Genomic DNA, 144,179 nt, shown 5'->3' on the forward strand with positions numbered 1-144,179 from the left:
TTACGCTCCTCCCGAGTCCCTCCCTCAGGCTCCCTGCTGCCAGCGTGAGGTGAGCGTCTCTGCATTGTCTGTGTGCTGTGTGACGCTGCGCTGTGTACAACAGAGGACTTTTAACCCTCCCGACGGCCTTTTGGCTGGCAGATGGGCCTATTTTAGGCCTCTTTCACACTTGCGTTGTTGGGATCCGGCATGCACTTCCGTTGCCGGAGGTGCCTGCCGGATCCGTAACAACGCAAGTGTACTGAAAGCATTTGAAGACGGAACCGTCTTCCAAATGCTTTCAGTGTTACTATGGCACCCAGGACGCTATTAAAGTCCTGGTTGCCATAGTAGGAGCGGGGAGCGGGGGAGCGGTATACTTACAGTCCATGTGATCACGTGATCCATGCGCTTGGGGCGCCCTGACGTCACTCTGGAGCGCCCGGGGAGCCGCACGGACGGTAAGTATGCTGCTCCCCCGCTCCCCGCTACACTTTACCATGGCTGTCAGGACTTTAGCGTCCCGGTAGCCATGGTAACTATTCAGAAAAAGCTAAACGTCGGGTCCGGCAATGCGCCGAAACGACGTTTAGCTTAAGGCCGGATCCGGATCAATGCCTTTCAATGGGCATTGATCCCGGATCCGGCCTTGCGGCAAGTCTTCAGGATTTTTGGCCGGAGCAAAAAGCGCAGCATGCTGCGGTATTTTCTCCGGCCAAAAAACGTTCCGTACCGGAACTGAAGACATCCTGATGCATCCTGAACGGATTACTCTCCATTCAGAATGCATTAGGATAATCCTGATCAGTATTCTTCCGGCATAGAGTCCCGACGACGGAACTCTATGCCGGAAGACAATAACGCAAGTGTGAAAGAGCCCTTATGGTAGGGGCCTGGAGCTGCAGCTCCATCAGCCCCTACGTTAATCCGGCCCTGCTGAAGCCCCATTCACTTCTATGGGGCCAGGGCTGCGTGAAAAACGCAGAATATAGAACATGCTGCGTTTTTTACGCAACGCAGAACTGATGCGTGAAAAAAAACGCTTATATACACAGACCCATTGAAATGAATGGGTCAGGATTCAATGCAGGTGTTATGCGTTCATGTCACGCTTTGCACCCGTGCGGAAAACTCGCTCGTGTAAAAAGGGGCCTTAAACAGGATGCCTATCCTGTCACCATGGACTTCTGTTTCACAAAGATTTGCATTTTATTACAGGACAGAAAAAAACTGAAGCTGCATCATTTTGTTGCATTCTGTTTTAATGATAAATTTGACCAACAGAAAAAAAAATACTACCTTTCAACAGGATGCAAAAAATCTGGTATGAACCTAGACTTAATTATTTGCATCGAAGCTTTCAGTCGGGGCTCATTCTTGAGAATCAGTCTGCAATTACCATCCTGATGAAATGTGCTGGAAATTAGAACGTAGGTGTTGGCATCTGTGGCGAGTAATCAGTCAGCAAAGAGACCATCACCCCCTGAGGAACAAAGAACAGACATTACTCTAAAATACCAGGATACGGTATAAATGATATTAAAACATCCATTTCACACAGAATACACTATACATTAGTTCTCTGGGAGATGTACAGGATAATCAGCAGAAAGAATGGATATCCCAGGTTCTTATAATCACTGACTTCCACCATTCTGGCCCCACTGCACCGGAAAAATTCAAAAGGACTAGCTCCATGCTTTTAATTTAATATCAGCCACATGACGACCTGTGCTGTAGTTCAGTCTTTATGACCTGGCTTTATATATCCCAGTGTAGATACGCAAGGCATGCACAGAGGGGAGAAAAGCAATAAACCAATGGCTACAAATAGAGATGAGCGAATTTCAAAAAAATTTGATTAAGGCCTCATGCACACAACCATTGTGTGCATCCGTGGCCGTTGTGCCGTTTTCCGTTTTTTTTCGCGGACCCTTTGACTTTCAATAGATCCGTGAAAAATCGGAAAATGCACCGTTTTGCAGCCGCATCCATGATCCGTGTTTCCTGTCCGTCAAAAAAATAGGACCTGTCCTATTTTTTTGACAGACAACGGTTCACGGACCCATTCAAGTCAATGGGTCCGTAAAAAAACACGGATGCACACAAGATTGGCATCAGCGTCCGTGGGCCGCACTGGCCACCAATGTGTTAAATACAAGCAGTGGCGTACCGCCAATATAGGCAGCGCACGCAGCTGCTATGGGGCCCGTGGCAAGGGGGGGCCCGAAGTGCATGGAAGGCCCCGCCCCTATGTTTGTAGTTATGTATTTATCAATGCTACAGTCTTCTGTCCCGACTCCCGAGTCCCCATCTGGAGCTTGGGCGGGCCCCGCTTCCCCTCTGCTCAGGCTCCCCACCCGACCCAGCCAGTGACATACTGCAAGTCTGCAACGCCGCTCATTCTCCTCTGTTTGCTGGGCGCTCGCACTGAACTGGCCAATCAGCATTTAGTGGTACAAAGCTCCTGCTGCTGATTGGCCAGTGTGCGAGTCACAGGCTCAGCAGACAGGTCACAGATCAGAGAAGAACTGTGCAGGCGGGTGGTTGGGCAGGGTGGCAGTCTTGTGCTTACCGCGCTCACCACCTGCCTCATACTGCCACCAGTTCCACTGAGACCCAACTCCAACCAGCCCCCAGCATCGTCGGCTTGCCCCTGACCTGTTGTGTGCCGCTGCCAGTCTGCCACCAAAGACAAAGTAAGTTGTACACTCACAGCAGTGAGTGACAGACTCTACGTTTAAAAAAGTTCATGGGGGGTGGTGAGGGATGGCTATTGGTGGGAAAAGGGCAGGAGCAGCAAGCAGAGTTCCTGCAGGGTTGGGGGGGGGACGGGGACTGTTCTATAAGGGTTATTATTATATAGAGGACTCAGGAGGAGTACCCCCCCTCCCCCCCAATGAACTCTGCTGTTAAATTGCTAATTTAGAGTACTGTGTCATGGGGGGATGGTTAGTGGGGGGAAGAGGGCAGCAGAAAGTATGGTTGGGGAACACTATTCTATAAGGCTTATTATTATATAGATGACTCAGGACAGTGCACCGCCCCCCGTAATTTAACCCCTCAGGTCCCACACTTAATAGCAATTTTTTTTTATAGATTAATAGTAAAAAAAGAGTGAAAAAAATATAAAATAAAAAACACTGATATATTAAACGTTTAAATCACCCCAATTTTACATATAATAATATATAAACAATAAAAAAAATCATATTAGGTATTGCCGCACCCGAAAATGTCTGCACTGTTAAAATATTTTAATAAATAACCTGTACAATAAACGCCTTAACGAAAGAAAAAAAAAAAAAATTAACAACGGAAAAAAAAAATGGAAAACATGCAAGAGCAGGTGGTGGGATGGGTAGCGGGTGGAATTAGGGGGCCCAATTCAGATTCTTGCTATGGGGCCCAATGATATCTATGTACGCCCCTGAATACAAGGGAGGGAGGGGGGCCGCACTGGCCACCAATAAGTTAAATACGGGGGGGGGGGGGTCTGCCCCCTGCTGCCTGGAAGCACCTGCCAGGCAGCAGGGAGCAGTCATGTACACAGTTCTTTTAGTATATTCTAACCTGAAGCATCCCCATCACCATGGGAACACCTCTGTGTTAGAATATACTGTCGGATCTGTGTTTCACGATCTAACTCAAATCCGATGGTATATTCTAACATAGAGGCGTTCCCATGGTGATGGGGACGCTTCAAGTTAAAATATACCATGGGATTGGAGAAAACTCAGATCCGATGGTATAAGGGACTCCTGACTTTACATTGAAAGTCAATGGGGGACGGATCGTTTGCAATTGCACCATATTGTGTCAACGTCAAACGGATCCGTCCCCATTGACTTGCATTGTAATTCAGGACGGATCCGTTTGGCTCCGCACGGCCAGGCGGACACCAGAGACCCACGGATGAAAAAACGGTCACGGATCACGGACCTACGGACCCTGTTTTTGCGGACCTTAAAAAAAAACGGTCGTGTGCATGAGGCCTAAGCCAGTTAGCCTAATTTTTGGTAAAAATTTAGTTTGATCCGAATTTATTTGTGGTGAATCGTGTTAAAAAAATCTCTATTTCCTGGCTGCTGAGATCCTCTATAGTGGTGTAGAACACTGTGCCTTGCAGTAACACGCATAGGGAGCCTGCTGTGGTAGTGAAACAATACTGTGAGTCAGTATGACATGCAGATGACAGGCGTAGCTCTTAGAATCACTGCACACTTCACTTATTTGGGCAGTTAAGGGGCCAAAACTGACCAAACAACTAAAGTGTGAATTTAGCCTTACAGGTCATTATGTTAGCGTCAAGGAGAAGCGCACTCCTTTTACACCGTCGGCAGCTGATTTTCACATAGATGTCTACAGAACCTGTTCTATTAAACGCTTATACAAGTAGAGCCCCCCGACAGAGTGGAGATGGTGTCAGTAGTAAGTTTGTGTTGACGTCACTGATTATTTTGCCCTTCCTCTGATCCGTCAGAACAATTACCCACAAAAAATGGATCCTGTCTGTGGAACACCTGTCTTCACTCGGTCAGCATTTGGTCAGTATTGCTAAAGCCCAAAAAAACAGGAGTGGATCCAAAACAGAGATGACACGTGAATGGAATATTTGCATGTCTTCTGTGTTTTGTACCCACTCCTGCTTTTGGCTACCAAATCATAAGCCAATTCTGATGCAAAATAGGGACCATGTCATGCAGGCCTTACAGCTGTTACATAAATAGGATCCGTTTTACGTCTCATTTTTCCTTCCTTCTGACAGATCAGAAGAAGGGTCAAATAAATGATGATGTCAGCCAGCCCAAAAGGCAAAATAGCGGCCCAGTCATGAAGTGGGGAGGGTGGGAACAGCATCAGAAGTCCACAGAGTGGCCCTATGACATAGTGGTGAGGTGGAAGCAGCATGAGAAGACCACAGAGTGGCCCAATGACAGAGTCTGGAGGTGGCAGCAGCATCATCAAGAGGCCACAGAGTGGCACAATAACAGACTGTGGAGGTAGAGGCAGCAGCATTAGAAGGAGGCCAAAGGGTGGCACAATAACAGTGTGGAGGTGGCAGCAGCAGCATGAGGAGACCACAGAGTGGCATAATGACAGAGTGTGGAGGTGGCAACAGCAGCATCAGGAGGAGGCCACTGGGTGGCACAATGACAGCGCGTGGAGGTGCCGGCAGAAGCATCAGGAGGAGGCCACAGGGTGGCACAATGACAGTGTGGAGGTGGCAGCAGCAGCATTAGGAGGCCACAGAGTGGCAAGGTGACATAGTGTTGAGGAAGCAGTAGCATCAGGAGACCACAGAGTGGCAAGGTGACATAGTGTGGAGGTGTCAGCAGCATCAGGAGACACAGAGTGGCAAGGTGACATAGTGTGGAAGTGGCAGCAGCATGAGGAGACCACAGAGTGGCAAGGTGACATAGTGTGGAGGAAGCAGCAGCATTAGGAGACCACAGAGTGGCAGGGTGACATAGTGTGGAGGTGGCAGCAGCATCAGGAGACCACAGAGTGGCAAGGTGACATGGTGTGGAGGTTGCAGAAGCATCAGGAGACCACAGAGTGGCAAGGTGACATAGTGTGGAGGTGGCAGCAGCATCAGGAGACCACAGAGTGGCAAGGTGACATAGTGTGGAGGTGGAAGCAGCAACAACAGGAGACCACAGAGTGGCAAGGTGACATAGTGTGGAGGTGACAGCAGCATCAGGAGACCACAGAGTGACCCGGCGACAAAGTGGCGAGGTGGGTGGCAATACCAGTACCAGCTGAAGTTGGTGGGTGAAAGAAGGAGCACTTAGCATCAGATGTGTGGCATCAGGCAGGTGGAAGCATCAGAATAGTAGCAGGTCCTGCTCCAGGTCTAGCTGCTGCGGGTGAGTAGTTTCTTCACATCAGCGACTCCAGACTCAAGTTGCTGCTGATGGAGCTGGAACTGCTCCTACCCCCCCCCCCCCCGCCATGCCACAGCAGCCATGGCAGAGGAATGTGAGCGCAGAGGCCCCCCCCCGGTCAGACCTGCGAGAGGATGGATGATGGCGCAGATAGGCAGCGGATGTCTCTAAAGTTGTTCAGATTGTCCTCCCTCTCAGTGGGTGAAAAAAAAGGCCCCCATTTTGGACTGGTAGCAAGGGTCCAACAAGGTGGAGAGCCAGAAGTCATCCCTCTGCCAAATGGTTACAATTCGGCTGTCACTACACAAGCAAGTGAGCATGCATCGGGACGTGATTCGGAGGGACTCACTGCCTCCATCTCCACTGCATACTGCCACGGTGTGTCTGGATCTGGATCCTCTGCCTCGTCTTCCTCATCGCCCTGTAGCTTCACTTGCTGCTCCTGCTCCTCCTCTCCTGTCACCTGTGTAGAAAAACCACCCATTTCGCTACACATTGCTTGTGCTCCAATGTCCTCCTCCTCCAGTTCAGCCCCCAGAGGGCTCATGTGGCAGTGAGAGCTAGGCGCCACGTCTTCAGACCCCGATCAGCCAGATTTACCAGCATCTATTCCAGGACATGAAGCAGTGGAATGACGTTGTTCATCCCGTAGTCCTGGCAACTGACAAATAACCCCTCAAAGGGCCTGAGCAAACCGTAAGTGTCACGCATGAGCTGCCACTGGCTGACATCAAAGATATACAGGGGACTACCCCTGTTCGCTTTGATCATCAAGAAATAGTTTATGGCATTTCTCTGTTCATATAGTCAGTCCAACATATGGAGGGTGGAATTCCAATGGGTAGAAACGTTGAATATCATCCTATGTTGGGGGATGCTGTTCTGCCGCTGCAGCTCAAGGAGGGTGTGCTTTGCGGTGTACGAGTGGCTGAAGTGCATACAAAGTTTCCTGGCCATTTTTAAGATGTCTTGCAAATGAGTGGAAGACTTCAGGAACCGCTTGACAACCAGATTGAACACGTGTGCCATACAGGGCGCATGGCTCAGCCCTCCTTGACGCAGCGCCGACACCATGTTTTTCCCGTTGTCGGTCACCATGGTTCCGATTTTGAGTTGTCACAGAGAAAGCCAGGATTCAATTTCTTGATGAAGGACAAGCAGTTCATCCCCTGTGTGACCCCATTCGCCCAGGCAAACGAGGTGCAGAACAGCATGACACCGCCATGCCCTGCACATGTGGTATACTGGAGGGGCACTATGAATTGTCCCTGCAGTGGAGGCTGGACATGGTGGAGGATGAGGAGGCAGAGGCGGACATTGTCGAAGGAACGATGGCGTGAGAACGTGGAGGCAGAAGCGGCGTCACCTGGCCAAGTTGCTGGAGTGGCTGTGCAGGAACCACATTCACCCAGTAAGACGTAAAGGACATGTATTGTCCCTGACCGTAGTTACAGCTCTACACGTCGGCGCTGCCGTGCACTTTGGCAGAAACCGACAGGCTCATAGACTAGCCCACCATCTGCTCTACATACGGTGCAAGGCTGGTACTGCCATTTTGGTGAAGAAATTACGGCTTGGGACTCTCCACCTCGGCTTGGCACAAGCCATTAGTTCTCTGAAAGGTGCAGAATCCACCACTTAGAAAGGGAGGGACTGCAGCACCACCAACTTGGCCAGGAGCACATTCAGCTTCTGCTCCGTTGGATAAGTGCACGCATACTGTTGTCTCTTGGCAATCGCTTCGGTGGTCGATTGCTGAAGGACCTACTGACGAGGAGTAAGGGGTGGAGCAGGAGCATCAGGACCAGCAGATGATGGGAAGGACAGACAGCTCCCTTTGGCTGAGGTGGTGGAGCTTTGACTGCCTGAAATTAGGTGCGTGCCACTGGAGCCACGATTCTCCCAGGCCACTTTATGTTGACGCTGCATAAGTTGACGCAGGGCCTTGGTGCCAACATGGCAACACTTCACCTCCTGCCCACAGATTCTACAAATGGCCATGTTCACCTCCTCCGGCGGCTTAACAAAAAACTGCCACACCTCCGAGTAGGTGATTTTACCCCCAACACTCCGCACTGACTGACTGCTACCGCCGCTGTTTCCGTGAACCCCTGCACCACTAATTTTCGGGCAGGTAGGCTCCTGCAAATAGGGTGGTCTACCCCGGGCTTGTTTGGCTCCCGAACTTCCACTGCTGCCACCCTGCTGACACATGGCCACGCTAGCGACTTGCTGCTCCCCCGCTGCCTCACGGGCAAGCTGCCACCCTCTTCTCCCAATGATAATAAAGCCCCTAATTCATCCGGCTTCCAAGTCTGATCAGCTACATCATCATTATCGAGTACTGTCTGCACGTCACTGATGTCCTCCTAAATGGTCTCTGGGTCAGGAGCCTGACCAATCGCAACACCAGCTCCCATGCCACTCGCTTCATCACTACTTGCCCGCCTACTGGAGGAAACGGAGGATGTCTCCTCCACATCTTGGCTGGCCAGTAACTGCTGGCTGTCCTCTAGTAGCTCGTCTTCGCTGTATAGTGGAGCTGAGCCCACAGCATATAATACTTTTCTGTCTGAGGGAACAGAAAAGGACAGAGGCAGGTTGAGGACAGGTGAGGGCACAGGGCCTGCTCCCGAGCCATGCAAACTAAGGGTTATGTCTGACAAACCCACCGATTCTTGGCTGGGGGTGTTTAATGTCACTTGGGACAAAGTGGATGACCGAGTCAACCATTCAAGAACTGCTGGATTGCTGGTCAAGACACGACCACTAGATGACACCGGGAGCTCATGCCTCTCGCTGCGACTCCTGCTGCCACGCCCCCTTACTCTGCTATGACCTGTGCCTGCGCCAGAAACATTTAGGCCTCTGCCACTCCCCTGTGCAGGGCCTGGCACTTCTCTGTCTGACATACTGTTAGATCAAATAAATAAAAAGGAAATTAAAAAAGTCTGTAATTTTCTCACTTCACCACACAATGGCTTATAAGCCCTTTTTTTTCCACTAATACATGCCAAAAAGGGCCTTAGAACATATAACTGCACTGCTGAACGGCAAATAATATATATTATTTTGCCAATAATACATGCCAAAAAGGGCTTTAGAACATATAACTGCACCGCTGAACGGAAAATAGGCCTTTACTTTTTTCCACTTATACACTCCACAAAAGGCTTTAAAACATATAACTGCACGGCTGAACGACAAATAATATATATTTTTTGCCACTAATACACGCCAAAAAGAGCTTTAGAACGTATAACTGCACCGCTGAACGGGAAATATATATTTTTTTGCCACTAACACACACCAAAAAGGGCTGTAATTTTCTCACTTAACCACACAACCGCAAATACTTTTTTTTGTGCCACTAATACACACAAAAAATGGCTTTAGAACTTTTAACTGCACTGCTGAACGGCAAATAATATATATTTTTTTGCCACTAATACACGCCAAAAAGGGCTTTAGAACATATAACTGCACTGCTGAACGGCAAATAGGCACTAACTTTTCTCCACTTATACACGCCACAAAAGGCTTTAGAACATATAACTGCACCGCTGAACGGCAAATAGGCACTTACTTTTCTCCACTTATACACGCCACAAAAGGCTTTAGAACATATAACTGCACCACTGAACGGCAAATAATATATATTTTTGGTGCCACTAATACACGCCAAAAATGGCTTTAGAACATATAACTGCACCGCTGAAAGCCAAATAGGCCCTTATTTTTTTCCACTTATAGACGCCAAAAAATGCTTTAAAACATATAACTGCACCGCACAAGGGCAAAAAAGACGTAGAATTATTTGCTTGTAATAAACTCTGTTAATGGCTGTATCACACAGCATTTGCACCCCAATAACAAGAACGGTTTGCTGGAATTACAGAGCTGTATAATGGCAATTTGTATCCGCAGTCAGTGCAGCAATTGTTCCTATTATCCAGGCTGTAAACGCCAGTACTGAACCCTGTTCTGCTTCAATACTATGGAATGATTCCTCCCTATCCTTTCCTCGAACTTCTATACAGCAAAATAAAAAGTTTAAAGTCTTTCCTAGCACTGTCCCTAGCGCCTGTTGATGTCTCTCCCTGCACTAAGTACACTGGGAAATGGCTGAATCCAAGATGACTGAGGCTATTTATAGGGCTGTGACATCACAGGGCTGACTGGCTGCTGATTGGCTGCATGCATGGCATTGTGGATGATCCCTCGTTCCCAGAGTTCCTTGCTCCATGTCCACATGCAGCAGCCATTTTAGTAGTTACCACTAAGTTTTTTCCTGAAATTTTGATAGAATTCCACTTCGTTAACTTCGATTCGCTCATCTCTAGCTACAAACAATGATGAAAAAATTGACCTTTTTCAAGTTGCTATGTAAAACAATCATCAGGTTTATAGTGAATTATGAAATCCTCTACAGATAAAGTATTTTTTGCAAGGTGTTTTTCGCACTGGCAAAAAACTATAGCCATCTTTATATGACTTTAAACCTCCAGAAAAACCTCCTGTGTAAAATTGTACAATTAAAAAAAGTAACCCCCTAACTCCTCCTCCCAAAAAAAAAAAAATTTAAAATGCATGCCATTTTTCACCAGTGGAAAAAATGCCCCCAAAAAGGTGTGTGGAAGAAGCATAATGGATATTCGGGTTTTAGTAAATAAATGTTATATTGTGAAAGAAAACATTAAATCATTTCCCTATATACTGTATGTTCTGTATTCATTTCCTCATCAATTTCAAGATCTTTGCTTGCCGTTTTTAATAGGAACTTTCCATGTGACTGCAAGCAAAGACCTTTAACCACTGCTGCCACCATCTGTGCCTCAAAAATTTCCTGGAGAACACATTTAAAGGAGTTATCCAGGAAATTATATTGATGATCTATCCTTAGAAGAGGCCATGTCCTCTGTGAGTGCCGCAGCCTCTTCCTAGGCCAGCGACATCACTGTATATCGGTCGCATGGACTAGTTGCAGCTGCCCCATTCAAGTCAATGCAATAACAAGCACAGTCGCTAAACGATTTATGGAAAGCTGCCGGGAACCCGCTCCGGTGAGCACAGTGGCTCCCTGAAACTGCTGATCCTGAGGATAGATTATCGTTACATTTTCCAGGATAACCCCTTTAAGGAGGCTGCCTATTTTGGATTTAAAGCACATTGATTTTTTTCTACATTTTTCAACAGTAACAGTAAAATAGCGATACCCAAAATATCTAGTTTTTATATTTAACTACTGTTTCACAATAAAACACTCAAAATAATTAGTTTTTGTATCGTCATATTCTGAGAGGCATATGTTTTTCATCTCTCCCCCAGAAGAGATGTGCAAGGGCTTTCCTGCTGGACGAGCTAATGTTTTCAATGGTATCACGTTAGGACTACATAATACGGTACTTTTTAGTTGCCTTTTGTTAATTTTTTCAAGAGACTCGACTATTTAAAACTGCAGTTCTGGCACGGTTTATTTTTTTATGAGTTCACTGTGTGGGTTAAATAATGTTGATGTTATTGAGATCAGATAATTTTGGCTGCAGTGATATCTAATACTGTATGTGTAATTTTTTTTATGTTTTATTTTTTAATAAAAAAAAAACCAAAACATTTTATCAAACTATTCTACTAGGGGACAAGGGGAGAACTTGTGATCCATTAATCATCATATAGTACACTTAAATACTTCTGTACTGCAGGGGACTGTAGGGCTGACAGAGGGAATCAGTTTCCTCTGTCTAATTGCTTAGGTGCTGTGGTTGATATTTCTGACTGCATCTAAGAGACTGATGGAATTGTATATGTTTGAGCTGTGCTTTTGCTCTTGATCTTTTTGTGACAGTATCATTAGAATGGCATTGAAGTGGTCGCATCTATTCAGGTTAGAGCCATATACAATATACTGTGCAGTCACACTGATGATTTGATGAGAGATTAACAACATTATTAGGTGTGAAAGAGTACTCCACTTTGAATTTATACATTCAGGATTTGTACATTTGTGGTGGAAATGCAGGTGAAAAATTTATTGCGTATAGCAAAAAAGTGAATGAGAAGCAAACAATTTTTTTTCCACACATTGCGTTTATTCTGTGGGTTTGCACTGCAGTGAAATCCGCAGCAAATTGCCCGACATTTCTTTGAATCCATGGCATAATTTGCTGAAGATTTCTTTGCTGCTTTTTATGTCCCCTGAGGCGCTGGCCTCTACATAACCTTTGTCCATCAAGCGCCGATTCTAAATATAATGTAGCAAGTAGGAAGGATCTGCACTCGACTTATCGCCCGCACGAGAAAAGAGCGAACTCCAAACCAATAGCAGAAGAATCTCAGCGGACCATGGCTTCTTCAATTCATATGCTTAGTATTTATTCCATAAATCTTTACAGTAAATGGATGCGTTTCGGCCCGTCCAGCCTTCATCAGCAAAGGCTGGACGGGCCGAAACGCGTCCATTTACTGTAAAGATTTATGGAATAAATACTAAGCATATGAATTGAAGAAGCTGTGGTCCGCTGAGATTCTTCTGCCCTTGATTATAAATATAAGACATCTTCCTTACATTTATACAATTTTTTATGCCTAAACCAGGCGTAGAAAATGATGAATGAGACGGGTCTGCCGGCCCAATCCCTTTTTCCACCCATGCCACGCCCACTTTTTTAGACCTGGTGTGAGCGAGGAAAAAGTTGCAGATTCTGCCGCACCATGGCGCGCGACAGAATCTGCGACAGATAAGAGTGGCATATATCTGGTAATAAATGACCCCCATATTTTTTTGGGTCTAATAATTTTTTCTAGAATGTTTTTAGCATACCATAATTGTCCACTTTCTATTTTCTGCTTCTTGGAAAACAAGTGATTTAGGGGAATAAAAAACCTCATCATCAACCTCTTCAGGCTTTCTTGGTAAACAGTGAAGGAATGTCCAGTTGGGCGCTGCCAATTTTGCCGTCTATTTAATAAAATGAAAAATACATGTAATTTCATTATCTAACTTCAACATGCATAAAACATTTAACAAAGACAGCACCAGTCATCAACTATATTTTCTGAATCATGATTGTCCTTTTTGGAAAAGTCCTGAAACAAGAAAAAAGGCAACCACCAACTAGAAACACAGACTATTGTGTTGGTGGTAGCCATCAATACTTGCTGTCAGCACTAGAAGTTAGTGGGTGACAACTTTCATTTACTAAGCAGGTCTCTAGCACTGGGTTTTCTTGAGCCCCAAAGCTACCTGGAACTGGGTCTGTGTTAAAGACAGCAGGAGCTGTCTGCTCTAGACAATGATATTTCATCCTCCAGCCAACATCATACACTAGTGAAATAAAGGTGGAAAATAGTACTATATATAAATTATCTATATTAACTCTTTTGAAAATTGCTCTACCATTGTTCTTTTAAAAATGCTAGTGAAAATGTTCGCAACACCGACCACCACTAAACCTAGTTCAACCAAATGTATTGTTCGTTTTAGCCAACAAATGACAGGCCACCATTATTTGAAAAGAAGTCAGCCATGTTTGAACTTTTTCGTCGATTGTCAGACAAAAGTTCTCTTTGTAAAATTAGATCTCCAAGTATTGTTCTTTGAAATAATGTTCTCATAACCTTTAACCAGTTTCATTGAACAAGTATGACCAGTTTAAATGACTGTAATGGGCAATGTGGACTAAAATGTGCAAGGCAGTGTCTGCGAAACAGTCCTTCATCAGAGGATCGTTCAGTTGTTTAACCATCAGCCTACTTCTAATTAATGTGTAGGCCACCATTAGATTGAGACATAGGGTGAGAATGTATCATGATGGAATTTTTTGAAGTCAGTTTTGCTCTGAGTTTGAAATGTTGCACATTGCTTGATGAATTTGGCTCCTCTTTAAACCTACCACCTTTGCTTAGAAAAGCTACTCCAGTTTTCCTATGCTACTACCCTACTGGAGTGGATTTGCAGCTTTTTTGCAACTTTCTAAAAAAGTCAGTGATGAATCTGGAATTAAACTACTTAATATACCTAACCAGGCCCAACTTCTCACCCACCTTTCAAAAGTAGCAAGGGTGGTGTAAAACGGCAGAAGGAGCAGTTTTTGACTCAAAATAGAACTTGCACCAACATTTGTGCTTTTGTATGCATACAGGCCTGACACATTCCCTTTTGTGTCAATGACTGGAATATTACCAGCCTTTGTCATTCTTAGGCTACTTTCACACTAGCGTTCAGAGCGGATCCGTCTGGGGTCTGCCCAGACGGATCCGCTCATATAATGCAGACTTGGGATCCGTTCAGAACGGATCCATCTGCATTATATTGTAGAAAAATTTCTAAGTGTGAAAGTAGCTTCAGACGGATCCGTCCAGACTTTACATTGAAAGTCAATGGGGGACGGATCCGTTTGAAAATTGAGCCATATTGTGTCAACTTCTAACGGATCCTTCCCCATTGACTTACATTGTAAGTCTGGACGGATCCGCTTGCCTCCGCACGGCCAGGCGAACACCCGAACGCTGCAAGCAGCGTTCAGGTGTCCGCTTGCTGAGCGGAGCGGAGGCTGAACGCTGCCAGACTGATGCATTCTGAGCGGATCCGCATCCACTCAGAATGCATTAGGGCAGTACGGATGCGTTCGGGGCCGCTTGTTAGCCCCTTCAAACAGAGCTCACAAGCGGAGCCCCGAACGCTAGTGTGAAAGTAGCCTTAGAAAGGTTTTACTCAGGATGGGCAATTAATATATGATCAGCAGTGGTCTGATATCTGACACCCCATCGATCAGCTGTTTAAGAGTTGCTCCAGCTAGAACTACACAGCTCTGTTCATTGTGTAGTGAACAGAGTTGGTAACTGCAGTGCTGCTCCCATTCACTTAAGTGGGAGCAGCGCTGCAGTTACCGGCTTTATCCAATATAAAATGGGCTGATCTACGAAGATGTGGGGTGTCAGTCCCCACAAATCAGATATTGATGAATGTCCTGAGGATAAGCCATTAATATTAAAATCCTGGAAAACCCCTTTAAATTTTCCATTCAGTATTAAGATATAAGCCCATCATACTGTGAGCTTGTGCAGAGAAGGGTTTACTCATAGGTGTATCCTATTTTATTCTGCATTCCTTCTTTATTGTGTGTCTGTGTAAGTTTGGTTATACAGTGGATATAAAAAGTCTACACGCCTCTGTTAAAATGTCAGGTTTCTGTGATGTAAAAAAATGAAACAAAGATAAATCAATCATTTCAGAACTTTTTCCACCTTTAATGTGACCTATAAACTGTACAACTCAATTGAAAAACAAACTGAAATATTTTAGGTGGAGGGAAGAAAACAAAGTGGCACTGCCCTAGTAGGCGGCGGGACCCAGGAGTCAAACAGCACCTCTGCTGTCTGACAATGCCACCCATGGCACTGGGTCCCACCAACCCACAAGCACAGCGCCACAAAAACAAAGGCCACCACGCAGTACTGCACCATGTGAACCGTTGTCTAACACAACATGTCCATTGCTATCAGAAGCTACAGGTCAATGACCAATGCATGGTGGCGCTGAGAAGCGAGTTTGATTAGATCAAAGCATAGCATTGTGGATGTGCGATCCAGTTCTGTTTTTCTCCCCCTGGCATGTTATTGGACTATCTTTTTCTTTATTACTGGTATCAGCACTCCTCCCATTCGGCACAGGTGGTTTTAATCACAGAAGTCTGCATATAGTGGTCATTGACCTGTAGCTCCTGATAGCTATGGACATGTTTTGTTAGACAACTGTTCACATGGTGCAGTACTGCGTGGTGGCTTTTGTTTATGTGGTGCTGCACTGGTGGGTTGGTGGGACCCAGTGCCATGGGTGGTATTGTCAGACAGCAGGGTTGCTGTTTGACTCCTGGGTCCCGCCGCCTACTAGGGCAGTGCCGCTTTGTCACCGCATTGCGCTGCGCCTTTTTGTCAGAGTAGGTCCCACTCAAAGAGGCGACCTTGGCGTGGTGAGTGGGCTTATGTCTTTTGATCAAAATGTACACTAAAGCCTCTTGTACAGCATGCAGTATGGGGGGCTGTACACTTTAATATTGCGCTGAGAAGCGAGTTTGATTAGATCAAAGCATAGCATTGTGGATGTGCGATCCAGTTCTGTTTTTCTCCCCCTGGCATTCCAAAAGATATGTTTGGTGCAAAAACAACACTGCACATCACCAAAAGAACACCATACCCACAGTGAAGCATGGTGGTGGCAGCATCATGCTTTGGGGCTGTTTTTCTTCAGCTGGAACTGGGGCCTTAGTTAAGCTAGAGGGAATTATGAACAGTTCCAAATACCAGTCAATATTGGCACAAAACCTTCAGGCTTCTACTAGAAAGCTGAACATGAAGAGGAACTTCATCTTTCTGCATGACAACGACCCAAAGCATACATCCAAATCAACAAAGGAATGGCTTCACCAGAAGAAGATAAAAGTTTTGGAATGGCCCAGCCAGAGCCCAGACCTGAATCCGATTCCGATAAAATCAAAAGGTGCTTCAACAAAGTATTAGTTTAAGGGTGTGCACGCTTATGCAACCATATTATTTTATTTTTATATTTTTTTCTTCCCTCTACCTAAAAGATTTCAGTTTGTTTTTCAATTGAGTTGTACAGTTTATAGGTCACATTAAAGGTGGAAAAAGTTCTGAAATGATTTATCTTTGTCTCATTTTTTTACTTCACATAAACCTGACATTTTAACAGGGGTGTGTAAACTTTTTATATCCACTGTATATCCTGATCTGTTTTCAGCAGTCAACAATTGATACAACACTAAATCTAAACTCTGTCATTTCAAGCTGAAAAAAATCAGACAGTAATGTTCCTCAATGAAATTATTGACAGGTCAGAAAATATCTTTCCCCATCACCACTGTACTTTTCAAATCTCTTCTAGACCTAGAGATATTAGAAAATCTTCTTAGGCTTTCAAATTCAGATTTGGTGCTCCTATCTATAAGAAGTTAAAATTTAACGCAAAGGGTGGCAAGATTCACTTACTAATTTGGCATGGAGGTGTGCTGCCAATATCTGATCCTACAGAATTAAATGTATACATTTTATTGAACAAATACCCGCAACATCCATCATGTACCTGCATTGTGATCTGGTAACCTTTGAAATCCTGCAGACGCTTTTTCTTCTCCTCTTCTTGCCCCATGCTCACCCACGTGTCAGTAACCAAAACATTGGCACCACGGGCAGCTTCCAGGGGATCATTTGTCATAAGTAGCTTAGTTCCAGACTAGGAGACAGAAATATGTGCTGATCAGGCAGCTTCCTATACATTACTGCGCAATGCTGATATCAGATTAGCATAGCAGCAAGTCCTGGAAGACAACTAACAATATGATTGAGTACCCTGTGATATAATAATGAAGTTAACCGCATGTAGAAATCTTGAGCTCATGTACCAGTTTCATTGAAGTCAGTGCAACCACTTTTTTCTATGGTGTCAGATGTGGTAAAATAATATTATATAGATATATAGATATATATATATACATACCATATATTTTTATATATAAATTATCTATCTTTACCTCTTTTGAAAATTGCTTAGCAGCTGCAGTAACAGTGGAATTTGGTTCATACCCCTGAAATAAAAAATAACAGCAAGTATATACATGCAATATAGTAGTATTAAGATGTACAGAAATACAGTAGCTGGATAAAAGTACCGTATATGCCGGCGTATAAGACGACTGGGCGTATAAGACGACCCCCAACTTTTCCAGTTAAAATATAGGGTTTGGGGTATACTCGCAGTATAAGACTACCCCTCCAACGCTATTTACTTTGGCATTAAGGTCTGCAGGTAATTGTTGTGCAATTTTCGTCTTTTGCCTCAGTACCATATTATGCCTTTCCAAGAATCTAGTACACCAGGATACAGTGGCCTTAAATCTGTTGCTGTAATCTGGGTTATTTTTTGGCCCACTGAAGTGCAAACAAACTTATTTTATTTTGTGTCACTACATAACCGTTTTGGCGATGCTCATTCAACAAGTCTGCTACATGTTTTTCGAGTTCTGGCCAATGTGGGGTGCCTCTTCTTAATGCACACTTACCCCTTGGCATACTCTTTAATGCTTTTTTATTTGCTTTACAGTCCCGACAATACCCGGCGTATAAGACGACCCCCGACTTTTAAAGAGATTTTCATGTGTTAAAAAGTAGTCTTATACACAGGAATATACAGTAGGATGAATTACAGCTCTGACCAGTCAACCGTCAGATAATTAGATAACAGACATAGTGGAGTCAAGAAAAATAGGTATCACAGGAAGAGCACCACTAAAACTTAACTTTTAATGTCAGAATGATATAAAATCACTTAGTACCACCTCCTACCAATAAATCCTATATAGGAGATTATGAAAAAGAAAGGAAACAAATATCCCTACCCCTTTCCCTATTTCTATTTAAACCATACCTAAAAACGGAATGGCCGCCCCGATAGGGGAGATCCCGTGTCAGGAACCTCCTGGTCTCCCTAGTTAGTCCCTGACACAGAGAAAGATCCCATCACCAAGATAACAAAATATACTAGTCAAAAGGTCAGGTCTAGTTAAAAGGTCACATCTATTTGCACAACACCTTACTATTTGCAACAGTCAAAACAAAAAAACAAAAAATGAAAAAGAAAACAATATTGTATGTTGAGAATTGGAATAGTCAACATATCTTATTAGTTGGTCCCACTAAGTCCCAACCTGTTTCACTGTGTCAGAGGTACTAGTTCATCAAGGACAAGAAAGATGGAATAATATCCATATCAATAATCTAAATAAGGTGCATTAATATTGTCACGGTAAGATAGTGATAGTGATAATAATAAACTCATATGGTCCAGTTTAAATCAAGCAAATTAAGTCTATATTTTCATTTAGACCCATGGGTGAGACCGTATTAAGTCTATATATCCATCGGGATTCTTTTTGTTTTAATATCCGATCCATATCTCCACCCCTGGTGGACAGTTTGATTAGTTCAATCATCGAGAATGAAATACCAGTAAAAACTCCCTGATGTTGTAATTGAATATGTCAAACAATTCGTTTGTCACGTTTATTCCTAATATCACCTAGGTGTTCCAAAATGCGTGTTTTAAATTCCCTACAAGTTTTACCCACATATAGGATTCCACAGTGACATTGCATTAAATAAACGACACCTATGGTGTTACAATTAGCAAAACTTCGGGCTTTGTAAACTTTTGTACCCATACCTTCTCTAAAAGTATCACCATTCTTAATAAAAGGGCAAGCTTTACATCGTCCACATTTAAAGGGAGTTTGTCACCACATTTGAGCATATTAGACTGATCAAATAGCTTTATATGTGCCACCCAGAACTTAAAAACTGTACCTTTGTTGTATCTAATGGAGTTTTCTTTCAGCCAAAAATGAACTTTTAAGATTCTGTAAATGCGCCCTCTCAAGTGCCCAGGGCGGCGTCTCAATCATCCGAGCCCCAGGCAGCACCTCCTCAACGGCTCAAAACACCACCCTCCGTGTGCCTCTGCCCGCCCGTTTACTCTCCTCCTCTCTCCTTTTCCACTGCGGCTGCGCGGTCAAATTCGTAGCGCAGTGGAAAAGGAAAGAGGAGGAGAGTAAACGGGCGGGCAGAGGCACACGGAGGGCGGGGTTATGAGCCATTGAGGAGGTGCTGCCTGGGGCTCGGACGATTGAGACGCCGCCCTGGGCACTTGAGAGGGCGCATTTACAGAATCTTAAAAGTCCATTTTTGGCTGAAAGAAAACTCCATTAGATACAACAAAGGTACCGTTTTTAAGTTCTGGGTGGCACATATAACGCTATTTGATCAGTCTAATATGCTCAAATGTGGTGACAGACTCCCTTTAAAGGTACCATTTTTATGGTTTTGAAGCCAGGTTTCTTTTTTTGGGGGGGTCATAGTGGCTATGTACAAGGGTGTCCCCAATATTTGTACCCCTACGAAAAGTAAATAGTCTTTTAGGTCAGGATCTGTTTTGAGGAGGGACCAGTTCCGATTCAAGATATCCCTAACCTGATTGTGTTGGGAATCAAAGGTCCCAATTATACATTCCAAACTATCCTCTTTTTTATCTCGTTGTTGAAAAAGGACCACCTGATTACTCTCATGTGCATAATTCCAGGCTTCATTTAGACAATAATCCAGGTAAACCCTCTAAATCTGTAAAACAATTTTTGTGCTTTATGTTCAAATTCCATCTCTGTAGAGCAATTACACCTAACTCTCAAAAACTGGCCCTTTGGAATACCTCTCCTCAATGATTTCGGATGGAAACTTTCCCACCTAAAAGACTATTAGTTGCAGTTTGTTTGCGGTAAAGCGTTGTTTTTAATTGCTGATGTTCTCCCTTACTAATTTTTATATCAAGAAATGATATTGACAAACTATATATTTCAGATGTAAAATGTAAACCAATATGGTTTACATTAAGCTTGACCAAACATTGTTCAAATCCAGTTACGGTTCCTGTCCAAAATAGTAAAATATCATCTATAAAACGCACCCACAAGGGGATAAATTGAGTCCATGATGACATATCGTCCGTGAAAACAACTGTATCCTCCCACCAGCCCAGGAGCAAATTTGCATAGGTTGGCGCACATGGGCTCCCCATTGCGGTGCCCCTGAGCTGGTGGTAGAATTTACAGTCAAAAATAAAATAATTATGTGTGAGCAAGTAGTTGTGTTCTGCCCAACAGGGTTTGAATTTAATTCTATTTCATGTCAGCTAGGGCTTACTATTGCTGTAGTTATTAGTTTGGTAATAGCACCATCTAGCGGTCTTAAAAATTTACTATACTTTGTTAAGAAATATTATTGTATTGTGGGAGGTGCCAAGCATTGTGGGACTGTAATGCATCCTGGGAAAGAGAAGCACAGTCTACAGTCATCAAGGACACACCAGCAGAGCTGTCCTTCTGCATATCTTCTTCTTAAACTCCACCATCCTTTTGCAAGCATATCTAGTGAGACATCTACCTTTGTTTCAGGGACACTGTTATGCAGAGCTGTCCAGCTAGTTCTAATCAGTACTCAGGAAGTTGTTATAACTGTTTGTTAGCTATGCAATCCATGTATAGGCAGCCATTTTGGACACATGTCCAGTGTTAATGTAATGGTATAATACATGCTGTTCTATGCTTTCTGCTGATACATGTTATGCCTTATACTTATACAAGTTCTTGTATTCTTATAGTTTTAGCAATCTCAAATACTCCTGTTTTGCCAATAAACAAGTTAGACTACAGAGAACAGTCCTCCTATTTGGAAGACAGGAATGGTTTATACTGAATGTCAGACTGCACACTGTGTGAACGTGTATGAAGACAGAACAGTAAAACAGATGCTAGTCACCAGCGATAGTGGATCTGACTATACGGAGCCACCATCACACACGTGGTCCTGCGTACAAGATTGCAGCCGCTGCCATACAGTCACAAGAAGTGAGAGTGCAGCCCCCAGCAAGTGCAGCACAATCCAGACCACGCTGAAGTCCATTTCTACCTAGACTGAGTCCGCACAGAGACATTAAGCAGCCAGCAATCAAGCACACAATGTCCACTATCAAGGCATCATCATACAGGACCAAGTCACGAGCAAGCTGCTCTAGCAAGTGCTCAATAATAGAAATGGCTGCTCTCGCCCCTTCCAGAAGCTGAGCTGCAAAAGTAAGGTCTTCCTTTGTTACACAAGAGATGCAACTAAAGAAAGAGACAGCATGCCTGCAAGCATCACTGCAAGAGTCACTGGAATAGGAGAGAGCATGCCTGCAAGCAACACTGCAGGCATCACTGGAAAAGTGCAGAGCATGCCTGCAAGCGTCACTGGAAAAACATGCAGCAGAGAAAGAAGCGGCAGCCGCAATAGCCAAAGCAGAGTTCCTAGAAGCCATGGAGTTCCCCGGATCCGAGAAACACAGCAAAGCACTTGGGACAGACCTAGATCAACAAGATCCAGCACAGCGCATCTCAGAATATGTCCACCAGTATCCCAAGACAGATGACAACTATGATCCAGTATATCAGCCAGCTTATACAGAGTGCCAAAGATCCTACCTTGAACCACAGTACCTCAAGCAGGACGATATGCGACGACACAGTGCTGACCACAACTACCTCCCCGCAGAACAAAAGCTACAACCTTCGCTTCGACTTAAAGGGACACCCTTCGCGTCAGAACGGTATTATACAGACTGTCCTAAGCCAGAAACCCTAAAAGGTATTCCTGATACACCGCACATGCAGCATAACAACAACACACCGGGTAGTATTGGTGCTAACCAGGCCACCATGGACTTCGCTAAGTTCTTTGCTAAATGTGAGCTGGTTACCAAAGGACTGGTTACCGAGAACTACAGGGCATGGCGAACCTCCTTCCAGAACGCCATGAGAGACTTAGATCTTTCCTATAGTGAGGAGTTGTTAGTATGTTGCCTCACGTGTGGTTGCCGTTGGCAACATGAGGTTGTGTGCAGTGGACCAGCCTGAGCTGGTTGCTAGGCGGTCCGCTGTCTATGCATGCGGTTGCATCAGGCAACGTGTGTTTGTATGTGTGCACTTTCTTTGTTTGGTATGCACGGGATTAAGTTGTATGTGCACTTCCCCTTTAAGTGGCTACCTTACCTTGTCTGGTGTTGGAAGGGTTAACTCCCATCCTAGTGTGTGTCTGTGTGGGTGTGGCTACTTGGGCTATTTAGCTTCTGCTGGATGCCTGAAGCAGAGGGGTACTCCAGCCATGCTATATGCTGGAGTCGTCCTCCTGGTCTTCTTATGCCATCTATCCAGTGAGGGCCACCCTTGTGGTCATAGACGTTAAGATGTTAAGATTGTGTTAAGATGTTAACTTTATGTTCTTGTGGTGTCTCACCTTTTGCAGCTATGGTTTCCTGGGTTCCTGTGTGATGTGTGGTGTGTGCTGTGTCCTTTTATGTTGGTGTGGACATCAGCACTTGTGCACGGGTTCCAGGCTGTGTGTCTGTGGCCGCTAGGTGTGGTACTAGTTTCACTTACCTGCCATTGCCATATGCTGTATATGTTCCCCTTTCCTTGCAGCTGGCCAGTGAGACTCCTGTTCGTCCGTGTCTAGGAGGAACAGGTTGTCTTACCCTGCTCCTAGTCCAGGGATTTTCTGAGGGCTAGTAGGGACCCGAGGCTCCGGAGTATGAGCCCTCCTACCATCTGGGTTGGCTCATACGGTTAGGAGTCAGGGTCAGAGTTAGGGACGCATTAGGAGGTGACCTGCTCCCTGATTCCTGTCCTGGCCTAGCAGCTTCCCATTATCGCTTTAACATCGCACGGCGGGGGGTTTCCCCCACTCTCCGCCGTGACACAAACTCAAAGATCTTAGTAAACAATGCCCCCTGCACAAGAAACCATATTCTCTACTAAAATGCAGAGCCTTCAGGGAGAAGTCTTTAGAAGACCGCAAAGAATTCCTCAAATAAAACAACATCTGCTTCAGGTGCTGCACTACAACAACGCACTTCGCCAGGAACTGTAAGGTCAGTATGACATGCACTGAATGCAGTAGCACAGAACACAACACGGCTTTACACCCTGGACCACCCTCTCAGGTATCACCTCAGGCAGAGGAGCATGACGGAAAGCAGATAGACACCGATATACTATAGATACCTAAGTAGTCACTCCTCACTGTACTGAGATTTGTATAGGACTCGCAGGAGGGAAGTCCTGCTCAAAATCTGCCTTGTCAGAGTTTATCTGGGCGGCCACCGAGATAAGGCGATCAAAGTACAGGTAATCTTAGATGATCAAAGCAATCAGTCTTTAGCTAAATCCACCTTCTTCGACACCTTTAACATTGTAGGGCCCAGTTCTCCCTACTCCTTAAGGACATGTGCAGGTACCATTGAGATGGCGGTGAGGAAAGCAACTGGGTACAAGGTGGAGTCCATAGATGGTCAGACCTGCTTGTCCCTGCCAACCATACTGGAGTGCAACTACATTCCAGATAACCGGTCTGAGATACCTAGACCAGAGGTAGTGGCATACCACCCCCACCTGAGGCGTATAGCTCACTTGATACCAGAACTGGACCCAGAAGCCCTGATAGTCTTACTCCTTGGAAGAGACATACTGCGAGTTCACAAGGCTAGACGAAAGATTAACGGTCCCCAAAACGCTCCATAGCCCAGAGACTTGACTTAGGATGGGTCATTATAGGAGACGTCTGTCTAAGAGGAGCACACAAGCCGACCTCAGTCAACAGCACACTTGAAAATGGACGTGCTTCCTTATTCCAGCCATGTCAGAGCAGTTTCCTAATAAAAGAATTGCCACACAGCACATCTGTGCCTTGTCCTTTCACAGATACCTCCTGTGAAGACCACACCTGCGATGGTGAGCAAGATCACTTAGGGTGCACAGTCTTCCACAGGACAAGAGAAGACAATGTCCATGGAAGACAGGCTGTTCTTGGAGATCATGGATTGAGGAATAGTAAAAGACAAGTCAACAAGCTGGGTCGCACCTTTACAGTTTAAACCCCGGAGACAACGCTTACCTAATAACAGAGAACTTGTCTACAGTCCATTTATCTCCCTCAAACACAAACTTCAGAGGACACCAGATGAGAGAACATTTCTTTACCTTCATGGAAAGAATATTCCAGAACAAGCATGCAGAAATGGCACCTACGCGCCAAGACTCAGAGGAGTATTGGTGCTTACCCATACTCGGCATTTATCATCCTAAAAAACCAGGACAGATACGAGTAGCATTCGACTCGAGCGCCAGGTGCGAAGGCGTCTCGCTAAACGATGTCCTACTGTCTGGTCCAGACCTCAACAACAGACTTCTGGAGGTACTTCTATGCTTCCGCAGAGATTCCGTAGCATTTATGGCCAACATACAACAGATATTCCACAGTTTCTTTGTCAAGGAAGAACACAGGAACTATATGAGGTTCTTCTGGTACCGTAACAACGACCCCAGTGAAAACATTGTAGAGTACCGAATGAGAGTGCACATCTTCGGAAACAGTCCTTCCCCTGCAGTCGCTATCTACAGTCTCAGACATTCAGCCCGAGAGAGTGAAGCAAAGTATGGGTCAGATGTCAGATCCGTTATGGAAAAAGATTTTTACGTGGACGGCTGCTTGAAATCCACACCCACGAACGAGACCGCAATCAGTCTACTGAAAAGGGCTCAAGAGATGCTCGCTCTATCTAATTAGAGGTTGCACAAAATCGCCTCCAACAGCCGTGAGTTAATGGAGGCTTTCTCACCTCAAGACTAGTGTTGATCGAGCAACAAAGGGCTCGGGTGCTCTATTGCTCGAGTAGAACACTTTGGGATGCTCGGGTGCTCTACAGAGCACCAGAGCACAATGGAAGTCAATGGGAGAAACAGAGCATTAAACCAGGCACCCCCTGCTCTGAAGAGGGGAGGGTGTCTGGTTCACAGGAATAGGTCAGAAATTGATGGAAACACCACTGAAATGGTTCGGGAACAGCATGGGGAGGATGTCTGGATGCATCTTGGACTCCCAGTTCGCTGCTGGGAATGATGTTGTCTGAGTAGTACGCGACTTTTACAGACTGACAATGATACGCACAAAATCGAAGATAAAATCGATTTTAGAGGAAAAATTGTTAGGAAACATTCTTTCCTGTATATTTACTTGTATATAATGTGAAAGTGCTGCCAAAAATTACAAGGAAGAGGCACTCCGATACACCCTGTATATCACATAAAGGAGGGCCTCATTCATTGTGGTACAATTGTTCAGGTAGTGGGACTCCTACACTCATAAAGCCTATGCACTAAGTGAAAGGGCTGCCAAGAATTACAAGGAACTCCAATACACCCCTTATTACACATAAAGGAGGGCATTATACACACCCTTGAAAAATTATGATTGATGGCCTGCTGGTGACCCTCAAAAACATTAGGAGCAAGCGCCTGCTGGTGATCTGACGATCTAAAACATTAGGGGCGAGGGTCTGCTGCTGAGCTGACCATCTAAAACATTATGGGTGAAGGCCTGCTGGTGACCCTCTAAAACATTATGGGTGAGGGTCTGCTGCTGAGCTGACCCTCTAAAACATTAGGTGCGAGGTCAGCCTAATAAGCATGTTGATATGATGGAGGAGGAGGATGAGAAAAGGAAGATTGAACCATATACTGTGTTTTGTGGTGAAAGGGGTGCATGGGAATACAGTATATTCAATACACCATAAAAGCCACATTTAAAGTGCCTTTATGTTCAGCCGCTTTCCTCTGGTGGAGTAGAGAAGACAGGGGCAATCCAGGCATTGCTCATTTTGATGAGTCAACCTGTCAGCATTTTCAATTAACAGTCGGATGCGCTTATCAGTTATTATGCCCCCAGCAGCACTAAATACCCGCTCTGACAAAACGCTGGTGGCAGGGCAGGCCAGCACCTCCAAGGCGTAGAGTGCCAGTTCGTGCCATGTGTCCAGCTTGGACACCTAATAGTTGTAAGGCACAGAGGGATTACTGAGGATGCTGACACGGTCTGCTACGTATTCCTTCACCATCTTCCAAAACTTTTCCCTCCTTGGGACACTAGGATGCGCATCAGGGTGAGGGTGCTGGCGGGGTGTCATGAAACTGTCCCAGGCCTTGGAGAGTGTTGCCCTGCCTCTGTTGGAACTGCTGTGTGTTCCCCTCGTCTCTCCTTCTCGGTTGCCCAAGAAACTACGTACTCTGCCGACGGCGTTGTCAGCTGGAAATTTTTGGAGCAATGTTTCCACAAAGACCTTCTGGTATTGCACCATTTTGCTAGTCCTCTCCACCACAGGAATGAGAGATGAGATGTTATCTTTGTAGCGAGGGTCGACAAGGGTGAACAACCAGTAATCGGTGTTGGTCAAAATGCGTATAACGCGAGGGTCGCTGGAAAGGCAGCATAACATAAAGTCAGCCATGTGTGCCAGAGTCCCAACAGACAAGACTTCGCTGTTCTCATCAGAAGGATGACTCTCAATCTCCTCATTCTATTTTTCTTTTTCGGCCCATCCATGCTGAACAGATGGAATAAACCTGCTATGGGCACTACCCTCTGTAGCGGAGGCAACTGTGTCCTGCTCCTCCTCCTTCCCCTCATCATCATCCAATTCGCGCTGAGAAGACGAACTGAGGGTGATCTGGCTATCACCCTGTGTACTGTCTTCCCCCATTTCCACCTCTTCCACATGCAAAGCGTCCGCTTTCATTGTGAGCAGTGAGCGTTTCAGTAGACACAGAAGTGGGATGGTTACGTTGATAATAGCGGCATCACCGCTCACCATCTGTGTTTATTCCTCAAAGTTGCATGAAACCTCACAAAGGTCAGACATCCATGCCCACTTGTTGCTTGTGAAGAGCGGAAGCTGACTGGAAAGGTGACGACCATGTTGCAGCTGGTATTCCACTACTGTCCTCTGCTGCTCACAAAGCCTGGCCAACATGGGGAACGTGAAGTTCCAGCGCATGCTCATGTCGCACAACAGTCGGTGAGATGACAATTGCAAGCGCTGCCGCAGCGCTGGCAGACCGGTGGCAGCTGTAGATGACTTTCGGAAATGGGCACACACGCGGCCACCAGTAGCTCAGGCAAATTGGGGTAGGTTTTGAGAAACCGCTGAACCATTAAGTTGAACACGTGGGCTTGGCATGGTATTTGAGTGAACTTGCCGAGCTCCAAAGCCACCACCAAGTTACGGCCATTATCAGACACAACCATGCCGGGTGGCGGCTGGGGACTGAGTAACGAGGGAAGGCCGCCACCATCAGGCTGCGGAAAACCTCAGTGTCCGCAAGCCTAAATGGCAACATTTCCAGGGGGCAGCAATTTGGAAAGGTGCCCATTTAGTGCTATGGCCTGTGGGTGGGTGGCTGGATATTTGCGCTTTCGTTCAAAGGCCTGGGGTATGGACATTTGTACACTGTGATGGGACACAGAAGTGGATGATAGTGCTTGCGAAGGTCCAGGTGCAAAGCGGGAGGCATCCGGGCCTGCGTCTTGGACAGGGAATTGGCCAGCATGTAACACAGGGGAAGAAGAGGCAGTGGTGTGACCCGCAGACACTGATCGTGGACCCAGGCGTTCGGCCCACCTATTAGGATGCTTTGATGCCATGTGGCGGATCATGCTGGTGGTGGTGAGGTTGCTAGTGTTCACGCCCCTGCTCATTTTGGTACAGCACAGGTTGCAAATGTCAATTCTTTTATCGTCCGCACTTTCCTCAAAAAAGCGCCAGACTGTGGAACACCTACCCCTTGGCAAGGATGATTGCCGCAAGGGAGTGCTCCGAGGAACAGTTGCGGGCCTGTTTGGTGTGGCCCGCCTTCTCCCTTTTGCCACCCCACTGCCTCTTCCAGCCTGTTGCAGTGCTGCGGATACCTCCCCCTCTGTACTGCTGTCTTCGCTCGGCTTGCCACCTTCCCAGGTTGGGTCAGTGATTTCATCATCCACCACCTCCTCTTCCACTTCCTCACTCTGGTCATCCTCCTGACTTGTTGACATAACAAGAACCTCATTTATTGACAACTGTGTCTCATCCTTATCATCCGCCTCTTGAGACACTAATTGCCGTTAACTTATTGGCAACTGTATCTCATCATCATCATCATCATCCACCTTGTGAAACACTAATTACTGTTCCCCACCGTCATCTTCTTGTGACTGTGGATGTTTAAGAGTTTGGGCATCAGTGAACACGATCTCCTCATGTCCCTCTTCAAGCGGGCTTGGCGAGAGACCCAAATTAAGGAATGGAGATGAAAAGAGCTCCTCTGAATATCCGAGTGTGGGATCACTTGTTTGCCAAGACTCTCCATGGTGGGAGGAAGGAGGATCATGGTGAGGATTCTGTTGGCCAGACTCCTGGATACTGAGACTGGACTTTGTGGAAGACAGGGTGGTGCTTAACCGACTGGAAGCATTATCTGCTGCAATCCAACCGACCACCTGGTCGTACTGGTGTGACTTCAAGAGTGGTGTCCTGCGCCGCCCTGCAAACTGGGACATGAAGCTATGTATCATGGATGAGTGTGTTTCTTGTGCTCTGGCAGCAGGCACAGTATCACCTCGGCCAGGGCCACTGCCTTTGCGTGCACCATCAGCAGCACAGCCACTTGCCCGTCCCTTACTGCTCGCCTTGAGCATAATAAATGGTATATATGCTTGCAAGTATGTCATACGTACAGTAGCGCAGGTTTTGTAAATATATGCGCAAATAAATTACACTGAATGTCACAGATATTTAGGATGCACAAACATTATACAGGAGATGTAGCGCAAGTAATATTGCTATCACCTGCGGCGAAAAAATTATACTGAATGTCACAGATATTTAGGATGCACAAACATTATACAGGAGATGTAGCGCAAGTAATATTGCTATCACCTGCGGCGAAAAAATTATACTGAATGTCACAGATATTTAGGATGCGCAAACGTTATACAGGAGATGTAGCGAAGGTAATGTCGCTGTCATCAGCAGCGAAAACTTTACACTGAATGTCACAGATATTTAGGGTGAGCAAACGTTATACAGGAGATGTAGCGCAGGTAATGTTGCTGTCACCAGCGGCGAAAAAATTATACTGAATGTCACAGATATTTAGGATGCGCAAACGTTATACAGGAGACGTAGCGCAGGTAATGTCGATGTCACCAGTGGCTTAGAAAAAATTACACTGAATGTCACAGATATTTAGGACGCGCAAACGTTATACAGGAGATGTAGCGCAGGTAATATCGCTGTCACCAGTTGGATCTTGTTTTAACACCTCATAATTAGTCTGATCAGACAGAAAAGCCATACACATGTTCTTATACTGATGACAACTAAGAACAACAATATTTCCCCCCTTATCAGAGGGTTTTATTATCAAGTTCATATTATTGCCTAGATTTTTCAGGCATATCCATTTCTTTATGGGTATAGTTCTTGTTTATGGGTATCTCTGATAGATTGCTGAGGTCTCTAGTAACTGAATTTAAGAATATTTCTATATGTACAGTACAGACCAAAAGTTTGGACACACCTTCTCATTCAAAGGGTTTTCTTTATTTTCATGACTATGAAGGCATCAAAACTATGAATTAACACATGTGGAATTATATACATAACAAACAAGTGTGAAACAACTGAAAATATGTCATATTCTAGGTTCTTCAAAGTAGCCACCTTTTGTGTTGATTACTGCTTTGCAGTGGCATTCTCTTGATGAGCTTCAAGAGGTAGTCCCCTGAAATGGTCTTCCAACAGTCTTGAAGGAGTTCCCAGAGATGCTTAGCACTTGTTGGCCCTTTTGCCTTCACTCTGCGGTCCAGCTCACCCCAAACCATCTCGATTAGGTTCAGGTCCGGTGACTGTGGAGGCCAGGTCATCTGGCGCAGCACCCCATCACTCTCCTTCATGGTCAAATAGCCCTTACTTTCAAAGTTTTCCCAATTTTTCGTCTGACTGACTGACCTTCATTTCTTAAAATAATGATACTCGTTTTTCTTTACTTTTAGCTGCTTTTTTCTTGCCATAATACCAATTCTAACAGTCTATTCAGTAGGACTATCAGCTGTGTATCCACCTGACTTCTCCTCAACACCACTGATGGTCCCAACCCCATTTATAAGGCAATAAATCCCACTTATTAAACCTGACAGGGCACACCTGTGAAGTGAAAACCATTTCAGGGGACTACCTCTTGAAGCTCATCAAGAGAATGCCAAGAGTGTGCAAAGCAGTAATCAAAGCAAAAGGTGGCTACTTTGAAGAACCTAGAATATGACATATTTTCAGTTGTTTCACACTTGTTTGTTATGTGTATATAATTCCACATGTGTTAATTCATAGTTTTGATGCCTTTAGTGTGAATCTACAATTTTCATAGTCATGAAAATAAAGAAAACTTTTTGAATGAGAAGGTGTGTCCAAACTTTTGGTCTGTACTGTATATCACCGCCCTTGGGTGGATTCTTTGTACTTTTATTACTCAAATTTCTAAATGGGCCCTCTCCTCTTACTTTCTCATTATCATTAAGGAGATCCATGAGATTTTCAAAACCTGGAATATCCTTTAGTTCCAAACCCATCTGAAAACATCTCTGTCGGTCTGTGCGAATGTTTTGCACCACTTTAATTTCCATACAAACAGATGAATATCTTTGATCCACTCAAAACAATCAGAACGATTTGTCGGGACAAATGTAAGACCTTTTGAAATAATGGACAGTTCTGCTTCTGATAATTGTGATCCCGACATATTCAGAATCAAAGATTGATCAGTTGATGTCCTGATCTTTTTTTTGTGTCTCTGTTTGCTTTAGGTGTTTGGTTGGGTCATTTGGCCTAAAAAAGAGCTGTCTGTAGAATTGTGAATTAGTAATAATGACGCAGAAGAGGAAACAGATAATAATGATGTGCCATGCCATCTCAGAAGCCTCTGAGGGGGAAGGCCACCCCCATCTACTGTTTCGTTGGATTGTTCCCATTGTTTATGTATGTGAATAGTGACGTTGTGGATGCAAATATTGGTTATCTCTAAAATTAGATCTAGAAGAAAAATTCCTATTGCGACCTCCATATCGACCCTGGCTCTTGAATTGAGTTCCTTGGTTATAGTTAAAGTTGGGGGTACGTTGTTCAGTATCTGAACTGTCTACCTCAGAGGCAGATGTATCAGTTACAGAATCTCTCAATTCTGAAGGTGTAATATTATATGCTGTTTTATTTCTAAATTCAGTCAGATCTTTTACAAATTGTCTATGTTTACATTCAATCAGGGAACTTTTAAATCTCTCAATATTATTTTGTAATTCCGATTCCCTCTTAGCAAATTCCGTATGATCTTTAAAAGTCAAAGCTAGTTCCGTCATTTCCCCAATCTTCTTTTCTATCTCAGACAATTTGATATTTTCCTGTGTTAACAATAATCTCATAAATCTCAAAGAGCTTACAGTAGCCTCTTTTCCCACTTTACCAAGAGGTAAAGAGAGACTGACTAGGGAGACCAGGAGGTTCCTGACACAAGATCGCTCCTATCGGGGCGGCCATTCCGTTTTTAGGTAGGGTTTAAATAGAAGTAGGGAAAGGGGTAGGGATATTTGTTTCCTTTCTTTTTCATAATCTCCTATATAGGATTAGTGATTTTATATCATTCTAAAAGTAGGATGAGTTAACTAAAGAGGGTCACTGGTATCTATTAGTCAGGGTAGAGAGTGGCTATAGAAAGGAACTCTTGCTTTGAAGGGCTGAATTCATCTGTGACCATACATGGACGGGTTACTAAGATCAAAGAGAATTGTGTAATGCTTTTATTCCCCTGGGATGGCGCTGTAACAGAATTGAACATTTAATGCTGGGGTCCCAGAAGCAGGACACTTTTTGATCAGCTTATCATTGTCTGACCGATGCAGCACATACAGCTTCATAATGCAGCTCAGTCCCTATGAAGTGAATGATAGTTAGCTTTACTATTATCAGGTACAACTATATGTACAGTGACGTGCCTGGTTAACAATGAAGGGCTCCAAGGGCAAGTAGATATTGTTCCTCCAAAATAATATTTCAATCTTCTTCCCATCTTCTCAGTTTTCATAAACTTTATGTAATGATGATGACTTCATTTATGACCAAAACATGACAACTGACAAAATATCTGCCATTTCCATAATTATTGGACTGCACTTCCATAGAGAAGTCTAGGCTTTTTATTATGGGTATTATGACATTTACCTTTGGTGTTGCAATGTGCACATTCATTCCGAATTTTGCAGCACTCAGCATGATTGAATGTAGGACATTATTTCCATCACCAATCCAGGAAATAGTTAGTCCTTTGAGGTGGCCATAATGTTCCTGTGGAGAAGATCATTTGTGTCATCATTTATCACTGTAGAACATGGTTAGCACCTAGTGGAAAAGATATAGAAAAGCCAGAGAAGGTTCAAAAGCAGTCAATCAAGTTATTAAATAGGAATTTCTTCACCCTGTGAGGGTGGGTTGGCCACAGTCATCCATGTGATTTGGTTTAAAGGGGTTTACATACTTCTATACAAGACCCTTTTAGAATATTGCCCCCATAGTGATCAACTAATTGCCATGTGTTCCACTCTTGGTGCCTCGGGCAAACAGCTGATTTGTGACCAGCTGGGCATTTCCCCTGCAGCTGCCACTGCAGAGGGAATGTAATATGAAAAGGTGGAATTTAAGGGGAATGGTTGTCCATATAATACAAGGACATTTCAAGTCCACAGAACCGGAAAGTGACTCTCCCTTCACGAGACAACCCTATCAACTTCTCTAGACCAAATAGCTGGTTTTGATAGATAATGAAGTTGAATATACAGTCGTGGCCAAAAGTTTTGAGAATGACACAAATATTAGTTTTCACAAAGTTTGCTGCTAAACTGCTTTTAGATCTTTGTTTCAGTTGCTTCTGTGATGTAGTGAAATATAATTACATGCACTTCATACGTTTCAAAGGCTTTTATCGACAATTACATGACATTTATGCAAAGAGTCTGTATTTGCAGTGTTGGCCCTTCTTTTTCAGGACCTCTGCAATTCGACTGGGCATGCTCTCAATCAACTTCTGGGCCAATTCCTGACTGATAGCAACCCATTCTTTCATAATCACTTCTTGGAGTTTGTCAGAATTAGTGGGTTTTTGTTTGTCCACCCGCCTCTTGAGGATTGACCACAAGTTCTCAATGGGATTAAGATCTGGGGAGTTTCCAGGCCATGGACCCAAAATGTCAACGTTTTGGTCCCCGAGCCACTTAGTTATCACTTTTGCCTTATGGCACGGTGCTCCATCGTGCTGGAAAATGCATTGTTCTTCACCAAACTGTTGTTGGATTGTTGGAAGAAGTTGCTGCTGGAGGGTGTTTTGGTACCATTCTTTATTCATGGCTTTGGCTTTTTTTTTGGGCACAATTGTGAGTGAGCCCACTCCCTTGGATGAGAAGCAACCCCACACATGAATGGTCTCAGGATGCTTTACTGTTGGCATGACACAGGACTGATGGTAGCGCTCACCTTTTCTTCTCCGGACAAGCCTTTTTCCAGATGCCCCAAACAATCGGAAAGAGGCTTTATGAATATGACTTTGCCCTAGTCCTCAGCAGTCCATTCACCATACTTTCTGCAGAAGATCAATCTGTCCCTGATGGTTTTTTTTGGAGAGAAGTGGCTTCTTTGCTGCCCTTCTTGACACCAGGCCATCTTCCAAAAGTCTTCGCCTCACTGTGCGTGCAGATGCGCTCACACCTGCCTGCTGCCATTCCTGAGCAGGCTCTGCACTGGTGGCAGACCGATCCCGCAGCTGAATCCTCTTTAGGAGACGATCCTGGCGCTTGCAGGACTTTCTTGGACGCCCTGAAGCCTTCTTAACAAGAATTGAACCTCTTTCCTTGAAGTTCTTGATGATCCTATTAATTGTTGATTGAGGTGCAATCTTAGTAGCCACAATATCTTTGCCTGTGAAGCCATTTTTATGCAACGCAATGATGGATGCACGCGTTTCTTTGCAGGTCACCATGGTTAACAATGGAAGAACAATGATTTCAAGCATCACCCTCCTTTTAACATGTCAAGTCTGCCATTTTGACCCAATCAGCCTGACATAATGATCTCCAGCCTTGTGCTCGTCAACATTCTCACCTGAGTTAACAAGACGATTACGGAAATGATCTCAGCAGGTTCTTTAATGACAGCAATGAAATGCAGTGGAAAGTTTTTTTTGGGATTAAGTTAATTTTCATGGCAAAGAAGGACTATGCAATTCATCTGATCACTCTTCATAACATTCTGGAGTATATGCAAATTGCTATTATAAAAACTTAAGCAGCAACTTTTCCAATTTCCAATATTTATGTAATTCTCAAAACTTTCGGCCACGACTGTATACTTCAACTTGTGTAACTATTAAGATCAAAATAATAACTGGGCACTCACTGACAATGGGGTCAAATTAAAAGCAATTTATTGATACAGGTAGGATAAAATAGTGATGGTGATAGTAGTACAATTAAAAAGTAAAAAATATAACCGGAACTAAGGATAGCAGCAGTCCTATGTGGTAACCTCCGATGGTCAGGAAAAAGGGTCTCTGAAGACCATGCAGTGTGTAACTAACAGCAGAATTAAAAAAAATTCAAATAATCGAATATCCTAAGTTAAATGCATAAAATCGATTGTCCCATAAAATCAATTCGAAAATATGTGCAATACAAATAGATAATACCAGTCCAATTCCCCTCGGATTTGAAGGATAAGCAAGCAGCCTTTTATGCTCCGTTGGGAACAAGAACTAGGGTAAACATTTTCTATACGGCAATGGAACATGGCCCTATACTGGTCCTTTAACCACCTCCGGACCGCCGTACGCAGCGACGCGTCCTGGAGGTGGTTAATTAATTCCGTCTGGACGCGCCGGCGCGTCCTCTCGCGAGACGCAAAATTTCCTGTGAACGCGCGCACACAGGCGCGCGCGTTCACAGGATCGGAAGGTAAGCAAGTGGATCTCCAGCCTGCCAGCGGCGATCGTTCGCTGGCAGGCTGGAGATGTGATTTTTTTAACCCCTAACAGGTATATTAGACGCTGTTTTGATAACAGCGTCTAATATACCTGCTACCTGGTCCTCTGGTGGTCCCTTTTGTTTGGATCGACATACCAGAGGACACAGATAGCTCAGCAATATGTAGCACCACACTACACTACACCCCCCCCTGTCACTTATTAACCCCTTATTAGCCCCTGATCACCCCTGATCACCCCATATAGACTCCCTGATCACCCCCCTGTCATTGATTACCCCCCCTGTCATTGATCACACCCCTGTAAAGCTCCATTCAGACGTCCGCATGATTTTTACAGATCCACTGATAGATGGATCGGATCCGCAAAACGCATACGGACGTCTGAATGGAGCCTTACAGGGGCGTGATCAATGACTGTGGTGATCACCCCATATAGACTCCCTGATCACCCCCCTGTCATTGATTACCCCCCTGTCATTGATCACCCCCCTGTAAAGCTCCATTTAGACGTCCGCATGATTTTTACGGATCCACTGATAGATGTATCGGATCCGAAAAACGCATACGGACGTCTGAATGGAGCCTTACAGGGGCGTGATCAATGACTGTGGTGATCACCCCATATAGACTCCCTGATCACCCCCCTGTCATTGATTACCCCCCTGTCATTGATCACCCCCCTGTAAAGCTCCATTTAGACGTCTGCATGATTTTTACGGATCCACTGATAGATGGATCGCATCCGCAAAACGCATACGGACATCTGAATGGAGCCTTACAGGGGCGTGATCAATGACTGTGGTGATCACCCCATATAGACTCCCTGATCACCCCCCTGTCATTGATTACCCCCCTGTCATTGATCACCCCCCTGTAAAGCTCCATTCAGACGTCCGCATGATTTTTACAGATCCACTGATAGATGGATCGGATCCGCAAAATGCATACGGACGTCTGAATGGAGCCTTATAGGGGGGTGATCAATGACAGGGGTGTGATCACCCCATATAGACTCTCTGATCACCCCCCTGTCATTGATCACCCCCCTGTCATTGATCACCCCCCTGTAAGGCTCCATTCAGACATTTTTTTGGCCCAAGTTAGCGGAAATTATAATTTTTTTCTTACAAAGTCTCATATTCCACTAACTTGTGTCAAAAAATAAAATCTCACATGAACTCACCATACCCCTCACGGAATCCAAATGTGTAAAATTTTTTAGACATTTATATTCCAGACTTCTTCTCACGCTTTAGGGCCCCTAGAATGCCAAGGCAGTATAAATACCCCACATGTGACCCCATTTCGGAAAGAAGACACCCCAAGGTATTCCGTGAGGGGCATATTGAGTCCATGAAAGATTGAAATTTTTGTCCCAAGTTAGCGGAAAGGGAGACTTTGTGAGAAAAAAAATAAATATATCAATTTCTGCTAACTTGTGCCAAAAAAAAAAATTTCTATGAACTCACCATGCCCCTCATTGAATACCTTGGGGTGTCTTCTTTCCAAAATGGGGTCAAATGTGGGGTATTTATACTGCCCTGGCATTCTAGGGGCCCTAAAGCGTGAGAAGAAGTCTGGGATCTAAATGTCTAAAAATGCCCTCATAAAATGAATGTGGGCCCCTTTGCGCATCAAGGCTGCAAAAAAGTGTCACACATGTGGTATCGCCGTACTCAGGAGAAGTTGGGCAATGTGTTTTGGGGTGTCATTTTACATATACCCATGCTGGGTTAGATAAATATCTTGGTCAAATGCCAACTTTGTATAAAAAAATGGGAAATGTTGTCTTTTGCCGAGATATTTCTCTCACCCAGCATGAGTATATGTAAAAAGACACCCCAAAACACATTGCCCAACTTCTCCTGAATACGGAGATACCACATGTGTGACACTTTTTTGCAGCCTAGGTGGGCAAAGGGGCCCACATTCCAAAGAGCACCTTTAGGATTTCACAGGTCATTTACCTACTTACCACACATTAGGGCCCCTGGAAAATGCCAGGGCAGTATAACTACCTCACAAGTGACCCCATTTTGGAAAGAAGACACCCCAAGGTATTCCGTGAGGGGCATGGCGAGTTCCTAGAATTTTATATTTTTTGTCACAAGTTAGCGGAAAATGATGATTTTTTTTATAAAAAATTTCCCTTACAAAGTCTCATATTCCACTAACTTGTGACAAAAAATAAAAACTTCCATGAACTCACTATGCCCATCACGAAATACCTTGGGGTGTCTTATTTCCAAAATGGGGTCGCTTGTGGGGTAGTTATACTGCCCTGGCATTCTAGGGGCCCAAATATGTGGTAAGGAGTTTGAAATCAAATTCTGTAAAAAATGGCCGGTGAAATCCGAAAGGTGCTCTTTGGAATGTGGGCCCCTTTGCCCACCTAGGCTGCAAAAAAGTGTCACACATGTGGTATCTCCGTATTCAGGAGAAGTTGGGGAATGTGTTTTGGGGTGTCATTTTACATATACCCATGCTGGGTGAGAGAAATATCTTGGCAAAAGACAACTTTGTATAAAAAAATGGGAAAAGTTGTCTTTTGCCAAGATATTTCTCTCACCCAGCATGGGTATATGTAAAATGACACCCCAAAACACATTCCCCAACTTCTCCTGAATACGGAGATACCAGATGTGTGACACTTTTTTGCAGCCTAGGTGGGCAAAGGGGCCCATATTCCAAAGAGCACCTTTCGGATTTCACAGGTCATTTTTTACAGAATTTGATTTCAAACTCCTTACCACACATTTGGGCCCCTAGAATGCCAGGGCAGTATAACTACCCCACAAGTGACCCCATTTTGGAAAGAAGACACCCCAAGGTATTCCGTGAGGGGCATGGCGAGTTCCTAGAATTTTTTATTTTTTGTCACAAGTTAGTGGAAAATGATGATTTATTTTATTTTTATTTTTTTCTTACAAAGTCTCATATTCCACTAACTTGTGACAAAAAATAAAAACTTCCATGAACTCACTATGCCCATCAGCGAATACCTTGGGGTGTCTTCTTTCCAAAATGGGGTCACTTGTGGGGTAGTTATACTGCCCTGGCATTCTAGGGGCCCAAATGTGTGGTAAAGAGTTTGAAATCAAATTCTGTAAAAAATGACCTGTGAAATCCGAAAGGTGCTCTTTGGAATATGGGCCCCTTTGCCCACCTAGGCTGCAAAGAAGTGTCACACATTTGGTATCTCCGTATTCAGGAGAAGTTGGGGAATGTGTTTTGGGGTGTCATTTTACATATACCCATGCTGGGTGAGAGAAATATCTTGGCAAAAGACAACTTTTCCCATTTTTTTATACAAAGTTGTCTTTTGCCAAGATATTTCTCTCACCCAGCATGGGTATATGTAAAATGACACCCCAAAACACATTCCCCAACTTCTCCTGAATACGGAGATACCACATGTGTGACACTTTTTTGCAGCCTAGGTGGGCAAAGGGGCCCACATTCCAAAGAGCACCTTTCGGATTTCACCGGCCATTTTTTACAGAATTTGATTTCAAACTCCTTACCACACATTTGGGCCCCTAGAATGCCAGGGCAGTATAACTACCCCACATGTGACCCCATTTTGGAAAGAAGACACCCCAAGGTATTCGCTGATGGGCATAGTGAGTTCATGGAAGTTTTTATTTTTTGTCACAAGTTAGTGGAATATGAGACTTTGTAAGAAAAAAAAAAATCATCATTTTCCGCTAACTTGTGACAAAAAATAAAAAGTTCTATGAACTCACTATGCCCATCAGCGAATACCTTAGGGTGTCTACTTTCCGAAATGGGGTCATTTGTGGGGTGTTTGTACTATCTGGCCATTGTAGAACCTCAGGAAACATGACAGGTGCTCAGAAAGTCAGAGCTGCTTCAAAAAGCGGAAATTCACATTTTTGTACCATAGTTTGTAAACGCTATAACTTTTACACAAACCATTTTTTTTTTACCCAAACATTTTTTTTTTATCAAAGACATGTAGAACAATAAATTTAGAGCAAAATTTATATATGGATGTCGTTTTTTTTGCAAAATTTTACAACTGAAAGTGAAAAATGTCATTTTTTTGCAAAAAAATCGTAAAATTTCGATTAATAACAAAAAAAGTAAAAATGTCAGCAGCAATGAAATACCACCAAATGAAAGCTCTATTAGTGAGAAGAAAAGGAGGTAAAATTCATTTGGGTGGTAAGTTGCATGACCGAGCAATAAACGGTGAAAGTAGTGTAGGTCAGAAGTGTAAAAAGTGGCCTGGTCTTTCAGGGTGTTTAAGCTATGGGGGCTGAGGTGGTTAAAGGTTCCAAATGCATCAATCACATTGAGCAGGCTAGGCGGATCCAGCTGCGCTGGTATCTAACACCCAATAGACTGGCCCACTTAGTCCCCGGGTACTCGTCACTTTGTTGGAGAGGATGTGGTGGGGTGGGAACCCCCCTTCATATGTGGTGGGCTTGCCCTTCAGTTATGTCCTTTTGGTCTGCCATTAAAGACCTTCTTAGAGAAGTCACATCAGATGACGTAAACCTCTCCCCTGAACTGACAATTCTGGGGATTGGTCTGGTGGATATTCCTCTCACATTGAGGGGGATTACTGCACATGTTATTAGCGCTGCCCGAAACATTATAGCTCGCCAATGGAAAATAGCGCAGTCCCCGTCAATAGCTGCAGTTGTGCAATCCGTCAATGAACATATGCATTGTGAAATGACTTTTGCAGACACATCTCGTTCTAGGATACGAATACATAATCAGTGGCTCTCTTGGCTGTCAAGCCGCTATGCCTCTCCTTTGCCTACTTGCCTACTTTAATGTTCCAATATCCCGATACTATTTTGCCCTTAGGGCATGTTTCTCCATGCACCTATATGCTAAGGCAATGATGATTGATGTTAATCTTGCTCGCCTCTGTATTTAAATGTCATTATTGTTGACATTACTAATGTAATGAAAGTCTGCTTTATTACTGAAATTTCAATAAAAATGTATTGAATAAAAAAAAATTAAAAAAAGCATTTAGCAGTAAGTATTTAGCAGTAAGAGTCCTCCTAGTCTTTCATGGGGGATTGCAGCAAACGCGTTTCGGGACTACGGTCCCTTCTTCAGTGGTGAAGAAGGGACCGTAGTCCCGAAACGCGTTTGGTGCAATCCCCCATGAAAGACTAGGAAGACTCTTACTGCTAAATACTGCTGGTCTATTAACACAACACAAAAGAACTTTCTGAGGTTGAAAATATCGAAAACCATCCTCACCTCTCAACACAGATTTACCTGCGAGTAAGAAAGCATCGGTCATACGTGAACCGGCACCGGAACACAGACAGAGGTCAGAGTGCGGTGCTAGCCAGCGTGGGAGAGAGAAGCGGTGAGGACACCAAATCGTGAGTTTAACAATTGCATTAAAGTGTGATACTTCTCACAAATTAATAGAGATCACATGATATTCAAGTTAAAGGGGTTCTGCACTTTGTTTTAACTGATGATCTATCCTCTGGATAGATCATCAGCTTCTGATCGGCGGGGGTCCGACACCCGGGAGGATAGAACATCAGTTAAAACAAAGTGCAGAACCCCTTTAATACTGTATTCGAAATTATACAAGAATAAGACCAGCAATTAGAGTCTCTTTTGCCAAGTTCCTGTTAAGCGGGACGCCGCTTGTGTATTTAGAGTTGCGGGACGACGATAACTCACACAAATAATCGTTACTACATCAATAAGTATATGAATTCATGGTCATATATGAACATTGGTTCACTCTCGAATTTTGAAGACAGCTTCATGTACTTTTGGAAGGATCCGAATATTATTTATACGATTTTATGTACCTAGTCACACACCATATGGTTTGGAGGGACCAACGTTCCTGACTATTATTGGACTGCTATTATCTCTTTGTATTGCACATATTTTCGAATTGATTTTATGGGACAATCGATTTTATGCATTTAACTTAGGATATTCGATTATTTGAATTTTTTTAATTCTGCTGTTAGTTACACACTGCATGATCTTCAGAGACCCTTTTTCCTGACCATCGGAGGTTACCACATAGGACTGCTGCTATCCTTAGTTCCGGTTATATTTTTCACTTTTTAATTGTACTACTATCACCATCACAATTTTATCCTACCTGTATTAATAAATTGCTTTTAATTTGAACCCATTGTCAGTGAGTGCCCTGTTATTATTTTTATCTTTATTGCATTTTATGTAGAATGGGTGATTCTATCCAACTGTGAGCTCCACAATTTGGTTATCTGACACATTGGTGCAGCTTCACACAATATACAATTTATTTGTGTAACTATTAGGCTCTGTTCATACAGAGATTAAGTCACATATCTGTTGCAAGTATTTCCAAATGTATTCTGCCAACAAAAGGCTTCATAAGGTCTCATACATATCCTATAGGGCCCTGTGTATATGTTTTGCATATGTACGCTACAAATCCAGTAGTAAAACAACTGAAACAGTAAATATCAAAACGTCACATAAAAGTGCTCTTTCATCCCCACATTTAAAATCCATTTAAAAGTATACTATGTTTATGACTAGAAGTAAGGTCTTAAACAGATGAGCAGTCAGATTTGGTGGAACTTTTTTTTATTATTTTTTTTTACGAAGGTTACAAAAATACGATATTGTGTAAACCTAGTTTCACCTTTATTCTAAAGAATGATTTGTTTTATGTGCTTGCAGGTCTATGTTAATTCAATGTACTCAACGAGGGGTAAAAGAATATATATATTCTTCTCTAAGTATTAAAGTTTAGTTTATTAGAAGTGTGTAGTAGGAGGTTACGTGTTCCTGCAGCCATGTCGATGTGGCTGCATTAAGGCCATCTGAAACTAGCCTTAGAAATGCTATTTAACTGGGTTAGTAGGTCATATAAGTGGATGGGAAGCTGGGAAATCTTACCAATGTCACAGACAAACAGTTTCCCCACCTCTTTTCAGAAGAGAGAGGATGGGTATGGCCACATGGTGAGGTCGTGAGCCGATTGCAGCACCCCCGGCAGCTACCTCTTATTTAATTAATGAAGAAGGCACTGTATAGTCGGTCTTCATTGTGGCTGAGCGGTATTGAAGGTGCCGTGCAGCCAGGCGTGCGATTAAAATTTTTAACAGGTTCCCTACTCAACAGCGGACACGCTGCATCACTACATGTTTAAATATATATACACCATATATACTGTATGTGCAACACACATACACATAAATACACCATATACATGGTACACATATATAAATACACCATATATACACTACACACACATACCAGCCAACTAAGAAGCCAAATTGTCAGCGGCGCACCGGATCGGGACTCAGCCAGTAACAAGCTTCTCCCATCCAGTTGTAATTTTAACAACCATATCTGGAGAACTGGAGGGAACTGGCTGAATCCCATGCCTGCGAGCAGCCATTAACAATGAAGACCGGCTATACAGTGCGGTCTTCTTTCATTAAATAAGAGGCAGCTGCGGCCTAATTGGCTGCGTGGCTCTCTACCACAGCCGCCTTGCCTCGACTGCGCCGTGTGTTCGTACCCGATAGCACAACCACTGCTGAATGTAAGCTGTATTTAAATGAGGTTATAAAAATCTGCAAGTGTTTTTATGTTATTACTACTGATTTCATTAATATCGTATGAGAGGTAAGTATGCATGTGCAAACATCTCTTCATTAAGGTAAGGGCTAGGAACGGTTCCTTCCAATTGGGAACTGTACTATGTGTATGTGTTTATAGAATTATTAATCCCCCCCCCATAATAAAATATAGGCCTTTAAACGGGCTGTCCGTGATTGGCGTCTTTACAGTGTTTGTATACAAGCCCATCAACGCCACAGACAAAACATGACGTCATAGCTGCAGAGGTGGGCAGTATAGGAACGGCATTGGGGAAGAGTATGTATAGCATATTTTTTTTAAATTATTCTAATAGTATTCATGCCTTTAAAAAAAAGAACTCAGAAAATCCCTTTAATAAACAATAATAGAATAAAATTTACCTTATACAGAAAAATTCTATGTTAATAAAAGTATGACTTCCACAAATTTATACAAGTGATGCCTTGTTTTCCATCCCTATAGGACAGAATGTGCAGGACTGATTGCGGTGGATATTAGTCACACTATGGTATTGCTTAGCAACGCAGAGAACTTCTACATAACTCCCACCGAGCAAAAGCCTGATTTTCATGCAGCGCACGCTGGTTGTACTAACTACTCTGAGGAATTCCCAGGATTGTCTCATACCTGAATGGCAAGCTTACAACATTCATTTGTAGAAAGCGGATATACAATAGTGATTGCGACTAACCTGAATAGTCAGATAATCAGCTAGTATCTGAACGGGATGGTAGTCGTCAGACAATCCGTTCACTATGGGAATAGATGCTTCTTTAGCCAACAGTTCCAGGTCTGACTGGTGATAAACTCGAGCTAGAACAGCATCTGTCATTCCAGATAAAACCCTAACAGAAGAATATGCGAGAAAATATGAATTACTTATGAATCAAGTCATGGGCGGATTGGCCATAGATCCTAGAAATGTTCCGGCGGTCTGATGCCCAGGGGGCCACTTAATCCCCCTCTTGGCCGTCAGCCAGGTACATAAAGATCTGATGCTTTCAGTATTAATTAATGCCGGAGCATCAGGCCAATCGCCGCAGAAGCCCTTCTGAATTCAATTATAGTGCTGTCCTCAGGACGATGATACAGCTTCATACTGTGGGGCGGATGGCAGTATTTTGTCCTGCACTATGGTACTTGGTTCTGCTAGGGCAGTACATTGTGTTACACTGTGATATTTGGTTCTGCTAGGGCAGTATATTGTGTTACACTGTGGTACTTGGTTCTGCTAGGGCAGTACATTGTGTTACACTGTGGTATTTGGTTCTGCTAGGGCAGTATATTGTGTTACACTGTGGTGTTTGGTTCTGCTAGGGCAGTATATTGTGTTACACTGTGGTACTTGGTTCTGCTAGGGCAGTACATTGTGTTACACTGGGTATTTGGTTCGGCTAGGGCAGTACATTGTGTTACACTGTGGTATTTGGTTCTGCTAGGGCAGTACATTGTGTTACACTGTGGTATTTGGTTCTGCTAGGGCAGTACATTGTGTTACACTGTGGTATTTAGTTCTGCTAGGGCAGTACATTGTGTTACACTGTGGTATTTGGTTCTGCTAGGGCAGTACATTGTGTTACACTGTGGTATTTGGTTCTGCTAGGCAGTACATTGTGTTACACTGTGGTATTTGGTTCTGCTAGGGCAGTACATTGTGTTACACTGTGATATTTGGTTCTGCTAGGGCAGTATATTGTGTTACACTGTGGTACTTGGTTCTGCTAGGGCAGTATATTGTGTTACACTGTGGTATTTGGTTCTGCTAGGGCAGTATATTGTGTTACACTGTGGTACTTGGTTCTGCTAGGGCAGTACATTGTGTTACACTGTGGTATTTGGTTCTGCTAGGGCAGTATATTGTGTTACACTGTGGTATTTGGTACGGCTAGGGCAGTATATTGTGTTACACTGTGGTACTTGGTTCTGCTAGGGCAGTATATTGTGTTACACTGTGGTACTTGGTTCTGCTAGGGCAGTACATTGTGTTACACTGTGATATTTGGTTCTGCTAGAGCAGTATATTGTGTTACACTGTGGTACTTGGTTCTGCTAGGGCAGTACATTGTGTTACACTGTGGTATTCCTACATAGTCAAATTGCAGTGCTCACGCAGCTGTTCAAAATCCAAGGGAGGCGCGGATAGATAGATGTCAGGAACCAAGCGACAAATGCAAAATATCAAACAGAAGAAAAATCCAGCTTCCCAAGAAAAGTGATAATCTTTAATACATACAGTACGTGCCTTAAAAGCCGACATACAATACATACATGTCTACGCGTTTCGGATCACAAAAATGTGAACCCTTACTCATGACAAAAACAGAAGTATTCACCTGACATAAAAAGAGAAAGATATCAGCAAAAACAGGTGTGAACAATTACCATAGACTCCACCTCAAAGGCTGCTTCTAAATGATCTAGCATACAAATACAAAAAAACATATACTGTACATATGTGCTTTTTAAAAAATATACAAAGAGACAGAATAAGAATCAATAATGTAATATAAGAACATGTTTGCGATTTAGACCTTTTGAAACACAAGAATCCATACGGAAAATCCAAAAGGATTTCCTGTTTAAAAGTAGCCTTCTATGATCTCCCCCACGTTTAGGTGGATTAACCCTTTCCACGCCTGTACCTGTAAACCTGTGATGTCTCCAGCATGACATGCTGCATAGTGTGAACTGACCGCTGATACATTTTTGGTGGTAGCATGTGGAATATCGGAGATATGTCTCCGAATTCTGACCTTTAAACAGTTAGTGGTACAGCCCACATATTGGAGACAGCACAGGGAACAAGTGATACAAATACACCACAAAACTGATGTTGCAATTAATATACTGTTTTATTTCAAACCCCTTCTGGTTTGCAATAGAAAAAACTGACTGACCAGTCTGAATAAATCCACAGCATGTGCGTATCCGATGTCCACTCCTATAGTTGCCCTTAAAACGAACCCAAGTGGACTGGGTGCTGTTCACACTAGAAAATAAACTTGGACTTACTTTCTGGGCAATGGTCGGTGCACGTCAAGCTACACATTTTATTCCTAAAGACACGATATCTAGCCACTGTTCTTCAGAGCAGAGTACTGGTAAATATTTTTTTTATAATATGACAGATTTTCGGGTATTCAAGACTGAAGTTAGTAGCAAAAACTGAAGAAGATTGTTTTTCTCTATTTTTCTGTATTGCTTGACTAGAGCTTTCTTTAGGAAAAACTAAATCCGCACACAATGTAGATGAAGCAAGAAGAGTGGTGTTGCCGGCGGTTTCCTTACGATATGTATGTGTCGTCACCTTGGAAGCACTGACATCGCCTATGAGAAGGAGATCCAAATATGGGATAGTGGAGGCATCAAAATAAAGTGTAAATTTAAGATTGCATTTATTATTGTTGAGAAACTCTCCAAACAGCGGTATTGTCGCTTGGTCCCCTGACCATATAAATAACAAATCATCTATATAACGACCATACCACTGCAAGGAGGCTACCCAAGGATTATGAGATGAAAATAGATAGTTATGCTCCCATCATGCCATATATATGATTGCCAAGGAGGGCGAGAACTTTGCCCCCATGGATACTCCAATACGCTGAAAAAAGAAGTGTTGATTAAACATTAAGCAAAAACAAAACCACTTCCAAAATATAATTTTGAAAAGAAGGACTAGACTCAGAATATATATTCAGAAACCATTTGAGAGAAACAATAGCCAAGTTGTGCGGAATGGTTGTATACAAAGAGGTTATATCAGCTGTGATCCAAACGTAACCGGGCCTTCTCGATGCACTAAACCGTAAATGATCTGCAGGTAATTAACCTTTCTTCAAAAATACTAACTTAACCCCAAATTGATGTTTTGGCAAGGGGTCTTTCTTTTTTGCCCACTTGTCACTTTAATCTTTATCGGACCATCATTGATGTGAATAGACTGGCTCGTAATCTTACATTGAAAAGACATTTCCACAACGAGGATAAGTTGCAGGACACTCAGGAACCTATATTTAGTCCATGTTCCATATCATCTCATTCTAATGTAAACTTTTTTTCTTTTCTGGAACTTACGAATATTTCCCATATGCAACAATCTCGCCCAATTCCGGAAGAACCTTTATAGTAATGATTCTTTTCATAATTTTATTATGTATAACCGTGATTTTTATCCGGTCCAATCGCTTTCATCCGCGTTGGACTGCTTCCAGGAATTGGTTGAGCGAGATTTGTGTACTCTCAATAAGACAGTGCAAACACAATGTGTTAATAAATATTTTAATAATTTATCATACAGGGAGCGCACTGCTCTTAGAGAATTGGAAAATATGAGGGACATTAACAATAAAACAGGCGGATAAAGGTGGGTCTGTTGTGGTTATGGATCGACTCATTTATGAATCCCAGAACCTTATCATGTTAGAGGATACTGATACTTATTTAGAACTAAACCACAACCCAACACCACAGTATCAACAGGAGTTGTTGTCCCTTTTGTCCTTTGGCATTGAACATGATTTTCTGAATCAAAAACAAGTGGACTATATACACTCACATAAAGAATTATTAGGAACACCATACTAATACGGTGTTGGACCCCCTTTTGCCTTCAGAACTGCCTTAATTCTACGTGGCATTGATTCAACAAGGTGCTGATAGCATTCTTTAGAAATGTTGGCCCATATTGATAGGATAGCATCTTGCAGTTGATGGAGATTTGAGGGATGCACATCCAGGGCACGAAGCTCCCGTTCCACCACATCCCAAAGATGCTCTATTGGGTTGAGATCTTGTGACTGTGGGGGCCATTTTAGTACAGTGAACTCATTGTCATGTTCAAGAAACCAATTTGAAATGATTCGAGCTTTGTGACATGGTGCATTATCCTGCTGGAAGTAGTCATCAGAGGATGGATACATGTTCTCATTCTGTTTACGCTAAATTCAGACTCTACCATTTGAATGTCTCAACAGAAATCGAGACTCATGAGACCAGGCAACATTTTTCCAGTCTTCAACAGTCCAATTTTGGTGAGCTCGTGCAAATTGTAGCTTCTTTTTCCTATTTGTAGTGGAGATGAGTGGTACCCAATGGGGTCTTCTGCTGTTGTAGCCCATCCGCCTCAAGGTTGTGCGTGTTGTGGCTTTACAAATGCTTTGCTGAATACCTCGGTTGTAACGAGTGGTTATTTCAGTCAACGTTGCTCTTCTATCAGCTTGAATCAGTCGGCCCATTCTCCTCTGACCTCTAGCATCCACAAGGCATTTTTGCCCACAGGACTGACGCATACTGGATGTTTTTCCCTTTTCACACCATTCTTTGTAAACCCTAGAAATGGTTGTGCGTGAAAATCCCAGTAACTGAGCAGATTGTGAAATACTCAGACCGGCCCGTCTGGCACCAACAAGCATGCCACGCTCAAAATTGCTTAAATCACCTTTCTTTCCCATTCTGACATTCAGTTTGGAGTTCAGGAGATTGTCTTGACCAGGACCACACCCCTAAATGCATTGAAGCAACTGCCATGTGATTGGTTGACTAGATAATTGCATTAATGAGAAATAGAACAGGTGTTCCTAATAATTCTTTAGGTGATTGTATATATATATGTTCCTCATCCTGTTATTCCTATATTTCATTCATTGCCAAAGGTACATAAGGGAGGTTTTCCTTCTCCTATGCATCCTATTGTAGCATTTTACAGAGAGGTTATCGGCATGGATTGACAGTATTTTGCAGCCGTTGATCCAAACGATTCCGGGCTTCCTTTTGGATACTAGAACTGTCTTACATTCTTTTTTTAATTTTGTATGGCGGCCCGGTTTACGGTTTAGTGCATCGAGAAGGCCCGGTTACGTTTGGATCACAGCTGATGTAACCTCTTTGTATACAACTATTCCGCACAACTTGGCTATTGTTTCTCTCAAATGGTTTCTGAATATACACTGCTCAAAAAAATAAAGGGAACACTTAAACAACACAATGTAACTCCAAGTCAATCACACTTCTGTGAAATCAAACTGTCCACTTAGGAAGCAACACTGAGTGACAATCAATTTCACATGCTGTTGTGCAAATGGGATAGACAACAGGTGGAAATTATAGGCAATTAGCAAGACACCCCCAATAAAGGAGTGGTTCTGCAGGTGGTGACCCCAGATCACTTCTCAGTTCCTATGCTTCCTGGCTGATGTTTTGGTCACTTTTGAATGCTGGCGGTGCTTTCACTCTAGTGGTAGCATGAGACAGAGTCTACAACCCACACAAGTGGCTCAGGTAGTGCAGCTTATCCAGGATGACACATCAATGCGAGCTGTGGCAAGAAGGTTTGCTGTGTCTGTCAGCGTAGTGTCCAGAGCATGGAGACGCTACCAGGAGACAGGCCAGTACATCAGGAGACGTGGAGGAGGCCGTAGGAGGGCAACAACCCAGCAGCAGGACCGCTACCTCTGCATTTGTACAAGGAGAAACAGGAGGAGCACTGCCAGAGCCCTGCAAAATGACCTCCAGCAGGCCACAAATGTGCATGTGTCTGCTCAAACGGTCAGAAACAGACTCCATGAGGGTGATATGAGGGCCCGACGTCCTGAGGTGGGGGTTGTGCTTACAGCCCAACACCGTGCAGGACGTTTGGAATTTGCCAGAGAACACCAAGATTGGCAAATTCGCCACTGGCGCCCTGTGCTCTTCACAGATGAAAGCAGGTTCACACTGAGCACATTTGACAGACGTGACAGAGTCTTGAGACGCCGTGGAGAACGTTCTGCTGCCTGCAACATCCTCCAGCATGACCGGTTTGGCATTGGGTCAGTAATGGTGTGGGGTGGCATTTCTTTGGAGGGCCGCACAGCCCTCCATGTGCTCGCCAGAGGTAGCCTGACTGCCATTAGGTACCAAGATGAGATCCTCAGACCCCTTGTGAGACCATATGCTGGTGCGGTTGGCCCTGGGTTCCTCCTAATGCAAGACAATTCTAGACCTCATGTGGCTGGAGTGTGTCAGCAGTTCCTGCAAGACGAAGGCATTGATGCTATGGACTGGCCCGCCCGTTCCCCAGACCTGAATCCAATTGAGCACATCTGGGACATCATGTCCCGCTCTATCCACCAACGTCACATTGCACCACAGACTGTCCAGGAGTTGGCAGATGCTTTAGTCCAGGTCTGGGAGGAGATCCCTCAGGAGACCGTCTACCACCTCATCAGGAGCATGCACGGGCATTGTAGGGAGGTCATACAGGCACGTGGAGGCCACACACACTATTGAGCCTCATTTTAACTTGTTTTAAGGACATTACATCAAAGTTGGATCAGCCTGTAGTGTGTTTTTCCACTTTAATTTTGAGTGTGACTCCAAATCCAGACCTCCATGGGTTGAAAAATTTGATTTCCATTTTTTAATTTTTGTGTGATTTTGTTGTCAGCACATTCAACTATGTAAAGAACAAAGTATTTCAGAAGAATATTTAATTAACTCAGATCTTGGATGTGTTATTTTTGTGTTCCCTTTATTTTTTTGAGCAGTGTATATTCTGAGTTTAGTCCTGTTTTTTTAAATGATATTTTGGAAGTGGTTTTGTTTTTGCTTAATGTTTAATCAACACTTCTTTTTACAGCGTATTGGAGTATCCATGGGGGCGAAGTTCTCGCCCTCCTTGGCAATCAAATATATGGCATGGTGGGAGCATAACTATCTATTTTCTTCTGATACTCCTTGGGAAGCCTCCTTGCAATGGTATGGTTGTTATATTGATGATTTGTTATTTATATGGTCAGGGGACCAAGCGACAATACCGCTGCTTGGAGAGTTTCTCAACAATAATAAATGTAATCTTAAATTTACACTTTATTTTGATGCATTCACTATCCCATATTTGGATCTCCTTCTCATAGGCGATGCCAGTACTTCCAAGGTGACCACACATACATATTGTAAGGAAACCGCCGGCAACACCACTCTTCTTGCTACATCATGTCATCCCCCACATGTCATTCACAATATACCTAGGGGTGAATATATTCACGAGAGACACAATTGTTCTAATGATGAGGCTTTTTCAAAAGAGTTAAATGTGGTTGCCGACCGTCTAACATTACGACAATATTCAAATCAGTCCTTGAATCAAGCTAAAAGATATGTTTCATCTACATTGTGTGCGGATTTGTTTTTTCCTAAAGAAAGCTCTAGTCAAGCAATACAGAAAAATAGAGAAAAACAATCTGCTTCAGTTTTTGCTACTAACTTCAGTCTTGAATACCCGAAAATCTGTCATATTATAAAAAAATATTTACCAGTACTCTGCTCTGAAGAACAGTGGATAGATATCGTGTCTTTATGAATAAAATGTGTAGCTTGACGTGCACCGACCATTGCCCAGAAAGTCAGTCCAAGTTTATTTTCTAGTGTGAACAGCACCCAGTCCACTTGGCTTCATTTTAAGGGCAACTATAGGAGTGGACATACATGCTGTGGATTTATTCAGACTGGTCAGTCTGTTTTTTCTATTGCAAACCAGAAGGGGTTTAAAATAAAACACTATATTAATTGCAACACCAGTTTTGTGGTGTATTTGTATCACTTGTTCCCTGTGCTGTCTCCAATATGTGGGCTGTACCACTAACTGTTTAAAGGTCAGAATTCGGAGACATATCTCCGATATTCCACATGCTACCACCAAAAATGTATCAGCGGTCAGTTCACACTATGCAGCATGTCATGCTGGAGACACCACAGGTTTAGGGCGTGGAAAGGGTTAATCCGCCTAAACGTGGGGGAGATCATAGAAGTCTACTTTTAAACAGGGAATCCTTTTGGATTTTTCGTATGGATTCTTGTGTTCCAAGAGGTCTTAATGTTCTTATATTACATTATTGATTCTTATTCTGTCTCTTTGTATATTTTAAAAAAAGCACAAATGTATATGGTTTATTTGTATTTGTGTGCTATGTCACTTAGAGTCTATGTTAATTGTTCACACCTGTTTTTGCTGATATCTATCTCTATTTATGTCAGGTGAATACTTCTGTTTTTGTCATGAGGGTCCACATTTTTGTGATCCGAAATGTGTAGACATGTATGTAGTACATGTCGGCTTTTAAGGCATGTATGAATTAAAGACTGTGGCATTTGGTTCTGCTAGGGCAGTATATTGTGCTGCACTGTGGTGTTTGGTTCTGCTAGGGCAGTATATTGTGCTGCACTGTGGTGTTTGGTTCTGCTAGGGCAGTATATTGTGCTGCACTGTGGTGTTTGGTTCTGCTAGGGCAGTATATTGTGCTGCACTGTGGTGTTTGGTTCTGCTAGGGCAGTATATTGTGCTGCACTGTGGTGTTTGGTTCTGCTAGGGCAGTATATTGTGCTGCACTGTGGTGTTTGGTTCTGCTGGGGCAGTATATTGTGCTGCACTGTGGTATTTGGTTCTGCTAGGGCAGTATATTGTGCTGCACTGTGGTGTTTGGTTCTGCTGGGGCAGTATATTGTGCTGCACTGTGGTGTTTGTTTCTGCTGGAGCGGTATTTTGTCCAGCACTATGGTATTGCTGCCCCCATTTACTTCTGCTGCCCCGCCTTCTTTAAATTTGGACCTGCCTATAACATGAGGCCCCTTTTGGGTTTTTTCCAGGGCCACTTTAAGTTCCCAGTCCGCCCCTGAATTAAAGGTTTAATTAAAGTGGCAAGCACTCCACCTTTTATTTTTCAGAGCACCTTTGGTGTGTGTTTGTATCCATAAAGTGAACCTCCACCTTTTTTCATCATGTCGTATTTAAGTCCACAGGTTCTGTGCTAATTTGGAAATATCATATTCGCTAACTGTTGTAGAGAGGGCAGAGATTCGTAATGAAATATGTTTGGCCATGTGCCGCTACTAACAGTAATGGCACATACACAAGATTAAGGTGGTCTTGCGAGACCGGCGGCCATCTTAATCAGGCTTAATCGCAAAGAATACATTTTAACATCATTATACAGACAATTCTTCGGCCCCAGTACAGATAATGTGATGAACTAATTGGGTTCATTCATATTGGGACGAACCAATTCAGTTATCACTAGTCTGAATACTTATGTCAATGTAATATTTTAGTTTTCCAATAAATTACAGTAATGGATTGGTTGGTCACTTAACCCCTCAGGGCGTTACATCACTTGGAAGTGCTGCAACACATGTCCAGAGAAAATCAGATTATTTAGGTCGCGGCAATAAGTAAAGAACACCAAACTGCTACAACATACAACATATTTATAGGAAAGTGGTAAATCACTATAATAATTCCCATGGACTGACATCTGAAGGTGACACATTTGAATGCACGTTTTATTATTATTATTACACTGTACTTATTTTGGACTAAACAAGCCAAACATTATTCAATAGAACTAATGTATATATAAAAAAAATCACCCCCTTGTTAGAGCAGTCAGCTTTGTATGTGAAAAGATACTGGCTGCAGTATTCTTCACAATATAACCTTTATCTCTGCATTCCAGAGAGCTTATAAACGCTCAAGTATGCTGAATTCTTATCAATTTGATAAGAATTCAGCTTATAGGGGGTTATCCAGTTTTCTGATAGTGATAGCCTATTCTGAGGATATTTGATTGGTGGGCGCCAACTCTTGCCCACTTTGCCGATCAGCTGTTTGAAGGGGCCACATCGCTTGTGCATGTGCCACAGATTCTTCAATGTTTACATCATTCTGTGTGATGTTCATGCTCATAACACCATATTTTTCATATTCTGAGTTTAGAGATTCAGGAATTCAGAGATAAGAGCTAGAGAATGAGCCTTCAGGCAGCACCGCTGATGGATTTTCCTGTAAAGGAGAAAGAGCTGCCTTCATTGTATGTGTAAAGATGTTGGCTGCAGGGGACAAATGATTGAAAATGTTTAATAAAAACTAACTGGGATTTTAGTTAATGGTTCATTAAAGATTTATAAATTACAACAATAAATGCTTACACGGGTAATGGAGAACAATGGAAATCAGCTCTACATAGTAGACATATTTTGCAGAGATGAAATCTAAGTATATTACCCAAATCCAGTTTCATGTAAATATATTTCTCATGAGTTGGGACTGCAAAATAAAAGGGGGGTCAGTCAGGTGCACACCACCATGGCTAGAAACACAAAATAAACACAATGCAACAGCACTCTGCAAACAAAAATAATGTACAATAATGCCATAGTTATAGAAAATATTCTGGTGCTAATGCTACGCTTATTTTGTAAATTTGAGATTCTTGGCAAATACATTTTGTACAAAATTATTTGGGCCCGTCCCGTCAAGGCGATTTCTGTAAGACGGGAACCTAACACTAAATACTACCTGTTATAGTGCCATAATGGCCACCATAGAATTCAGGGAGTGCAGGTTCCACATGCATGCTGCTGCTCATGAGTTAAGAGCCATTTAATGCTAGTTATATATTCCATTTTAGTCGGCAGGGATTTATATAACCAGTTTTTGACCATATAGCATTTTTCCCACGGCTAAGGCTACTTTCCCACTAGCGTTTTTACTGAATCTTGCAGGGTTCAGCAAAAACGCCTCCTTTACTGATAATACAACCATCTGCATCCGTTATAAATGATCTGGTTGTATTATCTTTAACATTGCCAAGATGCATCCGTCATGAACACCATTGAAAGTCAATGAAGGACGGATACGTTTTCTATTGTGTCAGATTATGTCCCCATTGACTTGCACTGGGGGTTATGCCGGATCCGTCTTGTTCCGCTTCCCAGGATGGAAAGCAAACTACAACATGTTGCGGTTTGCTCTCCGGTATGGGAACGCAACTAAACGGAACGGAATGCATTTTGGAGCATTTCGTTCTGCTCAGTTCAGTCTTGTCCCCATTGACAATAAATGGGGACAAAACGGAAGCGTTTTTTTTCCGGTATTGAGCCCATATGACTGATCTCAATACCGGAGAACTAGCCTAACTTGGGAAAAATTGCCCAGTGGAGCCTCCTAGATAACTCTAGTACCCAGCGCATGTAAGTTTAAAAAGGTTGTACCAAGTTTAGAAGTTATTCCCTATTTAGTTATTTTGGGAATAACTAACTGATTGCTGGGGCACTGTACTTGGATGTCTCCAGCAGTTCGATAGAGAATGAATGAAGTGGCAGGGCGCATTCCCGACCTAACACTCGATCAGATCAGGGAGATGGGACCCCCAGTGATCCATTAGCTATCTCCTATCCTGTGAATAAGGGATAAATTATAAACTTGGCACAACCCCTTTAAGTTCTGATATTGTTTGGTTAAAGGGAACCTGTCACCGGGATTTTGGGTATAGAGCTGAGGAGATGGGCTGCTAGATGGCCGCTAGCACATCCGCAATACCCAGTCCCCATAGCTCTCTGTGCTTTTATTGTGTAAAAAAAACGATTTGATACATATGCAAATTTACATAAAAGAGTCATATCTTACTTGTGTGACCAGAGAAGAGTCATATTTTCAAGCTCTGACTCATCTCAGGTTAATTTGCATATGTATCAAATAGTTTTTTTTACACAATAAAAGCACACAGAGCTATGGGAACTGGGTATTGCGGATGTGCTAGCGGCCATCTAGCAACCCATGTCCTTAGCTCTATACCCAAAATCCAGGTGACAGATTCCCTTTAAAGGGGGGAGGACTGTTGTTTGAATTATATCTACGAAATATATATATATATATATATATATATATATATACATACATACCTGATTTAAGTAAAGAAATCTAAGGTTTTAGACTGGGTCTCAGCTCTCTAGCATGTACCGTTCCTGAGATATTCCAAAAAAATACATTAGCAAATAGAAGCCTGCAGGTCTTTCTCTTCATATCCCAACTGCAATACACGTGGTCACATGACCCTTATCAGCCAATAGAAGCTCGCAGGCCCTTAGTCTCCACATACACACAGTTTTACACCAGGTTTCCATAACAACCCAGACATTTTTCTTCACTGCTGTAGGTAAGCTTTAAAGGGGCAGAATGCTGTGGATTACACTGCTAAGGGAGCAGAGTGCTGTGGAGGTCACAGTTAAGGGGGCACTCTTAAAAGACTGACTTAAAAACCCCATCCCCAGGTCCCACTAAGCCACACCTCCGACCCAGTTTGGCCACGCCCCCTCCCACTCCGCAGCCGACAAGGTTTGAAAAAATGAAGGTAAAAATCAACTTCTGTCAGCTGCAGGAGTGGGAGGGACAGTGATTTTCTCCCTGCAGCTCACGCTCAGACAGCACAGAGCTGCTGTCTGAGAGTGAGCTGTTCAAAAGGAGCTGGACAGTCTGGCATAAAACTGGACCTCTGGCCACCCTGGGGGCAGGCTGCTGTGGAGGTCACAGTTAAGGGGACTGTCTGCTATGGAGGTCAGTGTTAATGGGCGGGGTGCTGTAGAGGTCCTTGTTAAGGGGACAGGAGCTCTATGGAGGTCACTGTTAAGGGGGCGAGTTATTGTGGAAATCACTGTTAACGAGAAGGGGTACTGTGGAGGTCAGTAATAAAGGGGCGGCTGCTGTGGAGGTCAGTAATAAAGGGGCGGCTGCTGTGAAGGTCACTGTTAAAGGGGAGGGTGCTGTGGATGTTACTGTTAAGGGGCTGGCCACTGTGGAGGTCACTGTTAAAAGAGCTGGGTACTGTAGATGTCACTGTTATAGTGTATACTGTCGATATCTTTTAACGACACACATAAACATTAAATAAAATAGATGAAATATACCCGTGCGAAGGAGGGAGGAAAAAAAAACAACTAAAATAATGTGGTTGCATAAGTGTGCACACCCTCTTCTAACTGGGGATGTAGCTGTGTTCAGAATTAAGCAATCCCATTCAAAATCATGTTAAATAGGAGTCAGCATACACCTGCCATCATTTAAAGTGCCTCTGATTAACCCCAAATAAAGTTCAGCTGCTCTAGTTGGTCTTTCCTGAAATTTTCTACACTACACTGCTACATGTGTCGTGCGACAATTTTTATAATGATAGTCTATGGTGTTGCACTGCGACATGCTGTGCGCGACAGTCGCAGAAAAATCCATCTTGTTGAGACAAAATGTCGTCATGTAGCCCTAGCATTAAAGGGGCAGGGCGCTTTGGAGGTCACTGTTAAAGGGGCGGGCACTGTGGAGGTCACTGTTATAGAGGCGCTCACTGTGGATGTTACTGTTAAAGTATAACTGTCGTATATTTTTTTGGGGAGTATTGGATTGTGGTGATAATATCTCCTTGGTGGCCCTATTTCAACTTTTCACTGTGTATTCAATTACCCCTTAATTCCACATTTTTGTCCCCTGTACTGCCTATTTTTACCTGTGCTTAAAATAGGGTTGCTAGGCATGGTCCGTCTATCTGTTGAAGGACGGAGGACGCAGGAACACGCAGCGTGCAGGCTCAGATTACTGACAGCCAGGGACTGTAAGTAAATGATTAAAGCCAGGTCCTTCCCAGCAGCTGATAACAGTGCCTGGGCTGTGTGCACTTCTCCCTGTCCCTGCACTTGGCAGACGCTCCCTCACTCAGCAGAGCTGGAGAATGCAGCGTTGGAGCAGCGCAGACCAGGGAAGGGAGATCTGCCATCTGCTCGGTGTATAAATGAAAGCAACATGTGGTAAGAGGACCCCTTTGTGCTGCAGGAGATTAACCCTTTAGGGGGGAGGGCTCTGGTTACTGACACTTTTGGGGGACTATTGTTACTGGCTAGTGAGGGCAGGCGGGATTAGCCTCAGGGTGAGGGCAGTGGCGGCCATCTTAACTGAATAGTGACATTGCAGTTTTATGCAGACTGGTTGCTAAGGGCTGAATCTTATTAAATATGGGGTAAGTCAGTCTAATAGTAACTGATTCTGGAATATCATGTTATTAGTAACTACATATATGAAAATTGAAATTAGGGTCTAAGTGTGACAGTTATCCTTTAAGGGGGCAGACCGCTGTGGAGGTCACTGGGGTGCTGGGAAACTCACTATTAAAGGGGTGGACTGCTGTGAAGGTCAAAGTTAAGGGGATGGGTTGCTGTGGGGGTCCCATTTTAAAGTGATGGGGCACCGTGGGGGGGTCAGTGTTAAGGGACTGTGGAGTTCACTGTTATATCTTTTAACGACACACACAAACATTAAATTAAATAGATGAAATATACCCGTGCGAAGCCGGGTCCTTTTGCTAGTTAAATGTAAAGAAATATGGTAAAAGACAAGACAAATGGGATAGTCAATCTAGACACTGAAGGAAACAGTTGGGGAGGAAGGATGAAAAGAAAAGAAAAGGGAAGCGAAGGAAAAAAATTGAGTTCAATAGGAGGAGTATCTGCAATCCAAAACCCAAGAGTTACATAGTTAATACGGTTGAAAAAAGTCCATCAAGTTCAACCAAAGGATAGGTGGGGATGTGAATGTTAGAAAAGGGGAGTGAGACCCAGATTTCTACATGTTTTCATAAGCATTAATTTTATTTACTTTTAAGAATTCATCTAACCCCTTTTTAAAACTACTTACTTTTCCTGCTGTGACCATATCCAGAGGTAGACTATTCCACAGATTTACAGTCCTTACAGTAAAGAATCTATGACATCTCTGGAGACTTTTCCTTCTTGAAACAGAGGCAGTGCCCCCTTGTCTTTTTAGTTGAATAGTGGAGAACTACAGGAAGATAACTAAGGCAGTGTGGAAGGAATGGGAGTCTGGGTTCACTGTATTACGATCGGTATGAGTATGTGAAAAGATACTGGCTGCAGAGGACAAATGGATAGAATTTTTTTAATATAGAGATATAGACCTATTGGAAAAATGTTTTTTCAGCCCCAAATAAGTACAATGCAATTATAAAAAATGAATTCAAATGTGTCCATACTTTTTAGAGGAGTTCTCAGGGATTGCAGTATTGATGAACTATCCTTAAGATCAGTATTAGATTAGCGGGGGTCTGACTCCCGGCACCCCGCTGATCAGCTGTTTCATGGGGAACAACCCGAGTGCCACAGCTTATCAGAGAGGGTGCTGAGAGACCCCCCCCCCCCCACACCCGAGATAGGTCATCAATAATGTAAGTCCGATAAACCCTTTTAAAATACACACCTAATCGATTTCACTGTTACCGGATGTAATAAACCTACATGTTTGTTGTGACTACAATATCCCCTTTAAGGAGTCACCGTTGCTACATAGACTAATTAAGCATTAAATCATGTATAGTAAGTAGATTTTCCTAGTGGTAGTTATTTTATTATTCTGACATTTTTTTAATTGGAAGCATAGCTCTATAGATAAAACTCTGGCAATGTAGGTTGGATTAATACAAAACTGCATTTCTCTCGCACAAACAGATAAATCTGTGGGGAACAAATAACATGAAAGAGACCTTGCTGTGTCCTTCAGGCTTTCATTGACTCCCAAATGAATATCCTGCGTGGTGAGAAAACAAGGATGTCCTCCAAGCAGAGCAAATCCTATAAGTATATTATAGAAATGTAAGATTATTTTTAAAACTGGAAAAAGTGAAGTGGCACAAAAAAGTGTTATACTACTAGAAGGCCTCTTATCTGAGAAGTTCTGAGAACCTGAGGGGGGGGGATGCAAATTGCTTCCTTCCAGAGATACATACAAGTATGAAAATACATAAATCAAAGCAGTATCTACAGTACATTTTGGTTAGGATATATAAGAAATGTCTCCATACAAAAAGATCTGCTTGATAATTTGTTTTGTACCATTAATTTTTCCCATCAGTAGAATGCATTACCTATCACACAGCTAATCTAAAAGCAGATTTTATACCAACCATTAAATTAGAAGTGGCTTTTAACAGATTATACAAGATTAGAAGAACGGAGGCTATAATAGTCTGGCATTTGTCAGTTGACTCCCATTCATTCGATACAGTCAATATAGGAGGGAAGTCTATGGCTCCAATATGACCACCACAAAGGCACAACAACAACAAAAAGCTTTTATTCTTTTCTATTATTATTTGAAAGCGCCATTAATTCTACGGCGCTGTATATAATACAAATATACAAATGCCCCCCCAGCAAGCTCTTCGCAACCACCTCCTCCTGTGCAACCCCCACTCCTACTCCTGTGGTTAGTCAAGATAGCTTTCTCAGACCAGGCTACACGTATATAATCTTTTTCATGTCACTATATATACTGTGACTGTATAAAATGCCATTGTATAAAATCCTGGGTGGGTCAGTTTCTGAGTTCGGGACCTGTAGCAGCCGCCTCCTCTGCTTCCACTATAGCTACGCCCCTGACAAAAAAAACAACAAATACAATAAGCATGAAACTATTAACAGACTGGTAAAAGCTGCCCATATGGCTGTGTGGTGGCAGCATGCTCCACGTTAATAGAAAAGTTCTCCTATGCCAGTAAAGGATATAAAATAAATAATTATGCTATACTATATCCCTCACCGTTGCCATCACTGCAGCTCTGGTTTTCCTCCCAGTGTTCATATACAAGGCACTAGAGGTGGCGTATAGATATTTGGCACGTGAGTACTGCAGCCAATTAAACAGCAGGATGAGGAACAGAGATAAGGCAAAGGAAACGGTAGGGGAAAAACAGGGGGGGGCACAACAGAGGTGAGAATACTAAATACTGGGAGCACTACAGAGGAAAGGGGACATGGTAAATACTGGGGACACAATGGGGGGGAATGCTAAATACTACAGAGGGCGATGGCCATGCTAAATACTCGGGGCACTATAGAAGGAGGCCATGCTCAATACTGGGCACACTACAAAGAGGGGGAATGCTAAATATTGGGCATCTACAGAGTGGGGCCATTATAAACACTGGGGTACTGCAGAGTGGGCCATTACAAATACTTGGGGCAATATAGAGGGGAAATTATAAATACTGAGGACACTATGGGGGCCATCATAAATACTTGGGGGTATTACAGCAAGGCATTTTAAATACTGGGGGCACTAGAGGAGGGGCATTATAACTACAGGGGCATTGCAGTTTTTTTTTTTATAAATATTGAGGGCACTACAATGGGGCATTTTAACTGTATTATTATGACTTGGGGTACTGTGGGAGCATTATTATTATTGGACGCAATACAAAAGGCACTACTATTAATGGAGCACTCTAAATTTTCACAATTGCGCAAATCGCCACTAATGATGCGCATATTTTTTGCGCAATACATGCAACTTCACATTTTATCAGGTCTGAGTAGATATTACTGATTGGTGCACTAAGTATTGTTGTGACATCACAGCACTATGTCTGTAGCATGTATGTATGGACAGCAGAGAAATAGTAATTCCTACCACACTACCTAACACCCTGCACTGGAACCTATCAGCTACACTATATCACTATCTAACCTACACTGACTATCTCCCACTAACTATCTGTATTATAGCATGCTGCCACCACACAGCCTTTTGGGCAGCTTTTACCCAGGCAGGCAGGATCGTCTCTCCCTCTGTACCAGTCTGTTAATAGTTTCATGCTTATTGTATATTTTTTTTTTTTGTCAGGGGCGTAGCTATAGTGGAAGCAGCTGCTACAGGTCCCGAACTCAGAAAGAGACCCACACAGGAGGAAAACTTTAAGATTTTATTGTCACGGCCCCCTCAACAGTATTATACATTGGCATTTTATACAGTCACAGTATATATAGAAAATGGCTGCTGGGGAGGTTCTTATATAGTGGTATATAAGTGGTAGGCAACTTTCCTGCTAGGGATGTTGCTAAGCTCAGACAAAGACATTGCAGCCTTCTCATTGGCCCAAAAGCAAGAAGGGAGGTTACTGATGAAAAAGAAATCTAGAATATTCGGAATGACGAATATATAGCACTATATTCTACATCTTCGCAAATTCTCGAAGTGCCGATATTCGCGATAAAAATTCGCAATTAGAATATTCGCAATCAGCAGTACTAATGGAGGCACTATTACTAAGGAGGGCACTCTGGGAGAGAATTAGTAGTATTGTTGGGACTTTGGGGGGCACTATTACTATAGGGGACTATGTATGTCACTAATATTTAGGAAGTATATTATTTGGGGGAATAGGGGAGCACAGCGAGCTCAGAAGGCTAACACTGTTAGGGCACTAGGAGGGTGAGAATGATGGAAAAATGAAGAACCTAAGGTGTCTATGTGTCAAACTCTGCAGAGACAAGACGCGGCTGAAATAATTTGTCATGGCAGTATGGTCCGAATGGAGAAGAAGAGGAAAGAGAACATCTACATCAGAGGAGACTTAACTGGATGTAATAGGTATGTGGTGTTATATAACCCTGTATATTTGGGAGTGTTGTATGTAACGTTTATTCTAATATGTCCTTAGTAGTAGGGCTGGAGAGGAGGGGTAGTATTGAGAATTTGGAAGGGGGGAGGGGGAGCCATTTCAATTTTAACCTCAGGCAGAAAAAAAGTCTTGCTCAAAAATATAGTAGGACATTGTACGTATTTGTTATGAGTGTGTTTGCACAGAAAAGTTTGAAAGGCTGTGTTCATACTAATAAACTTCAACTGGGTAAAGCTTATATTACAACTGAAGATCTTCAAGGTGATTGTTGAAAAGGAAGTGTTCCTTCCCAGCAATCACCTGCTCGTTAGTAGAGGAGATCGCTGCTTTTACATGCAGCGATCTCCTCCTCAGTATGGGGAGGAGCGATCGCTCATGCCATCATTTGTCCCCATACTGAATCACTGTTTGCCTGCTGCAGACTGAGTACGCAGCATGAGGATTTTGAAACCTGCTGAAAGATTTCAAATTAGCGTTTGCTCGTTCAGCGGGTAATCGATGGCAGTATTACACTGCCAGATCATCGCTAATGAGCGTTCATATGAACGTTTGTTAGTGCTTGTTAGCACAATTATCTGAACATGTAATATAAGCATAAGGATAAAAATTGAACCAAAAAATGATGACGAATAGCAAGCTTTTGGAACTACCTTGGTCTCTTTATCAGGTTTCTCAATTGTTAACTTTTCTATCTATTGGCTAAAAAAATACAGAGACATTTTTCCTTTTAACATAGTTGCATAAAGTCCCTAAATTTCAGAGACAATCCTGGCAAATTCGGTAGGTCCCCCGTTTAAAACAGGATTCATGTAAACCCTGCTCAGAAGTGGACATTCCCGGATAGGGGGGTTTGGTTGTTCCCAGGGCGTGGCATGAATGTCCAAAGTTACAAAATTGTTGGTATGTTTGCTTTAATATTCTGGGAATCATTTATTCATAGGTCACTCAAAGCAGTTTATTCAGTTCAGTTGTATGGATTGGGGTAATTATTGAATAACTTACAAGTTCATAAAAGACCTCAATTCTCAGCTGCGGGTGTGATTCAAAATTTCCATAATCAAGCACTTAAAAGTTTTTTTTCATGAAACATACTTATTCCCTATCCACAGGCAGCAGACATGTGACTGCTACACCGTTTTAACAGGGAACATCGTACCCATGTTCAGTCAAATTCCCAAGAACCAGACATTTATCCCATATCATATGGATAGGAGATAAGTGTTTTTCCTGGGAAACCTGCACAGAGAAATCCCAGAATCTCAGTCAACTCAGAATAGACCAAAATTATGAGCTGATTATTTTATATTATATCTGATTTGATAAATTATATGATACTGCACAGTGGCGTACATAGAGAAGTAAGGGCCCCATAGCAAGGATCAAACCGACCCCCCACACAGGACAGAAGGGTTTCTGCCTAAACCCTTTTCAATAACCTTTGGGCCATTTTTCCACTGTCTCATTTGCTAAAAGTTGTTTCTTTAGAGCAGCGGTCCCCAACCGAGGGGCCGCGGCCCAGGACCGGGCGCTGGAAGATTGTTTGCCGGGCCGCGGCAATTAGGGTGGCCAAATGCCCCACCCCGCACAACTCTCTCTCTCTGACGTAGTAACCAGTCATGTGAGCTGCGGCAGTATAGAAAGATGCTATCCTCAGGGTCACACCTGAGCATGGAGGTCGCTGTGGGGAGTATATTGTGGAGGTCTCTGTGGGGAGTATAGTGTGGAAGTCTCTGGGGTTAATAACTACTGTGAACTGGGGACTGCTGAAAGGGGAAAATAAATACTGTGAAGACTGCTGAAAGGGTTAATAACTATTGTGAATGGGGGATGCACCTTGTATTTTGTTATGCGGTTGAATCAGTCAGCGCGACCAGCACCCCGTAAGCCCCGCCCACCCCATAAGCCCCGCCGAGAACCCCATCCCACCCGGTCCCTGGGTAAATTGTCTTGCATGAAACTGGTCCTTGGCGCAAAAAAGGTTGGGGACCACTGCTTTAGAGGGTACTGTCCTGACCAAGTTTTCACCTCCAGTAGAAAAGGAGATAATCCCAACTAAGACTGGGCCCCCTCTTGCTCTGGACCCCTTAGCAGTCGCATGGTGTGCCTCTATGGTAGTTACGTCCCTGATACTGCCTGTATGTAGCCACCACTAGTAAGAACTAGCTGCAGTTGTATTTATACCCCTAGAATTTAACTCAGTGATACAAGTGCATCTCAATAAATTACAATATCATTCAAAAGTTAACTTATTTTAGTAATTCAAAAAGCAAAACTCATATATTCTATAGAAGCATTACATACACAGTGAGCTTTTGTATTTCAAGCATTTATTTTAAATGTTGATGACTATGGCTTACAGCTAATGAAAATCCCAAAGTTGGTATCTCAGAAAATTAGAATATTATATAAGACCAATTAAAAATTATTTAAATACAGAAATGTTGGCCTACAGAAAAGTACAGGTATGTAAAGTATATGCACTCAATACTTGGTCGAGGCTCCTTTTGCATGAATTACTGCATCAATACGACATGGCCTGGAGGTGATCAGTCTGTGGCACTGTGAGGTGTTGTGAAGCCCAGATTGCTTTGATAGCTTTAACTTGTCTGCATTGTTGGGTCGGGTGTCTCTCATCTTTCTCTTGACAATACCCCATTGATTCTCTATGAGGTTTTGGTCAGGTGATTTTGCTGGCCAATGAAGCACAGTGATAACATGGTTATTAAACCAGGTATTGGTACTTTTGGCATTGTGACCAGGTGCCATGTCCTGCTGGAAAATGAAATCAGCATCTCGATAAAGCTTGTCAGCAGAGGGATGCATGATGTGCTCTAAAATTTCCTGGTAGACGGCTATGCTGATTTTAGACTTGATATAAAACAGTGGCCCAACAGCAGCAGATGACATGGCTCCCTAAACCATCGCTGACTGTGGAAACTTCACACTGGACCTCAAGCAACTTGGACTGTGTGCCTCTTCACTCTTCATCCAGACTATGTGAACTGGATTTTCAAATGAAATACATAATTTACTTTCATCTGAAAACAGGACTTTGGACTACTGAACAACAGTCCAATACTTTTTCACCTTAGCCCAGGTAAGATGCTTCTGACGTTGTCTCTGGGTCATGAGTGGCTTGACACAAGAAATGTGTGCAACTCCAGTTGCAGTCCACTCCTTGTGAATCTCCCCCAAATTCTTGAGTGGAGTTTTCTTGACAATGATTTCAAAGCTGCAGTTATCCCTGTCGCTTGTTCATCTTTTTCTAACACACTTTTTTCTTTCACTAAACTCTCCATTAATACGGTTGGATACAGCACTGTGCGACAGCCAATGACTGTCTTCTGGACAACTTTCAAGTCAGCAGTCTTCCCAATGGTTGTGTAGCCTACCCAACCAGATTGATGGACCATTTAAAGGCTTAGGAAACCAAGTGTTTTGTGTTGATTAGCTGATTAGAGTGTGACACCATGAGTCTACAATACTGAAGTTTTCACAATATTCAAATTTTCGGAGATACTGACTTTTGGATTATCATTAGCGGTAAGCCATAATCATCAACATTAAAAGAAATAAACGCTTGAAATAGAATAGATTACTGTGTATGTAATGAATCTATATGAGTTTCCCATTTTTTGATTGAATTATTGAAATACAATAACTTTTTGATGATATTCTAATTTATTGGATTCACCTGTAGTTATGTAATCGCCCCAATACACATTAGTGTATTGTCAGCCAAACCTGCCAAGAATGGCGGGTTCAGACATCAGTTAAATATGTATGGGGAACTCCCCACTCTGCCCCACCATGATGTCAAGGGGGAAAGAAGGATTGGGAGGAATGAATATTTTCACCCGATCCTTTTGTTCTCTTGGGAGCTAAGCTGCTGCTAGAAGTGAGGGAGTTGCGAGAGATCATTCGGCCTATTGTTATTAAAACAGTATGCAGTAAGCTCCTCCTAGTGATGGCAGCAGATATCTGCTAAGAGCGTCATGGCAAGCAGGAGAAGCAAATAAGTGTAGGGCCCCACCACCATAGTCCCCATAGCAGTCACATGCCTTGCCTCTGTGGTAGAAAAAAACAATGTTCTTAAGGGTTTTCCCACAAAAGAAAGTGATAGCACTTTCTGACTGGTGGGGTTCCAACTTTTAAGACCCTTCACAATTATAAGAATCAAGGGGCAAAAGCACTGGTTTAACACTGGTCCCTTCAAAGCTTTTCCTGCACAGTAGCGCAACATAGCCAGTGAATTGTGCAAATGCTATTTAGGAAAATGATTCCATATTGCGGTTTATCATAACATGTGCACACATTTTATGTAATTTTCTGGTGAAAAGGCTGCATTCTTTTACAATGATAGATAAAAGAATTGTGTTTCCCATGGTCAACATAGCATTATGAAGTATGGAGGCTTATAGGCTCTTCTGAATAAGATAATAGCTATGAAGGGAAGATACATTTACTGTAACTAGGAAACAGCTGAATACAATATCTGCAGCCTAACAGAAAAGCACCACTAAAGGACTTACATGTACGGATTATTTCTTTATTTTAGCTATGTGACATTGAATACTTTTGTGCAAATAAATACAAAAGTACTAATGGAGTTACCGTATTTATCGGCGTATAACACGCACTGGCGTATAACACGCACCCTTCATTTTAAGGGAAATTTCAGGGGAAAAAAATAAATTTCAAATTGTACTGCTATGGGGTGGGGGGATCTGTGGATGGAACTGTTATGGGGGGGATCTGTGGATGACACTGCTATATGTCATCCACAGATCCCCCTCATAACAGTGTCCATTTCAAATTGTACTGCTATGGGGTGGGGGGATCTGTGGATGGAACTGTTATGGGGGGGATCTGTGGATGACACTGCTATATGTCATCCACAGATCCCCCTCATAACAGTGTCCATTTCAAATTGTACTGCTATGGGGTGGGGGGATCTGTGGATGGAACTGTTATGGGGGGGATCTGTGGATGACACTGCTATATGTCATCCACAGATCCCCCTCATAACAGTGTCCCCCAATACACCGGGCCCCGCCGCTCACCGAAGTATTTATAAACGTGAATCCTTATCCTGTTATTAGGCTGCCCTCTCCCATGTTCCCATGTCCCCCCTGTATCCCCACAGCACTTACGATTCACACGCTACCATAGCAGGCAGGGCGGACGGCACCAGTAACGTCACTCACTGACGTCGCGCGTCTGCTCTGCCTGCTTCATTCATAAAGGGGGCGGAGCAGGCGCTCGACGTCAGTGAGTGACGTTACTGCTGCCGTCCGCTCTGCCTGCTATTGAAGCTTAAGTAAGTGCTGTGGGGATACAGGGGGGACATGGGAACATGGGAGAGGGCAGCCTAATAACAGGATAAGGATTCACGTTTATAAATACTTCGGTGAGCGGCGGGGCCCGGTGTAAGAGTACAGTGACTGCACCGGGCCCCGCCCCTAGTTACGGACTCCAGCCCCTCCTCTCTCCCGGCTCATACAGCGCAGTGAATATCGGCGTATAACACGCATACATGATTTGCCCCCTATTTTCAGGGGGGAAAAGTGCGTGTTATACGCCGATAAATACGGTATACCTTTATTGGCTAACCAGAAAAAACATATTGCAAGCTTTCAGAGCACAAAGACTCCTTCTTCAGGTGGGATTACAGATGATAGACTGAGAAACAGGCACAATTTATAGGATGTTACAGCAAAATATGTACATGGGGGAATGCTGAATTAAGTTTAGGCCAAGCAACAAGTGGGCATGGTAAGCAGAGAGAATGTAGATTATGGATTGGGAGTCAAAATGAGGGCGGTGTGAATTTTGTCTAAATAGTGGGTCATAAAACCAGGAGTGAGATTCAGTTCATCACTTAAAAGGGTTATCCCATGACTAATGTAAAAAATGAAAATCGGACATCATATGGTACATGACAATCTATTTCTAGCAAAGCTAGAACCAGCCCTGTACCTCACATGGATCCAGAGATCTCCCCATTCATTGATCTGCGAGATTTACATCAAGCTAACAGCTCAAGGGGAGTGTCTTTTCTGCTGCAGCTCAGAGGGCGTGTCCATGGTCTCCCTATCACAGATCAGGAGGCGTGTCCATACTCTCCCTATTACAGCTCAGTGGGCGTGTCTCAGCTCTCCCTATCACAGCTCAGGAGGCAGTTGAAGGATGAAACTGAGCATGTGCGGTCATCTCAGTGAGCAGTTCAAAGAAATAAAAAAAAAGCAAACAGCAGGTGGAGCTATTGTCACGGCTGAGGATGGGGAAAATCCTCAGCCGTGCGATGCCAGATGCTGTAGGCCTACTCGGCCAGGAGAACAGGATAGGGAGCAGGTCACCTCCTACAGCGTCCCTACCCTGACCCTAACTCCTAACTGCATGGGCCGACCTTAAAGGTAGGAGGACCCATGCGCAGGAACCTCGGATCCCTAACTCACCCTCCGTCCGGTCCCTGCGCTAGGAGTCAGGGTAAGACGACCTACTCCTCCTAGGCACGGAGGAGCAGGAGTCTCAATGGCCAAGCTGTTGGGAAAAGGGGAACTCATACAGCCTTACGGGAATGACAGGCGAACTATTAGTTCCACCAACCTGTCACAGCCTTGCTGACTGGATCCCTGCGCAAACAGGAATCCAGAACCGTAAGCTGCACCAAACACATAGAAAGGTCCCAACATAACATAACATACAACATCAACACACAGCAAGACATAAACATAACGACAATATCTTTATGACCACAGGGGTGGCTCTCACTGGCAGATAGTAACACAGGAGGCTGCTCCAGCAAGCTGAAACAACCCACAGAGCCATGCTAACAGTGAGGCTATATAGGCCAGGAAGCCACACCCCACAGTCGGACACACCCAGTGACACACACACACACTGGGAAGGAAGTTAACCCTTCCAACACCCGGGAAGGGAAAACACAAGATTAAAGGGAAAGTGTCCAACAGTAGCAACCCACTGTGGTTGTTGCCGCTGGCCACGACATGGGTGGCAACTGTGTCCTGGGGAATAGCCCAGAGGCCGGGACACTGCCACCACATGTACAGACAGCCAAACGTTGCCACGGGCAACCACAGTGCAGGAAAAGTGTCAGTGCACACAACACACTACACAGAGTGCACACAGACAAACAACACAGTGAACACAATACACACACACCTAACATAGGGGTTGCTAGGTGCAACCGCATGCACAGCAAGAAAGCTGCCACAAGCAAGCGTTGTCAGCGGCAACCACAGGTGAGGCAAATACCACTGCCCTCACCTGTGATTGACAACAAAACCAAACCGCTGACAATCGCATGCGGTTGAAGAGTCACGGTCATAGCCATGGCCGTGACAGCTATACAGATACATTTTATTGAATAACTCAGTGGCTATGCTAATTTTTTTATTACATGCAATTACAAATGTTTTCATATACTGTAGAATATTTTTCAGGGGACAACCCCTTTAATGACTGGAATGTAGTCATCATTTTAAATTACCAAGTTTTCCTGTCTCTATCATTCTTAAAATTCCCTTTGAGAATTAAAACCTTTAAGTCATCCATGCAGAGATGCTTGCCAACCACCCAAATGTATATAATCAATGGGCAGCAGGCAAGTGGTTAAAGTTACAGTACAGGGCTTACAAAAACAAAACAAATAATGTGATATTTCCTCAAATGCATTTTATTTTTTATTAATGCATTTAACTAGACTCAAAAGTCATGGTTATGGTTGGTAAAAAAGAACCCATGACCTTTCATGATCAAGGGCAGAGATCACTCTCAGTCAATCCCTGGTTTGTAATCTGTAAACCTGAAGACAAATAGGTTTGCATGGGAGCTGTAAAGACAAAAATATTTCCATACTCTGTAAATGAACGGTGATCTCTTTAGAAAAGATCTTGTTACCTGTTTCAGTGGAAAGTCTAGTTCTGGTGCTTCTCTTCTCAAATATCATTGCAAGAGATTTCCCTTGCAGTAAAGGTAGATACTAGATATAAAACAAGATGAGATAAAACACAAGATAAAGGTAGTTGCATTATTATATTTCCAACAAGTTTATCTGTTAAAGAAGGACAAAATTGCATTTTACAGGTATAAATCATGCAGTAGTGGGAAATATACAATTTGTAAAATGAACTCTGGAACCCGCGCTGCTGTGAAAGGAAGGAGACAACACTGCACTAATTCACACTCAGTAAGAGTGTGTCGCTGCTTGGGCTATGGAGGGTTAATTGCCAAACCCCTCAATTATACTTCAGGTCAGGAAAAGGTAAATGTTTAGACCCTCGCTGATTGTGCAGTATTGTGTGATGAAGCCTATATATATATGTAATTCCCTTTTTAAGAGCCAGTTGTAGTTTTTGTTACCTTAATGCAGTTGCTAAACAAGTTTGGAGCGCTCGTACCACGGAGGTATACTACTTGCCTGTCTCTGTTGCGGGCTGTATTTCTCTTGGGTAAGGATGGTGGCGCTGTTTGGCTTAGGAGTGCGTAAGACTTCAGCTTCCACTACCAGCGTGCGTGGTCCCGGCCGGTGACAATCGCGAGCGAGGGAAGCCGCGATAGTAATCCGATGATGCCTGCTTGGACCAAAACACAGACGCGTTTCGGAACTACCGAGTTCCTTCCTCAGGGATAGCTTTGGTCCCTCCTGCTGATGAATAAATAGGCGTCCATTTCTATGGTTACTAATTATATTCCCTTCGCTACTCCTAATGGCAAAACAGCCTATTTCAGCATCTCTATATCCGCCCTTATAATTGCCCCATCTCAATATATCGTATCAAGGTGGAATAATACGACATTGGATGATCAATATTTATAGCTTCATTTGATATGTCCTATATATGAATGTACATTTGTCTGAATAACCTTCATGAAAACGCTAATTAAATTTCTTGATTGAGTCCTGCAGGTGCAAGGGTGTTTAAATTATAAATCCATTTTGTGGATAAAGTCCCCCCCTCTAGGGTCAGGTTTAATTTGTTCTAGTGCTCTGAATTTTGAGCCTTCAAATTTCCCCCTATGTTTCTCTTTATAATTGCGTGAAAGTGGATGGCCTTCAAATTTTTTATTTATATTTCTGATATGTTCCCCTATTCTAGTTAATAGTGTCCTTTTGGTTCTTCCAGCATACAGTTTTGTGCAAGGGCATTTTATGAAATAAATAACGCCCTTGCTATGACATGTAAGATGATGCTTTATTCTATAGGTATTGTGTACAGTTTCTATTGTTTTTAATGGCTCGTTCTGTTTTGCAAGATTACATGCTTTGCATACTTTGCAGGGAAAAAAGCCAGGTCTATTGTTCCCGACTATTTGAGATTTTGATTCTCTAGTTTTGGTTTTGACAGAGGGGGCTATTAAGGTGCCCAAATTTTGCGCCTTCTTAAATATAAAGCTTGGATATTGGGGTAATTTTTCCTGTTTAAGGATATCCCAATGACGTTTCACAATTTTTTTTTAGGATAAACTCCCCCTGGTTATATTGAGTAATGATAGGGACTCTACATTCCATCTCCTCTTTTTTGTCATATTCTGACTGTTCCTTTTTAGATTTATTCAATAATGTTTTCCTATCTATTATTTTCACTTCCTCCTTTATTTTTTCCAATTCAGTTTTTTTATAGCCTTTCTCCTCAAATATATGTTGTAAAATGTCCGCCTCCTTTCCAAACTTTTCTATCGCAGTACAGTTTCTTCTTAATCTTATGAATTGACTCCGAGGGATATTAGTTAGCCATACCGGTAAATTGCAGCTATCTAGTGATATAAAGCTGTTACTGTCAGTTGGTTTAGAATAAGTCTGGGTCTGGATCTGATTATTTTCAATTTTAATTGTCAGATCTGAAAAATGAACCTTTTCTGTGCTAAAAGTTGGAGTAAACTTTAAATAAAATTCATTTTTATTTATTTCTACTAAAAATTCATGAAGAGCATCTTCACCGCCCCTCCATATAAAAATAATATAATCTATGAATCTACGCCAGAGGACCAGATTCGCATGGAGCTCCCCGTTAAGATAGATGGTAAGCTCCTCCCATCTTTCCATATATAGATTTGCGAAGCTCGGTGCGAATCTGGTCCCCATAGCGGTACCCCACATCTGTAGGTAAAAAAACTCCTCAAATTTAAAAAAATTATGGTTTAAAATAAACAATATGCATTCGCTAATAAAATAAATCTGTTCCATTGGTAATTCCTTTCCTTTCTGTAGGAAGTACTCAGCATCTTCTTGCCTTTGTTATTTTCAATCACCGTATATAGGGAGGTCACATCTAAGGTCCCCAGAATGTAACCTGGTTTCCATCCTATTGTTTCTAATGTTTGCAAAATATGTTGAGTGTCCTTCAAATAGGCGGAAAATCTTTGTACCTATTTCTGTAAAATGACGTCAACGTATTTAGACAAGTTCGACGTGAGGCCACCTATGCCAGATATTATAGGCCTCCCCGGTGGTTGGGTTTCACTTTTATGGATTTTGGGCAAGTAGTAAAAGATTGGTATTCTAGGGGATTGTATATTTATATACTCGGCTTCTTCTTTGGTAATAATACCTAGCCGGGACCACGCGAGCTGGTAGTGGAAGCTGAAGACTCACGCACTCCTAAGCCAAACAGCGCCACCATCCTTACCCAAGAGGAATACCGCCCACAACATAGACAGGCAAGTAGTATACCTCTGTGGTACGAGCACTCCAAACTTGTTTAGCAACTGTATTAAGGTAACAAAAACTACAACCGGCTCTTAAATAGGGAATTACATATATATATATATATAGGCTTCATCACTCAATACTGCACAATCAGCGCGGGTCTAACCATTTACCTTTTCCTGACCTGAAATGTACAATTTGTAACTATAGTAAATGTCAGGCTCTTCCATTATGCTGGAACCACACAACAGTACACCAGTAGTAACTGGCTCTAATTTTCAGCTCTATTATTTTTTCAATTACCTTTATGAGAAAAATGTAGCTTAAACCTAAAAATGTGAGTTTGTGTGCAATAAAACAATATTTCCAGCCTTCCCACGAGGATGTACTATGGCTCTTTGCTTCAACCGAGCCTATGAAGCTAACGAAGGGATAGGAATCTGTCTTGTTAGAAGGAAAGACTTTCTCAAAGTTTCTATAGGAAATGTTTTGCTGAGCTCTTGGACAGGATCGATCCTGATCTTGGGTTCATATATATGGCTAAGGGCACTTTCACATGGGTGTATTTTGGTCAGTTCTAAATGACAGTGGAAGATCTTCCGTGGATCTGGCTGAAATCTGCCACCGTAAAAATTGTCTGAAATGGGCTGTTTTTTTGCTGTGGCATTGCTATAGGAGTCCCTGGAATCTTTTGCTGTTTTCAACCTTTTGGATTGTATGGTAAATGTAATATCAAATGATACTCATCATACATAATAACAGATATAGTGCAGGGATTTACATGTAGGACTGGAGACAACATCCATGAAATCACCTGGTGTGCCAATAACTTGTTATCTGCTGACCTCATTGACATGTAAGCATGTGGCCCAACACTGAGCCCCAGTCCATAGAGGTTATGACTTAGGGCTGTATTATACCAACAGATTATCTGACAGGTTTTCTGACCAATCAGTGGTCATATGGCCATTTACACACACCAACTATTGGTCTGATTGCACAGAAATTGGTCTGGAACAAAAAACTATTGTCCCATGTAAATTGTGCCACCGATCACCTGAAAAATGAGCCTTTTTGTCAAGTGACTGACTTTTACGCAGCACCAAACATCATAATTTCTCACCATCTCCTCGTCCCATGTAAACAGGACAATATACAAACTAAATCGGGAAGAGATGATCACAATGATCATCTGTCCTCCATTTACTTTGTGTTCTGTCATGTGAAAGGCCTGAATATCTTCAGTTGGTGCTTGTTTGAGGCTCAGATTGACCCATGTAAAAAGAACCCTTATTTGCTGGTGGAATTTGGTGCATATTCAGCGCCAAAAGCTGCCAGCAGCTGCTCTAAATCCACCTCCTGTTGTTTGTAATGGGAGGCCTCTCTGCACGTCATGTGGCCACAGTTTATAGCTGTGACCCTGCCAAGAAAGGATGCTGCTGTTACTCCACTGGAAACCATGGCAGGTCTTTGGCATTTATATTTAAAGACTGCAGCAGAAACTGGGGGAAGGGGGAAGGAAGGGTCTTCCATGGAATATGCAGTGGATTTTACTGTTGCAAAATCCACCATGTGAACAGAGTCTTAGAAGTTCAGAGATCTGGAGACAGTCTGATGGAGGTGTTAGGATGAGCTCTTGTGTCAATGACTGGAATGTTATCAGCTTGAATTCCCAAATTTTTCTCTATATCATTCTTAAAATTTCTGTTTAGTGTTAAGACCTTAGAGTCCCTCATACTGTGATCTGGTCCAGATTACTGATATATCCAGCCTCCTCTTTATTTTGTGTCTATGTCGGTTCATCCTGGATTTTACTTTTTGTTTACTTATCCAAATACAGAGTCCTTCATTGGGATACCTTGTGCATAGTGTCATGTACTGTACACCACATTGAGGATCTACATGAAAAGGTGTCAGTGATTTTATGGTTCCTCTGTGTGTCGGGTATGTGGACAGTATCTGCTGATAAGATTTGAGTACACGTCCCGCTTTTTTTTTTTTTTTTACTGTCATAAGGAAAAGTGCCTCTCTCTGATGGAGATGATAGGGCACTTCTGATGACAAGATTTGGTTGGTTGTTTGTAAGAGAAAAGAGGTACATCTGAGAATATTTCTTTCAGCCAAATGTCTGTGTGAAATACGGGCTGGAGATCCACAACAGTTTTTCTCAAGACTGTTAGGGCCTGTTCACAAGGCAGATGTCAAAATCTGCTACGTATACCACAGTGGTTTCTGCCATGGTTGTTCAGTTTGAATGCTGTGGACCTGCTCATGGCTTAGTGCCATTGAATGGACCCACCACGGCTTCAAGCAGCATCTGTGCAGACAACGCACCAAGAAGGGACAGGTCCTTTCCTGGCACGGTAGCAGCTTTAAACCACCAGCCCGCAAACTTCAGCTCTGCCTTCCATTGAAAACAATGGAAGACAGACACCATGTGACCACTGGCAGAATTTTGGCATGGTGAATGCATACAGAGATAGCTGTCAATCACTGATTAGGACTGCCAAATCAGCCACAAGTAAGGCCGTATTCACATGACCATGGGTTTAATGACCTAAACTCCCAGCATCATATGAGTTTGGGTCATTAAACGGGCGGTCAGGCTGGGACACGCGTCTCGATTCCCAGACATGTAAATCCAGCCCTTTACTGAATAATTTTATTTATTAGTTTTTTGCACAGTTGTAGCCAGATAAAAAATAACATATGGGGATGTAATTCACATTCAGGATTCCCTTCTCACCTCTCCTTTTTGTTTAATCCTGTGTTTCAGATCTGCTGACACCCACAGAAGATACTTTATTTCTTCAGCATTGCAGTTTTTCAATGTTAAAAGATCCCGACCTTTCCACTGTAGGTTGCTGTGTGAAGTCCTATAAATCAAGAAGAACATTCAGTCACAGAAAAACACACCTGTGCTGCTAAGGTTCAGTTCACACCATGTTTTTAGCACTGCAGTTTGTTAGTAAAAACAAAAAGTAATAAAAAAAAATAGTTATACTGTCTAAAAGGTTGTAAGCATATATATGGCAACTGTAGACCTAGACAGTCGCCTATGTCCGCCAATGACATTGATTGTAATGACAAAACTGATCCCAGTCTGATTGGAGTCTGAATCCAGTGCCATCAGTTGTAACAAGAAACATTTCCCAAAGCCAGACCGAGCAATATGTTTATCTGGCCAGCTATGGGTACCAAGCAGGAACACAAAGGGGCACAATATTTGCATCTGTTGTATCCAGCTCAGTAAAAAAGAAAATCTGGCTGACTACAGCTGCTATGTGTGAATTCATGCCACAAGAACACAATTCTATTGTAGGTTTGCACAATCGAAATTTACAAGTACATTAAAATTCATATTTAATCTGTAATTTAAACAGTTTGATTATAGACACTTAAAGGTTTCTCTTCAGTTTATCTCCTTTCCAAAGAAAAGCTTAATTGTAGACATACATATTAGGACCCTGATTTATCATACCTTCACTCCAGAATTCTGGTATTCAAAAAGTCGCAAAAATGGGCTTTTGCTAATTTTTTTGGATTCGCTAGCGCAAAATTTAAGCAATTGTGCAAAAATTTGCGACTTTTTACACCAACTTGCACAAAATTTTGCGACTTTTTGCATTTACACCATTCATTTTAGTTTTGTAATATGGGTGGAAATATGTTAATGAGTTTCCCTCCAGATTTATCATTGAGACTTTTTTTTTTTTTAAGTTTCAAAAAAGTTGCACTCTCATTCCAGGAGGAGGTTGGAGTAGGAAAACGGGAGGAACTTCTCTAGACAGAAATGTTAGGTATAAGGACAAGCCAAATTTATCAGACAGCCATTTGTTAATTGATAATTGGCTTTTGATAAATGTGGCAAATATTCTCCTCATGATATATTCCCCCCTAGATGTATGTGAACTGAACCCACCAATTTCAGCAGACTTGGCCAATCATCTAATATGTATGATGGCCTCTTGACTCTTTCCCAATGGCATAAGTCGGATAAGAGAGGGGTTGGATTTAAACATGCCGATCCAAGTGTCTGGCTGCAGCTTTCTCCCCTCTATCATTGACAACACATGCCAAGCATGCATATGTACAAGGAAATCAGGAGAAATAGTTGTCCATTAACAGTCATTTCAGGTGTTTGGCAAGCTATATCCTGCCAAAATCCACTCCAAAATGAATAGAAAAACAGCTTCAGGCTTCATGCCCACGGCTGTAGTTTCAGTCCGCATCCGATCCGCATTTTTTTATACTTTTCAATGGAGTGCTGCCTCTATTTTATTTTTCATATTTTTTAAACTTTGGACTTTGGTCTATCTATCCATGTATATATCATCTATTGATCTTATATTATTTATCTCATATCTATCAATCCTCCTCCTCCACGAGGACGCCGGCCACCTCTCTGAAAAAAAGGGCGGGTCTCCTGGGGACCAGCTGATTCGTTGCCGGAACTTGAGGTATATGATCCTGATCTCACAGATTTTCTGAATCCCATCCTTGGTCGAAAGGATGTATCTTGCCATTTGTAAATCTTATTCAGATGGTAATCTTCACTATCCCGCAAAAACTTTGATCTTTTCTTGTCTTCCGTACCTTTCTTATATGTGGCGATGTGCAAATCCACAGTTTCTTTTAATTTGTTAAATTCTTCCGAGGTCAGGGAATCTCGAAGCTGCTGCTCAGTGCTAGTAAGCTGCTCCTTAATCTCAGATATCGCTTTCTGTATGCGGTTTATTGTCAACAGCATAAGATCATATGAACAAATATTGCCACTTATTGGAGAAGGCATACCCTCAAGTAAAAGAATTCAAAAATCCACCATTGATATGTAATCAGAGGAACCAGAATTATATAGACAAATTGGTCCATGCTGATCTGGGTAGCAAGAGTCAGAGTCTGAAAGTACTGTCTACACCACGTAAAGGTACGTTCCCCTGTCTGCATTGTCTCCAGTGTTCACATATAATTAAAGGCCCGGTATTTCACCATCCTCATACAGGACGTGCATTTGAGGTGAAAGTTTTTTTCACATGTGAATCAGCGAATGTAATTTACCTGATAAAATGTCTGTGTGGCCTATTGTACAGAGGGGAGACAATGCAGACAGTTAGGGATCGTATCAATAAACATAAATCTACCATAAGGACAAAGAATCTGATGCTACCCATTCCTAACCACTTTGACAAATGTAAACATACTATAGCCCAACTAAGATTTCAAGTCTTAGAAAAGGTTAAAAGACCAAGGAAAGGGGGTGATGTAAAAAAAGCTCCTACTACGTGGAGAAGCTTACTGGATCCACACACTGGGTACATTACATCCAGAAGGTCTCTATAGGGCCTATGAAATCATGCATCTATAGGTATTCCTGTAAGATATATTTATGATATTAACTACATGTTTTTTTGTATATATTTTTTCTAGACTTCAACTATTTAGGGAAGAGCCTTGAGTTGATATTCATATGTGACAGTGATTGAAACTATGTAAGGTAGAATTTGCTACTGTTTTTCGTTTCTTTATTGTTTTATAGTTTTTTTGTATGCTCTCTCCCAATACGTTCTCATTATAGTTTAATTGAACACCATATCTTGATCGTTCCACCCTCAATCTGAGGTGATTGGACATCCTTGTAGGCGGTACATTTTCTTATATGTATATATATGTTGTATGTTCATTAAGATGTACTTGTTGATGAAGGCATGTTTGCCGAAACACTTCCTGGTTGTAGGACATATCTGGAATAAATTTACAGTACAGACCAAAAGTTTGGACACACCTTCTCATTCAAAGAGTTTTCTTTATTTTCATGACTATGAAAATTATAGATTCACACTGAAGGCATCAAAACTATGAATTAACACATGTGGAATTATATACATAACAAACAAGTGTGAAACAACTGAAAATATGTCATATTCTATGTTCTTCAAAGTAGCCACCTTTTGCTTTGATTACTGCTATGCACACTCTTGGCATTCTCTTGATGAGCTTCAAGAGGTAGTCCCCTGAAATGGTTTTCACTTCACAGGTGTTCCCTGTCAGGTTTAATAAGTGGGATTTCTTGCCTTATAAATTGGCTTGGGACCATCAGTTGCGTTGAGGAGAAGTCAGGTGGATACACAGCTGATAGTCTTACTGAATAGACGGTTAGAATTTGTATTGTGGCAAGAAAAAAGCAGCTAAGTAAAGAAAAACGAGTGGCCATCATTACTTTAAGAAATGAAGGTCAGTCATTCAGCCGAAAAATTGGGAAAACTTTGAAAGTAAGGGCTATTTGACCATTAAGGAGAGTGATGGGGTGCTGCGCCAGATGACCTGGCCTCCACAGTCACCGGACCTGAACCCAATCGAGATGGTTTTCGGGTGAGCTGGACCGCAGAGTGAAGGAAAAAGGGCCAACAAGTGCTAAGCATCTCTGGGAACTCCTTCAAGACTGTTGGAAGACCATTTCAGGGGACTACCTCTTGAAGCTCATCAAGAAAATGCCAAGAGTGTGCAAAGCAGTAATCAAAGCAAAAGGTGGCTACTTTGAAGAACCTAGAATATGACATATTTTCAGTTGTTTCACACTTGTTTGTTATGTATATAATTCCACATGTGTTAATTCATAGTTTTGATGCCTTCATAGTCATGAAAATAAAGAAAACTCTTTGAATGAGAAGGTGTGTCCAAACTTTTGGTCTGTACTGTATATCGCAAAGACACAGCTGCTGGGATTTATTAATCAATTGATTGTGGAGATTTATCCTTTTTCCGTGCAGCGCGCACTGAGTAAGTGCTGACCAGCTCTACCCTTTACCTGTTATCCTGCAAGTTGATCCAGAGAAAGGCAATAAAAACCCTGTGAGGTAGAAGCCAATTTTCCACACTTTAGGTGAAAAAAATTCCTTCCCGACTCCAATCAGGCAATCAAAATAACTTCCTGGATCACCGACCCATCTCTAGTAGCTATAGCCTGTAATATTATTACACTCCAGAAATACATCCAGGCCCCTCTTGAACTCTTTGTCACGACCATGGTCATGGTCGTGACTCAGGATCCGCATGCAGTTGCCTGCGGTTTGGTTTTATTGTCAACCACATGGTGAGGGCTGCTGGTTTGTTGCCTCATGTGTGGTTGCCGCTGGTAACATGGTTGTACTTGGCAGTATAGCAGCCTGAGCTGTTGCTGGGCAGCTTGCTGTCAAGTGCATGCGGTAACTCCTGGTTGTGTGTGTGTGTATGTTATGCACTTTGTTTGTCTGGTGTGCACGAGGTTTATGTAGGTGTGCACTGTGACACTTCCCTTCACTGTGGCTGCCCGTGGCAACGTTTGGTATGGTGTACATGTGGTGGCAGTGTCCCGGCCTTCAGGCTGACTCCCAGGACATGGTTGCCACGCATGTCGTTGCCTGCGGTTACAGCTGCAGTGTGATGTTCATTTGGACACCCTCCTGGTTTATACCATCTGCCACTGAGAGCCACCCTTGTGGTCATAAATCTTGTTTGATGTGATGAAGATGTGTCTTTCTTATTGCAGCTTATGGTCCTGGGTTCCTGTGTGATGTGTGTTGTGTGCTGTGTCCGTTTCTGTGTTAGGACAGCAGCACTTGCGCATGGGTTCCAGACTTTGTGTCTGTGGCAGGTGGGTGTTGTGCATATGGCATTTACCTGCCACTGCCATGAGTTGTATATGCTCCCCTTTATTGTAGCCTGGCCTGTGAGACTCCTGTTCCTCCGTGTCTAGGAGGAACAGGTCGTCTTACCCTGCTCCTAGCGTTAGGGATCTGCGGAGGGTTACTAGGGATCCGAGGTTCCGGAGCATGAGCCCTCCTACCTTCAAGGTCGGCTCATGCAGCTAGGAGTCAGGGTCAGATTAGGGATGCGTTAGGAGGTGACCTGCTCCCTAATTCTGTGCTCCTGGCCAAGCAGCGACCACCATCTTCCGGCATCGCACGGCTGAGGGTTTTCCCCATCCTCAGCCGTGACAGTATGACCACAAAGGCTCCTCACGTGGCGTTCCCTCGAAAGAGGGTGAAGCATGCATCGCCATATGCTTATGGGGTGCATGCGCGTTCTCCGGAGGGAGAGCGTTGTGGGGGTATCGCCGCTGACGGCGCGGTGAGTGGCTTTTCCCCGCCATTCCTTCACCGTGTTCTGTGTTGGCGTCCCCTTATTTTTATTCTCTCACCGTGGTGTTTTTTTTGGTGTGAGGTTGCATGCCTTCGAAAGAGGGTGCAGCATGTATGTCCTGCCGTTTTCGGTATACATGCGCGTTCTCCGGAGGGAGAGCGTTATGGGGTTCACCGTTTACGGCGCGGTTGGTGGCTTATTCCCCGCCACCTTGCTAACCGTGTCCGTGTTGGTGACCCCTCGTCCCTCTCAGGGTTCCTTGCTCTGGTCGTCTGCTGGCAGCATTCCGTTGGTGTTCCGTCGGTGTGCTGGTTTGGAGTGGCTGTTGGCAGCGACCTGGAGTAGGAACGTTTTCCTGAGTTGGACGCGGTGTCCAGTGTCCCTCCTCCAGACTGCTTTGGTGGCTGGCTGCCTGAGACCTAGGTGACGGTCCAGGTAGGTTGGCGGCAGTTCTGGAGGGAGATACGGGTACCTGTCTGGCAGTGCCTACAGTTGCTCTTTTCTCCAGTCTGCTTTGGTGGCTGACTACCTGGGACTGTTGTGTCGGTCCAGGTTTGTTGGCGGCAGTTCTGGAGGGAGACACTGGTGGTTTTCAGGCATTGCCCCTTCCCCCATCCCTGTTCTTAGTTCCTCACTATTTTTCATTTTTTTTTTGGTGAGGGGGGCTTTGAGGGGTGGGAGTGTCACGACCATGGTCACGGTCGTGACTCAGGATCCGCATGCAGTTGCCTGCGGTTTGGTTTTATTGTCAACCACATGGTGAGGGTTGCTGGTTTGTTGCCTCATGTGTGGTTGCCGCTGGTAACATGGTTGTACTTGGCAGTATAGCAGCCTGAGCTGTTGCTGGGCAGCTTGCTGTCAAGTGCATGCGGTAACTCCTGGTTGTGTGTGTGTGTGTGTATGTTATGCACTTTGTATGTCTGGTGTGCACGAGGTTTATGTAGGTGTGCACTGTGACACTTCCTTTCACTGTGGCTGCCCGTGGCAACGTTTGGTATGGTGTACATGTGGTGGCAGTGTCCCGGCCTTCAGGCTGACTCCCAGGACATGGTTGCCACGCATGTCGTTGCCTGCGGTTACAGCTGCAGTGTGATGTTCATTTGGACACTTTCTCCTTTAAGTGGTTGTCTTCCCTTCCCTGGTGTGAGAAGGGTTAATTCCCTTCTGTGTGTGTGAACACTGGGTGTGTCTGTGTGGGTGTGGCTACTTGGGCTATAAAGCCTCAGTGGAGACCTGAAGCTGAGAGGTACTCCAGCCTTGTTTGTAAGCTGGAGGCACCCTCCTGGTTTATACCATCTGCCACTGAGAGCCACCCTTGTGGTCATAAATCTTGTTTGATGTGATGAAGATGTGTCTTTCTTATTGCAGCTTATGGTCCTGGGTTCCTGTGTGATGTGTGTTGTGTGCTGTGTCCGTTTCTGTGTTAGGACAGCAGCACTTGCGCATGGGTTCCAGGCTTTGTGTCTGTGGCAGGTGGGTGTTGTGCTTATGGCATTTACCTGCCACTGCCATGAGTTGTATATGTTCCCCTTTATTGTAGCCTGGCCTGTGAGACTCCTGTTCCTCCGTGTCTAGGAGGAACAGGTCGTCTTACCCTGCTCCTAGCGTTAGGGATCTGCGGAGGGTTACTAGGGATCCGAGGTTCCGGCGCATGAGCCCTCCTACCTTCAAGGTCGGCTTATGCAGCTAGGAGTCAGGGTCAGATTAGGGATGCGTTAGGAGGTGACCTGCTCCCTAATTCTGTGCTTCTGGCCAAGCAGCGACCACCATCTTCCGGCATCGCACGGCTGAGGGTTTTCCCCATCCTCAGCCGTGACACTCTTTTAGTGAACTCACCATCACCACCTCCTCAGGCAGGAAGTTCCATAGTCTCACTGCTCTTACCGTAAAGAATCACCTTCTATGTTTGTGTAGAAACCTTTTTTCCTCCAGACGCAGAAGATGTCCTCTCGTCACAGTCCTGGGAATAGATAGATGACGGGAGAGATCTCTGTACTGACCCCTGATATATTTATACATAGTTATTAGATCCCCCCCTAGTCGTCTTTTTTCTAAAGTGAATAACCCTAATTTTGATCATCTTTCAGGGTACTGTAGTCCCCTCATTCCAGTTATTACTTTAGTTGCCCTTCTCTGAATCCTCTCCAGCTCTGCTATGTCTGTCTTGTTCACAGGAGCCCAGAACTGTACACAGTACTCCATGTGTGGTCTGACTAGTGATTTGTAAAGTGGCAGGACTATGTTCTTATCACGGGCATCTATGCCCCTTTTGATGCAACCCATTATCTTATTGGCCTTGGCAGTAGCTGCCTGACACTGGTTTCTACAGCTTAGTTTGCTAAACTTCCTAGGTGCTAAAATTCCTAGGTGCTTTCCATTTCAGTGTTACCCAGTGTTTTACCATTTAGTATGTACTGGTGAGGTGACTGGCATTATTCCTTCCCATGTGCATAACCTTACATTTGTCAGTGTTAAACCTCAACTGCCACTTCTCTGCCCAAGTCTCCAATCAATCCAGATCCCTCTGTAGCAGTATACTGTCCTCTCTCGTGTTAATTACTTTACACAGTTTAGTGTCATCTCCAATAATTTATATTTTACTGTGCAAGCCTTCTACAAGATCATTAATAAATATATTGAAGAGATTAGGACCCAATACTGACCCCCTTGGTACCCCACTAGTGACAGTGACTTAATCTGAGTGTGTACCTGTAAGCTGTGTACCGGGTGGGCTCCCCAGGATACAACGAAGTCACGAACGAGGAAAGCAACTCTGACAGCAGCTTTTGCAAGAATGGAATTTTACTAACACGTGATAATAAACACAACCACAAAGTCTGAGAACATAAAATAAGTTTACATACACCCAGCCCAAAGGCTGAAACCCCTGTGTTGCACAGCACGGCACCCCTGATAGAAATTTTGCGGTAACTTACCTACTGGCGGGCACAACTAAAACTGCCTTGCCGTACCTATTATTACCCTGAAACAAACACGAACAACTGGTTGGGTGCTTAGTACGGGCTGGCCTGCGGGGCAACACAGCAGTTCACAATCTTACCGTGCTCTATATTATTCACCCTCCCATAACTAGTCCAGTAGCATGTGCCTGATATATTGAAACTTTGAAAGTAAGGGCAATTTGACCATGAAGGAGAGTGATGGGGTGCTGCGCCAGATGACCTGGCCTCCACAGTCACCGGACCTGAACCCAATCGAGATGGTTTGGGGTGAGCTGGACCGCAGAGTGAAGGAAAAAGGGCCAACAAGTGCTAAGCATCTCTGGGAACTCCTTCAAGACTGTTGGAAGACCATTTCAGGGGACTACCTCTTGAAGCTCATCAAGAGAATGCCAAGAGTGTGCAAAGCAGTAATCAAAGCAAAAGGTGGCTACTTTGAAGAACCTAGAATATGACATATTTTCAGTTGTTTCACACTTGTTTGTTATGTATATAATTCCACATGTGTTAATTCATAGTTTTGATGCCTTCATAGTCATGAAAATAAAGAAAACTCTTTGAATGAGAAGGTGTGTCCAAACTTTTGGTCTGTACTGTATATGCAGTCAGTCAGCTCTACCTAGGAAACAGCAGCATCTTGTGGACAAACAGCTAAACGTCAGTCCAGATCATTTAACTTCATTTAAACAAACACAATGTTCAGACAATGAGAGCTGTTTCCCCATTTTACATACCATTAATAACCACCCTCTGTTTTCTATTACTGAGCCAGTTACTTACCCACATACAGACATTTTCCCCCAGGCCAGGCATTCTCATTTTATTTACTAACCTTTTATCTTATACAGTGTCAAATGCTTTGGAGAAGTCCAGATATACAACATCAATTGATTTGCTGCGGTCAAGTCTAGAACTTACCTCCTTACAGAAACTCATTAAATTAGTTTGACATGACCGATCCCTCATAAAGCCATGCTGATATGGCATTATTTACTTATTTTCATTGAGGTACTCCAAGATAGCATCTCTTAGAAAACCTTCAAACAGTTTACCCACAACAGATGTTAAACTTACCGGCCTATAATTTCCAGCCTCTGCTTCTGTTTATCTATCATAATCTTATCATTATCTATCTATCTATCTATCTATCTATCTATCTATCTATCTATCTATCCCATATACATATATATATATATATATCTAATATCTATCTATCTATCTATCTATCTATCTATCTATCTCATATATATATATATATATATATCTATATCTAATATCTATCTATTTATCTATCTGTTTATCCATCCATCTATTATCTATCTACGCTCTGCACCTAACATGGCTACTCCATTTGAAAATCGTGACCCAGATGTCTTCACCTACAGCAGGGAGGATGAACTGAGGATCCTGCAAGGTACAGAGAGAGACACTACTTTTTTGTTTACCCCTTCACTACTGGATACTAAAAAACAATATGAATATGACTCTAAACGTTTGATCAACCTGGAACTCCACATGTTCACCCTGTGTGAATACCATCAGAACCACAGGATTCCACGCGGCATGCGGTCACAGTTGAGACCTGACCTGTTTCCCAATAATGTGGAATTTTGCACCCGATTTTCACAAATTTGTAACAAGTTTTCCTTTGATATGATTTTGCTTAACATTGAATTTTTACAAAAAGAGATATTGTTGATACAGGACGCTCTACAGAGAACGACGCTGTCACTGAAAGAGTTAATGTCAGCGGAAGATTTTGAAACATACACTGCATCCTGTGTACCACACTTTGACAAATTAAGATCAGAATTGCAAGATAAAAAACGCCAAAAATGGTCACGTGATACGGAGGACTATACACGCGGATTCATTTACGTATGGCAACGTGACCCGAAAAATCCCAGGGGGGGCGATAGGAGACAAACCCACCCATCTGATAGAAGATTTACTAGATCTCAATCCGGCAGTAAGAGTCAGGAACGAGGAGAGGCTAATACCACAGCAACAATCCAGAAGTCTTTTTTAGGACTGGATACGGATCTAATAGAACCAGGAGGGACGGCAAGCGCCACCACAAATGGCGAGGAAAGAAACAAAAATCACAGACCACAACGTCAGAAAATTGTGAACCGAAAGAGAACATAGTGGTAAATATCTCATCCACTATTCTAAATGATGCACAACAATCCGTTTTGGACAAGGGCCTATCTTTTTGCCCTGTGTCAAGAACGAATTGGTTTAACTTGGAGTTGGACCTCCATAGATTTTTTCGGAGTGTCAAACTCAAAATCTGGTTTTCTGCACAAAGTCAAGCCTCAAGAGATGAAATTGATAGGCCGACAGAATTATCATTGTGTAATACAGGGCTTTATGTTAAGAGTAATTTTAACCCAATAATTGATCATCCTGCAGTTGAAGCATTTATGCTGGCTATACGTAGGGACCTTGATGCATTAAAATGTGTTTCTGAGAATAACGATCTCAGATTTGGAAATATAACTTCTGAAGAGATCACTGCGGTGTGCTCTCTGGCCTCCGACCACAGCCTCACCATCAAGTCAGCTGACAAGGGTGGTGGGGTTATGGTCATGGACACCAGTGAGTACATTCGGGAGATCCAGGGCCAACTTGAGGACACACAAGTGTACAAACGTGTATTACATGATCCCAAATTTGGTTTACTAAGGGAACTGAGAGATATTCTAAATCAAGCCAGAGAGGCGGATCTCATTGATGAAAAATTGTTCAATTACCTGTACCGTGATAAACCCAGTACGCCTATTTTGTACACACTGCCTAAGGTCCATAAGGGGGTGATGCCCCCCCCTGGCCGACCCATTGTTTCGGGTAGAGAGTCCCTTTTTTACAATGTGGCCATCTTTCTTGATAAAATGCTACGCTGTTTTGCCATTTCCACTAAATCTTTTATCAGAGATACGGGTGACTTTCTGTCTAAGATTAATGATCTTGAGGTCCCTGTGGGCGCGGTTCTTGTTTCGTTCGACGTACAGTATGTAGCTTATATACGTCCATCGATCATGAGCTGGGTCTACAGGCAGTTGAAGCTTGTCTTTCCAAATCTGAATATTCCCATGCTTGCAAAGTATTTTTGCTTTCACTATTGAGATTTGTTCTGACTAAAAACTACTTTTTGTTCCAGGACGACTTCTTTGTTCAGTTGCGTGGTACCGCGATGGGGTCCAACGTGGCGCCCACTTATGCAAACATCTATATGGCCCACCTTGAGGAGTCGTCGATTTATGGTAGCCACCACTTCAGACATGTTCTGGGGTGGTGGCGCTATATCGACGATATCTTCTTGGTGTGGACGGGCGACACGTTGGGCCTCCTCGCGTTCCACACATACCTCAATGAAGTCGATCCGACTGTTAAATTTACCGTGGTTCATTCCACGGAGAGGCTTCAGTTCCTTGACACCGAGGTCCGGATCATGGGACGAGGTCTGAGCACAGACCTATTTGTAAAACCTACTGATAAGAATACCTTGCTACGGTATGATAGCCATCACCCTCGTTCCATGATCCGTTTCTTGCCGTATAGCCAGTTCCTTCGCGTTCAGAGGATAGTCAAGGATGAAAAGATGAAATCAATTAGATTTGTTGAAATGAGTCACAAATTTGCCATTCTAGGGTACCCTAGAAAGTTGGTCCATGATTCCATCAGTAGAGCTAAGAATCTTTTCAATACAGCTAGACCGAAGGTTGCCCCAAAAAATCCTCGTATTCCATTCGTCTCCCATTTTTCCATTAACAGTGTGCATATTGCCACTGTTGTTCGGAAACATTGGAGTTTGATTGGGAATAGTTTCCCCCACATTTCAGAATTCCACACCCCCCCTTTGTTTTCCTAACGCAGAGGGCGTAATCTGGGAGACAGATTGATTAGGGCGGATGTGGGTAGCACTAAGACTAATGTGAGGGCCATGTGCGGTTCCACCCGCACTAGATGCTATCCATGTTATCATTGCATTAATTGCAAACTCATGCTCAAGGGTGACACGTTTCATAATCCGGTTACTAATGGTATAATTAAAATCAAACAATTTCTGACCTGTGACTCATCCTACGTGGTCTACCAACTTACCTGCCCCTGTGGGAAGTGGTACGTTGGTGAGACCACGTGGGATGTAAAAACACGGCTTAACCAGCACCGCTATTCCATCAGGAAAGAGAAAATAGATTTGCCTGTGTCCAAGCATTTTAAAGAGGCTGGACACACACAGAATGACCTGAGATTCCGCATCTTGGAACAGATTGAACTAGGGAGAAGGGGTGGAGATAGACAGGCTCTGCTCAAAAAACGTGAATTATACTGGATATTCACTTTGAAAACTTTAAGACCCAATGGGTTAAATGTGGATTTTAGGGTAGATTAGTACTGCCTCACTCTGTCATTTGCTGTATCCATATTCCCTACTTTATGGTGAATGCACATGCATATCATTAAGCATTTAATCAGGCGTTATTTTTATGAGAGTCTTTCTTTAATATTTTTCTCTCTTTGTTTTTAGATTTACAACATTCTTGCCGTCTTGATTGTGTTGCTGTATGATATGAAGTTTGGCGCAGTTCCAGTCGGCTATCCACATTTTGTATTCATTATCTTCACACGTGATGTCCGGACCGCCGTTACAAAGTCAATGTTGAGTGTATTCTATGCTGTATTAGATGTCTGCCTATACAGTCGTTATCACCATGGTTTATTACACCTCTGTACGGAAAAATTTTTGGCTTGGAGATTTTATTGTTTCGGTGATATGGTGTTGCAATAATATGGGTGATTGAAGGTGGTTTGAGGGGTTGTCCTGGCGACGCCATTCTCTCCCCCATCCCCATCATTGACTGATCATTAACATGATCTGTTATTGTTGGGTGACATCTTTTCTCACCGTACATATATTCTCCTTATAGCCTGTCTCATTGGGTTGATAAGGCGCTGAATTATGCGTCCGTTTATATATTCAAGGCGGTTGCAGCGCTACAGTGTCCTAGACCCTATTTATACATATATTTACCTCTTGATATTTGTTTCTATAAACATTTTGCTCCGTATATCCATCTGGTATCTATGCACTTGACTATGAGTGTGTAGCGACTGTTTTGCAGCCTCTATTGCGGTCTGGGCATGCGCACATTGTGTGTGAGGCCATTCCGGCCATCTTTGTTGTGGCTTTCGGTCATTATCTGGATGCCGTCAGGATCGCGATATTTGCTCCTCCCGCGCATGCGCGGTGGGTCAATGGGAACGCCGCTGAACATGCGATGTGGATTACATACAGCTACACACCTGACGGCAAGTTTTTTAATCTCACTTATTCATTGGGTTTACCTGCACTCATTAAGCTCTTTTTTATGCAATATAGGAATACTGTATTATATATTTCTGTATTTATAAGCATCACCTTGGTTTTTCTGCGACCGTTCTCTATATGTATTTGTACATCCACAGATATCACTATATGTATGCTTTTTTATTCATATATCTTTAATTGATGTTAATCCTTTGTTGATCAATGTCCCTATATACCACACGCTTGTATCACATGTGCATTAGGCTTGATAAAGACAGCAATGAGCTGTTGAAACGTCGCTTCATTTTTTTGGGTCAATAAACCACACGTTTTTCCTCAATTACTTGGAGTGCTGCTGGCTTATTTTTCTTCTATCTAATATCTATCTATCTATCTATTTATCTGTCTATCCCTCTATCTATTATCTATCTATCTAATATCTATCTATCTAATATCTATCTATGAACTATCGATCTAATATCTAATCTATCTATCTATCTATCTATCTATCTATCTACCTACCTACCCTGTATTATTTATCTCATTTATCTATCTGTCTATCTATCTAGCTATATATTTTAATCTACCGCACTAGCTCTATTATTCTCATGTGTGAATGGGGATAGCCTTGTGACTCTGAATGAATATGGGAACATAGCGTGCTGAGTGTTTGGCAAGAAGCCTGTATTTGCTACTGTTACTGTAGGTTTAAGATGAAGATAAAACAGGATTGCGCACTCTCTGTTGACACAATGTGACATTGTGTTGACTTACATGGCACATGACAAATGACACTATTCTGTTTGACTTGGAGGAATCATGTTTGAAAAAAAACAAGTAGGTATTAATCTTTTCTATTTACTTGTCTAATTATTTTATGCCTCTAGTCACTTGAAATGTTATATATTATAAACATTTCAATAAAGAGATGCTTCTATCAGAAAGGGGTACTTTTAATATTCATAGAAAACATTTAAGATTTTTTTTTGTTTTTCATTATGACAGTACTATACCATTGAAAATTAAATGCACAATCCTGAATGTCCTTCCATAGCAGTCAGCGCAGAGAAATAAAACTCCTATATAGATATGTAACCCATTCTCAGTTTACTGCTGCTGTGAATGGAAAATGTTATCTGTTAGTAAAACAGTATATTGTGGAATTAGGATAACAGCATTGAAAAGCTCAGACAAAGATGTCCACGGAAAAGCATTGCACTTTTCAGTGTAATGTGTGATGCTTTAATTGAGTCGCTCATCCCCTTACCCTCTCTGGTCACTGTGATTGGTCTGAGTGAGATAATTGTTGGTATTGTTCCTTTAACCTCTTCCTGACCAGAAGCTTTACCCACTTCCTGACCAGACACATTTTCAAGTCTTAGCCATGAGTCAATTAATAGCAAAATTATTTTTTATTCTTCTCCCAACCTACTTGTATTTGATCAATTTTTTTCTCAGAACATATGGTGCTTTTATTCTGCAATTAAATAAGTGATAGATTTTATTCTTTAATAATATAGAAGAAAACAGGCAGAAAAAAGTATAAAAAAACACAATTTCTTTCAGTTACGCACACAATAACTAGAAAAATAAATACTAATGGATACATGATATATCCAAAATATTATTTCTGATTTGTCAGAGAGACAAAAATACTAAAGAATTTTTTTTTTTAATCTAACAGGTATCAACTCATATGATTCAGAACTTGAAATAGACAATTATATCTGTAAACAATGTCATTATTTATCGGCAGTATAAGTAATGCAAAAGCTGTACTTTGACAAGGTACCGGAAAATCTCTTAAGATTACCTAAATTACCATAATTGACATGCTTTTGTATTAAAGTGAGAATGTTTTAACTATTTTTAATGATTTCTTGAACTTATTGAAAGATTATGAAGAAAAAATAACTAGCGATTTTCTGCTGAATTCAAGTGTTTTTTTATTTATTAAAAGGCACTAAAAAAAAGCATACTCTAACATGTTCCATTATTTCTGCAGTTTCTATTGATACCCTATGTGACTGTTTTCAGAATTAAAGGGGTATTCCAAGCAGGGGCGTAGCTAAATGAAAACTGGCCCTGATGCAAGAGTTCAGCTTTGGTCCCCCTCCCCTCAGTGCTTTGTGGATAGGGGCAGCGGTGCAGCAAGCCTTTCTGTTACCTGAGGCAAAAATTTTAATAGCACCCCTTCCATGCCAAATTCCCAATTTAACCCTTTCCCTCCAGCCCTACTGTTAAAGACATACTTGGAAAACATTACATACAGCTCTACAAAACATACAGGCTAATACAGCACCACATACCTGTTACATCCAGTGTTTTACTCCCCAATACTTTACTGCATAATCACTCCGCCTGAAAATACTAGTACTCCACAGACAGTGGCCCTTCAATATTGTGGCCCTTCAATATTTATTGGCACACAGTGCCCTAAAAAATAACTGCGCCCAGCAAAAAGTGTTCATTCCATAATGGAAGCACCCACTAGTATTCGCTTTATAAGATGCATTGCGGAAATTGGCGGTGTGTCACCCTGTGGGCCCCCCCTGGCTTAGGGGCCCTGTCGCTACACCACTGTTTCGTAAATATTTTTACTGGACAGGTCATTAGTATCTGATCAGTGGGGGGTCCAACACCCGAGACCCCTGCAGATCGGCTATTTGAGAAGGCACCGCTGCTCGCAGTAACATTGCAGACTTTTCTCGACCAACAAGAACAGCGCCATACATTGTACAGCTGCTGTGCTTGGTATAGCAGCTCAGCCCCCTTCACTTCAAAGGGGCTGAGGTGTGCCTAGGCCATGTGACCGATGACTGCTGGTGCCTTCTCAAACAGCTGATCAGAGCAGGGGTCCCAGCTGTCAGGCCTCCACCGATCAGATACTACACAGCTAAGAAATCTTGAAAAGACCTTTAACCCCTTCCCGACCAGCGCTATACATGTATGGCGCTTGCTGGGACTTTGAAGATGACATCAGCTCACAGGCACCTGGCTCTAATGTCCACAACCAGCAGTAATGTAAATCGTAGACTTTTAACCCTTCAGATGCCATGGTCAAATGTGACCATGGCATCTGGACTAGCATAAATTCAGAAGCGAGCATCAGGTGTACTCTGGCTCCCCTCGACAAGGATCAAGGGAGCCAGATGCAGTGTGCGGCAGCCTCTGTACTCCTGAGTGACAAGAGACTACTACACATTAGTTCTTATGGAGAGCCTGCCTGTGGCTGAGCTCCATAGGAATACAGTGCATTTCTCTTACACTCCAATGCTAATGCATTGGAGTGTATGAGAGAAGCAATCTGATGATTGCTTGTTATATGTTAATAAAGTGGAAAAAAACATAAAAATGTTTAAAAAAAATAACTAAGAAAAATTAAAACTAAAATCGTTCTCCTTACCCTAAAATGAAAATGAAAGTACATAAAAAATAAAAAATACACATGATGGGCACCGCCACATGTGAAAACGCCTGTACTATTAAAATATAAAAATATCAAAATGGCTGATTCGCAGTTTTTTGGTCACTTAACCTTCAAAAAACAAAAATATATAAAAAGCGATCAAAAAGTCATACACACGCCAAAATAGTACCAATGAAAAGTACAGATTCCCCCCCCCCCCCCCCGCAAAAAATGAGCCCTCATACAGCTCCATACACATAACGACAAAAAAATTATAGGGGTCGGAATATGGAGATGAAAAGAATATTATTATTTTTTTCAAGGTCTTAATTTTTTTAAATGCAAGAAAAACTATACATAAACTTTACATGAAATTCAGTTACCACCATATATTTGTTATAATCCACCACACACTCAGTTTTCACTGCATGCATATTTCTTTGGGAAACTACCGCTGGGACTGTTGTATCAGTGTGAATGGAGCTCAGCAGAAAGTCATTTCTCATCTCTGTATTGAACTCTGGAGGCATGAAGACTCTCCCCGTTTTAGTCTAGTGATCAAAAGAGACCGTGGGAAGCCTTTCGTATTGGATCTCACTGTTCCACAACAAACTGTGCCCTCCATTAACAGATGATCGAAAAGTGAGACACTTGTGTAATAACTGTTCAAGTATACATTTTTGTAAAAGTAGATCAATTAGTTAGCGTTTTGATGCGTTTTTCACGCGCGTGATAAAAAACTTAAGGTTTACAAACAACATCTCTTAGCAACCATTAGTGAAAAACGCATCGCATCCGCACTTTCTTGCGGATGCAATGCATTTTTCACTGAAGCCCCATTTACTTCTATGGGGCCAGGGCTGCGTGAAAAACGCAGAATATAGAACATGCCGCTTTTTTTCACGCAACGCAGAACTGATGCGTGAAATGAAATGAATGGGTCAGGATTCAGTGCGGGTGCTATGCGTTCACGTCACGCATTGCACCCATGCGGAAAACTTGCTTGGGTGGAAGGGGCCTAAGGCCCCTTGCAGACGAGCGTGTCCGGATTAGGTCCGGATGCGTTGCGTCTGCGATCAGGGAAAATCGTGTGAGTGCATACGCAATTTCAGTAAGCTTTGACTGGGATTGCGTTGCTCAGTTTTTTTCTGCGCGAGTGCAATGCGTTTTGCACGCATGTGAGAAAAAACTGATTGTGGTACCCAGTCCCAAACCCGGACTTTTTCACTGAAGTTCGGATTTGGGTTAGGTGTTCTGTAGATTTTATTATTTTCCCTTATAACATAGCTATAAGGGTAAATAATAGCATTCTTAATACAGCATGCTTACTAAAATGTGGCATGAGGGGTTAAAAAAATAATAATATTTACTTACCTCATCCACTTGTTCGCGCAGCCGGCATCTTCTTTCTTCTTCTTTTAGAACCTGCAAAAGGACCTTTGATGACGTAATGGCGCTCATCTTCTATCTTCATTCAGCAGGACCTGCACTGACGTCACCGTGCTCACCACGTGGTGAGCGCGGTTACATCATCAAAGGTCCTTTGTCAGGTCCTGAAAGAAGAAGAAAGAAGAAGATGCCGACTGCGCGAACAACAGGATGAGGTGAGTTCATTATTTTTTTTTTAACCCCTCATGTCACATTTTAGTAAGCATTCTGTATTAAAAATGCTATTATTTTCCCTTATAACCATGTTATAAGGGAAAATAATACAGTAAATTGACTTTAATCAATTTACTAACATCATCTCCTAGCAACCATGCATGAAAATCGCATTGCATCCGCACTTGCTTGCGGATGCTTGCGATTTTCACGCATCCCTATTAATTTCTATGGGGCCTGCGTTGTGTGAAAACCGCAGAATATAGAACATGCTGCGATTTTCACGCAAAGCACAAGTGATGCGTGAAAATCACTGCTCATCTGAACAGCCCCATTGAAGTGAATGGGTCCGGATTCAGTGAGGGTGCAATGCGTTCGTGTCACACATTGCACCCTCGCGGAATTCTCGCCAAATTCTCGCCCGGTGTTAGTCAGGCTCCACCCACCTGCTTCATTTGTGAGTCTTAGTGGGGCAGCGCTGGGGCCTGATAGATTCTGGACCGACCACATGTGATGCAGCTGAGATGAGCGCTCTGAGAGTGCCAGGCCCTGTTACATGTGAGTGCAGCGGGCCCCCTCCCTGCACCCTCTGCGCCACGATCGTTACGTCCCTGATACAGAGAGGCCCTCATAAACTCTGAAAGCATACATGCGTCCAGTGCCACTGTCACATAGTTTATAAAGTTTGACTCCATATCTTGCTCGTTTTCTTTGAATATACTGCTTAAGAGCTCGTTCACACAATGTTTTTTGAGGTCCGCAAATTTCGGATCCGCAAAACACGCAATTTGTGGAACGGAACAGGAGGCCTATTATAGAAATGCCTATTCTTGTCTGCAAAACGCACAAGAATAGGACAGGACTTAATTTTTGTGGGGCCACGGAATGGAGCAACGGATGTGGACAGCACACAGAGTGCTGTCTGCATCTTTTGCGGACCCATTGAAATGAATGGTTCCGTATACGGACCGTATGTGTAACGCAGAAAAACGGCCCGTATACAGAACGCAAAATACGTTCATGTGAACGAGCCTTAAAAGCGAGACTGCCTGTGAAATGCATGAGGGATTCAATAACAGCTATTTTTTCAGGTGTTTATACCTCTTGAAATATTTTATTGAAGTGGGTAATGAGAGGCCTTCATTTATATAGTATGTCTTGACTTCTTCCATCTTGTCTTGGATAAAAGGTGTTGTAATTAAAGGGTAACTGTCATATTTTTTTTTTTATGTAATTGAATTGGTCTGACTAAGTTTACCTTAGTTAATACTTTTGTATAGGTATTGAATTATCTAGTAATTGCAGCATGTTCTTTCCTCCCCCAGGCATTTCAGTGGTGCGTTTAAAAACAGCGTTGCTAGGTGTCCTCCGTCTCCTATCTTCTATATACAGAAGACTGAGGACGTAGTAGCGGGCAGTCCCGAACGCTGCGTGCGCGCTCCCGTCAGACCGGGATAGTGCCGATATTCGCAATGAAATTTGTGATAAAATATTGCGATCAACTACTCAGAAGGGAGAGAGCGTGTTTAAGTCTGGAGAAAGCCGATTGGTTGGGGTGAGGCTGTGCGTTCCCGAGATGAGCCGAATGAATTCTGGGTAGTTAGGGAGGGAGGGCTTAGCCTCAGAGTAAGGGCATTGGCGGCCATCTTGAGAGGATAGTCAGAAAGAAGTCTTGTGCGGAGCGGTTCCTATGGACGGAATCTTATTAAACAAGTGGTATGTGAACACAATAATTAGTGATTATGGATTATCACCACAGCAGCAACAACATACACTGCCTGTCCCCCAAAAAAAGTCACCACCTGGATTTAACTAAGCAAACAGTTATCAGTTATTGGATAATTACTGCATGGGTGATTATCTTTCAGCTGGCAACAAGTTATTTAACCCCAACTGGTGCAATGAGTTGCTTCTCATTTCTTAAACAACCATGTCGAAAGATACATCTCGTGGTCGTGGATAAGATGTTAGTCTGTTTGAGAAGGGTCAAATCATTGGCATGCATCAAGCAGAGAAAAGATCTAAGGAGATTGCAGAAACTACTAAAATTGGGTTAAGAACTGTCCAACGCATTATTAAAAACTGGAAGGATAGAGGGGACCCATCGTATTCGAGGAAGAAATTTGGCAGGAAAAAAAAATCCTGAATAATTGTGATTGGCGATCACTTAAACGTTTATTGAAATCAAATCGAAGAAAAACAACGGTAGAACTCAGGGCTATGTTTAATAGTGAAGGTAAGAGCATTTCCATACGCACAATGCAAAGGGAACTCAAGGGATTGGGACTGAACAGCTGTGTAGCCATAAGAAAACCACTAATCAGTGAGGAAAACCAGAAAAAAAGTCTTCAATTTGCTAGGGCATAAAGATTGGACTCTGGAGCAATGGAAGAAGGTCATGTGGTCTGATGAGTCCAGATTTACCCTGTTCCAGAGTGATGGGCACATCAGGGTAAGAAGAGAGGCAGATGAAGTGATGCACCCATCAAGCCTAGTGCCTACTGTACAAGCCTGTGGGGGCAGTGCTATGATCTGGGGTTGCTGCAGTTGGTCAGGTCTAGGTTCAGTAACAGTATGTGCTCCAAGAATGAGGTCAGCTGACTAACTGAACATACTGAATGACCAGGTTATTCCATCAATGGATTTTTTCTTCCCTAATGGCACGGGAATATTCCAAAATGACAATGCCAGGATTCATCGGGCTCAAATTGTGAAAGAGTGGTTCAGGGGGCATGAGACATCATTTTCACACATGGATTGGCCACCACAGAGTCCAGACCTTAACCCCATTGAGAATCTTTGGGATGTGCTGGAGAAGGCTTTGCACAGCAGTCAGACTCTACCATCATCAATGCAAGATCTTGGTGAAAAATTAATGCAACACTGGATGGAAATAAATCTTGTGACATTGCAGAAGCTTATCGAAACAATGCCACAGCGAATACGTGCTATAATTAAAGCTAAAGGCGGTCCAACAAGTGTGTGACCTATTTTTTTGGTGGCGACTTTTTTTTTGGACAGGCAGTGTATTCTGAAAATTTATTTTGAGTGAAAATATGACAGTTATCCTTTAAAATGTAAAAATCGAATTCAAATTTCATATCATGACCAAGCCATCACAGCAGAAAACAATGGTATATGGTGAATTGGGTTGGTAGACCATTATGACTAGAGAATAGCGAATTTTTCAAAAATTCGATTCGCCAGTTCGCCAAATTTTTGGGGAAAAATTTGGTTCGATCTGAATGTATTTGCGGTAAATTTCATTATAAAACGTCTATTTCCTGGCTGCAGAGAGTCTTTATATTGGTGTAGTAACACGCATAGGGAGTCTGCTTTTGTAGTGAAATAATACTGTGTCCGTATGACATGCAGATGACAACGTCGCTTTTAGAATCACTGCACACTTCACTTATTTGGGCAGTCACAGGGCACCTTGGCTAGATGCGCCGGGGGGTCCTGTGACCCCCCCATGTCAGCGATCGCAGAAAACCGCAGGTCAATTCAGACCTGCGGTTTTCTGCGTTTCCGGGTTTTGGGTGGTTTCTATTATGTAAGCCTCGCAAAGTGACTTCAGACCTGAACTGGTCCCTAAAAATTGGGTTTTTGAAAATTTCTGAAAAATTTCAAGATTTGCTTCTAAACTTCTAAGCCTTGTAACATCCCCAAAAAAATTAAATATTATTCCCAAAATGATCCAAACATGAAGTAGACATATGGGGAATGTAAAGTAATAACTATTTTTGGAGGTATTACTATGTATTATAGAAGTAGAGAAATTGAAACTTGGAAATTTGCTATTTTTTACACATTTTTGCTAAATTTGTATTTTTTTATTTAAAAAAATGAATTTTTATGACTTCATTTTACCAGTGTCATGAAGTACAATATGTGACGAAAAAACAATCTCAGAATGGCTTGGATAAGTTAAAGTGACACTGGTCAGATTTGCAAAAAATGGCCTGGTCCTTAAGGTGAAATAAGGCTGTGTCCCAAAGGGGTTAAACACTTATACAAGTAGAGCCCCCCCGACAGACTGGAGAGGGTGTCAGCAATAAGTTTGTGTTGACGTCACTGATTATTTTGCCCTTCCTCTGATCCATCAGAACAATAACCCACAAAAAACGGATCCTGTCTGTGGAGCATCCGCCTTCACTAGTTCAGCATTTGGTCAGTAAACCAGCAGTATTGCTAATGGCAAAAAACAAACAAACAGGAGTGAGTCCAAAACAGAGATGACACGTGAACAGAATATTTGCAAGTCTGCTGTGTTTTGTACCCACTCCTGCTTTTGGCTACCAAATCATAAGCCAATTCTGATGGGACCATACAGGCCTTACAACTGCTACACAGAGAGGATCCGTTGTGGGTCTCATTTTTCCTTCCTTCTTACAAATCAGAAGAAGGGTCAAATAAATGATGATGTCAGCCAAGACAAAAAGGCTAAATTGTGGCCCAGTCATGAAGTTGGGAGGGCGGGAACAGCATGAGAAGTCCACAGAGTAGCCTATGACATAGTGGTGAGGTGGAAGCAGCATGAAGAGTCCACAAAGTGGCCCAATGCAGAGTCTGGAGGTGGCGGTAGCATCAAGAGGCCATAGAGTGGCACAATGACAGAGTGTGGAGGTGGCAGCAGCATCAGGAGACCACAGAGTGGCAAGGTGACATAGTGTGGAGGTGGCAGCAGCATCAGGAGGCCACAGAGTGGCAAGGTGACATAGTGTAGAGGTGGCAGCAGCATGAGGAGACCACAGAGTGGCAAGGTGACATAGTGAGGAGGTGGCAACAGCATCAGGAGGCCACAGAGTGGCACGGTGCAATAGTGTGGAGGTGGGTGGCAATACCAGTACCCACTGAAGATGGTGGGTGAAAGAAGGAGCACTTGGCATCAGATGTGTGGCATCAGGCGGGTGGCAGCATCAGAATAGTAGCTGAGGGAGGTAGCCAGAAGAAACCGGTCTCTTTTGTAAAAGTGTTGGTGTGGCACCATGGATGATCTAATCTGATGCATCAGGAATTGGTGGGTGGAAATCCTGGCTGATCCACTCCTGATTCATCTTGACAAAGGTCAGTCTCTCCACATTTTAGGTGGACAGGTGAGTTCTTTTTTGGGGTAACTATGGCCCCAGCCGCACTAAACACCCGCTCTGATGCCACACTACTGGCCAGACAGGACAGCTTTTCCAGGGCAAACTCGACCAGTTGCGGCCACAAATCCAGTTTGGCTGCCCAGTAGTCCAGCAGATCTTCAACGACGGCTGGTAGGGTGCACTCCAAGTATGCCACCACCTGCTGGTTCAGTTCCTGCTCCAGGTCTAGCTGCTGCTGGTGAGTAGTTTGCTCACTAGGCAGGTGAAGAAAGCTGCTCATCAGTGACTCTAGACTCAAGTTACTGCTGATGAAGCTGGAACTGCTCCTACCCACTGCCCTGCCACAGCAGCCATGGCAGAAGAACTTGAGCGCAGAGGGCTCCCCCGGTCAGACCTGCGAGAGGATGGACTATGGCGCAGATAGGCAGCGGCCAACTGACTACATAGGATGTCTCTATAGTAGTTCAGTTTGTCCTCTCTCTCAGCGGGTGTAAAAAAAGGCCACCATTTTGCACCTGTAGCGAGGGTCCAACAAGGTGGAGAGCCAGAAGTCATCCCTATGCTGAATAGTGACAATTCGACTGTCACTATCCAAGCAAGTCAGCATGCATTGGGCCATTTGCGCAAGTGACTCTGAGGGACTCCCTGCCTCCATCTCCACTGCATACTGCCACGGTATGTCTGGGTACTCTGCCTCATCACCCTGTAGCTCCTCTGGCTGCTCCTTCTCACCCTCTCCTGTCACCAGTGTAGAAAAACCACCCATTTCACTACACATTGCTTGTGCTTCGAAATCCTCCTCCTTGTCCTCCAGTTTAGCCCCCACAGGGCTCATGTGGCCGTGAGATGTAGGCGCCATGTCCTTAGCCCCCTAACCAGACAGATTTACCAGCATCTGTTCCAGGACATGAAGTAGTGGAATGACATTGTTCATCCCGTAGTCCTGGCGACTGACAAATAACGTGGCCTCCTCAAAGGGCCTGAGCAAACGGCAGGTGTCACGCATGAGCTGCCACTGGCTGACATATATGTTACACAGGGGAGTACTCCTTTCCACTTGGATCATCAGGAAATTGTTTATGGCCTTTCTCTGTTCGTACAGTCAGTCTAACATATGGAGCGTGGAATTCCAACAGGTGGAAACGTCGCATATCAGCCTATTTTGGGGGATGGCGTTCTGCTGCTGCAGCTAAAGGAGGGTGTGCTTTGCGGTGTACGAGTGGCTGAAGTGCATGCAAAGTTTCCTGGCCATTTTTAGGATGTCTTGCAGATGGGTGGAAGACTTCAGGAACCGCTTGACAACTAGATTGAACATGTGTGCCATGCAGGGCGCATGGCTCAGCCCTCCTTGACGCAGCGCCGACACAATGTTCTTCCCATTGTTCGTCACCATGATTCCGATTTTCAGTTGTCGCGGAGAAAGCCAGGATTCGATTTCTTGATGAAGGACATGGAGCAGTTCCTCTCCTGTGTGACTCCGTTCGCCCAGGCAAACGAGGTGCAGAACAGCGTGACACCACCATGCCCTGCACATGTGGTATGCTGGAGGGGCTGACACGATAGGTAGGTAAGCGGGGAAATAACCAAACACCGGAAAACAAACAGAACAAATGACTAGGCCTAAAAGCTAGGGAGAAAAGGGTCACCTCCTAGCGATCCCTAAAAGTTTTCCCTAAACTGCTGTGCCCATGTGCATACCCTAATGGTGAATATGCACATGCCCTCGTGCCTAAACCTATACACCCTGGGAAAACCTTAAGCAGTAGGGAAAAGGGAAGAGGCAACCTGCTTCTTCAAACCCGGAGGAAGCAAGCGTCTCCCTAGAGGCCTAGATAAAAGACACAAAAGGGAAATTATGGAGAGGACTTATCTTGAGCAGAGCTGGAGCAGACAATCCACTACACATCCAGAGCTCACAGAAAGGAACTATAACCCGCACAGGCCACTGGCGGAAGGAGGGATAAATAGCCTCACTAACACTCAAATCCAGTACACCTGAGGGAAGGTGGATCCAGCTCAAACCCAAACCAAAACAAACTGAGAAGTCAAACATGTGCAGCCAGTCTGACAGACCTCCGCACATTCACAGGGCAAGGCGTGACAGGGGCACTGTGAATTGTCCCTGCAGTGGAGGCTGAGGACACGATTGAGGATGAGGAGGCAGAGGCGGACATTGTCACTGGACCAATGGCGTGGCAATGTGGAGGCAGAAGCGGCGTCACCTGGCCAAGTTGCTGGTGTGGCTGTGCAGGAACCACATTTACCCAGTGAGCCGTAAAGGACATGTATTGTCCTTGACCGTAGTTACAGCTCCACACGTTGGTGCTGCCGTGCACTTTGGCAGACACTGACAGGCTCAAGGACTGGCCCACCTTATGTTCTACATGTGTGTGCAGGGCTGGTACTGCCTTTTTGGAAAATAAATGACGGCTTGGGACTCTCCACCTCGGCTCGACACAAGCCATCAGTTCTCTGAAAGGTGCAGAGTCCACCTCTTGGAAAGGGAGGGACTACAGCACCAGCAACTTGGACAGGAGCACATTCAGCTTCTGCACCGTTGGAGGAGTGTATGCATACTGTTGTCTCTTTGCAATCGCTTCGGTGATCGATTGCTGACAGAATGAGTGACGAGGAGTAGGAGAAGCAGGAGCATTGGGACCAGCAGATGATGGGAAGGACAGACAGCTCACTTCGGCTGAGGTGGTGGAGCCTTGACTGCCTCAAACCGGGTGCGTGCCACTGGGTGATGCAGCGGTTGCTGCAGCAGGCTGTCCACCACATCGGGGCCACAGTTCTCCCAGGCCACTTTATGGGGTTGCTGCATGTGTTGACACAGGGCCGTAGTGCCAATATTGGCACCCTGGCCACGCTCCACCTTCTGCCCACAGATTTTACATATGGCTACGTTCACCTCCTCCGGTGGCTTAAGAAAAAAGTGCCACACCGCTGAGTAGGTGATTTTACCCCCAACACTACGCACTGACTGACTGACTGCTACCGCCGCTGCCTCCGTGAACCCCTGCACCACTACTTCACGGGCAGGTAGGCTCCCGCGAAGCGGGTGGTCTACCCCGGGTATGTTTGGCTACCGACCTCCCACTGCTGCCACCCTGCTGACTCCCGACCACGCTAGCGACTTGCTGACTCCGCTGCTGCCTCACAGGCAAGCTGCCACCCTCTTCTCCCAATGATGATGAATCTCCTTCGTCACCAGGCTCCCAAGTGTGATCAACTACATCATCATCATCATCAAGTACTGTCTGCACGTCACTGATGTCCTTCTTAACCGTCTCTGGGTCAGGAGCCTGACCGCTCGCAGCACCAGCTTTCACGCCACTCTCCTCATCACTATTTGCCTGCCTAGCGGAGGAAGCGGCGGATGTCTCCTCCAGATCTTGGCTGGGAAGTAGCTGCTGACGATCCACTAGTAGTATCCTCTAAGGAACAGAAAAGGACAAAGGCAGGTTGAGGACAGGTGAGGGCACAGGGCCTGCTCCCGGGCCATGCCAACTAAGGGTTGTGTCTGAAGAACCTACCGACTCTTGGCTGGGGGTGTCTGATGTCACTTGGGACGAAGTGGGTGACCGAGTCAACCATTCAAGAACGCTGCGTTGCTGGTCAAGACACAACCGCTAGATGACAGCGGGAGCTCAGGGCTCTCGCTGCAACCCCTGCAGCCACTCCTCCTTACTCTGCTGCGACCTCTGCCTGCACCAGAAACATTTAGGCCTCTGCCACTCCCCTGTGCAGGGCCTGGCACTTCCCTGTCTGACATACTGTTATATCCAATAAATAAATAAAAAGGAAATTAAAACAGCCCAAGAAACTCTTTAATTTTCTCACTTCAGCACACAGCGGCTAATAAGCCCTTTTTTTTTTACCGCTAATACACGCCAAAAAGGGCTGTAATTTTCGCACTTCACCACACAAAGGCAAATGCCAGTAATACACGCCAAAAAGGGCTTTAGAACGTATAACTGCACCGCTGAATGGCAAATAGGCCCTTATTTTTTTCCACTAATACACGCCACAAAAGGCATTAGAACAGATAACTGCACCGCTAAGCGGCAAATATATTTTTTCTTTTTCCGCTAATACACAGCACAAAAGGCTTTAAAACAGATAACTGCACCGCTGAGCGGAAAATATTTTTTTTCTTTTTTCGCTAATACACGCCACAAAAGGCTTTAGAACAGATAACTGCACCGCTAAGGGGCAAATATATTTCATCTTTTTCCACTAATACACATCACAAAAGGCTTTAGAACAGATAACTGCACCGCTGAGTGGAAAATATATTTTTTCTTTTTTTGCTAATACACGCCACAAAAGGCTTTGGAACAGATAACTGCACCGGTAAGGGGCAAATGTATTTTTTCTTTTTTGCTAATACACCCCACAAAAGGATTTAGAACAGATAACTGCACCGCTGAGCAGCAAATATCTTTTTTATTTTTTCGCTAATACATGCCACAAAAGGCTTTACAACAGATAACTGCATGGAACCAATATATTTTAATTCTGTACGGAAACAGCATTAACTACAAAGTTTTTCAACGATTCGACTTCGGATCTGAGATTCGAAGATCGATTCATGTTCTGTCCCCACATGAAGGCGAATGAAGGTGTAACTGATAATGACTTTGTGACTGTCCTTCCTTCGTATCCAAGCAGTGGAGCAGACCGGACCGGCAAATGCTCAGGTTAGATGGATCCAGACGTAGACATGAGGATACAATCAAACGTGGGTTTATTTGATCCAGAGCAGTGACATACGGTGATGCAATACAGGAATCCAGTAGATGCTGTCATGTGGATGTCTTTCCTGAGGCTAACTGCTGGTCAAAAACTGATGCCTTCACAAGCCGAGGTGTGTGTCTCCAGTCACAAAGGAATGCAGCACTGAAAATGGCTACAGGAAGTGACAAGGACCAAGGCTGCTAAAAACCACGCCCAGCAGAGAAAAACTTTATAGACAAGGAACAAGGCGTGCAGCATACGAATTCCGGCCAGCAGATGGCAGCAGAGAACAATAGATGAAACAACATAGTAAGAAGAGATAATAATACAGTGCAGGAATTAAATTTGAAAGAACAGCACAATTCGCTCAAGACTAATCACTAGGGATAAATATCTAATATATTTTATAAAGGCACTTACTAAAGTACTGTGATTGTCCATATTGCTTCCTTTGTTGCCTTGATTCATTTCTCCCATCACATTATACACTGCTTGTATCCAAGGGTTACGACCACCTGGCAATCCATCAGCAGTGGCCATGCTTGCACACTATAGAAAAAAGCATCGGCCTCTCAGGTAGCTGGAACCGTGGGGGTGCGCATAGACACACATGTGCAGCAACTCCTGTCCTGGCCACCTCGCATCCACGCTGCAGCAGTGGCCTTAATCCCTGGATACAAGCAGTGTATAATGTGATGGAAAAATGAATGAAGCTAACAAAGGAGGCATAATATGGACAATCACAATACATTAGTAAGTGCCTTGTATTAACTTTCTCTACATGATAAATGCCATTTGCTGAAGTAAGAAAACCCCTTTAAAGCCAGATTATTGTTCTATCTAGTTCTTGAGTTTATGAAGATATTTGTATGTATGAACTCTGCACATGTTGAACATTAATTTGGTTTACACTTTTACCCACTTATATAATTTTTTTTGATAATTCAACAATTTGACACCAAGTTTCATGAAGGGTTCTGTGTTTATAACGTGTTGAGTGGCATTTTAAAAATATGCCAAGAAATCGCTTTCAGAAAATATATGGGTATGGGAGGTTAGTTAATTATTATTTTTTTTTGCAATTTAGATTTAAGTTGAACATGTCAAAATCATGAAAATTGTCTTGGTGCAGTACCCCAAAAGAGCTAATTTAATGTTACTAAGTTAACTGTTTTTCTATGCACTAGCCATGTATGGGCAACAGACCAGTTAATATTGGCGGACTGTTTAGGTTGCCAAGGTGATGGACTTTGTCTGGCCCCTGGTTAGTTAGTTAGTTAGTTAGTTAGTTAGTTAGAAGAGTCTAGTCTGACCAGAACTACAGGACGGACATGTGCGTGTACAGTCGTGGCCAAAAGTTTTTAGAATGATACAAATATTAGTTTTCACGAAGTTTGCTGCTAAACTGCTTTTAGATCTTTGTTTCAGTTGTTTCTGTGATGTAGTGAAATATAATAACACGCACTTCATACGTTTCAAATGCTTTTATCGACAATTACATGACATTTATGCAAAGAGTCAGTATTTGCAGTGTTGGCCCTTCTTTTTCAGGACCTCTGCAATTCGACTGGGCATGCTCTCAATCAACTTCTGGGCCAATTCCTGACTGATAGCAACCCATTCTTTCATAATCACTTCTTGGAGTTTGTCAGAATTAGTGGGTTTTTGTTTGTCCACCCGCCTCTTGAGGATTGACCACAAGTTCTCAATGGGATTAAGATCTGGGGAGTTTCCAGGCCATGGACCCAAAATGTCAACGTTTTGGTCCCCGAGCCACTTAGTTATCACTTTTGCCTTATGGCACGGTGCTCCATTGTGCTGGAAAATGCATTGTTCTTCACCAAACTGTTGTTGGATTGTTGGAAGAAGTTGCTGTTGGAGGGTGTTTTGGTACCATTCTTTATTCATGGCTGTGTTTTTGGGCAAAATTGTGATTGAGCCCACTCCCTTGGATGAGAAGCAACCCCACACATGAATGGTCTCAGGATGCTTTCCTGTTGGCATGACACAGGACTGATGGTAGCACTCACCTTTTCTTCTCTGGACAAGCCTTTTTCCAGATGCCCCAAACAATCGGAAAGAGGCTTCATCGGAGAATATGACTTTGCCCCAGTTCTCAGCAGTCCATTCACCAAACTTTCTGCAGAAGATTAGTCTGTCCCTGATGTTTTTTTTGGAGAGAAGTGGCTTCTTTGCTGCCCTTCTTGACACCAGGCCATCTTCCAAAAGTCTTCACCTCACTGTGCGTGCAGATGCGCTCACACCTGCCTGCTGCCATTCCTGAGCAAGCTCTGCACTGGTGGCACTCCGATCCCGCAGCTGAATCCTCTTTAGGAGACGATCCTGGCGCTTGCTGGACTTTCTTCGACGCCCTGAAGCCTTCTTAACAAGAATTGAACCTCTTTCCTTGAAGTTCTTGATGATCCTATAAATTGTTGATTGAGGTGCAATCTTAGTAGCCACAATATCCTTGCCTGTGAAGCCATTTTTATGCAACGCAATGATGGCTGCACGCGTTTCTTTGCAGGTCACCATGGTTAACAATGGAAGAACAACTTAAGCAGCAACTTTTCCAATTTCCAATATTTATATAATTCTCAAAACTTTTGGCCACGACTGTAGGTTCTGACCAGGCCCAAGTCTGGAGAACATCTGCCTCTGAGAATATAGCTGGCAAAAGAGCAACTCTACTACCAGAGTACTACTTAAGGAAAGAGACCATACTTTATAGAAGGTCCAGAACCATCCCAGCCATACAGAATTCCAACAGTAAGGTAGTCACTCATTTATGGCATTGCTGCTGTAGAAAGGATTATTGCCTTTGGAAACCTACCACACTTTGAGTTGGACTGGCCATCCAGATCTTAAATCGTAACCCCTTAGTCCTGGAACTGCAGAAAGGGTTAACAAGTATAGAATTGCACACATGTGGTCACTTGTAGAGACTGCAGTGTTTTCAGAGAGAGAATCAGGAAGTACTACAACTATCATCATTGTTGCTGCCTGTACACACCTATTTGCAGAAAACTATATTGTGATCTAATAGAGTATAAATATAAGGATATGGTGGCTCACTCTGTCGATAGCTGTGGATTGGGTGCTGCTAAGCCTAATGACTCACCCAGTCATATAAAATTGTACACAAATAGGTATAAAGGCTGAGCACTCACCACCTGGACCACACAGAGAAACACACAAATCTGGGCAGTGATAACACTTGAATGATTTATTATTACAAAAAATGCAGATATGACGACCTAAAAATATATAATCATTAAAATACAACAGTAATTAGGATATAACCAACATGTTACAATAACTACAATACATTAAATCTAAAATCGTAGCTGAGGTAGTTAAATATTCACTGGGAATTTTAATCGCCGAAAGTTTTATTGAATTGTTCATTCCCAGCATATCGATATTAAGTAACATTACATGCCATATAAGATAAGATCATCATTCTCATCCAATATTGATGTTACATTCTATTAAGTAGACCTATACAGGGAGTGCAGAATTATTAGGTAAGTTGTATTTTTGAGGATTAATTTTATTATTGAACAACAACCATGTTCTCAATGAACCCAAAAAACTCATTAATATCAAAGCTGAATATTTTTGGAAGTAGTTTTTAGTTTGTTTTTAGTTTTAGCTATTTTAGGGGGATATCTGTGTGTGCAGGTGACTATTACTGTGCATAATTATTAGGCAACTTAACAAAAAACAAATATATACCCATTTCAATTATTTATTTTTACCAGTGAAACCAATATAACATCTCAACATTCACAAATATACATTTCTGACATTCAAAAACAAAACAAAAACAAATCAGTGACCAATATAGCCACCTTTCTTTGCAAGGACACTCAAAAGCCTGCCATCCATGGATTCTGTCAGTGTTTTGATCTGTTCACCATCAACATTGCGTGCAGCAGCAACCACAGCCTCCCAGACACTGTTCAGAGAGGTGTACTGTTTTCCCTCCTTGTAAATCTCACATTTGATGATGGACCACAGGTTCTCAATGGGGTTCAGATCAGGTGAACAAGGAGGCCATGTCATTAGATTTTCTTCTTTTATACTCTTTCTTGCCAGCCACGCTGTGGAGTACTTGGACGCGTGTGATGGAGCATTGTCCTGCATGAAAATCATGTTTTTCTTGAAGGATGCAGACTTCTTCCTGTACCACTGCTTGAAGAAGGTGTCTTCCAGAAACTGGCAGTAGGACTGGGAGTTGAGCTTGACTCCATCCTCAACCCGAAAAGGCCCCACAAGCTCATCTTTGATGATACCAGCCCAAACCAGTACTCCACCTCCACCTTGCTGGCGTCTGAGTCGGACTGGAGCTCTCTGCCCTTTACCAATCCAGCCACGGGCCCATCCATCTGGCCCATCAAGACTCACTCTCATTTCATCAGTCCATAAAACCTTAGAAAAATCAGTCTTGAGATATTTCTTGGCCCAGTCTTGACGTTTCAGCTTGTGTGTCTTGTTCAGTGGTGGTCGTCTTTCAGACTTTCTTACCTTGGCCATGTCTCTGAGTATTGCACACCTTGTGCTTTTGGGCACTCCAGTGATGTTGCAGCTCTGAAATATGGCCAAACTGGTGGCAAGTGGCATCTTGGCAGCTGCACGCTTGACTTTTCTCAGTTCATGGGCAGTTATTTTGCGCCTTGGTTTTTCCACACGCTTCTTGCGACCCTGTTGACTATTTTGAATAAAACGCTTGATTGTTCGATGATCACGCTTCAGAAGCTTTGCAATTTTAAGAGTGCTGCATCCCTCTGCAAGATATCTCACTATTTTTGACTTTTCTGAGCTTGTCAAGTCCTTCTTTTGACCCATTTTGCCAAAGGAAAGGAAGTTGCCTAATAATTATGATGCACATCACCTAATATGCTTAATTGGTAGTAGGCTTTCGAGCCTATACAGCTTGGAGTAAGACAACATGCATAAAGAGGATGATGTGGTCAAAATACTCATTTGCCTAATAATTCTGCACGCAGTGTAATGTTATGTATTTGAATGGTGATTTTATCTATGACGTCTACTTTATTACTACCAATCAACTACCTCAGCTACGATTTTAGATTTAATGTATTGTAGTTATTGTAACATATTGGTTATATCCTAATTACTGTTGTCTTTTAATGATTATATATTTTTAGGTCGTCATATCTGCATTTTTTGTAATAATAAATCATTCAAGTGTTATCACTGCCCAGATTTGTGTGTTTCTCTGTGTGGTCCAGGTGGTGAGTGCTCAGCCTTTATAGCTATTTGTATATTGTGATCTAATTTGGAACTGTGCCTTTTACTGCAATATGTTCGACTACTCCCATCATCAATCCAGTAAAGAAGGACTTTATTTATTGCAACTAACAGGCCTGGTTATTGACTCCACCCTCCATTTGCCTTTGCACTCCTGCCTTGCACCCACCCAAACTACCACCTAGCAGACGCCTCAACATCAGTGTATACCCCGAGGGAAGAAAGAGTGCGCTTTCCAGTCACTGCACAGCCATAGGGTGCGCCAGGATAGAGTACTACTACCACCACCATAGCCACTAACATTCCTTCCATCCTCCTCGCCTTCCCTCCAGGTAGCTGCACTGGCTACCAGAGGTGTATAATGTCTAGACACTCTTGGCAGCAAAAGAGTTAATAAAGTGACAATTAGGGTCATTTGTACTCAGAATAAAGGTTCAAGGCCTCAAGCAAATAGCATTGCTTCTAGAAGCGAATATCTCCATAATATGGAGCTGTGCAGACCCTGTTTGCTGTCTGAAAAATTCCTTGCATGTGGCTTTGCTGAATAAGTTCTGCATGGAATGATAAGTGGTAGGAGTCGTCTTAGGGTACTTTCACACTTGCGTCAGAGGAATCCAGCAGGCAGTTCCGTTGCTGGAACTGCCTGCCGGATCCAGAAATCTGTGTGCAAACGGATACCATTTGTAGACGGATCCGTTTGACAAATGCATTGAAATACCGGATCCATCTCTCCGGTGTCATCCGGAAAAAACGGATCCGGTATTTATTTTTTTCACATTTATAAAGGTCTGCGCATGCGCAGACCAGAAAACCGTATCCATTTTTACAGAACACTTGGTACCAGATCCGGCATTAATACATTTTAATGGAAGATAATACCGGCAAGTGTTCGGGAATTTTGGCCGGAGAAAATACTGCAGCATGCAGTGACTGAACTAAAGACATCCTGATGCATACTGAACGGAATGCTTTGCATTCAGAATGCATTAGGACAAAACTGAAGCGTTTTTTTCCGGTATTGAGCCCCTAGGATGGAACTCAATACCGGAAAACTTTAACGCTAGTGTGAAAGTTTCTTAAGCGTAGGTTCTCCTACATTTAATATATGGTTGAAACTTATTGAGTACACAGCCCAATTACCATGTTTTAGTATTATTATAAAATCCAGATTACATATTTAGGGTCCATTCACACGTCCGTAAGTGTTTTGCGAATCCACAGATCCGTGGATCCGCAAAACACGGACACTGGCAATGTGCATTCCGCATTTTGCGGACCGCACATCGCCGGCACTAATAGAATATGCCTATTTTATTGCGGACAAGAATAGGACATGTTCTATTTTTTTCGGGAACGGAAATGCGGACCCGGAACAGAATGCGGAACAGAATTGCGGACGTGTGAATAAAGCTTTAGAACTATAAATCATCATATACTAACCCACTTTATCACAGCACAGTTACAGTTCCTACAATGCTGACAGGTCTGGAAGATCAGTGTTAAAGGGGTTGTCCAAGTTATTTTTATGCTCTTTGTATGTTTCTAACTAAGCAAATTTAAGTGGTTCTCAATCCACTTCCTTCATCTACAGTGGCCCCGTTCTCCTAGTTAGCTGAGGGTCACATGACCTGTGATGTCGGCTTCTTTCCCTTCTTTGATAACATTCCGTGCACAAGCCTGAGGAGCAGGAGGAGCAGGTCTGCCTCTGTGCATGGAATGTCACTGTGAAGGCTGTGCTGGTTGGAGTGACAAGCCACGCCCCCTGCACTGCCGATCTGCTGGACTAGCTGTCTACCCTGTGTCTTTCCTCCCACTGGATTCTTCAGCAGAGTTTAACCCCTTTTACTATTAGCAGCACAGACTCAGGGTTGGAGGCTCTGCCTCAGGTACTGAGCAGCTGTAGGGTTTCCTCTTCTCCAGGCACTGAAGAGACAAATGCTGTGCACATGATCTTCCCTCCCTTCTCACCGTGCAAACACAGAACTAACAGACTGGAGGAGTCCTTTCCTTTGTACTCTTCTGCTCTCTGCAGTGCATTGCACAAGAAGAGGTAGGAGGATGATCCTGTGTGTATCAGCAATGTTGTTGTACTGTACAGCTGGGACTTTGAGTCCCACACATGCAACATGAGTATCCCAGCAGTCAGACTGCAGACAGGACAGCAATTGTATTCACTCCCTTTGCAGAGCAGGGGGAGGGGAAAGGCAGTCTTTCTTGACACCCACAAATATTCATGAGGAAAACCATAGAGATTGTTGTTACATGGCCCCACAGCTCTGCAACTGCATGTCAACAAAGGGCCAGAACAGAACCAGGGAAATGAGGAAATAGATTTATTTCTACCTAAAATTTGCTTAGCTTATGTATACAGTACAGACCAAAAGTTTGGACACACCTTCTCATTCAAAGAGTTTTCTTTATTTTCATGACTATGAAAATTGTAGATTCACACTGAAGGCATCAAAACTATGAATTAATACATGTGGCATTATATACATAACAAACAAGTGTGAAACAACTGAAAATATGTCATATTCTAGGTTCTTCAAAGTAGCCACCTTTTGCTTTGATTACTGCTTTGCACACTCTTGGCATTCTCTTGATGAGCTTCAAGAGGTAGTCCCCTGAAATGGTTTTCACTTCACAGGTGTGCCCTGTCAGGTTTAATAAGTGGGATTTCTTGCCTTATAAATGGGGTTGGGACCATCAGTGGCGTTGAGGAGAAGTCAGGTGGATACACAGCTGATAGTCCTACTGAATAGACTGTTAGAATTTGTATTATGGCAAGAAAAAAGCAGCTAAGTAAAGAAAAACGAGTGGCCATCATTACTTTAACAAATGAAGGTCAGTCAGTCAGTTGAAAAATTGGGAAAACTTTGAAAGTAAGGGCTTTTTGACCATGAAGGAGAGTGACGGGGTGCTGCGCCAGATGACCTGGCCTCCACAGTCACCGGACCTGAACCCAATCGAGATGGTTTGGTGTGAGCTGGACCGCAGAGTGAAGGCAAAAGGGCCAACAAGTGCTAAGCATCTCTGGGAACTCCTTCAAGACTGTTGGAAGACCATTTCAGGGGACTACCTCTTGAAGCTCATCAAGAGAATGCCAAGAGTGTGCAAAGCAGTAATCAAAGCAAAAGGTGGCTACTTTGAAGAACCTAGAATATGACATATTTTCAGTTGTTTCACACTTGTTTGTTATGTGTATAATTTCACATGTGTTAATTCATAGTTTTGATGCCTTCATAGTCATGAAAATAAAGAAAACTCTTTGAATGAGAAGGTGTATCCAAACTTTTGGTCTGTACTGTATATTGCAGACTATCAGATTTACCATGCTTTATTAATTTATGTACATTACTGGGACAACTCCTTTAAGAAAAATATGCTTTATGTCACTGTGCAAATTATTGTCCTATTTCTATTTGACCTTCATATAAAGTATCACCATTGGTCACCATTGGTAAGGAAAAGCCAGAGTGTGCCACTGTAAAAAAAAAAAAGCTGTGAGGTTTATGCAATATAAATCGTTAGTAGATAAGTAGATAATATATTGATGCTTTATAAACACACGTTTTTTCTAATGTCTACCTCATTATGAATTGTAGCTAAACAGTGGTTTGAAGAATACAAATAAAGTAGACATAACCACGTGTTTATCAGCGGTGAGTAAGTAGTTGCTTACTTCTGTATAACAAGTAGAAGCTAAAGGGATCAAAGTTCCATCCTTAGAAACTGATGACCTTCCAAAAGCACCCACACATGGCAAACCAGTCCACCTACTCAATGAGTGAGAAAGCATGGGTAATAATTTACTTAGGCCACTTTGGACTTGTCTCTGGAGGGCGATGAATGCACTGGTTCAATTAACACCCATACTTTTCGCAAAGAAACCGCAGGTAATACAACTCTCCATGCGGCATCTTGTCATCCACCCCATGTTGCTAAAAATATCCCCAAGGGTGAGTTTATCCGCATCAGACGAAACTGCACTCAGGATGCAACATGCCGCATGGAGATGCAATCTGCTGCCTTCCGCCTTTCCATGAGGCAATATTCCCAGCACAGTTTAGTATGCGCCCAGAAGGAAGCCCTGTCTAGATCCAGACAATCATTATTATTCACCCACCACAATCGCACACGTCGCTCTGTGAACTGAGATCAGTCACGGCATTCCCGCCTGCCTGTTTTTGTCACTACCTATAGTGCACAATACTCGCAGATCTGCAACATAGTAAAAAAACATTTATCTGTACTTTCAACAGATGATCAATGGCGCAGTGTCTTGAAGGGTGGCATCTTGTGCTCAGCCCGTAGAGCGCCCACACTGGGCAACAGACTCTGCCCCTCTTTGTATTCTGAGGGGGCACGAGCTTCTCCAGTGTGGTTGCGGTTTCTCGGAAGCTACAAATGTGGGCATAAAATCTGTACGTGTTGCTCTTATATGCGACCTGGCAAGGAAATTTTTTCCTATGCCATGAATCAATGTTTTTCTATCAAACAATACATCAACTGTAACACCACTCATGTGGTGTATTGTATTTTGTGTACTCTCTGTTCCCTCCAGTACATTGGTTGCACCACCAATGGTCTTAAGGTTAGACTGTGCAGGCACATCTCTGACATTCCTCATTCACATGCCAGGAATGTGTCTGCGGTCAGCCTGCATTTTTCAGTGATGCATGGTGGTAATACAGAGGGTTTAATAGTGCAAGGCTTGGAAAAGGGTTACTCCACCACCTAGGGGTGGTAATTACAAGAAGAAGCTTCTGAATCGTGAGTCCTTTTGGATTTTTAAAATGGGGTCCACTACACCAAGTGGACTCAATTAAAAACACGACTTGATATTACACTATTAAATTTTTGATCCATGACTTGTGTGTGTTCTTTTGTTTTAATTAACCATGCTTTTTAGCACATGTTGTCACCTGCTTTTAAGTCATGAGTAAGGATCGCTACTGTCTCTGATCCGAAACGCGTAGACTGGACTGTAACTGGCTTTTAACTGCACTAAAAAATAAAGGTAACATTTTAACCGAGCTGCGGTTCCTGGCGTGGTCCGTTCTTGGTGTGACAGGGTTTGAGCACGCCTATACCTTCTTTTTGCCTACATGGCCCCACAGCTCTGCAACTGCATGTCAACAAAGGTCCAGAACAGAACCAGGGAAATAAGGAAATAGATTTATTTCTACCTAAAATTTGCTTAGCTTATGTATATATTGCAGACTACCATATTTACCATGCTTTATTAATTTATGTACATAACTGGGACAACACCTTTAAGAAAAATACGCTTTATGTCACTGTGCAAATTATTGTCCTATTTCTATTTGACCTTCATATAAAGTATCACAATTGGTCACCATTGGTAAGGAAAAGTCAGAGTGTGCCACTGTAAAAAAAAAAAGCTGTGAGGATCATGCAATATAAATCGTTAGTAGATAATATATTGATGCTTTATAAACACACGCTTTTTCTAATGTCTACCTCATTATGAATTTTAGCTAAACAGTGCTTTGAGGAATACAAATAAAGTAGACATAACCACGTGTTTATGAGCGGTGAGTAAGTAGTTGCTTACTTCTGTATAACAAGTAGAAGCTAAAGGGATCAAAGTTCCATCCTTAGAAACTGATGACCTTCCAAAAGCACCCCATATAAAATAATGGCCCTCAATACTGGTGGGGGGGTTAGGGCGCACTGCCCATTAATGATTTTAATAGTGGGGGGAGTGGGGGGGGCGCACTGCTGCCCGGCGGCACCCGACCTCTGACACCTGGGGTTAACCTGAGGGGTTAATTGAGTGGATCACAGTGCCCTGTCAGAGGTCATGTGCCGCCAGGCAGCAGGGGGCCAGTATGTATGCGCCTGTTGGTATACTCTAACTCCAAGCGTCCCCATCACCATGGGAACGCCTCTGTGTTAGAATATATCATCGGATTTGAGTTTTCACGATCTAACTCAGATCCGATGGTATATTCTAACCACCAGGCGTTCCCATGGTGACGGGGACGCTTGTGGGGAGGCGTATGCCTGACTCATTGACCACAAGCATTTTAAGCAGGGAGGAATCATTTGTTCAGATGTAAAAAATGACGAAATATTCTATATAACGAATATATAGCAGTATATTCGTAATATTCGCGAATTATCAAAGTTGCGATATTTGTGATTAATATTCTCTATTCGAATATTCGCGCTCAACACTATTGACCACCTGCACTAAACTCCAAACAGGACAAGTGCAGATGACAGGAGCAGTGTATCTCAATGGAGGAGACATCACATGGTAGTGATTTGCCTGGTCACATGACCCTCCATCAGCAGCCATTTTATGGACCATACCTCTGTGTGGACAGTACAAAAGATGTTGTGTATCTTACGAAATACAGAAAATGATGCAGAATTTCAACAAAGCCTATATTAGTACGTGTCATATAATTGTCTTATATACACATTGGTCAACAATAACCAGAAAGTGGCCAACCGCTTTAACTTGAAATTAATTAATTGAATTAAGATCTGATTAAGGACTGCAATGCACTGGTACTCACAGTGTGCCTGCTGTCTGCTGACGCGGACCCCTTCACGTGCATTAACTACATTTTGTGGTGTGGAGGCACAGACAGAAATCCCACGCCTCCGTTCTGCACCGCACCTTATCTTCCGGATTGAGGACCCATTTAAGTGAATGGGTCCGCATCTGTGATACGTGTCTGTGATGCGCACATGGTGCAGAATTTCAACAAAGGCTATATTAGTAAGTGTTGTATAATTATCTTATTTACACATTGGTGAACAATAACCGAGTGGCAAACCCCTTTAACTTTTATGGGAAACTTTTTTTTTTTTTTATATTGCATTTGTCATTGAATGATCATGATCAACTTCAGATCATGAAAGGTTTTTTTTTTTCTTTAAAGGGAATCTGTCACCAGTTTTATGGTGTCCTAACTAAGGGCAACATAAATTCACCTTAGCGAAATGCTGGGTCACTTTCTTTAATTGACCCAGTCATTTTACTAAAATCTTGTACGGAACTGCCTCATGAATGCCGATGAGTCCTGAATATTCATGAGTTCCTAATTTTCTCGGCCCCCTGCTGCTAATTCAATTGGGAAACAAAAAACTGTTAATCAGTGGCAGAGGGCGGAGCCATAAGCTCATGAATGTGCATGTGCTGAAGATGTTAGAACCTAGTAGCATAAAACTGGTGACGGATTCCCTTTAAAGTGTAACCGTCAAGTTTTCATAAAAAAAATCTATTTTAGCATATGTTACTGCTGCAGCAGCATTATGCATAAAGCAATCCATAGTTTCTTCACATACCACTGCTTTCCTTAAGTTTTTCCCTTAGTTACGGCTGTTTAAACATTTACAATATGAGGACCTTCTCAAGATGGCTCCCCTGCCAGTTCTCTGAGCCAAAACTGCTTTCCCTCACTTCACATACACAATTGCTGTCACGGATGTGCTGAGACATACGGACGTCCTGGCGACAGTGAGTGGCAGGAGATCTGTGAGACTGGCAACACGTGGTTTGATTTGACAGGTTTTCCTTGTGGATCAATAGGTGTCTGTGTTGTTTCTGGTAATGGCCACACCCCTTTCCTCCAGGTGTTGCTTATGTGTTTATTTAACCTTCCTTATTTATAGTTGCGTCTCCCACTATGCTGTGCGGTTTATAGCTTCTGTGTCTGTGGATTGTTTGTGGTTGGATCTCGGCCAAGTTCCTGGTGCTTCCATAGCCTTTTTAAAGTTAAGTCTTTCCTTTCCCTTTTGTATTTTGTTTGGGTTCTTTGTGTTGCATTTTCCTATTGTTTGTATTAGGCCTGAAGTAGACTCCTGTTCATCCTTCCTTTTGGAGGAACAGGTAGTCTATTCCCTGCCATTAGTACCAGGGTCCTATACGGCTAGATAGGACTCTAGATATTCCTGCGTATGAACTCCCCTACCTTTGGGGACTGTCCATAGTCAGAAGTCAGTCATGATTTTGGTTAGGGTTTTCACTAGGAGGTGTCCATCTTCCTTCCCTAGTTCTCAGGCCTGATTCCCTGTTTTCCCCTTCCCTCCTATGCTCGGTGTGGTGTTTCCCTCCCACACCGAAGCGTGACACTTGCTGTAGCCAGCAGCTCCCTGCCAGCCAATCAGATTGGATTACTGAGAGACACGCCTTCTCACTCTGAAGCCTAATGCAGGCATGTAGTGTGAAGGACCGTCCCTCTGTCTTCTAATTAGCCGGAGACAGACAAGCCCTAGCAACTGTCTTTTAAGGGAGCAATGGAAAGGGACAGGGGACATTAATGAAAGCTGTTATTATAAGGTAATTACAGATCTTTTGACAATCATTGACAGACTAACTCAGGCATACAGGGAGTGCAGAATTATTAGGCAAGTTGTATTTTTGAGGATTAATTTTATTATTGAACAACAACCATGTTCTCAATGAACCCAAAAAACTCATTAATATCAAAGCTGAATATTTTTGGAAGTGGTTTTTAGTTTGTTTTTAGTTTTAGCTATTTTAGGGGGATATCTGTGTGTGCAGGTGACTATTACTGTGCATAATTATTAGGCAACTTAACAAAAAACTAATATATACCCATTTCAATTATTTATTTTTACCAGTGAAACCAATATAACATCTCAACCTTCACAAATATACATTTCTGACATTCAAAAACAAAACAAAAACAAATCAGTGACCAATATAGCCACCTTTCTTTGCAAGGACACTCAAAAGCCTGCCATCCATGGATTCTGTCAGTGTTTTGATCTGTTCACCATCAACATTACGTGCAGCAGCAACCACAGCCTCCCAGACACTGTTCAGAGAGGTGTACTGTTTTCCCTCCTTGTAAATCTCACATTTGATGATGGACCACAGGTTCTCAATGGGGTTCAGATCAGGTGAACAAGGAGGCCATGTGATTAGATTTTCTTCTTTTATACCCTTTCTTGCCAGCCACGCTGTGGAGTACTTGGACGCGTGTGATGGAGCATTGTCCTGCATGAAAATCATGTTTTTCTTGAAGGATGCAGACTTCTTCCTGTACCACTGCTTGAAGAAGGTGTCTTCCAGAAACTGGCAGTAGGACTGGGAGTTGAGCTTGACTCCATCCTCAACCCGAAAAGGCCCCACAAGCTCATCTTTGATGATACCAGCCCAAACCAGTACTCCACCTCCACCTTGCTGGCGTCTGAGTCGGACTGGAGCTCTCTGCCCTTTACCAATCCAGCCACGGGCCCATCCATCTGGCCCATCAAGACTCACTCTCATTTCATCAGTCCATAAAACCTTAGAAAAATCAGTCTTGAGATATTTCTTGGCCCAGTCTTGACGTTTCAGCTTGTGTGTCTTGTTCAGTGGTGGTCGTCTTTCAGCCTTTCTTACCTTGGCCATGTCTCTGAGTATTGCACACCTTGTGCTTTTGGGCACTCCAGTGATGTTGCAGCTCTGAAATATGGCCAAACTGGTGGCAAGTGGCATCTTGGCAGCTGCACGCTTGACTTTTCTCAGTTCATGGGCAGTTATTTTGCGCCTTGGTTTTTCCACACGCTTCTTGCGACCCTGTTGACTATTTTGAATGAAACGCTTGATTGTTCGATGATCACGCTTCAGAAGCTTTGCAATTTTAAGAGTGCTGCATCCCTCTGCAAGATATCTCACTATTTTTGACTTTTCTGAGCCTGTCAAGTCCTTCTTTTGACCCATTTTGCCAAAGGAAAGGAAGTTGCCTAATAATTATGCACACCTAATATAGGGTGTTGACGTCATTAGACCACACCCCTTCTCATTACAGAGATGCACATCACCTAATATGCTTAATTGGTAGTAGGCTTTCGAGCCTATACAGCTTGGAGTAAGACAACATGCATAAAGAGGATGATGTGGTCAAAATACTCATTTGCCTAATAATTCTGCACGCAGTGTACATGTCTAGCTCTAATAAACTAGCAAATAAAATAAAAATATGACTGTTACAATGTAAGGTAATCCATCAGCAGTTAAGACCATGCTAAAATGCTGCCAACACTAGGTAGAGGCTAGGGAGAGCACTACAAATCTTTTTTGTCAAGCTTTTTTTTTTCATTTGGAGTAGTGAGAATATGAACTTTTGTTCTGCTAGATTCTGCTTCTACAACTGCCCAGGATACAGAGCTCTCTGCACTGAACTGCTTCATAGCCTCTGCCATTGCTCTGAGTGACAGATGAAGCATCCAACCAGGAGACTACTACAGCTGTCACTCAGAGCAGGGGGAAGGGGTTGTAAAGCAGTAGAATGCAGAGAGCACTTCACAGTGAAGCTCCACTTTCAGAGGAGGCATCTGTCAGCAGATTTGTACCTATGAAGCTGGCTGACCTGTTATACAGTGATGCCCATAATTATTCATACCCCTGTCAAATTTGGACTTAAAGTTACTTTTATTCAACCAGCAAGTAATTTTTTGACGGGAAATTACATAGGTGTCAGTTTTGGATCAGTGGTAACATGGACCGTGTTCAATCCGTGTTTTCTCCCGTGACAGATTTGTGTTGGGTCCGTGTGTCCGTTTTTTGCTGTCAGTGTTGCATCCGTGTTACACTAACGTGCAACAGCTCAATTTTTTTTTTCAAAGAATCTCTTGTTAATGATCCGTGAAACATGGATGCAACACGGATGGCATCAGTGGTTTTCACGGACCCATATCCTATAATGGGCGTGATGGATCTGTGAACACGGACAAAATAGAGCATGCAAATAGAGCATGCATCCGTGGTAAAAAAACGGACCCACTGACCGCGCTGAAACACTGATGTGTGAATACACACATTAAAATGAATAGGGACGTGTGCTGTCCTTTGAGAACACGTACAGCACACGTCCGTGAAACACTGACGTCTGCATGAGGCTTAATAGTCGCGCTATTCCTGAGAAAATGTCCACAAAAGGTATGTTTGTACTGCTCTCCCCAAGCCCTACCTAGTGCTCTCAGCAGTTTAGCATAGTCAAAACTGCTGACCAGTTCCCTTTAATTGTTGGCTTATCAGCTCTTATGTATGTTAAGGCCATTGACCAGCAATTGTCACAGCGAGTGACAACCCAAAAGCCCCATATTTATGTCCAAGGTTGTCATCCACGATTCATGGCATAATGAGGCACTCTCAGCCCACATCGCAGACAAGTACCTACAGTCTATATTAAAAAGTTTTGAGTTACATTGAAATGTAATAATAAAATAGATTTGCAATATTGGAAAAAACACATTTTAGCATAGTAACTTACTGTAAATGACGAACAAAGGACTTATTGGTTTGTCCCCAGGCGGCACTGAGCATGGTCTTCAGGTGGTGTAGCATTTTGTGTTACCTGCAGGATGGCCAGGTTGTATGTACTCTACTGTGGATGTGTGGACTCTGCTGATGTCCTTATGAAAGACAGCAGTGATTTCCCAATTGATCAAAGGGTCACCTCAGTACTGGACTGTGACAGAAACCGTATGCTCAATCAGGTTGTGTAATATTTATCTTCTTTGTATTAACCTGAAATGGATTTTGCTTTTAAAGGGGATGTCTCATCTTAGCAAAATGGCATTTATCATGTAGATAACTTTAATACAAGGCACTTACTAATGTATTGTCTCCTTTGCTGGGTTTACAGCTACAACGCAGATACAAGGAGGCTGGGAGGGGAGCTGCTGTGTCTGCATGCCTATGTGTGCTCCCTCGGTCCCAGAGAGATCAATGCATTTTCCTATAGTGTACAAGCGCGACCACCGCTGCTGGATTGCAAGGTGGTCGTAACCCCTGGATACAAGCCGTGTATAATGTGATGGAAAAATGAATCAAGCCAGGAAAGGAAGCAATATGGACAATCACAATACATTAGTAAGCGCCTTGTATTAACTTTATTCACACAGCATTAAAAACATTGCTTTATGGCAGCCCCATGGGCCACAGACACAATGGTCAGGAGGGGACCTCATTGACTTCTATAGGAGAGCTTTCTCAGCATGCTCTGTGACCTGTGCAGAGGTCATTGTACAAGGAAAGAATAGATAAGCTTTCACAATTACCTATTATGAATGGTATATCCTGTCTTATCTATACACAGAGGTGATATCATTATAGGCAGGATTAGAATGAAAGATAAGCAGGTAACTGGAGTAAAGTGATTTGTACAGACCAAGAAGTAGCGCTTTGGTTTTATGGTTTTTGTTTAAATATAGATATTGACATGGAAAAAAAAATAACATCAACAAAAAATTCTTAAAAAATATATTAAACATATATATGTGATTTAAATAATAGGTCATTTTCAGATGACACATTCGTTTTACATGTTTTTTAATTAATTGAATATTCACTCTCACCAATAATCTATGGGACCATGAGACCAACATTGGCATAGTAGAACATCTGACCAGAAGAGGGCCACTTTTACTGATCTGCTTGCTACCTGACTTGTCTCCTGATACTGAACCGGAAATATTTTGGGCAGGTTATCCAAATTATATAGTGCTAGCTATTACTAGTTATGTATATTCAGTATGTTGCTACATATAGAAATTTCCCTAAGGTGGGAGTTGGGGATGGAGAATAACCTATATTTAGTGCAATCACATTTTTAAGTATACCTGCAATGTTCTGAAATAATTCTTAAATCTCAGGCCTGGGCTATATGGCGACTTACTGTAGCACAACTGATTGATTTTACCAAGGGAGCTACAGCTCCAGTCCAAAGCAATACATTGGGTTGCATGCAATTTTATTGATTGGGATGTCACTTTGTTAAAATCAATTGTTAAAAATAACTGATTCGGCTGAAAGCTAACTCAACCACTGAAGCTCGTACACATGCATGCTTGCATTGACTGAGCCAGGGTTGCCAAATTTCCGGAAAGTCTGTAAAAAAAGCCGACTTTTTCCTGTGTCCGTGAAAAAAAAGTGATGTGTCCGTGATGTTTTTTGAGGCTAGTGGTACTTGACTAGATTATTTTGGTGGTAAGAACTCATTACCAGCATTTACTGTGAGCTGTAAAATCATGGTAATTATCAGTATATTGAGCTGTAGTTTTTATTATTCATTATGGTTTTCCAATTTGTCCGTAAAATATCTTGTCTGTCTGTGATTTTGGGATAATTTGTCAGGAAAAAATAAAAATTCTGATTGGCAACCCTGGGCAGCTTGCACATATTAAGGGCTCATGCACACGACCGTATGGCGTTTTCAGTGTTTTGCAGGCCATTTTTAATGGATCCGTTTTTTGTTTCAGCAGTTTTTCCGGTTTAGTTCCGTTTTTCCATTCCGTTTTTCAGTATGGCATATACAGTATACAGTAATTACATAGGAAAAGTTGGGCTAGGCATGACATTTTTTATAGATGGTTCCGCAAAAATGGAACGGATATGGAAGACATACGGAGTACATTCCGTATGTGTTCTGTTTTTTTTGCGGACCCATTGACTTTAATGGAGCCACGGAACGTGATTTGCGGGCAATAATAGGGCATGTTCTATCTTTCAGCGGAAATACGGAAAAAGGAATGCACACGGAGTAACTTCCGTTTTTTTTTGCAGAACCATTGAAATGAATGGTTCCGTATACGGACCATATACGGAACGCAAAAACGGCCCGTATACGGAATGCAAAAAACTTTCGTGTGCATGAGAAGCTAGGCTTGAGAAGTCTAGGCTTGACAAAGGCTGTGTATCAGCCGAAACGTTGCCATGTGTATTGCTGCTTTGAAGTCCAAATAAAAGTCGATGATGTGAGATGCTGCTGATACCGTCTGCATTTATCTATATATTCCGGCCGTTGGATCCAGGGCCATTGGTGAGGCTGTTGCATCTATTAGGATACATCAACAAGGACCGAGTGGTGCTGCTTCTACACTTTGTTTATTGCTATCCTGAGGATAGGTCATTGGTTATAACTTTAGGAGAGCTGTACATAAACAAATGCCCACAAACCTCAATGAACTGAAACAAGGTTGTAAAGAAGAATGGGCCAAAATTCCTCCAGAACGATGTGAGAGACTGATAAAGTGACATGGAAATGGATTACTTCAAGTTATTGCTGCTAAAGGTGATCCTAGGTGCTATTGACTCATAGGGTACTCTTAGTTTTTCACACATGGCTTTTCCATTTTGTTGAATAAATAATTAATAAAACACTGGAATCTGCTCATCTGAGGCTGCATTTACTGACTTTCCGCACATGCTATGGACCAGATGTTTTTTTAATTATATCCTGATACTTACAGTAGAATTCAAAGAGGGTGTCCCTTGTTTTTCACATGACTGTATATGATTACTAAATCGATTGCTGAAAAAGTCTACACAGCTGACTATTCAAATTGTAGTTTCCTACTTCTCCAAAGTATTCACAAATGTATCTGTATTTTACCACACACTAAACATATCCATTATTATCTGCAGAAGCACTGCATTCTTGGTTAGGTTTTCAGGATATTTCGGACTAGACATGGATGGGCTTATACATCTTTAAACATCTAATCCCCCATTGTCTAGCTGTTTCCCTTCTGTACCTATTTTGAAAGATGAGCAGCGAACCCCATGGAAAATAAGCGTCTTATTATCATAGCAACTGCATAGTGTCGAGCTGCATGCAAGGTCTTTCTTTTTCGTCTAAAACTTCAGAGTTCCTGGATTAGTTTCTTAGTTGCTATGGCATCAATTTAAAATTGGTCATTACAAGACTTCCTATAGGTCACTGAGCACATAATTGATTCAAGTACTACCACAGGAATTGTGTGGTAAAGACAGAAAAATTCAGTACTGTCCTTCCAAGATCGTACAGTTGAAGGACAACCATAACTTTTTATTAAAATAGCTCATACCAATTCATAGCCTAAGGCCTTGTTCACACTTTACTTCTTCACAGACAGCACACATATTAATTGACTTTTAAAGCCTTATTCACATTTCTGTTTTTCACTGACTTGTGCTATCTGCATTTTCCGCGGACAGCACACGTACCCGTTGTTTGTTTCACAACAGTGGTTTTCCACAGACCATGGGTCAGTGAAATAAATCATGGAACAAACACTGCCATTGAAGTCTATGGGTCTGTGAAGAACCACTGGGACAACACAGATGACAACCATGTTTGGTCCATTTTTAACTGACCTCAGGTAGGAGATGCTCTGGAATTTAATTTTCACCTGAGCAGTGTCCATGGAAACAGATGACATGCGGAGGGCAGAAAACAGACACATGGACCAAACAGGGTTCCTTCACGGACATCTTCAAGGATGAAACACTGACAGATTTGTGAAAGAGGCCTTATGTGCTTGTTCACACATCAGTGGTTTTCCATTGACTGTGGCTCAGTGGAAAAATCATGGACAGATGCACCACTTTGGTCCATGATGCAGGCTAAACCCATTGAAGTCTATGGGTCCGTGAAAACCACTGACACAACACAGATGGCCTTTGTCTTCTGTCAGTGGTTTTCCACAAACCATTGGTGATACAATAAGGCCTCTTTCACACGGGCGTCGTGTGTGAGGGCCAGATAGGATATGGGTGCTTCGAGGTTTTTCCGCGCGAGTGCAAAGGGGTTTAATGCGTTTTGCACACGCGTGAGAAAAATTGGCATGTTTGGTACCCAGAACCGAACCCGGACTTCTTCACAGAAGTTCGGCTTTGGGATCGGTGTTGTTTAGGTTTTATTATTTTCCCTTATAACATGGCTATAAGGGAAAATAATAGCATTGTTAATACAGAATAGAAAGTAAATTAGGGATGGAGGGGTTAAAAAAATTAAATTAAATTAAACTCACCTCATCCACTTGTTTGCGCAGCCCGGCTTCTCTACTTTCTTCTTCTTTGAGGACCTGGGAGAAAAGGACCTTTGGTGACGTCACTGCGCTCATCACATGGTCCATCACATGATCCATCACCATGGTGATGGGCCATGCCATGGCCATGTGATGGCTCCGTGCTCATCACATGGTCCATCACCATGGTGATGGACCATGTGATGAGCGCAGTGACGTCACCAAAAGTCCTTTTCTCCCAGGTCCTCAAAGAAGAAGAAAGAAGATAAGCCGGGCTGCACGAACAAGTGGATGAGGTGAGTTTAATTTTTAGTTAATTTTTTAACCCCTCCATCCCTAATGTACTTAGCATTCTGTATTAAGAATGCTATTATTTTCCCTTATAACCATGTTATAAGGGAAAATAATGAAGATCAGGTCCCCATCCCTATAGTCTCCTAGCAACCATGCGTGAAAATCGCAATCGCGATTTTCACGCAGCCCCATTCACTTCTATGGGGCCTGCATTGCGTGAAAAACGCACAATATAGAGCTTGCTGCGATTTTCACGCAACGCACAAGTGATGCATGAAAATCACCGCTCATGTGCACAGCCCCATAGAAATTAATAGGTCCGGATTCAGTGCGGGTGCAATGTGTTCACCTCGCCCGTGTGAAAGAGGCCTAAGTTTTCAGCTGAGCAGTGTTCGTGGAATAGCAATGACACATGAAAGGCAAAAAACTGACACACAGACGCAACACGGATTCTTCACAAACATCTTCACAGATAAAACACAGGCAGATTTTCCATGAACGTCAAACGGAAATGTGAACAAGGCCTCGGTCTTGTTCATAGTACTCAGAAATTCGAAAATCTAGGAGCTATCTCCTTAATGAATTGGTAAAGTTGTTGTGTATGTCTTTGCAGCGACACTGCAGCTCCAAGGAACACTGAATTTGCTTTGAAGGTCTCACAGACCTATCTGTATAACAAGCTCTACACTGCTAATATCTGCTGCTCAGTCCCTGAAGAGCCTGCGTACGTGATATGTCACATTCTCCAGCTCCACATAAATAATGTACGTGGAAATATTTTCAGACCTCTACTTTTCTTGGCCATTTACAAATTTTCCTTGGTCTGTGCAGATCAGACATCGCTCTATTCCTCTACACAACTATGTGCATAGTCATTTGTATTCTGTTTCAGGTGCTGCTATTGTAGGAGGTGAGCATCATAAAAAGCTTAGTAAGGGTCTCACTTTCCTTTTCATTGACCAAAAAAAGGTGGAACACTTTTGAGGGTCCTTGTTATCTGTATGTTGGGTCAACTGCATCAGAGTAAAAGATGAAACATGGAAAACCATGTAACCATATTTGCATTTCAATAGCATGACTTTTTTATTTTTCTATCAACATAGTCATGTGAAAGTGTGCATTTTTTTTGCATGGTTAGTTATATTTTTTAACGGCATAGTTTCGGGGTACATCTACTGTATTGTATCATTTTATACATATTTGAAGTGATGGCTTAAAAAACACAGCAATTCAGTGTTTTGTTTTCATTGGTGGCATTTTGGGGTTCATACCACTTTTATTGTTTTTATTATGTTTTTATTTTGAAAGGAGGAATTAATAATTAATTTGATAGATTAAAACAGCATCTCTCTTAAACTACCCCTTACACGCCCATGTTTGGTTTGACCGAGCATGCATGTGTTCAGAATAGGGAAAGCTACTTACAAATGCCTTTATTTATGTAAAAAGGAAAAAAAAACTATACATAATTCATGTATCTAAAGGGGTTATCTCACTTCAGCAAGTGCCATTTATCATGTAGAGAAAGTTAATACACGGCACTTGCTAACATATTGTGATTATCCATATTGCCTCCTTTGCTGGATAGACTCATTTTTCCATCACATTATATACTTCTCATTTCCCTGGTGTAAGAAGGTACAAGGAATCATCGTGGATGATAGGTATGTGTCACTGAGGTTCCTGGCCTCGCTGGAGTAAGAGACAGTTTTCATGTGTCAGCAGCAGTTGCTGTTTGACACTTTGCTATTTAGTATGGCTGTAAATAGCTGATCCAGGGCGGCTCTTACTGGGAGTAGTCAAAGTGCTGGGTGGGCGACTACTCCCCACGTTCCAGGCCGGGTTTTTTCAGGCCTATAAAAAACAGCCAGCAGTGTCAGGTGTGGGGAATTATCTCTCTCTGACATTGGATCTCTGGAAATCTCTGTACCTGGATCTGAGCCTTGTGCCAGGCTGGAGGCCTGAATCCGGGAGGACTGCTCTGTTCTGAGCTATGCCGGTCGGGTGTGGATTAACACCCAGGACAAAAGGTGACTGTTTTGTTTTTGAGCTATCTGGGTGTGAACTAACACCAATATTTCAAATGAACTGTCGTACTGTGTACTTGCAACAAGTGTGAATAAACACTAAAGTTTTTGAGTTATAAACTGGTCTTTGCCTCTATATTGCTTCCACTTGTTCTGCAGCGGGGGCTGTGCTTGCACACTATAGGAAAAAGCGCCGGCCTATGTGCGTTCCTATGGTCCTGGCCACCAGAGAGGCCAATGATTTTTTTCTGTAGTGTGCAAGTACGGCCACTGATGCTGGATAGCAGGGTGGTCGTAACCATGGAAACGATCAGTGCATAATGTGATGGCAAAATGAATCCAGCCACCAAAGGAAGCAATATGGATAATAACAATACATTAGTAAGTGCCTTGTATTAACTTTCTCTACATGCTAAATGCCACTTTGCTGAAGTGAGACCACCCCAACAACATGAATTATGTATATATTTTTTTCTTTTTACATAAAGACATTTTTAAGCAGCTGTCCCTATTCTGAACACATGCATGCTCGATCAAGCCAAACATGCACGTGTAAGTAGTAGCTTAGGAGTGATGGCAGAATGTACAGCCAGCATTACTGTTTACTGAGCTTGTGATGTACTGTACACATGAGACATGATCAACACCCATCTCATTATCTTAGGAGAAAAAGATTACAGTGAACATATCACCAGTATTATAAAACTAGAGAAGGAAAACAAAAATCATAAAATAGATTATGGGGATAGCTCAGCTCCTCCGCTAACCCTTTTCCGCCATGCACAGTGACCTGAAAATGGCACAGAGCATGCCCGCAACTCCTTCCCATCTAAAGGAATGAAACCGTTCCAACTTAGGCTTCTCATTTTAATATACTTTAATTAACAAAATACATTAGGTGATTTATTCCACATAAGGGGAACCTGGTGCAGTCACTGTAATAGAGTGTTGTGCTCAAATATACAGGAACGTTTTGTAGGAGTACATGGTGGAACCATAGCTGCCAGTTATGTGGACAGTATTTGACATTTTTAGAAACTCTTTAGCTGGGGCAGTGGAACTGGAACCATTGGGGTATTGGGTGTGTCTTATGAGGGACCACTTACTATGGGAACAATGTGACAATTAATGACTTGTGAGCATTTAAAAAATCTGCCACGTCGTCATGTCTATATGTTGGGGCTGTGGAAGTTATTTTTGATATCAGTTTTATGTATGTTACGGGCAAAATATGAAATCCAGACATTCTAGGTAAATTCATTCTGACACTGACATTACATACTTTTCACAGATTTATACCTAGGATTATATAATAGACAGCACTTTAATTAATTGAGATCTGTGAGACGCAAACTAATTAAAAGTATAATAGACAACAGATAATACTGTAGTATTTTATTAATAGTCTTATAAATTTGAATTACATTTTTAAATGAATAAAACATTTTTTAGCACAAAACATTTCTTAAGCCCGGTTCATATCTGCATCGGAGTCTCCGTTAGGGCCCTCGGTCAAAGATTCAGTTAAACAATCCAGAGAAAATAGAGCAGCACAGGCTTTATTTCATTCTGTAAAATTCCAGACTTCCTAATGGAAACCTGATGGAGCTTATTATAGTCAAAGTGTACTATTCGCATTGTCATATAATGGATCCAATACTTGTTTTTTCTCATTTGTCTGTTCTTGGAATGTAAAAGTTGGTAAATGCAGCCTTAGTTAGGCACTTTTCTTACACATGAACTGGTATTGGGTTCTTAAACCAAATGAAAATATTCCGTTTTTTTAACAAATTTTAACTTGTGTGTCACAGTGTGCTCCCTCAGGTTGTTGCTCCCTGGGTTTGGTGCTGTGAATATGTAATGTGAAGGAAGCATAACAAATACATCCTTCTCTACTGAATGTGAAAAACAGACAACAGCATATCCAGCAGCAGCTTGTACAAATTTCTCCACCCAGATAATGAGATATGATGGCTGGCAATGTGGCAGAACATGACACTCAGAAGTTTGCTATCGGAAAATGTCTCTCTCTTGATTCCCTTCCTTATAGCTTTACTCTGGCACTTGTAACTGTAGATGTCCACTGTATGATGCAGCCTTCTACCTATGCCTGTCCTGAACTGCGGTGGTGGTGTCTTAGCATGTTTCTCCTCACCGTGCAGTGGAGTGTGTATAGCTTGATTGCTTGATCACTCTGCTGACACAAATATGCAGTAGTTAACAGATCTTTTGTAGCTTGGGACCCTGCAGTCTCTCTGGGGTAGTGTTCCTCCTAGATGAGCTGCAGCTGGGGTCCTCATGGCCAGGGGGAGCAGAACCTGGATCATAGGCTCCCTCACTTCTCACTATGAATGACTCTAACTAGCTCTGCCTCTCCCTTGGCAGGAAGTTGGACCAGCCCAGTCATGGCGTCCATTCACACGTCCGCAAGTGTTTTACGGTCCGTAAATTGCGGATCTGCAAAACATGGACACTGGCCATGTACGTTCCGCATTTTGCAGACCGCACATGGCCGGCACTGTGATAGAAATGCCTATTCTTGACCATGGCTGCGGACAAGAATAGGACATGCTCCATCTTTTTTGCGGGGCCGCGGAACAGAAGTGCAGATGCAGACATGCACATGGTGTGCTGTCTGCATCTTGAGCAGCCCCATTGAAATGAATGGGTCCGCAGAACAGATGCGGACCCATTCATGTTGATGTGTGAATGGACCCTTAGCAAGAGGGGAGGAATGGGATGGTAAGTTCCATTCCTGTTGCCAAACACTGCCAACCATACCCCATCTGCTGGTGAGAAAAGTGTACAGCATGACATTACATTACAAACCATTTACAATAGTAGTACCCCCAAGTCTGGGGTACTACACAAGTCCTTTTACTTGTCCCAACTTCCTCATAGATTAAATTGTTGTTTGAATTTTTGACTAGTTTTCTACTCTCTAATGTCTCAATTTGTTTGTTCCCGTGCCCTGTGATTGTAAAGCGCAGAATATGTTGGAGCTATGAAAATAAAGATTATTATAATTTTTAGAAAGTCTCTATTTAATGACCAGTGTGGTTGAACAGAAGTTTAAAAAAATAATGTTGGAAGTGAAATGAATAGAAGTCCATGGAAATAATGAACAACTAGAGATTACTGGGGATGATAACATAATTTCTCCGTGGCTAACTACCACCCAAGCTTCTGAGCTTCAATGACTGATCAGAGCTAATGGACAGGAAACATTTTAAACATTAAAAGGTGCTTTTAGCCTTTCTCCCTGGCAGGGAATGATTCATTGTTTCTTTCAGAGCAGTTCTTCACTTGGAATGACAGGCCAGTAATATATCTATGTGATTTATGGTAAATCCTTGCAAACCCTTCTGTTCAGCAAAAAATCAGCACAGAGAAAGGAAACATCTAACTTTTAACACAAAAAAGTTGAGAACTGTGTAAATCCATAGCTTTACTTGGTCACGCGTTACTGTTTCTGACTGGTGTCAAGTAGTGTAATGAAAAGGCTTGCATTAGATTAGAGAAAAATGGCCGCCTTTTTATCTAGACACAAAGCCATTATTATCCATAGTTTGAGACTGGTATTTCAGCTTAATCACATTCAATCTACAATACCAGGTACAGGCTATAGACAACAGGTTGCACTGTTTCTGGAAAACAAAATTAGACAATTTTTTTTTATCTACCCCTTTAAAAGGTTATTCTCATCTCTGTCAACAGAGGTGCTTGATAAAGACTCGTAGAGTCGAAACGTTGCTTGTCTGGTGGTAATGAAACACAATAACAGTTTTTGAAGACATTGGAGTGCCGCGGTTCTTTTCTACATATTTTTTGTATTGGGAGTCCATTGGGCCGGGACTCAACGCTGCTGGCACCACCACTAAATGGACGTTCTGAGAAAGTATCAGTAAGTAGTGCTGTCTTACCTACTACGTTTTCTAATCTCTGTCAATAGGACATATCCTAAATGTATAATTGGTGCAGGTCCCAGCTCTGGAAAAAGCACCTATGTTGAGAATGGTAATTCCTCCTGATAAAGTGGTCACTGACAGCCACATCCAAGTGCATAGGGGAGCAGACGGGATACGCCTTGAGAGACCCTTGTCCTGGTATAGGTGCAGGTCCCAGAGGTGGGTGAAGGACTTTTTGTCAGGTCGAAAGCCGGCATTTATGGCAAAGCGGCAGGATCACTGTTGGATCCTATTTTAGTCAATAGGGATCCAGTGGTGTGCAATTGTGTCCGGTCATGCCAGATATGGTAAACTCCGGTAATCTTTTCTGGCAGAGGAGTTTATGTGAAAAGAAAAAAGACTGGTACCGTATTAGCCAGTAGCCATTATAAGGTAACATACCTGAAAGACTCTTAGGGAGTCATTTATTATGAGATATATGCCAATTTTTGGCATATATCTGGTGCAGTTTGCAGAGTAAATGTTATTTGCACCCCAATCTGTGACTTTTCTCCGCTCATGCCAGGTCTTTTAAAAGGGGCCTGGCATGGGTGGGGAAGAGGGTGGGCCGTTTTAGTATTAGAAAATTTTCAAAATCTATTTAGAAATAGATTTAGAAATAGATTTAGACCAGTGGGGATGAGCCAAAGTCATGTAGAGGCCAGCGCTTCTACATAACTTCAGCGTATCCACCGCCAGTGCAGATGTTATTAAGACCTGCATCTAAAACGACAGTCTTAATAAATGACCCCCTTTTATTATTTCTGTTAATGAGAGCAATAAAACATGCTGTATTGCCAAACACAACTAACATTACCATCTATTAGATTCTTATGTTGATGACTTATCCTCAGGATGGCCGTCCAGAACTCTGACCCCTGCCGATCAGCCGATCGTGAGTAGCTGTGGAACGGGAAATAGGCACAGGAACTACACGGCTCCGTCCACTGTATAATGGACAGAGATGGTTACTGCGGCACTGCTTTCATTCACTTCAACTGGAGTAACCAGCTCAGTCCACTACACATTGGAGAGAGCTGTGTAGTTCTTGTGCCTGATTTCAGTGGTACTCTAGAACATCTGATCCGTGGGGGTGCAGGGTGTCGGACCCCCGTTGATCAGGTATCAATTTTAAGTATGTTGCAGCTACTGCATGGCATCATATTTACTTGGGCCCAGTCCTCCCAAATAAAAAAAAATCTTCTGTTTTATGTAACAGTACAGTAAATCTCTGCTCCAATACCAGAAGCCAGCATAAGTCTGCTGCTCTGTGCTGTGCTGATAGCAACTTTCTCTTGTAACCATTCACAATAAATAAATGTATTTTTACTGTAAGGTGCAATGAGCCTTCCCAAGCTCATTCCCTGCCTGAGTGACTTCATTGTAGTACCACCCATGGAAATCAGAATTATTTCATTAGAACAGGCATTTTGGGAAGGAAACCCCACCTCTCACTCGTTTGACCTTGGACACTGTCTGCTAAACCGAAGTATTTGTAAAAAACAAGGCTGAAGTCACTTGACTGTTCTTTATTAGAACAATATGCAAATTGTTGAGAAACGATGCATGAAGGATGGCTGCGCCACGTGACTGATTGAGTGTGTAGGACCACTATTGTTACATGCTTCATTGAGCCTAGATTGTTAACTCCAGGCGGTGTAGAAAGCCATTATTTTAGAGTTGTGGCACGGTTATGTAACCATATCACTTTAGCTTTTCTGGGTCCCCAATTAACTTTTCTGTTCATTTCAGAGATGAGAAAATTAAAAGTTGGAATTCATCATTATTCTATTATTTCATGTTATATTAAAGTACATCTCCAGCTACTGCTATACAGTTTCATCTGGGGATATCTAGCAGTATCCTGAACTAACACTCACTGTAAAAACAAATGATTTTTCTAACTTTTCATTCCATGGCTGCTGTATTATTTCAGGAATTGCACTGAATTTATTTGTGTAGTCCAGCTAACAGCCACAGAAAGTTGCAGAGGAGACTTTGAATGTATATGGAGCCCCGGTGACTATAACGGAATGAGGCTAGTTTCCCACTAGCGCTAAAATCTTCATCGTATAGCCAGATACTACCTTTTCTGGCTGGAGCCAATTGACTATAAGAGGACCCATCAGGGATCTGGCCTGTTTCAGGCATTAGTGCCAGAATTTGCCTGGACAAAAACCACAACTTGCAGTGATATCTGTCTGGCTAAATCCTGGTACTAATCCCCAAAACAGGCCAGATCCTTGCCGGGTCCCATTATAACCAATGCTCGGGCTCTAAGGGCTCTTTCACACTTGCGTTGTTCTGTTCCGGCATAGAGTTCCGTCGTCGGGGCTCTATGCCGGAAGAATCCTGATCAGGATTATCCCCATGCATTCTGAATGGAGAGAAATCCGTTCAGGATGCATCAGGATGTCTTCAGTTCCGGACCGGAACGTTTTTTGGCCGGAGAAAATACCGCAGCATGCTGCGCTTTTTGCTCCGGTCAAAAATCCTGAACACTTGCCGCAAGGCCGGATCCGGAATTAATGCCCATTGAAAGGCATTAATCCGGATCCGGCCTTAAGCTAAACGTCGTTTCGGCGCATTAACGGATCCGACGTTTAGCTTTTTCTGAATGGTTACCATGGCTGCCAGGACGCTAAAGTCCTGTTTGCCATGGTAAAGTGTAGTGGGGAGTGGGGGAGCAGTGTACTTACCGTCCGTGTGGCTCCCGGGGCACTTCAGAGTGACGTCAGGGCGCCCCACGCGCATGGATGACGTGATCGCATGGATCACGTCATCCATGCGCATGGGGCGCTCTGACGTCATTCTGGAGCGCCCCGGGAGCCGCACGGACGGTAAGTATACTGCTCCGCCGCTCCCCACTACTACTATGGCAACCAGGACTTTAATACCATCCTGGCTGCCATAGTAACACTGAACGCATTTTGAAGACGGATCAGTCTTCAAATGCTTTCAGTTCACTTGCGGTGTTACGGATCCGGCGGGCACTTCCGGCAAATGGAGTACATGATGGATTCGGACAACGCAAGTGTGAAAGAGGCCTTACCAGCTATGCTAAATACGATGAACTGTGTCCGGCGGTTCCTCTGCTGGAACAGCCTGCTAGAAGATTTAGCGTTAGTAAGAAACTAGCCTTAGATTGACATGTTTACAGATTTTGTTGTACATGTTAAAAAAGAGTAGACATGTCCTACTGTCCTAGTAGTGAATAGAGAACTTATCTTTCTCCTAAGATACTGTCTGATCCAGGAGGAAACTGAATGCTATCGTAAAACATTGCTTTATTGCAGTCAGATAATGAAGTCAACAGATTAGAGTTTAGATTAGTAGAAGTAACATCCATTGGCAGATGTACAAGTCATGAAACAGAAATGTGAATTGAACATAAACTGTCAGTGAGGAAATAAGGCAGTCCATGGACACCCATGGTAGGGTCAGCAGGGCCATGAAAGTAAGGCCTCATGCACACAACCGTTTTTTTTTGCGGTCCGCAAAAACGGGGTCCGTAGGTCCGTGATCCGTGTCCATTTTTTCTTCCGTGGGTCTTCCTTGATTTTTGGAGGATCCACGGACATGAAGGAAAAAGTCGTTTTGGTGTCCGCCTGGCCGTGCGGAGCCAAACGGATCCGTCCTGAATTACAATGCAAGTCAATAGGGACGGATCCGTTTGACGTTGACACAATATGGTGCAATTGCAAACGGATCCGTCCCCCATTGACTTTCAATGTAAAGTCAGGAGTCCCTATTATACCATCGGATCAGAGTTTTCTCCAATCCGATGGTATATTTTAACTTGAAGCATCCCCATCACCATGGGAACGCCTCTATGTTAGAATATACCATCGGATTTGAGTTAGATCGTGAAAACTCATATCCGACAGTATATTCTAACACAGAGGCGTTCCCATAGTGATGGGGACGCTTCAAGTTAGAATATACTACGAACTGTGTACATGACTGCCCCCTGCTGCCTGGCAGCACCCGATCTCTTACAGGGGGCTGTGATCCGCACAATTAACCCCTCAGGTGCCGCACCGGCCGGGCGCTCCTCCTACTGGTAAGTGAAAGGTCTGTGCGGCGCATTGCTTATAGCACAGACCTGTCACTTACCAGTAGGAGGAGCGCCCGGCCGGTCACAGACATCGCAGGTAAGTATAATGCTTCTAAAAATTGCTAAGTAACCATGGCAACCAGGACGGCAGTAGCATCCTGGTTGCCATGGTTACCGATCGGAGCCCCAGCAATTAAACTGGGACTCCGATCGGAACTCTCCGCTGCCACCAATGATAGGGGGGGATTTTAATTAGGAAGGGGAGGGAGGGGGGGGGCCGCACTGGCCACCAATGAATGTACAGTAATACAGGGGAGGGAGGGGGGCCCACTGGCCACCAATGAATGTACAGTAATACAGGGGAGGGAGGGGAGGCCCACTGGCCACCAATGAATGTACAGTAATACAGGGGAGGGAGGGGGCTGCACTGGCCACCAATGAATGTAATACAGGGGAGGGAGGGGGGGCACACTGGCCACCAATGAATTTAAAACTGGGGAGGGAGGGGGGTGTGCCCCCTTCTGCCTGGCAGCACCTGATCTCTTACAGGGGGCTATGATACACACAATTAACCCCTCAGGTGCAGCACCTGAGGGGTTAATTGTGCGGATCACAGCCCCCTGTGGGAGATCGGATGCTGCCAGGCAGCAGGGGGCAGTCATGTACACAGTTCTTAGTACAGGGAGTGCAGAATTATTAGGCAAGTTGTATTTTTGAGGATTAATTTTATTATTGAACAACAACCATGTTCTCAATGAACCCAAAAAACTCATTAATATCAAAGCTGAATATTTTTGGAAGTAGTTTTTAGTTTGTTTTTAGTTTTAGCTATTTTAGGGGGATATCTGTGTGTGCAGGTGACTATTACTGTGCATAATTATTAGGCAACTTAACAAAAAACAAATATATACCCATTTCAATTATTTATTTTTACCCGTGAAACCAATATAACATCTCAACATTCACAAATATACATTTCTGACATTCAAAAACAAATCAGTGACCAATATAGCCACCTTTCTTTGCAAGGACACTCAAAAGCCTGCCATCCATGGATTCTGTCAGTGTTTTGATCTGTTCACCATCAACATTGCCTGCAGCAGCAACCACAGCCTCCCAGACACTGTTCAGAGAGGTGTACTGTTTTCCCTCCTTGTAAATCTCACATTTGATGATGGACCACAGGTTCTCAATGGGGTTCAGATCAGGTGAACAAGGAGGCCATGTCATTAGATTTTCTTCTTTTATACCCTTTCTTGCCAGCCACGCTGTGGAGTACTTGGACGCGTGTGATGGAGCATTGTCCTGCATGAAAATCATGTTTTTCTTGAAGGATGCAGACTTCTTCCTGTACCACTGCTTGAAGAAGGTGTCTTCCAGAAACTGGCAGTAGGACTGGGAGTTGAGCTTGACTCCATCCTCAACCCGAAAAGGCCCCACAAGCTCATCTTTGATGATACCAGCCCAAACCAGTACTCCACCTCCACCTTGCTGGCGTCTGAGTCGGACTGGAGCTCTCTGCCCTTTACCAATCCAGCCACGGGCCCATCCATCTGGCCCATCAAGACTCACTCTCATTTCATCAGTCCATAAAACCTTAGAAAAATCAGTCTTGAGATATTTCTTGGCCCAGTCTTGACGTTTCAGTTTGTGTGTCTTGTTCAGTGATGGTCGTCTTTCAGCCTTTCTTACCTTGGCCATGTCTCTGAGTATTGCACACCTTGTGCTTTTGGGCACTCCAGTGATGTTGCAGCTCTGAAATATGGCCAAACTGGTGGCAAGTGGCATCTTGGCAGCTGCACGCTTGACTTTTCTCAGTTCATGGGCAGTTATTTTGCGCCTTGGTTTTTCCACACGCTTCTTGCGACCCTGTTTACTATTTTGAATGAAATGCTTGATTGTTCGATGATCACGCTTCAGAAGCTTTGCAATTTTAAGAGTGCTGCATCCCTCTGCAAGATATCTCACTATTTTTGACTTTTCTGAGCCTGTCAAGTCCTTCTTTTGACCCATTTTGCCAAAGGAAAGGAAGTTGCCTAATAATTATGCACACCTAATATAGGGTGTTGATGTCATTAGACCACACCCCTTCTCATTACAGAGATGCACATCACCTAATATGCTTAATTGGTAGTAGGCTTTCGAGGCCTATACAGCTTGGAGTAAGACAACATGCATAAAGAGGATGATGTGGTCAAAATACTCATTTGCCTAATAATTCTGCACGCAGTGTATATTCTAACTTGAAGCGTCCCCATCACTATGGGAATGCCTCTGTGTTAGAATATACTGTCGGATCTGAGTTTTCTGCGATCCGTCTGTGTGAAAGTAGCCTACGGCCACGGATCACGGACGCGGATGCCAATCTTGTGTGCATCCGTGTTTTTTCACGGACCCATTGACTTGAATGGGTCCGTGAACCGTTGTCCGTCAAAAAAATAGGACAGGTCATATTTTTTTGACGGACAGGAAACACGGATCATGGCCGCGGATGAACAACGGTGCATTTTCAGAGTTTTCAACTGACCCATTGAAAGTCAATGGGTCCGCAGAAAATCACGGAAAACGGAACAACGGCCACGGATGCACACAACGGTCGTGTGCATTGTGAGAGTCAAGATTTTAACTTCTCCTGTAGTACACATTTGTCTCCACTAGATGGCAAAAACTCAATTAGGAGCCTCATGTACATTCTCTTTGTTCTAAGATCAATTAGTGAAAGAAAGGAGGAGTTAAGTTGCTAGTTTCAAATGTGCCAATCAACTCAGGAATAAAGTTAGTAAACTACTCCCTTTTTGTCACAGAGCCAATAAACTTTCATCTAGGACCACCCTTTTGTCTACCTCATGTTGCCTATATAAGTGTATGTAACTGGAATAAAGTGAGATATTTTCCATGATACCAGCCTGCATTGGTCTCATTAGGGAAAGCTGTATGAGCTCATACTTATAATTCTAACTGATTTGGAGCCACACAAAAGAAGAAGTTGTGTCGTAGATTTTGCGACGACAGCATGAGGCCTAACTTTGAGTGGCAGAGTCTAGTTTGTTAATTGAGGAATATCAGATCAGAAGTGGTGCAAAGGGCCACCAATGTGGGGCACAGACGTGGAGCACAATGCCAGGAGACACAAGGAAGGGCATTAGACAGAGTCGGAGACACTGGGAACAGTAACCAGGAGTAGGCAGGGGATTTCAGGAACAGCATCCAAAACAGGCCAGGTTCAGAACCAGAAAATACCCGAAGCAGCATTTAGAGCAGGCCAGGGTTGGAACCAGAATATACCAGGAGCAGCATCCAGAGCAGGTCAGGTCACTCACAACACAGGATGGAAGCCACAGCACAGTCAGATGATTACCAAGGCGGAGACTTGTAGTCTGGACAGAGGAGCTGGAGTGAAGACACAAGAGCAGGAGCTTGGAGCGGAAACACAGGAGCTAAACATAGAAACCAAGGCAGAATACTGGAGCCTACTCAGTAGGACATAGTCAAGAAAGGGTTGTCACCAGGAGAGCAGTTCAGGAATGAAATATAGTAACCAAAAAACAAGGCAGTAAGAGGTCACTGATAGTCAGTAGTACCACAAATACCAGGAATCACTTGGAACTAGAAGTGAACTTGAAACAAACTTGGAAGATGGCAAAGTCAACAAGAGTTAAGGATTAAACGTGTCCATCCAAGAATACACTTTTGAAATGTACGTATGTAGATCCTCAGGCAACCAAAATGAGGGAACTGGCAGGGTTTATATGTATATGTTATGAATGATGTTTAATCATGTACATCCTGCAAATATGTGTACTGAATTGTTCAGAGGATGTCCTATTCCAGTGGAGATGATTAACCTCTTTAGGACATGTGATGTACATGTACGGCGCAGCAAACATAAGGTTAACGCAATGCCTCGTACATATACAGCACTATGATCAGGCAAGCACAGAAGCTATCTTTCCCCAATCAGGGCACGTACCTGGCTGTTACTGACAACCAGGCCCCTGCTGTATATGCAGTGTCCCAATCAAGCAACCATGGGCCCCACAAACGTGTTTTTATCATGTATTAATGTCATGTGATATGCCTGTATTTTGTATTTTTATCTCCTGTCATATTCTCCATGTCACAATGTGATTTTACATGCAAATATCCTTTACACAGGCCTAGTCAGGGTGCACTACACTCGATTCTCCACAGGATGGAGCAGTGTCAGTGTGTATAAATAGCTTAGCTCAGACCTAAGTTGGGTTGTGCAGTCATGTGCAGTTGTGTGCTGTGCAGAGCAGTTCAGTTCCTGGTTGAGGTAAATCCAAACCAGTGCAGATGAGCTCAGGCAAATCCAAGTGAGAGTTCAGTTGAATGCAGTTCTCTCATGAGCCTTCAAGAAAGCAACAGCCATGTAGCTGAATATCTGGAGGAAGGCATATTCCTAGCCTCTCTACTCTGTCCCTGTCGGTTCCATAACCCAGGGTTAAGGCCTGCAAGTATTCTTCCTAGAGGTGAGCAATCCACTACTATAGATCGCTCTTCCAGGGTGACCAATGTCTAAACTGTATGTAGCCGAGTTTATAAGGAATTATCACGTTTATGCAAGACAAAGGATTAGCAAGATAGTCATAACCTGAGGACTGTATTCACCTCGGCCCACCTATTGCTCACACCGTGACCTCACACATAATTCCCCTGCAAGGTCTGGCATACCGCATAATTAAAATTGGCGTCACAAACAGGATTTCATATTCCTTTGTGCCTTATAGAACAGGATTTCTGATAAATATCCTCTGTGCCTTTAATGAACTGGACTTGTGCATTGTTGTATTTTTGTGCACTGCAATAATTGAAATTGGCGCTGTGTGAGAACAGGACTTGCAAAACCTTGCCTTATTGTGGACTGCCGATTGTGAATAAGCCCCAACTTTTTATTGCTTCTATTGGGCCAAAGAACTGTTAAAACTGCTTAAAGACTGGCTGCATGTATTGCGCTATTCATCTACTACAAAACCGCATCGTTAAAACTGCAAAATTGTGGATTTTTGAAATGTTAGTAGCACTGCTTGCTGTATTTGAATTGACTGTTTTGCATTTAAAATGGCCGCCGTAGGACTTGTAATTGTTTGCTGCGCCATCCCTGAGCAGCTTGGCGGTAAAAACTAAAGACAATCCACCTCTCAAAGTGGGAAAATTTGGCGCCACTGCATTTTGAAAGAAAACGGTAGAAATATTTCTGCTGCGCCACAGACCAAGCCTCATTAACATGGATTACAATATGTGCACCGCCTCCCCTATACTGGATTGCCTAGGGGGCGTGCCCGAACAGAGAGGAAGTCTGATGGAGCAATGGAGAGACCTGTTGAATGTCCTGCGGTCTGCAAGCATGTCAGAGACTGCGCTTCCAAGAGCGATGGGCACCGGAACAATTACTGAGACTTTAGCATCTGCCGATGCACAGCCGGGTGAACCACCGGCTTACTCTCCGGGACCGGAGAGGCCCCCCTGCCCCTGCCTAAATCTAAATGGAGGTTTTCTTAGACCGGATCCCTTATGGCCTACCTTGATGCAAGAGATACGTGCCGCTGCTGTACGCAAAACGACACAAGCCAAGATATACTTCGAAGAAGTTGCCAAAACTATATATGAAGACCCAAGAGAATGTCAGCCCCGCCTGGAACGGAGGTCGGGCACCGTCATTACCTTTGATAAAGATCGTGGGTTCGGCTTTATAAAAGATCTCACCACTGGCCGTGATCTATATGTAAAGCGCAGATCGGTGAAGTGGAGCTACTTGCCGGGATACATGCACAATCTCCGAGAAGGTGAGCCCATTGAATTTACCCCTGCGGAGGGCCTGAGAGGTCCGTACGCCACTGCTGTGATGCGCCCGCGGCCTAAACAAGAAAACTGGGAGGATGCTGATGAACTATCCAAAACTACCCCAGAGGTTCCCAGTAAGCCGATCCATAACACCAACCAAAAGAAAGCCACCTTTATTGGACCTAATATTTTCTGGCAACCTACTGTGTTGGAACGCCCTATCAGCCCATATCCATCACCGGAGCTGCCGCGCAAAATTCAAACACCAGAAGACCTTGTAAATCAAGAACGGTTCGCTGCTTACTTAGACCAAATGTGTCAAGACAAAATGAAAACTGCTGCTACAGAGCCTGACCCCAAAGTCCAAAACCTACAAGAAAGAATTGTCAGACTAGAGGTACATCTAGAAGATCTACGCCACATTGCTGCACTCAAGACAGACCAGATTCCACATGGTGAGTGTGAACAAATGCAAACACATGAGAAAAATCGCACTCCTATGGACTCTGCTACATCAGAGCCAATTGACACTGTACCTTTAAATACCAAAGCTATCCTTGATGTGCCTATGATTTCAAAATCTGCAAGAAAATTATCCTATGCTAACAGCAGGGTCCGTCTACCAAAAGCATCTGCCCCACAACCTAAAGAACCAATGCAATGGGTAGGTCCTTTCCCAATTTACTTACCAGCAAATGCCATTACAAAGGTTAACCCTTTATTTGATCCAAATTACCGACCACAGCTAAAAGCAGAGCCTGGATTCACCATCTTTGATGACCAAGGGGGAATGGATACTTATTTATGAATAGGCCTGCTCACTTAATCCAATTTGCCATGACTTTTCCGGTTTGGGATTCCCATTGGTGCTACAATGTTTAGCTGCTGCCAGTTTACAATGGCTAGTGACAAGTTCCTGAAGTCACTCTTTTGATCCAATGCCATATTGTGCCTGTTTCAGGATTCCCTACTGAACACTGAACACGCAATGGACCATGTTTTATAATGTTTTAAGCCAAATGCCCAGAAAGACATTTTCTGTGATTATTGCACTAAACTATTTCTTAAAAGTTTTATATTTGTACTTTGATATATACCAATGCTTCTAAGGACTCTTTATTGCCTGCCATGGACTCTTTTATTGCTCTTACTTATGATCTTCGCCCATATTTCCCCGTCAAGCACTGAAAGATATCAACGCCCATTATTCACCCAAACTACTGATATGTATTATGTGACATATTTGCCTATAATGTATTTGTATTACATTTGCAAAGTCAACATTTTATATTTGCTCTCTTTTTGGAGGTGATTGTATATGGCGTATGTATTGGTGTTTTTCAGATGACCGTCTTCCTACTACAGGATGTATCGGGGGCGACACATGTTATACTACGGGGGTATGCAGTATCCCACTCAAGTAACCGTGGGCCCCGCAAACGTGTTTTTTGTCATGTATTAATGTCATGTGATATGCCTGTATTTCGTATTTTATCTCCTGTCATATTCTCCATGTCACAATGTGATTTTACATGCAAATATCCTTTACACAGGCCTAGTCAGGGTGCACTACACTCGATTCTCCACAGGATGGAGCAGTGTCAGTGTGTTTAAATAGCTTAGCTCAGACCTAAGTTGGGTTGTGCCGTGTGTGCAGTCCTGTGCAGTTGTGTGCTGTGCAGAGCAGTTCAGTTCCTGGTTGAGGTAAATCCAAACCAGTGCAGATGAGCTCAGGTAAATCCAGGTGAGAGTTCAGTTGAATGCAGTTCTCTCATGAGCCTTCAAGAAAGCAACAGCCATGTAGCTGAATATCTGGAGGAAGGCATATTCCTAGCCTCTCTATTCTGTCCCTGTCGGTTCCATAACCCAGGGTTGAGGCCTACAAGTATTCCTCCTAGAGGTGAGCAATCCACTACTATAGATTGCTCTTCCAGGGTGACCAATGTCTAAACTGTATGCAGCCGAGTTTATAAGGAATTATCACGTTTATGCAAGACAAAGGATTAGCAAGATAGTCATAACCTGAGGACTTATTAAGCACCTTTCTATTTGGTGTAGGAGATAGCTTGAAGCATCTACATCTCCAGTTTAAATCCTGAGGACAGTCAGGCCAACTGTCAGAACAGCATTGGAATAGAAGTTTCAGGATTCAGAAAAGCATCTTTTTATTCAAGGATTAGAATCAGGCCGGAGTTGTTACCAGTGTAAGACTTTCATTATTACCAGCCTAGTCTGAGCAGTAGTTTTCTTATGTATTACAAGAGCCTGTACTTCATTGAGGATTTGCAATTCCCTTTCCCCATAAGCATGGGAGATTGTGCTTAATGCCGGATTGTATCAAGAGACTGTTTAATGCCTATGGATGTATTGTAATCAAGAGTCATCAACAGTAAAGTACCATTTGGAGTTTCACCATGCTTGCCTCAGACTCAGTTCCTCTATTAACACTATAGTAAATGGTTGTACCTCCATCCAAAAGGTACTGGCGTCACGACTACAAGGGACATTGCCACTGGCACATTAATACAGACCACCAAGGGCACCTCAAACCCACATCTGGCCAGTGTCCCTTACACCAGAGTGTGCCCCAGAGAATCCTTGTGCCATCCTCCTTTTCACTTATTCGAGCCTGCCCAGGGACGACATAACCGTGAGTAACCAGAACTGTATTTACCTCGGCCCACCTATTGATCACACCGTGACCTCACACATAATTCCCCTGCAAGGTCTGGCATACCGCATATCCGCCAGCATTGCGGAAAGCGCTAATAAAGGCGG

The 144,179-nt window shown here is 43.1% G+C and overlaps 1 protein-coding gene and 1 long non-coding RNA gene across 2 annotated transcripts; one reads left to right on the forward strand and one right to left on the reverse strand.

Moving 5' to 3' along the window:
- Nucleotides 1–1,223: 1,223 nt before the first annotated feature.
- OTC (ornithine transcarbamylase) lies at nucleotides 1,224–120,893 on the reverse strand. The gene is made up of 10 exons (XM_040423787.1): nucleotides 120,753–120,893; nucleotides 75,725–75,854; nucleotides 70,230–70,311; nucleotides 59,391–59,478; nucleotides 43,730–43,883; nucleotides 32,602–32,724; nucleotides 17,417–17,470; nucleotides 16,969–17,118; nucleotides 12,688–12,825; nucleotides 1,224–1,462 (listed from the first exon to the last, which is right to left on the reverse strand). The coding sequence occupies exons 1-10, from the start codon at nucleotides 120,824–120,826 to the stop codon at nucleotides 1,403–1,405; spliced, it is 1,053 nt and encodes a 350-aa protein (XP_040279721.1). The 5' UTR covers nucleotides 120,827–120,893; the 3' UTR covers nucleotides 1,224–1,402.
- LOC120994905 lies at nucleotides 55,650–58,577 on the forward strand. Its single transcript, XR_005777497.1, has 3 exons — nucleotides 55,650–55,659; nucleotides 57,569–57,576; nucleotides 58,443–58,577. It is a non-coding gene; the product is annotated as an uncharacterized LOC120994905 (long non-coding RNA).
- Nucleotides 120,894–144,179: the final 23,286 nt, after the last annotated feature.

This window comes from Bufo bufo, chromosome 3 (assembly GCF_905171765.1).
Source record: "Bufo bufo chromosome 3, aBufBuf1.1, whole genome shotgun sequence".
In the NCBI taxonomy this organism is placed as follows: Eukaryota; Metazoa; Chordata; class Amphibia; order Anura; family Bufonidae; genus Bufo; species Bufo bufo.

Bases quoted from the DNA above. Each gene is read 5' to 3' on its own strand.
- OTC (XM_040423787.1), bottom strand. From the start codon at position 120,826: ATGCTACACCACCTGAAGACCATGCTCAGTGCCGCCTGGGGACAAACC. The intron at 17,119-17,416 runs GTAAAGATAGAT...TCTGTCTCCTAG, and splicing joins CTAAGCAATTTTCAAAAGAG to TCTGGAACTAAGCTACTTAT. The intron at 1,463-12,687 runs GTATGCTAAAAA...TTTGTTCCTCAG, and splicing joins ATAGAAAGTGGACAATTATG to GGGGTGATGGTCTCTTTGCT.